The 117,152-nt window shown below is 39.5% G+C and overlaps 5 protein-coding genes across 6 annotated transcripts; 3 read left to right on the top strand and 2 right to left on the bottom strand.

The window, feature by feature from the left end:
* Positions 1 to 4,156: 4,156 nt before the first annotated feature.
* Positions 4,157 to 12,231, top strand: RDH12_4 (Retinol dehydrogenase 12). Its single transcript, XM_051211718.1, has 4 exons — positions 4,157 to 4,829; positions 7,547 to 7,899; positions 8,166 to 8,624; positions 10,193 to 12,231. Exons 2-3 carry the CDS (start codon positions 7,567 to 7,569, stop codon positions 8,505 to 8,507), a joined length of 675 nt encoding a protein of 224 aa, XP_051071810.1. The 5' UTR covers positions 4,157 to 4,829; positions 7,547 to 7,566; the 3' UTR covers positions 8,508 to 8,624; positions 10,193 to 12,231.
* Positions 12,232 to 25,087: 12,856 nt separating this feature from the next.
* Positions 25,088 to 60,556, bottom strand: MS3_00003853 (uncharacterized protein). Of its 2 annotated transcripts, none has more exons than XM_051211715.1 (5): positions 60,086 to 60,556; positions 59,880 to 60,046; positions 54,280 to 57,057; positions 47,763 to 48,201; positions 25,088 to 30,718 (listed from the first exon to the last, which is right to left on the bottom strand). In XM_051211715.1, the coding sequence occupies exon 5, from the start codon at positions 29,639 to 29,641 to the stop codon at positions 27,404 to 27,406; it is 2,238 nt and encodes a 745-aa protein (XP_051071808.1). In that variant the 5' UTR covers positions 29,642 to 30,718; positions 47,763 to 48,201; positions 54,280 to 57,057; positions 59,880 to 60,046; positions 60,086 to 60,556; the 3' UTR covers positions 25,088 to 27,403. The 2 variants fall into 2 exon arrangements, with proteins under 2 accessions (XP_051071808.1, XP_051071807.1); XM_051211716.1 differs by lacking the exon at positions 25,088 to 30,718 and adding an exon at positions 49,429 to 49,559 and having other exon boundaries at positions 41,441 to 48,201; positions 54,280 to 54,426.
* Positions 47,414 to 55,786, top strand: MS3_00003854 (uncharacterized protein). The gene is made up of 2 exons (XM_051211717.1): positions 47,414 to 48,300; positions 53,799 to 55,786. The coding sequence occupies exons 1-2, from the start codon at positions 47,587 to 47,589 to the stop codon at positions 55,476 to 55,478; spliced, it is 2,394 nt and encodes a 797-aa protein (XP_051071809.1). The 5' UTR covers positions 47,414 to 47,586; the 3' UTR covers positions 55,479 to 55,786.
* Positions 60,557 to 78,152: 17,596 nt separating the features above from the next.
* RDH12_3 (Retinol dehydrogenase 12) lies at positions 78,153 to 83,932 on the top strand. The gene is made up of 3 exons (XM_051211714.1): positions 78,153 to 79,303; positions 79,571 to 80,029; positions 81,894 to 83,932. The coding sequence occupies exons 1-3, from the start codon at positions 78,971 to 78,973 to the stop codon at positions 82,116 to 82,118; spliced, it is 1,017 nt and encodes a 338-aa protein (XP_051071806.1). The 5' UTR covers positions 78,153 to 78,970; the 3' UTR covers positions 82,119 to 83,932.
* A 2,483-nt stretch (positions 83,933 to 86,415) lies between these two features.
* On the bottom strand, positions 86,416 to 116,532 carry MS3_00003850 (uncharacterized protein). The gene is made up of 2 exons (XM_051211713.1): positions 115,830 to 116,532; positions 86,416 to 110,141 (listed from the first exon to the last, which is right to left on the bottom strand). The coding sequence occupies exon 2, from the start codon at positions 108,834 to 108,836 to the stop codon at positions 107,274 to 107,276; it is 1,563 nt and encodes a 520-aa protein (XP_051071805.1). The 5' UTR covers positions 108,837 to 110,141; positions 115,830 to 116,532; the 3' UTR covers positions 86,416 to 107,273.
* Between the last annotated feature and the right edge of the window lie 620 nt (positions 116,533 to 117,152).

The raw sequence follows: 117,152 nt of genomic DNA, 5'->3' as shown, positions 1-117,152 counted from the left end.
TGAGACAAAGAATGAAAGTTATTATATATCAGCTTTCGCATACTTTTGGGAACGAAAGGTCGCGGAATTGCCTTGGTCGTGTCACAGTAGATTAGAATACCATCGACAGGTGATGGGAACTGTTTTAAATTAAGACTTGAATTGTTTGTTTTAAGCAGGTTTTGTAATTCTAGATCCTGCTCTTGTTCGTTTCTCAACGTCTCGAAGTTTACTGTGGACTGCTGTAGCACGTTCATTTCTAGCCTAGACAAAGCATCTGCCGCCTGATTGTCCTGACCTTTGACATGTCGGATATCGCTTGTGAACTGTGATATATAGTCAAGGTGTCGGACTTCTCGAGGTGAGTATTTATCAGCTCTCGCTTTTAGTGCATTCGTTAGTGGTTTGTGATCCGTAAAGACTATAAATTCCCTGCCTTCTAACATGTGTCGGAAGTGTTTAATGGTTAGATAGATTGCAAGAAGTTCTCGTCCGAAGGTAGAATACCTTGTCTCTGCTGGAGTGAGTCTTTTTGAGAAGAAAGCAATTGGTTTCCAGGCGTTTTTAACCAGTTGGTTAAGGGTAGCACCTACTGCTTTATCTGAAGCATCCACCATCAAAGCAAGTGGGGAAAGAGAATTCGGATACATCAACGTAGTTGCTTGAGCTAATTTATCTTTAAGCTGTTTAATAGCTTCGACGGCGTTAGAAGACAGTTTGAATTCTTTTGGTTTTCCTTTGAGTGAATCTGTCAAAGGTTGCATTAATTATGCACAACCTGGTATGAATCTGCGATAAAAGTTAATTAGACCTAGAAAACTTCTCAGTTGTGTTAGATAACTAGGTATGGGGTATTGTTTGATGGTGTCTACTTCTTTTTTGATCAGTTTAATCCCTTCTGGGCTTATTGTGTGACCGAGAAATTCTAAAGTTTGAACACCGAAAACACACTTACTTTGATGTATGTTTATTCCATGTTCATCCAGTCTTTCAACACTGTTTGTACATGCTGTTCGTGTGATTGCAAATCGGGGCTGGCAATTAACAAGTTGTCTATATACCCCTGCGCAAATGGCATATCTCGAAGTAGGTTATCTATGAATCTTTGAAATGTCTGTGCCGCATTTCTCAGGCCGAATGGCATGCGTACAAACTCGAATAAGCCAAAGGGTGTTGTAATAGCTGTCTTGGGAATATCTTCATCAGCCACTGGGATATTGTGATATGCCCTGACTAAGTCAATTTTAGTGAATATGTTCATACCCTGTAAACCGTTTGTGAAATCTTGGATATGCGGTATTGGGTACCTATCTGGTACGGTTTGACGGTTGAGGGCCCTGTAATCCCCGCACGGTCGCCAGTCACCTTCATTCTTCTTTGGGACCACATGCAAAGGGGATGCCCATTGACTATCAGAGGGACGGATAATACCCAGTTGTAGCATATAATCAAACTCGGCCCTAGCGATTTTGAGCTTATCTGGTGCTAGTCTCCTGGGTTTTGCAAAAACCGGTGCACCTTCGGTTTTGATAGTGTGACTTACTTTTAGTTCGTCTTTGGAAGGCTGTGGGTTTGGTTTAGTTAAGTTTGGAAATTCCGCGAGTATATCTTGGAATTTCGCTGTTGTTACTGGGGGAGTTTGAATCAAGTTAAGAGATCTGATGTAACTTTCTTTGCCTTTTGTGTAATTTGAAGTCTCTTTTAGTGTTAATCGCCGTTTCTTGGTGTTAACTAGAAATTCGTATCTCTCTAGAAAGTCTATCCCCAGTATTGCCAGATCTAAGTCGGCTACCGTGAAAACCCAAGGGAATTGCCTCCTGAACCTCAAATCTAGGGTTAAAGTTTTCTGCTCAAATGTCGCGATTTTAGTTTTATTTGCAGCTTGAAGTGTAATTGATGATGTTTCTCGACTAATCTCAGTTTTATTTTGAGGGATGATGCTAAGAGCAGCGCCAGTATCCACCAAGAAATTCAAGCCGGAATTTCTGTCTCTAACATAAAACAAGCGACTGTTTAGACACCCCTCCTCAGTCGTCGCGACCTGGGGAGGGGTTACTCGTTTCCCGCTGTCTTAGAATTATGCTTAGGCCAGGCGCATGGTTGCATGCACTTGGTTGAGTTGACACCAAACTTCCAGTGGAACCAACAAAACTGCCCAGATTGTCTGGACATTTGTGACCTGTTTTGTGACTTGGATCGTGGTCGTTGTGGTGGCCTGCTCCTGTTTCTATGACCCATTTGCATTCTGGTGACAGCCTCAGTGAGACTCTTAACACTCGCAATGAGTCCTTCTATGGCGGGGTCTTTTGCTGATTCTACTTTTTGTGTGTGATTTATTGTTCCTGATCCAGTTGGAGGACCTCTTTCGATTATTCTGTCGGCTATACGCGCTAAATGAGATAATGAGGTTTCATGATCTTGTGCATCCAAACAGTGTTGGAAGTAGCATGGGAGAGCTTGTATCCATCCTTGTTTTAGGATGCTTCACCCACTGTGTTATCACCCACTAAGACTTGGAGGTGACGTAAAAGCTGTGACGGCGACCAATCACCTAGTATTTCACCTTGAAAAAGTCTTTGGATTCTTTGACTGTCTGATAATGATAAACGGTTCATTATCTCTCGTCTTAAGATGGTGTATGGTTGTGGTGATGATGGATCTAAAATCAAGTCACGGACTTCTTTGGCGACTGAAGGAGGAAGGATAGAACACAAGTCTCGATAGCGAATCCCTTCAGATTTGATATTGTGTCTCGTGAAATAATGCTCTAGTTGAGCAAACCACAACTCAGGATCACTACGATCAAATTCTGGAAGTCGGGATTTTGTAGTCATAACAGTGTCTATCTCCACTGGTGACAAATCCTCCAGATTATGGGTTTCTATTGAGTCTGACATGAGGTATGTGACAAATATAGCAATAAAGTTACCACGAAAAATAGTTACTATAACACGAATAACTTAAGATAATACGGAATAAACTAGTTATATACAAAATAAGGAAGTGAATGAATACTTGAACAATACTGTCGTGGCATATGCTTGGTTGTTTGGGGTCAACACTAAACCAACCAACCTAAGCTGTTACAATCTCCCTCATTCTGGTCCAGACAACCCTCCATATCCACACTCGATGACTTTTATTTATTAAACAAACTTAATATATGTAAGTTCATGGGACACGATGGCCCGCTAGCTTTATCGAAAATTCATCAGGTATATACTGTAATGTGTCAGTAATACAAAGTAGACTACCAAACAAATTGAAGAATGTCATATTGTGTCTCGTATTCAAAATACGTGCGAGACAAAATCATATGAACTATTGGCCCGCAAGTTCAACCAAAGTGATTGCTAAGGAGCGATAAGAAATGATTCACAAGTTGTCTGAGTACTTCGACGAAGACCTGGTTCTTTCCGAAAGTGTAGCATAGTTCTAAGACAGGTCATTCATGTCTCACTGCTTTATTGATAGCTCGTGAAAGTTGCTGTGCCGTTAAAAAACCAGAAGCTATCTCGGGATCTAGCCTTCATCGATTTCAGTTGGGCTATTGGTGAGGTTACGTGACACAGACATTGGGAGCCACCTACTTACGAGGTGAGGAATTTTTAGTTAGACATCAATAAAGAGTGCGGGTCAACTCCAAATGATTTGGCTGGGGGAACTGTGCTCATTGCAGTGTTGTGGGGTACAACCTTCGAACTAGTGCTTTTCTTCTGCACGCAAATGACTTTCCATGTGTCCTGAAATCATTAGTTTTGTTATCTGCATATGAGATCAAGATGTGGAGAGTGTCAAGAAATGATGAGCACAGTGTTGAGCTTCAAAATGACATGCGGCAATAATTTGAGTGGTCTATAATCTGGCAGCTTTCGACAAGTGATTCCAGGTGTATCATGTTGTATATTGGTCACAGAAGAACTGATACACACAGTGAGTGACGTCGAGCTACGTGCTGTCCAGACACAGGATGACCTGATAGTCATGTTTAGGCGAGACTTGAAGAGCGCTGAACAATGCTGTGAGATATCTGTCGAAGGTTTTCAAATCTCACGTCCAATATTCAAGCCCTTGGACACGTCGATGCTACAGAACGAATCATTTCTCAGTTGACTAACGACTTTTGCATCGAATCATCAACAAATGAAATTCGTTACCTAAACTAATCATTTCCTACTGACCATTAAAAGATGGTTAGTACTAAAACCCATAGATCACATTTCAAGTCCAATCGCTTGAACAGCCACAATGTCTCTTTGTATTGTACAAAACATTGAGTAAATTCTTTTAGGATCACTTATGATCGTGTGTGTGATTGTCCATGGACGTTTCGTGATCCATGAAGGAGAAGATTGTTAGCAGGAGGCAAGGAAACTTGATTTTTCGGCTATCCTTTCCGAATCAAGTGGTAGAACATGTGGGAGCATGTAGTGGAAACAAGGTCTTAACTTATGTAACATTCATGAAGACACGAGTAGTTGCTAGTACGCGTAAACTATGATATTTTGAAGTTTGGGTCGTGCGATATCTATAAACTGACGACCTTAAGAGATTTCCTGGACGACCTTGACGACTTGTTCAAAAGTAGCCAGTCAAAATGTAGCTTACGTATAAGAGCTCTTGATTCCCCAGAAATTGCTTCAATTCTCTCTTTATTTGTTTCAACCAATGCTAGCAAGGCGTGTGGCTTTACACTGTTTAAAACCTAATTTTCAACCCTCAATCTTTAAGACCTTACATTATTGTCCCAAAACTCCTACACCATAGATCCCAACTCTTAAACGCTTATACAATAGCACCTAGCCCTATAGGACTATAGAACGCCTTATGCCTAGATCCTAATTCTATCAGTAAGTTCACTACAATTACACCAAATTTTGCACTTCATTCCACAAACGTGCTACCATCCGATACTTTCGAAATACGAAATAAATTGAAAGTCATGGGTTACAATTACAAGGCTTAAGCTTTAATATACTTTCGTGCAGTTAATTAACGTACTAACAGGAATCATTTTAGCTGGTCTAGCTCTTAGTTAGGAATTTTAAGGGGCCAAACATAAAATGCGTACAAGAGGTATGTTGAGGCTGGAACGAATTTGATAGGAATCGTGAGCATTTTACATGTTTCGGTTTGAGTTCACCCCCGCATTTCGGTCCATGTTTTACTCGGAATTACTCCAGCGATGTATCCCACCGGTTTCCTATAATCGATATTGTTATTCAGTTCACAATGCCATATTCCAAATTAAGCCTTGTTTGAATGTTGAGTATCTTTATTTTCGACTCACTTTACTCTCGTTGTTGACATTAACTATGTTAGTGACGTTAGATAATCCGGAAACATAAAAAGGTGTTTTGGTTGGTTGACTAATATGAAGAGCCTTCTGATATTTTCTATTCTCTTGGATAAACTATGCGTATATACCACCTTGTTGTGCTATTTTGTTTCCTTTTAGACGGCCTCCCCGTAGGCCAAATTTCAGAAGGTAGTTGATTACTGTAGTCGAGATGTATTTGTTGGCGATCTCGTGGTATCGGAATAATACCGAGATCGTGCCAGGCTACAGGTGTGGCTACTGAGCGTAACCGAATTCGTGCAAGGTCACAATCAACGGAAGAATATGTGTGCAGTTTCTTATATTGTCTACAAAGAGTTGTTAAATACTTTTGCATTTGTCTGACTAGTGATTGTCGCTATGTATAAATATGGTCATAAGGTGAACGAGAATCATTTGTAGTGTATCATTTCATGTTAATAATTTTTTCAGTGTATATCACCAACTACTAAGAGAACTATGTGAAACCAACCGTTCGGGAATTCTTTAGAGTTGCATTGATTAGTAGGATTTAATATTTTCGATAACTATGTAGGTTACTGACAAGTTTGTGTAGTAGGCTTTGAGCTACGCTTCGTTTTATATGAACCAGTAATCCAACCTCGCTGCCCGACCGAATCAAGTAAAGTGCATTGTAGCAGTTTAAACTATCGGCTACTAGTTTCGACTCCCAGATTGTATTAATCTGAGGCTTGTGTTCTTACTGATTATTGTTCGTTAGAGTTCTTATTGAAAGCAAGTGCATTGTGTGTGCTTGCTGGGTCGTCAACTCACATTTCGTTCCTGTTTCTCTAATTTGCAGACGACTCCACTCACACTACTCTGCCTGCCCACCTAGTACACAACGCACACACAACACGGTCGCAGCCTTGCCTCAGATCTACATTATCTGTCGGAAAACATTGAAATAGTCTACAAACTCAGAAAATTCGATTTTATTTTTTCAAGTCTAGGAGCGTAGGTTGTCTGCTAGTCATTTGCAGATTGGTGAGACACACGAAACATTGCAACGCTAAAATCATATGGAGACTTTTGTATTTTGAGCATATACATGCATATTTGTACCGAGCTCTGTATTGATTGGCCTATCGAGGCTCATTTGTCTTTCAAAAGGCGATCGAGGCCTATCAGTAGGTTTCAATGGCAGTTTCTCGACACTCGACAACATGGATTCCTGTTGTCCATCAGGCCTAAATATCAGCTAAGAATTTTCAGAGGCTCCAACGTAATACACATAATATGAAGACTGTCAGAAACAGGCAGATATACAACTCAGTAATTTATGTTATTAGTTAGTCGAGTTGATTGATCTGATGTTTCAGATTATATATGTCCATTTAGTTATTTATTAACTTATATCAACTACTGCCTAGTTCAACATATTCGAACCAGCCCATCAATGCGATAAGAAAAACGCATGTTTTTGAGTATGATTTTGGATTACTTTTCGAATCATGTGTTTAAGGTCTAGTGGATCGATTGTCGGTGGATATATAAATGTTCATCTACAGTTTTGCCTCCTTTAAATAGGGCTGTCAGCTAGTCGGTATTGTGAGACGCAAAACCTGGTACGTCAGTGCATCGGTTCGAGTCGTCATACTGCATTAACATAGTGATCGCATAGATTCCAACCAAGTATCCTAAACCCTTCAACATAACTCAGTCCCAGTTGTCAATGACTTCATAGAAGTGTGCTACGTCTTGTGGTGGGCCTTAGCTTTCTCTCAGTCTACTCTTGCGTCAGATAAAATCACTCACCGAGGTAGGTGGTGGCTAGGTATACGTAAAGTGTGTTGCAATCACCTCAATCTGTGGAATTTCACTACCTCATCGATGGGTTTACCATCTTGCCTGGTAGCCTACACATAACCCCACGATTTCTCAGTCAGTTATCCCAAAATACATCATAGGTGCTTCGAAGACATCTGTGGTCAATTACTAGTAACCTAGAAATATCCTCTGTTCTTGGTGACCACGTCTCACACCAATTAAGCAGCACAAAGAAGTGCTATGGGTTAAGCTGGTTCTTTAGCTGGTAGATAAATATCTCGTCTAGGTGACACGGGGCTTGAATTGACGAGGACCAATCTAGGAGTTTGAATCATTTAACATAGACACGACAATCGAGCAATCAGTCCAAGTATTCTCGAAACCTGTCTGTTTGTTGTATAAACTATGTTTACGTTACATGTTTGAAAGTGAATATAGATAATTGAATTTCTGTTTCAGTTTTAAGAACAAATTTGAGGATGGATCAGTTGTTCTCCTATGTTTCTGTATGTTTCTTTTGTCCGTACATGTGGATTGTTGTTGCTGTTAGTACATTGTATATCATTAAGAGAAAATACTTCGGTCATTGTGAGTGTACTCTTGAAGATCGTTTGGATGGTAAAACAGTTATTGTTACGGGATGCAATACTGGTATTGGATTAGAAACGGTGGATGAGTTGGCTCGCCGTGGGGCCCGCGTTATAATGGCATGCAGAGATCTAAGGAAGTGCGAATTGGCTCGACAGGAGCTTCTGATTAGAACTTGTAATGAGAAGCCATCAGTATTGAGTGTTCATGTGGAACCAGATCAAGTATGTTAATTGTGATTGTTTTACTAACGTGATGTTTTTTACTCATGGTTATCATGCCCAGATGAAATTAGATGGAGCAGGATCCAAACCTGTTATGTATTGTCTGTAATTTGAGTGCTTAAACCACTATTTCACCGCTCCACTACCATCTTCAGTGACTCCCTAGGTTTTATTTAGTCGATGTTATTTGTTGTTTAAAGTTGTTTGTTGAAAGATTGTTATTGAGACATGAGTAAACCTTGTAATTATTATCTCGTTTTCAATAGCTTATTTGTGAAGAGTTGGATCTGGAGTCGCCAAAATCTATTCGAGAGTTTGCGAATCGTATCATTAGTAGAGAAAAATCAATTTCCATCTTAATCAATAATGCTGGAGCAGATTTTCCAGAGAAGATTTACGATGAGCTTGGAATTGAGAAACACTTGAAAGTGAATCATTTGGGTCATTTTCTGCTCACTAAATTATTAAAGCCGTGTTTGCATGCATCTGATGGGAAACCTTGTCGTGTAATCATTCTGTCATCTTTGTCACATTGGTTTGCTAAATTACACCCGAATAGCGGATTCTTGTCAGGTGTAGGCTCTGGTTATGCTATTAGTAAGCTGTAAAATGTGATTCATGCACGTGAGATTTGTAAACGTTGGTCTGGAGATGGAATTATTTCAGTCAGCGTTCATCCAGGCTTGGTGAGAACATCCATTTTTCGTTCATGCAAAGGGAAATATGTGAGTTGATGTTTGTATTATGTGTTATATCCAGTGTTTTTCCTTTGATTATGAAGCGAACTCCTTGTTTATGCATACCGTGTGTGTTTAAGTGGTGCCTGTTTATGTTGACCCGAATGTTTATTACATAAGTATTCCATATTTACGGCAACAATCTCAAACAAACTCTCTTTTGAGGTTTAGTTAACTGATCTCCACTGTGAACTAAACTGTGATGTTGCGAAATCTGACGAAGATTACTACCAAACAGCTGATGATGACGTTGGCATCAACTTTGTCTGTACAGTTAGCACAGCAATAGTAAATGAATGTGGTTACCCAAGAATGGAAAGATGACGAAGTGATCACCACTAGACAAGGATTAAGTAATGAGTTTGTTAATGAAATTTATACAAATTGAAGACTTGAATTGAAATTCGTTCGACGAATGTTTTACAAACAACGTTGAATAGAAAGGGAATTCCTAATTCCTCATAGTTTTGAGTGTTTTCAGGAATGCTCAAAATTTGTGGAATAGACACTTTGATTGAGTTCAAGCTACTGGTCTCTTTGTAAATCCAAAATGCTCGCGCAACTACAACCTAAGTAACCAGTTCCACCGAATTCCCCGGTCCTTTTATGTAATGCTAGACAACAGTAATATTCCTAAATGATACGGAAAACCGTATAATTTCATCTGAACACTGTTATTTCTTATGTTTGAGACAGAACCTTCCAGGTCTCATCAACATTATCGACTATCGTGCATCACAACTCCTAAAACAAATGTCCTGGTGGTACGGTGATACCCCAACTATTCGAATCGCACTTAATCAGTTGACGATCAATGTTCTTAGGTATGGAATGTGTGTGGGCCTTTAAGATACAAAGTGCTTTTGGAAGACTAGCAAAAACCTGTTCCCACACTCACTGTTTGTAGTGAACCTTTAGGTGTGTTTGGGCGTTGGTGGTAGTGTGGCTGATGAGATAAATCTACAAATATTAGAACTCAAAGTGGTTTATGTCAATCTGGGCCGTCTTTGTGTTAATACGTTATCATATATGAGCCATAACAGGAATCAGCGGTGATCTTGCTGTAATTTCCTTTTATACTTCAAAATGTGAGAGGAACTTCGTCACCTAAAAGAATTCGTTCTAATTGTGATCTGTTAAATTGATCCGTCTCTCCTATCATAATTTATTCTCCTCTACTGCCATTTACTTAATTGGTCATACTTCCTCTCCTTCTTTTACTTCACAATCTTATTGTCTTATCTGTGTAACGCACATCTACTTTGGTCGCCATTTGTAACAATATTTATGTGTTTGAATAAATAGTAATATAAATGGAGTTGTTGAAAGGTAAATAAGTGGTCAATTTGTTTCTGCGTAGTCGTGTGCATGCATCTACCTGTTTATCGTAGAATGTAAGACAGTATTTCGGAACTGTTACAGTGAAGCTGTTTACGTCGATTTTACTGATTAATATGTGATGAAATGCATGTGTTTGAGAGGATTTATAGTGTATTGATGCGCATTTGTAAACTAATTATCTTTTACTGTTCGACTAAGATTTGTTTTAATTTTAGTTTCTAGTCTACTATTTACTTCGATGGTTGACAAAAACATCCCGTGAAGGTGCTCAGACAACAGTATTTTGTGCTCTTGATAACAATCTCATTCCTGGTGCATTTTATTCTGAGTGTCGGCCACGCAGATGTAACTCCCAAGCATTAAATGATGAAATTTGCGATCATGTGTGGAAAACTTCGGAAGCACTTATCGACGAATGGGTATCGTTTATTCAGAAGTAGAATTTGAAAATATTCTTTATTACTAAATGCTGTGTTAAATTAATGACATGTAAATACCACTGAGCTCATAAACTGTCATAGTCTTACTTATGCGACACAGTAAAACATTTTCTGGAGTCCTTTTATTCATTTTGCTTAAATGACTAATATTTCACAGTAATTTATATAAGTCACTTTTTATTGTACACTGTTTTCTTCTCATAAGCTATGAACTACTGTCGATGAAGTCTCTTCCGTTGGGGTGGAAAGCTGTTTTGATAGATAGACCTAAACAACAGCAGGGAACGACTGTGAAAATAGTTCTTCTCCAGTTTTTTGCGAAGACATCTACTAGTGCACGGTTTACATTTGTAAATAAATGTGAGGATCTCTATCATTTAACGGCAAATGGTATTATTTATCAAAGATCGAGCAGGAATTATATATTAGATGTACATTTTAGATCATTCATAAATACTATGGTCGCACTCGACTTAATTGTTAGTCTTCTTCAAATGCTTAGACGATACTATTGAGGAAAGTGGTTTTCTCATTTTCCGCTCCTCACTACAACGTCAATGAAATATTTTGTTACAGGTTTTACGGAACGAAAGGAAGAAAGAATCGAAATATTCATCATGTTGAAGGTTGCATTTTCCAATCAGTGGATACGAAACAATTTTTGATATGAAATCGGTCTGTCACTCTTGAGATCAGTTTTACTTGAATGGGAAATGCTATTCGAAGGCTGTGGTAATGCTTGATCCGTCCCTAATCAATTCAGTGTAGCCCTTCTGAATCTTGTGTGAACCTTAGTGTAGATGTGAGATAGGAATTAACTTTTCATTTCGAATCCCACCTGCTTATCTGGACAATTTCAATCATAGGGCGCATTGAATTCTTGACTAACATCAGAATTTAAAGTGATGATAAGTGTAATGCAATGTGTTTTAACTTACACATTTGCTTTATACATGCAAGTGTTTGGGGGTAAACAGAACTCACATTTATTGCTATTTCCTACCTGCTTACAGTACTATGTTTCACTGATACGAGCCAAAATGCCGTCTAGTGATTGCAAATTTTGATGACCTAAATAAATTCGAATCTCCACAGAAGAATAAAACACACTGATTGTTCCTATGTTCAAGAGATGTTTAGTGATTGTGGTATGTAAAGTGGTTCTTTCTGTTGTTTGAAGGCTTTTCGTGACGTGTTCATAAAATCTAATGTATACCTTCTGCTTTCGCCCAATGTAGCTGCTTCGACAAGTTCTTTTAAATTTATAGACACAATTGATGGTATAGTGGAAGGGTTACTTGTCGACCTTAGATCGGGTTATTAAGCATGGTTTATACAGGATTACTGGTTTGGTTTCAGGGTAGGTGCTTGCTAACTCAGTGATAAGCTTCGTGTTGAATGTGCTTGCGACGTTTCATCTTTGAAGCTCGGATTCATAAATATTGGTTTTTTATTGACTGTGGTCACATCTGTCTTGTTGTTTTCGGGTTTTCTTTTATACTTTTTGATGAATTTCCGTGAGCAGCAGTTGTCTCACAGGTATTTCTCAACGTTCCTCAATTCTTCCTCCAGTTTCTTGGTGGTACGTATCTTTTCTACTCTACAAAATAGTGCTTTGACTAACGCTTTCTTACAACTGATTGGACAGAATCTATTGAAATTCAAGTAAAGACGATTGCAAGTGCTTTTTCGATAAACCGAACGTTGAACACTAATCCATATATTTATTTGTTGCTTGAGTTTGCTTCGAATTCTATATGTTCTTCAGTTGTAGGAATGTTGCCCTTGATTTACCAATCCTTTACATGTGGATCAGATCATCCTGATTTATCGACGTGGGAGTTGAGGTTTCCATACGTATAACACAATAAAAGCTCAAGAATAGTGGTGTGGTGTTTTGAACGATTGTCACTCTCAATCTCAACCACAGGTTATGTGACTCACAGCGTAGATTATGTCTAACGAGTTTGTACAATTTTACTGCTCTTCAGTAAGTGGTAATTGCTTGAAGAACATTACGGCACATTACCTCTACTTGCATTCACAGTGTCTTACATTTTCCTCCGTTGGTTCAGTTATGTCTACTAGAGTACGTTTTAAAAAGATTTGGTAATTTCTGTTGCATAGACGACACTCAATACTATTATTTTTATAGAAGTCTTTGTATTCATCCAGATTTTCGAAAGGTGTTAGTCTTTTCCTTTAGGAAGACTACGGAATTTCTGTGACTCCATATGAATAAATGAGAATTAAAATAACTTCATTTTCCATTATCCATTTGTTGCAATAATGTGGTGTATTTTTTTAACTGAATTGGATAAAGTACTTCGATCGACATGTTTGATCTAGTTAGTGAGAATACTTTTGTAGAGAACTTTGATGGTTTTAGTATTTGAATCTGTAAAGCTAATGGGATAAATAATTTGAACATGATGTTATCTACAGTGTAAGTAAAATGTTTTTATGCATAGGTTTGTGAGACTTAATGAAGATACGAAAACATATACTGTCATGGTGAGCCGAATGTGTTTACGATTCTCTGTAGTTATTCTCCACTAATCTGAATAGTATTGTTAGTTCAATTATAAGTTTTCTAATGCAAAACTGCGAATTGTGAAATCCTATCGGTTTATTTTTTTCCTGATCGATCCTATTGTCATTTAGGGTCAGATACACGTCATATTTGAGCAAATGTTTTCATCGTCAATTAATTGTGATAACGTGGTTTTGAGAGGCAATTTGTCAAGTAAATTTCTGGTGAATTTAACCCAGGAGGTTCAAATTTTGCTCTGTAAGTGAATTTATAATTCCGAGTAATCAAGCAAGACGATAAGTTTAGCAACCTGTGATAACTTACAATCGAGCTGTTCCGTGTACATGAAATTACTCTCTCTACGTAGAGCGAGTAACTAAACGTTCATGAAAAAATAATAAATATAGTCTTTAAATGGTTCGTGAATTCCTTTGCATCTGTATGCTGTATCCTGTTAATGTGGTTCAGTACGGGCCCACGATATTTAGGATCAAAACGATTGATCTACTGTTATGCCATCTGTTCTCTTTGAAACTGGCAACGGCCGTCTACACAAAACACTTCAACCCCCGGTGGCTAACACCTGAGGAAAACGGATCGCAGAGAACGTGATATTTGAGCTAAGGAAGCCGCCACACAATGAATTTGTGCAGATGTTGTTGCAGTAATGGAGAAATATGACCTTCAAGCATGCAAAACTTTAGCGAACTGAAAACAATGACAGCCAAACAGATGGCAAAGGTCATGAGGAAAATTGAGATAGATGTGGACGCGCGAGCAATTATTGTTACTGAATATATTTTAGCATTTGCAGTAAGGTTTGACTATTATTGTAGTCGACTCGGCACTTTCTCTTTTACGAAAATCTTTTACTGCTTCCGGATTCAGTGGTCTTTATTCACTGTCGTTCACTTCGTCATGGTTACCACTGTAGCGTTGCGTCGAGTTGAGACTAACTATGAACATCACTACCAAGAAACACGTGTCAAGTTAATCAGAAGGCGAGGGTTGAACGTAACCAAATAAATCCATAAAATCCCCGAGAAGCCAAATATCAGAAGGCAGTTAATGGACCAAGTCGAGATATATTTGCTGGCGATCTCGTGGTATCGAAAGGATACCGAGATCGTGCCAGGATACAAGCTTGGTTACAGAACGTAACCGAGTTCGCGCGAAGTCACAATCAAAGTGTAAGAATAAGAATGGAAGCACAATATAGCTGTCATTAGCAAAGTCAAACAAAAGCACATTAAAACAAACACTGGTACAATTGGTTATAATAATAATTGTTTCTACTAAACCAGTCATGTTCTCGTGATAAATGTGAGTCACTACACTACTTTCCCATTGGTTTTTGTGGTGCTGCTTCTGTTCTTTTGTCATTCTTGATATTTCTTTCGGAATCTCTAAAGCGTCGAGGAGGGTGTCCATTGCTGTTCTGGTTTTTCTACGTATCCAGTTCTTGTGGCCATTTCAAAAATGGCCGCTTCACGTTCGTATTGAGGGCCCTGTCTTTGATGTTGGCTGACAGATATCTTGAGTTTCATATCTATTTCCATTCGTGGGGATGCTGCCCCTGCTTTGCTTATACATTTGCATCGGATCTTCCTTGTAGACTAATGATGCTGCTACCCAGGTACTTGAACGTTTCCAGCTCTTTCAGAGTTTCTCCACTAAGTGTTATAAGGTTGGTATTCTCCGTGTATTAAAGGATCTTGGATTTTCCCTTGTGTACTTTGCAGCATAATGCTGTAGAGACTGCTTCTACACTAGTTGTCTTCATCTGCATTCGTTCGTGTGTGTGGGCAGAAGGGCCGAATTATCTGTAAAGTCAAAATGGTCTAGTTGCCTCCAACATATCCTTTGTATTTCGTGCTTTCCTCAGATGTCGAGGTCTTCATAATTCAGTCAATCACCTGAAGAACTAGGAAGGGAGAGAGTAGGTTGCTTCGTATGACTCCAGTCCTCATCTAGAATACTTCTGTCAGCTATGCACGACTTCGCATCGTAGTCCTTCGTATGAATTCTGGATGATATTGACGATTTTCCCAGGAACAACATAGTGTTGAAAAACGTCCCATAGTATTCTCCTATCCGTGCTGTTAAACACTTTCTCACAGTCAAGGAGGTCGATGTATAGTGACAAATTCAAAAGTAATCCTTAGTGTCGCGATTTGTCTGTCCACGACTGATCCTTACGGAATCCAGACTGCTGATCTCAAAGCTGGATGTCTACTGAATCTTTCATCAGGTTCAAAAACACTCTGTTGGAAACGTTTCCTAGCACTGACAGTCGTGTGATGCCTCTGTAGTTCTCACACTTCTTCAGACTTCTTTTCTTTGGTGTCTTGATGAGATGTCCTTCTTTCCAGTCCGTCAGCACTTGTTCTTCCTCGCAAATCTTCATGGGTAAAACGTGGAGCATACTTGCAATTACTTCTATGTCTGACTTCATTGCTTCATCTGGTATATCGTGAGGTCTTGGCCATCCTCATTCCTTCCGTCGTTGGTGGTGTGACATCCATAGGAAGGTCTGTTTGCGCTATTCGATGTCCAGTGGATTCAATGGAGCTGGGTTCAGTGGGGAATGTTTGTTTAAGAGTTCTTTAAAGTGTTCTGCTCACCTGTTTCGTTGTTCCTGAATCTAAGTAACTGACTTGCCTTCTTTATACTTGACCGCTTTGTCTGTCTTACTACTCTTCCCTGCCCGCTTCTTTGTTGTGTCATGTTATTGTTCCATATTTCCTTCTCTTGCAACTTTTCCCGATGTCGTTGTTAGCTCTTCCACGTATTTCTAATTGTCTTCTCTAATGCTTCTCTTCACTTGCTTGTTTGCTTCCGTGTATTCGGCCTGTGCCTTGACTTTCTCCACTCTTGTCCGACTGTTTCTAATCGATGTCTCCCTGTTCTTCCTTTATTGAATCTTGTCCAGGGTTTTCATAGAGATCCGTTACCAATAGTGATGCTTCTTGAGACCCAGAACCTCCTGACACGTTGGGGTTAACTCTCCTTTGATGCCTTTCCGGTTGTCCCCCATAGTAGTTTCTTCTTCTCTGAGTAGATCCTATAGGGCTTGGAAGCTGTCGTTGAGAGCTATCTTGAATACGTTGAGTTTGTTTGTATTTCATGGGAAGGATGTATTGAACCTACCTAATGCTGGGTCCACAAGATTCCCATCCTATAAGTACATTTCGTGCATCATTAGATAGCATCAGAGCAACTCCCTGAGTTTGTGGAGCATTTTCGTTCTTGGGACCAGAGTACAATAGCATCTCTTCCGAATCTGACTTCTTTTGTCCAACTTGGATCCAATGAATTTCATTGAATTCCGAGCATCGACAAGTTGTATATCTCCATTTCCAAAGCCGTGTAATTGGGAATCCCCATCTCTCACGTTGTCCGGACATTTGATGTACCTAATATTATTTGTTGCTCTGATTGTTAGGAGGAAGGTCATCGGCCTTCAACATTAGGCGTTATAATTCTTTTGAGTGAAAATCCTTCAACTCACAGGACAGGCTTAAAATGGTTCACATTGTTTAATGTGATTGGTGTTTTTTAGCAAAGTGTTGTTCCACTGGATGGGGATGCTAACCATATGCCAACCCTCCTCCTTTAATTGGGCTTGTAACCGGCAGTAGCCCCAGCAAGTCCACAAGCGGAGATAGAGAGAAGGATATAATGTGGTAAAAATGGAGTATGCTTACCTGCTACCGAGTGAATTTGCTGATTTCAGCTTCTACCTGTTCAAATAAGTTCAATTATTTACTTCCAATTTTTATTTAAAATTGTCATAGACATTCTTTTTGCGACAATTCACTCATTGTCCAACTTTTCAGAGGTCGAACTTGTAGGTTTTCCGCAGCTCCTCACATTCAGATAGATATTCCTTTCGCTTAACATTTGAGTACCATCTCACACGATGACCGGAATCAGTGCCTTTCAAGGGTATTATTGCTGGGAGAGTGGCCCGCCTCTCCATCAAATGATGGGTCTCAAACTTCGACTGCCCTTCAATTGCCATGACAGACCACGGGTACTAATTGGTTTCTGAAACCTTCTACGCTCTAACGTGTTCTTTGAGAAATATTATACTGATGAATGCATAAATTATGAAGAAACTAATCACAAGGACGAGTCTCGCAAGTACGGCAAACACGCAACACTTGAGAAAGTGGCGAAAAAGAAACAGTTGTACATGTTCTTTAAAGATCTAATACATGTTGCTGATAGATTGGTAGGCTTCGATCACCTTTTGAAATGGTTTAGGATAAAGAATTCCTGGTTCAACTAAACATCAGGAATCAAGCAAACAATAGAAATTTGACATGTGCTCCTAATAAAGTGTTGGAAGTGCATATTACAGACAAATGAGCCTCGATAGGCCAATCAATACAGAGCTCGGTACAAATATGCATGTATATGCTCAAAATACAAAAGTCTCCATATGATTTTAGCGTTGCAATGTTTCGTGTGTCTCACCAATCTGCAAATGACTAGCAGACAACCTACGCTCCTAGACTTGAAAAAATAAAATCGAATTTTCTGAGTTTGTAGACTATTTCAATGTTTTCCGACAGATAATGTAGATCTGAGGCAAGGCTGCGACCGTGTTGTGTGTGCGTTGTGTACTAGGTGGGCAGGCAGAGTAGTGTGAGTGGAGTCGTCTGCAAATTAGAGAAGCAGGAACGAAATGTGAGTTGACGACCCAGCAAGCACACACAATGCACTTGCTTTCAATAAGAACTCTAACGAACAATAATCAGTAAGAACACAAGCCTCAGATTAATACAATCTGGGAGTCGAAACTAGTAGCCGATAGTTTAAACTGCTACAATGCACTTTACTTGATTCGGTCGGGCAGCGAGGTTGGATTACTGGTTCATATAAAACGAAGCGTAGCTCAAAGCCTACTACACAAACTTGTCAGTAACCTACATAGTTATCGAAAATATTAAATCCTACTAATCAATGCAACTCTAAAGAATTCCCGAACGGTTGGTTTCACATAGTTCTCTTAGTAGTTGGTGATATACACTGAAAAAATTATTAACATGAAATGATACACTACAAATGATTCTCGTTCACCTTATGACCATATTTATACATAGCGACAATCACTAGTCAGACAAATGCAAAAGTATTTAACAACTCTTTGTAGACAATATAAGAAACTGCACACATATTCTTCCGTTGATTGTGACCTTGCACGAATTCGGTTACGCTCAGTAGCCACACCTGTAGCCTGGCACGATCTCGGTATTATTCCGATACCACGAGATCGCCAACAAATACATCTCGACTACAGTAATCAACTACCTTCTGAAATTTGGCCTACGGGGAGGCCGTCTAAAAGGAAACAAAATAGCACAACAAGGTGGTATATACGCATAGTTTATCCAAGAGAATAGAAAATATCAGAAGGCTCTTCATATTAGTCAACCAACCAAAACACCTTTTTATGTTTCCGGATTATCTAACGTCACTAACATAGTTAATGTCAACAACGAGAGTAAAGTGAGTCGAAAATAAAGATACTCAACATTCAAACAAGGCTTAATTTGGAATATGGCATTGTGAACTGAATAACAATATCGATTATAGGAAACCGGTGGGATACATCGCTGGAGTAATTCCGAGTAAAACATGGACCGAAATGCGGGGTGAACTCAAACCGAAACATGTAAAATGCTCACGATTCCTATCAAATTCGTTCCAGCCTCAACATACCTCTTGTACGCATTTTATGTTTGGCCCCTTAAAATTCCTAACTAAGAGCTAGACCAGCTAAAATGATTCCTGTTAGTACGTTAATTAACTGCACGAAAGTATATTAAAGCTTAAGCCTTGTAATTGTAACCCATGACTTTCAATTTATTTCGTATTTCGAAAGTATCGGATGGTAGCACGTTTGTGGAATGAAGTGCAAAATTTGGTGTAATTGTAGTGAACTTACTGATAGAATTAGGATCTAGGCATAAGGCGTTCTATAGTCCTATAGGGCTAGGTGCTATTGTATAAGCGTTTAAGAGTTGGGATCTATGGTGTAGGAGTTTTGGGACAATAATGTAAGGTCTTAAAGATTGAGGGTTGAAAATTAGGTTTTAAACAGTGTAAAGCCACACGCCTTGCTAGCATTGGTTGAAACAAATAAAGAGAGAATTGAAGCAATTTCTGGGGAATCAAGAGCTCTTATACGTAAGCTACATTTTGACTGGCTACTTTTGAACAAGTCGTCAAGGTCGTCCAGGAAATCTCTTAAGGTCGTCAGTTTATAGATATCGCACGACCCAAACTTCAAAATATCATAGTTTACGCGTACTAGCAACTACTCGTGTCTTCATGAATGTTACATAAGTTAAGACCTTGTTTCCACTACATGCTCCCACATGTTCTACCACTTGATTCGGAAAGGATAGCCGAAAAATCAAGTTTCCTTGCCTCCTGCTAACAATCTTCTCCTTCATGGATCACGAAACGTCCATGGACAATCACACACACGATCATAAGTGATCCTAAAAGAATTTACTCAATGTTTTGTACAATACAAAGAGACATTGTGGCTGTTCAAGCGATTGGACTTGAAATGTGATCTATGGGTTTTAGTACTAACCATCTTTTAATGGTCAGTAGGAAATGATTAGTTTAGGTAACGAATTTCATTTGTTGATGATTCGATGCAAAAGTCGTTAGTCAACTGAGAAATGATTCGTTCTGTAGCATCGACGTGTCCAAGGGCTTGAATATTGGACGTGAGATTTGAAAACCTTCGACAGATATCTCACAGCATTGTTCAGCGCTCTTCAAGTCTCGCCTAAACATGACTATCAGGTCATCCTGTGTCTGGACAGCACGTAGCTCGACGTCACTCACTGTGTGTATCAGTTCTTCTGTGACCAATATACAACATGATACACCTGGAATCACTTGTCGAAAGCTGCCAGATTATAGACCACTCAAATTATTGCCGCATGTCATTTTGAAGCTCAACACTGTGCTCATCATTTCTTGACACTCTCCACATCTTGATCTCATATGCAGATAACAAAACTAATGATTTCAGGACACATGGAAAGTCATTTGCGTGCAGAAGAAAAGCACTAGTTCGAAGGTTGTACCCCACAACACTGCAATGAGCACAGTTCCCCCAGCCAAATCATTTGGAGTTGACCCGCACTCTTTATTGATGTCTAACTAAAAAATTCCTCACCTCGTAAGTAGGTGGCTCCCAATGTCTGTGTCACGTAACCTCACCAATAGCCCAACTGAAATCGATGAAGGCTAGATCCCGAGATAGCTTCTGGTTTTTTAACGGCACAGCAACTTTCACGAGCTATCAATAAAGCAGTGAGACATGAATGACCTGTCTTAGAACTATGCTACACTTTCGGAAAGAACCAGGTCTTCGTCGAAGTACTCAGACAACTTGTGAATCATTTCTTATCGCTCCTTAGCAATCACTTTGGTTGAACTTGCGGGCCAATAGTTCATATGATTTTGTCTCGCACGTATTTTGAATACGAGACACAATATGACATTCTTCAATTTGTTTGGTAGTCTACTTTGTATTACTGACACATTACAGTATATACCTGATGAATTTTCGATAAAGCTAGCGGGCCATCGTGTCCCATGAACTTACATATATTAAGTTTGTTTAATAAATAAAAGTCATCGAGTGTGGATATGGAGGGTTGTCTGGACCAGAATGAGTGAGATCTTTGCTATACCCGTGTTTTGTAAAGACAGGATTGATACAGAAGGGTAAGAACATAACGCATCTGTTGCGAAATGGAAATTAGCATTTGGATTAATGTGCTAATTAGGAACTCCTGAAACAATGCATTTTTAGTCAGACGGTACTAGATGAGCACAAACGAACTCATTGTATTTGGAATCCGGCATCAGCAGGCATTCAAGTGCAAAATAATCATTACTTCGTTCAGATATCGCACGTGAGCTCTAATGTTACCAATATCGGCAGAGTCATGTGTAGTGCAAGGATAAAGAAAAATTATGATTATATATGTCAGTAATCTCACAAGCGACTTGGTGTTCTACATAAATCGTCGGTACCAACTCACTGCCGATGCAGTTCCCTGATTGTGGCCAGTTCTAGGCATCTGAGAATACCGTCCATGCAACGTTTCAAGGTGAGAATAATTCGATAGATAATAGTTTGCGTTACAGAAAGAACACTCGAAGTATCTCCTCAAAATACTTCATCGAACAGTATAGTCTTTCCTTTAATCTTTCTGATCTGTGCTTTTAGTTCAATCAACACTACCTCAACCATGGTTCTATGCTTATCAGTCTTCTTGGACCAAATCTTTATCGCTTGACTTTGGTTAGGATTAACCTCTATTACTTCAATTTGTTGTTGGGTGTCATACGGCTATCGACAATAAATCTTGTCTGACAGGAACGAAATTAATGAAGTAGGCAGTTGTTCATTAATGGACTTTGATGAGCCTGTCGGAACGGTTAACTGTAACTTTCCAGATGAATATTTGATTACACTTTTGGGAATTTTCCTTTTGATTCTCTGCTACTCGATCGTTAGTCCTCGACCTTTTTGGCTCGGTCGAAACTATTACGTCGACGTGTTGGTCTGATTTGCTTATCTTTAAGACTCAGGAGAGAAGTACTGGTTGCAACACATGTTTCTTTATGTCGTTTGTGGAACTTTGATACCAAAGACAGTAATTTAGGGTTAAAGAGCTAATTCGTACTCTTTACTGTAGACGGTTGTGATGGCGGCAAGGTGCTTAACTCAGACAACCAGCATCTGTAGGGATGCTGCCTCCTAATAACGAAAAGAGGAGGACAGAAAGGGTCGACTTTGAAAGTTTCATACCTCACGTTACCCCTAAGGATTTCCGTCTACAGTAGTAAGGTCGTTTAAAGTGCGGAGTTAATCCGTCAAAATCTTTCCATAAAGGACCATGAGCGACCAACCTCAAACAGTTGTTCCTTGGGCTCTGCAGTCACGCTCCCAGGTCGCTAGGACCACCTCTAACTCAGTCTCCTCTTCAGACCCCTCAGGAAAATATATCCTTCCACAATATGGGCAGCCGGGCAGTAGTGACCGTCTTCATACATCTGGGGACACCCAGGGTCGACTTGTTCGCGATCCTATCTCTCCCTCACCTTTTAGTAATTCTCCTATCCTCACAGCTAATCTCTCCTGTGTGCCCTAATAACACACTCTCTAGGCTAGTGATTTAAACCTACAGAATATTATTCCTGGACTATTGAGATCACGCTTCAAACTATGTGTTAAGGCTTTTGATGTTCGAAACTGGTGTCATGTGGAACAATAGGTTTTTAGCTGGGACTGTAGACTTCGTTTGTTAAATTTAGCCATAGACATGTCTTTATGGATGGCGCTTTCTTCATCTGACTTTTCTGGGGTTGGCCTCTGTCCAGTATATTCTTTTGTTGAAGGTTTTGTGAGAACTCTCACAAAATACAGTAGTTATTGGAGTCGTTCCCATGACCTAGTTTCAAAACTGATGAATTCTGTTGATGTGTCCACTACTTATAGCAAATTTTTCCATAAACGTATCGTGTAATGTTAATGATCATATTCTTAAATGGCAGTTGAATAATGTGTTTGAAGTCTCAGTGCTTTTTCCGAAAAATTGGTTTCTTTTTGACACTCCAGTTTCGAATTGAAGTATACTTTACCGAAAAGTCAATCGAATCTGGAATAGTGGCTGTTGACTTCCTGGTAGAAATATGTTTTGCAACACCGGATCATTTGCACCTGATTAAGAGTTATTTTAAAAGCGTACCAGTATTTAGTCGTTAAGATGCCTAAATTTGATAAACAATACCGGTTCAAAGATGACACAGTTACTCGGTTTTCGACAACGCCTTTACACGTAACAACTTTATAATCTAAATGTATCAACCTAGTCAAGTCATAAATCAAAAATGAATGGGTTCGAATACATATTTGGAAAGCTACGGATATGTCGGGAAGCGTTTGGTCTAATGTGGCTGGCAGTCGAACGGCATACCCACTTGTGATCTGGTGACGATGAGTGACCAAGCGATTTCATCTAGTCCTTGTACAGTAAAACCAATGAGGTCAGGATTAATAACGAAGACATACAGGACTATTTGTTTTGAGAATTTATTTACCGCCACAAGTTAAAGTGAAGTTGAAGAAATGAAGGGATTCTTCAAGTTACAGGAGAAAGTAATTGACTTTTAATGGGAGAAGTCATAAAGTACAGATAGAATTTAAATATGCGTAAATTTTAACGTGATTTATGAGTTTCTGAAGTTAAATGTGGTCCCAGTTTGCAATCCTAACTCTGAACTCCTAGGTAACGTCATTTTAAACACTTCTGAATATAGTACGCTTGTTTTGTTTACCGAGTAACAATCACTTAACTGACTTGGATTCAGCAAGTGTCCTATTAAAATTGATCATCGAATTACTGGGTTTAAATGTTATTTTATAGACCAGGGACATATGAAATCAGATAACATTCGCATCAATGGTCAATTCAAATTAGTTATCTGATAAAGATTATTTTGTAGCCCAAACACTCCTGGACGAACGCAGTAGCTATGTGCAGAGTGAAGTTCACATACGTCGCAGAGACATGGTTATAAGAGATTTAAACTCATGCATTCAGTCAGAATAAATTTGTTTTGGCCCTCCGACCTGACAGTCAACAGAGAACAATAGCTACTAGTAAATGTGATTTACCTGGATGAATGTGACTTAAGCGGAGTACATACTTTCTAAAGAAGGGCGTGATATGACCGGTAAGTTCAAGTGATTCAAATGCTATCGTACGTCTAGTAGGTTGAGGATACAAGTCTGAACAAGCTATTATAATGAAGTCAAAGTTACCACCCAAATGTCCATGTCATCCAATGACTTATGTAAACTCAAGTATTATTTAGATTCAACAGCACAGCATTCCATGAAGTATTTGCCTTCTCTATTAAGATAGCTGACTGGTCAAGCGTTTAAAAGTACGTAAGTGGTCGGATAACGAGGCAAAACAGAACATGACATCATGACTACTGTTAGAAGTAATGACGATTATTTTGTTGAATCGAATTCAAGACGATGGCCGTGCAACATCGTGGATCGGTGGAAGTTAGACATTAACGCCGATGGATGTTGGTTCAGTGGTCTAGAGGTTGAGTGGTTGCGCGCCAGACTGAAGGTCATGGGCTCGAGTCCCGTGTGGAGACCGTGGATGCACACTGCTGAGGGGTCACGTACTATGACGAAACGGCTGTCCAGTGCTTCCAGGTTTCCAGTGGTTGTCGAACACTGATCGGTTCATGATCTCAATTGAAACTCAGCGATCTCCACAACCCTATACTGATGAATTCAAGGCGAATGTTCCATCGAATTTTTATACTAATCAAATAACCCGTTTATCCGAGTTTATCCAAAATTTCAAACACTTTGAACTGTATAATAATGAATTCAATAAACATATTTTTCATCTGGAACAGGTTGCTATGGTTCCTCGATACTCGAATAGTCTAAGTTTAAAGTCATTTCGATATTAGACGTAACGCTTCGTCTGTTTTTCTCCTTATTAATTATAAACGGTCTAGAAATTCCTGAAGAGTTATACGAGAGTGTGTTGAGAATAAATCTTTGTCAACATGCATAGTTTTTACAAAACGCCAAACATTTTTTTAAATATATGAGCGACGAAAGAAGAAAAGTTTAACAGCTTACATAATAGTATCAAATAATGGAGAGTTCTGACCTGGATGACAAGTTGTGACAGATCACTACTTAATGAATTTATTTGTTTTCTAATGACAAAGATTCTTCAGTGCTTTATATTTAACATAAATGAAACTTATTTCTTGCTCTCGTCTTCGGTTGAAATCTGAATCAAATAAGCCTTCAATAAAATAAAAGTAGGGGAATCATTTATTTGGTATTTTGCTTTTTCCAAACCTCAGCACTCGTTCCTATAAATCGATCGTTACACCCAGGTAAACCTAACTTTGTATAATGGACGTACAATTTGACATCAAAACAGAAGTGAAGACTTATTTGTGGTTGTGTAACCTTCATTTGTTTTTAGTTAAATGATATGAAATCACAAAACTTTAATTCCCGGATAAGTTAAGTCAGCTGGCCACCTGTTCTACATCTCAAGTCTGTTCATGTAGAATTCTAAGATCGTTTCTGCTAGTAGAATATCAAACCAACCAATTTAGTCATTCCAAGATGTCATCGTATCTTTCAATTCATCGTAACAACAGTATCTCGAAGAAAATAATCGGTAATTTAAAGACTAGCCTGTAAACCTTTTTGTTACAACTCATATCATTATCATCAATATAGTTGCAAAAGTCAATTATAATTGTAAATCATCAAATTTCTGAATTTCATGGTGGACACCAGAATGCTGGATTTAACTGGAAACGTGGGAAATAAAACTGAGTGGAGATTTGTGTATGAAACTGTATACGTCACAATACATTGTAGCGCGGCGTCGAGTTGAGATTAACTGTGGACATCGCTACCCAGAAACACGTGCCAGATAAATCAGAAGGCGAGGATCGAGCGTAACCAGATTTATTTCGTTGGCGATCTCGTGGTATTGAACGAATACCGAGATCGTGCCAAGAAGTGGTACAAGTGGAAGCAAAAGACAGGAGTACGTGCGAACAGTACCAAAAACCGCGGAACAATGATGGAAGGTAATGGAAGCACAAAATGGCTATAATTAGCACAGTTAAACAAAAGCACATTAAAACAAACACTGGTACAGTTGGTTATAATAATAATTGTTTTTATTAAACCAGTCGTGTTCTCGTGATAAATGTGAGTCACTACAGGAGCCCCCCGCTAGAAAGGGTTTACACTTTCGATAAATAGCGGTTTGAAACGTGGGACGGATCGGCTGACGAGCGATTGTAGGACGGAAAGATTGGCGAACAGGAAAGCGATCGTTGGTCGTCAAGTTGCCAACGAAAGTCGTTTTTGGAGAACGGTATCAGGAGCGATGTGCTGTAGTTATTGCTTGAGTTGGCATGCTACACCAGAGTGGTTTGTATCCAGAATCTGAAGATTGCGTTCGTAGGGGTGCGCACCAGAAACGCTGCAGACGAAGGACGAAACCACGTTGATCCGATGAACCAGAAGCGACCATAACGACGAAGTTCGAGACCAAGCGTGTGTCAAACATTCGAAACGAGGATATCGATTGAGTACGTTGACAAGAGCGTGGGTGATCAGGCCAGCTTTCGCCAAATTTGACTGAAGTCGACGGAACCAAACGGAGATGGTCGAAGGCGTGGGCTCAGAAAACAAAAAGAAAATCAAAAAAAGAGAAGAGTGTAGCATGCAAGTAGCATAGGAATATTCCTACACCGTATCGGTTGTCGACTGTGCGACTAGTCGAGGAAGCGTACGGGTAACCGTACTCGGCGACCGGAACGTGAGACGGCAGTCTCGTTCGCGTCGCGTGAGCCTGCAATCTCATCCGAAGTCAAGGGCGGCGTGGTCTGCTGATCTGGACGTGAGACTGTCGTCTCGTCCGTAGACGGTGCAGATGATGCGTGCTGTTGACTGGGACGTGAGAGTGAGGTCTCAGGTGTATCTAGCGTGGGACCTGAAGATGGTTTGAGGATCCCGTTAGTAGGTTTGCTTGGTCTAGCGTTGAATCTCAGGTTATCAGATAGGGCACTGTCATCGACGTGTGCTGGTTTGAGACGATCAATGCTGACGATCTCGACGCGGCCGTGTCGATCAACCTCGAAGGTCTTTTCGTGACGAGCGATCACGCGAAAAGGGCCTTCGTAAGGTTGTTGCAAAGGTTTGCGTACCGAATCTACTCGTATGAAAACATGTGGACAAGTAGACAACTCTCGAGGGAGAGCGACCTGTCGATGTCGTATTCGAGTTGACACCGGAGGCAGCGTTCGCATAAATGCAGACAGTCGTTGGACGTAGTCTGATTTAGCGAAATTAGGTCTGCTCCGTGGTGTGAAGAATTCCCCGGGCAGACGCAATGTCGTGCCGTATACAAGTTCAGCGGCGGAACATTGGATATCTGCCTTCGAGCTCGTTCGAATACCTAGTAGAACGAGCGGTAAGGTTTCGTACCAGTCGTCGTTTTCGTGTGCCCGAAGAGCACTTTTAAGTTGACGGTGAAACCTTTCAACTAAACCGTTTGAAGCTGGATGGTAGGCGGTAGTGCGTATGCGTTCCGTACCAAGCAGCCGAGTAAGTGAGGAGAATAGTGCGGACTCGAATTGTTGTCCTCGGTCAGTCGTGACAGTCGAGGGACAACCGTATAAAGCTATCCATCGTTCTACGAAGCGGTGAGCAACTGTCTCCGCCGTGATAGACGTGATGGGTATAGCTTCGGGCCATCTGGTGAAGCGGTCGATGCACGTGAGTATGTGATCATACCCGTGCGATGGTGGCAGTGGTCCTACAATGTCTAAGTGAACGTGATCGAAGCGAGCATCAGGCGTAGCGAATGTACCGAGGGGGCGGCTACGTGCCTGTGCACTTTTGATCGTTGACATTGTAAGCATTGCTTCGCCCACATACGAACATCTTTATTCATGGACGGCCAGACGTATCGTGCAGCGATGAGGCGTAAAGTAGCTGCGATACCTGGGTGAGATAATCCATGCAGGGCATCGAATACGAGACGGCGATAAGCAGGGGGTACGATGGGTCGGGGAAGACTGGTAGAAGTATCACATAGAATGGTGCCAGAAGTCGTGGCTAGAGGTACTTCCTGATACTGAAGGGACGTAGAGTGTGGTGCTTTTGTACAACTGGGATCGTTTGCTTGGGCAGCGGCCATAGCGGGAAGATCGAGCACCGGCAGGGTAACTGCATTCATTTGGATTCGTGATAGAGCATCGGCAACACAGTTCGACTTGCCTTGGATGTGACGAAGGTCTGTCGTGAACTGGGAGATATAGTCCAAATGTCTGCACTCTCGTGGTGAGTAGCGGTCAGACTTGGTATGCAAAGCATACGTTAAGGGCTTATGGTCGGTAAATAAAATGAATTGACGTCCTTCTACTGCGTGCCGAAAATGTTTGATGGCGCAGTAGGCTGCTAGCAGCTCGCGACCAAAAGCGCTATATCTCGTCTCCGTGGTAGTAAGGCGTCGTGAGAAAAACTCGAGAGGTTGCCAACTACCGGAGATGTTTTGTTGCATAACTGCTCCTATAGCGACATCGGATGCATCAACCGCTATACTAAGCGTGACTGATGGATCGGGATGGGCGAGAAGAGTGGCTTGCGCAAGAGCCGTTTTGATTTCAGTGAATGCAGTACGTGCAGAATCGTTCATTTCCAATCTGCGTGGGTTGCCGCGTAATAAGTCGGTTAGTGGTCGTAACCGTTCTGCCGCGTGTGGGATGAAACGACGGTAGAAGTTAACCAAACCGAGAAAAGCTTTCAGTTCCTTGAGTGAGGACGGCTCGTTGTACTCCTTTATTGCTTGCACTTTGTCCTCACAAGGAAGAATACCCTCTTGCTTGATAACATGACCCAGAAATATTGTGTCTCGTTTACCTAACTCGCATTTGTCTGGGTTAACTACTATTCCATTATCCGAAAGGCGTTGGAATAATAGCGTAAGATGTTGATAATGTTCATCTACGTTTGATGATGCGATTAGCAGGTCATCAATATAGACGTGAACAAAATCGAGGTCTCGTACAATGCTATCGATAAACCTTTGAAAAGTTTGAGCAGCATTCCGTAATCCAAATGGCATTCGTAGGAACTCAAACAAACCGAAAGGAGTCGTGATAGCGGTCTTTTCGATATCTTCAAGAGCGACTGGGATCTGATGATATGCTCGTACCAGATCGATCTTAGAAAAGATAGTCGTGCCCTTGAGCGATGCCGTGATGTCGTGTATGTGGGGGATGGGGTAGCTATCAAAGCGCGTAACTACGTTTAGAGCTCGGTAGTCGCCGCATGGTCTCCAACTAACCCCATCTTTTTTGCGCACCATGTGTAGAGGAGAGGCCCATGGACTGTGAGAAGGACGAATAATACCAGTAGCTAGTAAATTGTCAAACTCACGCTTAGCAAAAGCTAATTTGTCCGGTGCCAGTCGGCGAGGTCGTGCCGTGACTGGCGGTCCGCGGGTGACTATGTGGTGTACCACACGATTGGTCACCGATGGAAGCTCCTCGAGTGGTTTAGTGAGTACGGGGAATTTCTCGAATAAAGCGTGGAGTTTATCGTCACGCGAATAAAAAGTGCCCAGGATTCGGTACGCGTTCATGTGGGCTTTACAGCCCATGAATTTGCTGTTCGACGAAGTATCGATTAGCTGCAGCCTACGTGAATCGACAAGCAATTCATAGTGCTGTAGAAAATCGATACCTAGTATGGCTGTGGGAACATCAACAATGATGAACGTCCACAGATACCGTCGTCGGTTGCCCAGGTTGACCGCGAGTTGTCGTGTACCGTAGGTAGGAATGACTGAGCCATTCGCAGCGCGTAGTCGAAGCACTGTGGCTTGTGACTTGCTGCTACCTCGTGGTACGACAGAAACTTGGGCCTCAGTGTCTACTAGGAACCTAGCGTTCGTGCGGTAATCGTGCACACAGAATAGGCGACCAACCTGGGGTGAAGGGCCGGCGAGTACGGCCGCTTTTACCCGCCGGCGCTGGCGTTTCCCGCCTTGTATGAGCATGGTGCTCGACAACGGCGGGCGCCGGACCCGAAGGACCTATGGAACCAGCACCAACTGTCACTCGCTTCCGTAGCCGCCTTTCGGCGTGGCCTGGAAGATGCCCTTTTTGGGCGAGTGGTGACGGGTTTGCGAGAACTTGAGCGAGCTCGGGGGACGTAGGGTTGGGGTACGTTACAACGGTCTCGAAAACTAAGACGTGTGTGAATACACCCGGCCCTGTCACCATGAGCTGAGGAATGACCGGCGTCCATGTCTACTTTAGGACGTGCCGTCGAAGCAACTACATAGGTGTCTCTATTACTAGTCCTCGCCAAAATTTTGTCTGCTATGAGGGCTACCTGGTTAAGCGGTGAGTCCTCGAGCAGTGCCGTCACAGTAGGTTGGATATGGGCTGGTAGTGACTCGAGCCATAATTCCTTAACTATCTCCGAGTCAGATGCTGTTGGTCCTGCAAGAGATTGCAGGCGCGTGAGGTGATGGCTTGGTTTAGCATCACCCAAGGGGTGACGTGCTAACAGGGTCCTCAATCGTTCCTCCCTCGATGGGAGGAAATGTCGGAGAATTGTCTCTTTGAGGCGGTCATAAACATTAGGCACGTTAGAATTGAGGACGACCTCACGAACAGCTACTAAATGGTCCCCGGGTAATGATTCGAGAGCGTAGGCGTATTTTTGCCTTTGGCTCGTGATGCGACGAGTCTCGAACTGAGACTCTAAAGCAGCAAACCAGACCTCAGGGTCGTGGGGGATAAATGATACAGGTCGAAAGTGAATGGCCTGTACGTCTGAGTCTATAACATTAATAGTATTCTTCTCGCTATCCGTCATGTCGTGTATATTATATATTAAAAATTAATATGAAAATATACGACAGACGTGGATAGATAAATAATAGACTCACCAAATTGGCTTCTTTGGAAGATTTGACCCGGGGTTGAGGCGTGTTCCAAACTTTGGGATCACCAATTGTAGCGTGGCGTCGAGTTGAGATTAACTGTGGACATCGCTACCCAGAAACACGTGCCAGATAAATCAGAAGGCGAGGATCGAGCGTAACCAGATTTATTTCGTTGGCGATCTCGTGGTATTGAACGAATACCGAGATCGTGCCAAGAAGTGGTACAAGTGGAAGCAAAAGACAGGAGTACGTGCGAACAGTACCAAAAACCGCGGAACAATGATGGAAGGTAATGGAAGCACAAAATGGCTATAATTAGCACAGTTAAACAAAAGCACATTAAAACAAACACTGGTACAGTTGGTTATAATAATAATTGTTTTTATTAAACCAGTCGTGTTCTCGTGATAAATGTGAGTCACTACAACATCATTCCATCTCACTGGGAAAATATATTAACTAGGGTGAAAAATTTCAGCCTCCGATCACTAATAATAAAGGAATTACGTCTGACGGAATAATTCTCTATTGCAAATTTCTTACTCAGTTTACATGAAAGTTGGCTTACTTTTCACTATGCACTATCAATAACTATTCAGATTATTTACTTATACGATATCGGATAGTTTTGTTTTATTAAACAAGTCTTTATAGTCATATTTTTCATCATATACATGTAATACAGATCAAAAGAATAGATATCTTAGTTTTGCTTGTAGAGAAAAACCTCTAGAGTAATGGGTGACTATTATAAAAGCTTCTTTGTTGTTTAAGTTTCTCCTATTCTCATGTTACCCATATTTAATGGATATTTTTGAGGTCTATTAGTATTGCCAGTCTGTTAAAAACCCACTAAATACTATAATGGAAAAATTGGTTTAATATAACATTCAAACGTTACTTTAACTCCATACACTATTTGGTTGTGTAATGAAGCTACTATCTAGTTTCCAGTAGTTAAAAATTTATAAGCTCATTATTTCTTTAGAGGAAACTATAATTTATGGGCGACCTTTGAGCGACGCTAGACTGACCTTGAGAGTGTCCCCTTAATAACTAGGACCAGATGTGGATTATAAACCTGTGTGAGGAATTATAATTATGATTTACAGTTGATTTACAGTTTTCATCACGAATTGACATCAGTTATAATGCCAGAACTCTATTTAGCCAAATGGATGAGTGAACTTTGCCCCAAAATCCAAGACCTTTTATCTAATATCTGATTGGTTCGTCCGTAAATTATAGTCTCGTCGAAAACTTTTATAAAATATTTTATATTTTTATAAACTTACAATACCTTACGTTAACTGAATTAAACATTATACTTTTGAACAATTTCAACTAGACACAAATCACTTCCAAAAATGATCGACTGATTTCGGTTTGTTTGTTTTTTATTATTGGAAATATACAGAAATAATATGAGTCAACAATACGTGATAAAAATAATATTTATGTCGAGAAAAATAGACTTCTACTTAAGTGAATATTATTAAACAAAGAGATTATCTACAACATGTTTCATTATAAATATTTTAATATTTAGCTTATTTTTATTCTTGATATTGTTAATTTTATGATTTATGTACTTTTCAATTAAGATAAAACAAAAGAAGGATGAAAGAAAATGTGCATCCTGTATTGGTAGTCAGCTAAAAGATGAATAAACAAAGAAGAGTTTGTGAATTTGAATAGGAAAATAGAAAAAAAAACGGTTAATCTAATTTGATCATTTGTATTCATTTAGTGGGAAGATTCACTTTCCTGGGGTGAACATCGGAAGGTAAAACCCGACTCACACGTCCCCGTCGTGTCTCTTGGATATTGGGACTTAGTCCTAAGAACTAACATAAACGGTAAACCGGCTGATAGAGATCGGACTGATCACCTAGTCGACCGATACCCATAAATAATTACGAATGCTACAAAGAAAAAAAATAGAGTGAATACCAACTTTGGGATGCAGGTACATCCAGCTGACGAGTCCCAAATAGAAAAAAACGCACGTCCTGGATTCCATTGTTAGCCACCACCCATTTTTGCTTATAAATCTTGTGACTTACGACAATATCGAGGCAATCCGCACAGGATGCACATATGCCAATATCAAGTGAATTTAAAATTAGATTGTTATGATTTCAGAAAGTGCACGATTATTGTGTACATAAATGTTATGTGTTGGTTGAATGTAAAAATGAAAAATCCAGATAATCTATCTAATAAGTAGAAATGAAGTAATTCATGAGGATTGTTCACAAGATTGGAGATTTATAGTTTAATTGAATGCTAAGTCATTGAGTCCATTGACAAGGTGATTTGTGTCTAAGATTCATGTTACTTGTAACTCATCAGTAAACCATATATAGCGTTGAGTGTAATAATGCTCTACCATTGACTTAACGTTAAATGAAAAGGGATCATGATGTAAAAATAAATTAAATAAGAGGATGTATTGCAATTCCATTCTCATTCGCTGAATATTGGTCGTTTGAAGGGTTAGTATTATTTAAATATTATTAATTAATTTTTATAGGGATCATATAAATCATGATAGTAATTTCCATTCCTACAGAAATCTTATATTCATCCGTTTTTCAAACCGCCAGTTTTATGCTGAAATATTCAGTTAGGCATTAAACCGTTTAAAATTTTAATACATATTCCACATCCGATACAATGACAGTCTATCTATCGAATCTATTACCTTTATTCTAAATATAGACTATTATTGGTTTGGTAGAAATAATATTAAGAATATATTTTTTCCCGACTATCGTTTTCTTAACAAAGTTCATTTTTATGGAATGAGATTGCTGACCCCCATATCTAACTCTTATCCCATATCCGGGCTTGGGACCGACAGTAAAGTTTGAACGGGTTTACGAAGAGTTACAAGTGATTTAGTGTAAGTAGGAAAACAGTGGATACCACATCTAATTCTATGTGGATTCATACAAAAACTTCGTAAAGACATCAAAATATACTCATTTTTGAATGTAATTTCACCCAAACAATTTAGCGGTCAAGGTTAGAAAAGTTATAATGATTCTTAATTTCTAATCTGTACACATTTTCTAACTTTGAGCAATTACTTGCTGATTGAATAAACATAACCCAGTCTGGTGGGCTCTTTTTTTACATATAAATAGTCTGCCTCTCATACCCTCAGGCTGAATCCAAACTTGTGATATTATCTTTATTTTCATTATCAGTAATCAAGGGGACTTGGTTCCTTCATACAGTCATTTTGTTCCCATACCAACAATGATAATCAAGCACTTTCTCAGCATGATGTCGGTAAATATTTAGTTAGTTTTTAAATTTTGGTTGATATTGCATAAATGAAATATTGTACTAGTGATCAGCTCGAATATTCAAAAATCACGTGACAAACCACAGAATTATAATGAGTTATTTCAGGCACTGAAATAGAAATAAGTTCAGAGGGACAAATAGATTATTTTAATAGGCCAAAGGTCAGAACCCGCTCTATTACTACTTCAGTTGATTTTATGTGTGTAAAGACACATATATCTGAGTAAACCAATATTCGACTAAACAGGTTGGCACATTATTTTTTCAACTGTTTGTACGCATTAATTTGAAAGATATTACTTATGTAATCTCTCTTAACATTAATAAGATTACAGTAGCATGTCCAAATACTTTTGTTTTTGCTGACAATCTGATCTTATTTCTTTCGCTACTTAAATGACTAAGAATAAGCGAAGAAATGAATATTTGAAACCTTGGAAGTGTTGTGTTCTATGCCCTGTTAATTGTATCACGTGAATAATTCTACCAATCAGAATACCGACTTACATAACCTTGATACTGCACCATACCAATGACGCGTTAACCAGTACGAGCACCCTAGAATCAACTCTAAGATTCTGATTAGTCCTCACGATAGTAGCTTCTAGCCTAACCCAACCGATTCAGTCCAGAACACCAATATCAACCTCCGTTATATGAATCATGTATTTCAGATATAAGTAGTTTATATACAGGTAAATCATATCATGAAATGGAAGATAACAATTATACAGGATCAAGCCAAAAGTGATTGTAAATGTGAGCGACTGTAACTAATATGTTGGAAATAACTTTAGAATAGTGAATAGTATAGTAGTAGCCGATAAGTCAAATGGAAGCTTGTAACAAAAAGGAATATGAATATACAAACAATATATTTACCAATAGTTATCCAATATGAATATACGTAATAATATTCTATAAATAATTCCTAGCGGTTACCATTTATTTATTCTACATCAGAATATAACAGGAAGCTGGTTTTTGGTAAACCAATTCGTACATTTTCTGTGTATACATCATACACTTGGTTCATGGCATTTTTATGTTTTCCTCATTGTAGGCTTTCATTTGACTTATGAAGGGTTGCTCTGTTTTGTATAAAAATAGGTCTCATTTGTAAATGTATTAATATTTATTATTTATAAGGTATTTTAGTCCTCCAATTAATATTTTCTAACACTTGAGTTTTAAGTATGAAGGATCTAAATAGTAAGCAAAAAGATAAGGTATTTGATTGACCTTCCTGGTGTTGTGACTGACAATGTAAGGATGAATTTCGAAAAGGTGATCGACTGTTTGGCCAAAATAATAACTGAGTTAGCTATTCAAAGTTATTTATGAAACCAAAATTCATATTAAATGTGTATAAACTCGTAAAGATTATTTTTTAAAGGAATGACTCGTATAGCGACAAACTGTTACAAATTCGTTTTTTTTAAAGTACTTAACAAATATATTACTCCTGACGATTTACTTATGTTCCAATGACGTCACCATTAGTAGGTATCAATGCCAAGGTTATACCTGATAGTTTCAAATAAACTGAGCATTGTGTAGAAAGTTAATAATAAATGTTTTTTTTGTTATATTCCAATGAGTAGAAAATTGTATTTTTCTTATGTTTCGTGACTTAATGTAGACCACTTCCTCAGAGTGCATAAATAGCCGGATTAAATTAACACAAGTTTAAATAGTACAAAGGAAACAATGCATTGTTAATTGTTGTCACCACTAGTGGTTTAATTTCTAACAAACAGTCGTAATTTTACTGATTCGGATAATTTCAAGACAGGGTTTATGTATAATATTCAATGAAGAGATTATCTTCAAGATAATGTAGTGAATGAGTTGTGATGAAGGTAAGATATTTATCAAATTATTCTGAATTAGAGAATAATTGAAATCTAGAATATAATGGATATTTATTTTATTCAGTAGGATTGAAGCTATGGTGAACTGTAAATTGTCGTTTAAGTCAAAAACAAGTATGAACTGAGAAACTCTTCTAGTATGAAGATGGAATCAAGACAGATTAGATAAAGTGTATAGCTTATAAGCAATAACGCTTCAATGAAGACAACCAGATACAAATAAGGAGATAGAGAAGACGGGATTTTCAAGTGAACACAGTAAAATATGTGTAAACCTTACCGTATGAATGGCATTACGCAAAACAAAACAAACAATGAAAATAAATGCTTATGACGTGATGTTGGTACATTACAATGATCATAATAAATCAAGATGTAAAAGGTCATAATTGACCATTGTTATTTTCACTACTATAATAATGATCAATTGTAATAAAAACTATGACAATCTAGTTTAGCAACGAGTATTATATCAATAACACTAATTACTATTGCTTTCTTCATGACTTAAAAGCACCTATTTACTCTCAATACTCAACATAAAGCTTTAGTCTAAACAGTGATTATAGATTCGTAAGAATTTGAAATAGTTTAATTGATTACTGCTAACCCTAATTAGTCTAGAACTGTGACAAGGTATAATTAATAAGTCCAGTTTGTAGTAGGTAGAATGAAATTGTTTTCTATTGTTGTAACAGATTAAAATACAACATAAAATATTTAACTGAACAGCAAATGTTTTATAGGTATCATTACCAAGGTCTGACTTGATAATTTTAAATAAATTGAGCATTGGATAGATTGTTATAAATAAGTAAATAATATATTTGTAATATCCTAATGAGTAGAAAAATTAGATATTCTGACCAGAATTTGATTTGGTTATTTATTCCCTGAAGAAGTGGCTTACATTAAGTTACGAAACGTCAGAAAATATAATTTTTCCATTCATTGGGATATTACAAATATATTATTTATTTAGTAAATATATTAGTTATTGACTGCAGCTCAGCTTATTCATTTGTTAAGAGGACATTGATAAAAGAGTCTGAAACTCAGGTAGTTATTCTCTAGTGAATTAATCTGCATGTTTTCAATGGGTATTTATTAAACTATCGTTTCGTTGTATTTTCATGTGGTCTAAAGTGTAGGCCATCCCTTGGTTCAGTATTTATCTTTGTAACAAGATTTTCCTGGTTATGTCCCCTTGGAAACTTCTACTTTGTGGTCCAGTATTGTACTTTTATAAGTTATAAATCAGAATAATGAACAGTAGTCATAATTATTCGTCAATCCTTATGTTTTTACTATTGTGACTTTTAGAAGGTGTGAATTTGAATTCCCTGTTTATCGTGTGAACAAATATGATAGCGAAGTTAATTTATTGCTCGTAGCGTAGACAATGTAATATAAATCATGTAGAATCTCATAGTAACATTTAGAAAAGTCATCATTTTCAGTGAAGAAATTTGACTGAGAAGACTAACCTAAATAAAATTACATTCTCTGAAGTAATAATTCAATAACTTGTGCTTTCCATGAGAAGTAGTTATGACAATTCAAATGGTAGGAAAACATATTGACAAACACTTAACCTTCAGTTACAATCAACATAAATTTTTACCACAAAGCATAAACTATGTTGTTTAAAATCATAAAAAGTAAAGATGCATCGACTAGACAATATTTCAATTAGATTAGTTTTCAATCTGTCCGTTACAAATGTCAATTACTAAAAGAAAATTACTATAGGACATGTCAGTCAGTCAATCAGTTACAAAGTAGGACCAGGCACATTTATGCATCGGTCCAAGTTGCCATACCTCACTAGCGCAGCAAGATGAACACCTGATTCATAAAAGTAGTTAATTCAGAGGTGCTAATATATAAAAGAAAGATTGCAATAAGGATATAGTACAGGAAGAAAGAATTAGTTCGTAGAAAGAAAGATATGAAGCAATTTTAATCTCTTAGTTTAAGGGAAGACAGAGAGTGTACACGCCGACGCCATGGTGATCGATTCTGAGCCATGTCACCAAGAGTCTCCAACCATTGGTTACGAAAGTCACGCGGACCCCAACCAAGTAGTCTACACCTCCCAACACGGCTCAGACTAGAAGTTAGTGATTTCAAGCACTGATGCCACGTTTTGGTTTGGCCGCCCCTAACTTTCTTCCAGCCAAGTATAGGACATGAAAAATAAGAGATGGAAAAATTTAAATATTTAACTACTGTAAAAGAACTATCATTAGTCTCCTAATCAAAGTTAATGAAATATTAATAAGAAAAGGCAGGAGGATCAGATGAACTATTGCAAGGAATTTTCAATGCATTCAGATTAATATTGGTTCTTGAGAATAAACAGTTTCAGATAAGAAGCATACACTTCGTATTCTTGATGTGTTCACAAAAATTGATCTAGATGGAGGTAAGGGCATCGTGTTACTATTCTTCAAGATTTTCAAATAATTAGGTTACAGAGAATCTCAAGATTTCTTTACGAATAGTGTCAGTCAGTCATAAGTAACTTAGAACCTGGCATATATATGAATCTGTCCAAGTGGCTACACCACATTAGCAAAGAGGGACGTAATTATCAAAGCAAATTGTAGAGTAGTACAAATATTACTAATACCAGCAGTGGTAAAAAAGATCAGGCTTAGATATTTTTATTTGAGAAAAAGGAACAAACTCTTGTGATAAGAAATAAGTATGAGATAATTTTGGAGCTCAAGATCCGAGGGAAGATGAAGATGAAATTTATCTACACCATTGCGACCGATTCTGAGCCATGTCACACAACACCTCTAACCATTGGTTGCGACAGTCTCGTGGACCTTAGTCAAATAGTATGAAACCACCACAAAAGGGCAGTCCATTTGCCGATGACTTTGCGAACCGATGCTAGCTTTTGATTTAGCGGCCCCCTTGATTTCTTCCGGTCCACTATTATAGACGGTGGTTACTTACTTACGCCTGTTACTCCTCGTGAAGGAGCATAGGCCGCTCACCAGCATTCTCCATCCAACCCTGTCCTGGGCAATCCTTTCTAGCTCAGTCCAGTTGTAATTCATCGTCTTCATATCTGCTTCTATTATCCGACGCAATGTGTTCTTTGGCCTTCCTCTTTTTCGCTTCCCTTCAGGATTCCAAGTTAGGGCTTGCCTCGTGATGTAGTTTGACGATTTGCGTAATGTATGTCCTATCCATTTCCATCGTCTTTTCCTAATTTCTTCTTCAGCTGGAAGTTGGTTTGTTCTCTCCCACAGAAGGCTATTGCTGATGGTATCCGGCCAATGGATGTTGAGTATCTTGCGTAGACAGTTATTTATAAATACTTGTACTTTCTTGATGATGGTTGTTGTAGTTCTCCAAGTTTCAGCTCCATACAGTAGAACTGCCTTGACGTTCGTATTGAAGATTTTTACTTTGATATTGGTTGAAAGTTGTTTTGAGTTCCATATGTTCTTCAATTGTAGGAATGCGACCCTTGCTTTGCCGATCCTCGCCTTTACGTCTGCATCGGATCCTCCTTGTTCATCGATGATGCTTCCCAGGTATGTGAAGGACTCTACATCTTCCAGAGTTTCGCCATCAAGTGTGATTGGATTGCTGTTCTCCGCTTTGAATTTGAGGACCTTGGTTTTCCCTTTGTGTATGCTGAGGCCTACTGATGCAGAGACTGCTGCTACACTGGCTGTCTTCATCTGCATCTGTTCGTGTGTACGTGATAGGAGGGCTAGGTCATCTGCGAAGTCCAAATCGTCTAATTGATTCTGAGCTGTCCATTGTATTCCGTGTTTTCCTTCAGATGTTGAGGTCTTCATAATCCAGTCGACCACCAGAAGAAAGAGGAAGGGAGAGAGTAAACAGCCTTGTCTGACTCCGGTCCTTACTTGGAATGCATCTGTCAGCTGTCCTCCATGCACTACTTTGCACTGTAGTCCGTCGTATGAGTTCCGGATAATATTGACAATCTTCTCAGGAACTCTGTAGTGTCGAAGAAGTTTCCATAATGTCTTCCTATCTACACTGTCAAATGCCTTTTCATAATCAATGAAGTTGATGTATAGTGATGAGTTCCACTCAACTGATTGTTCGACGATGATCCGTAGTGTTGCAATTTGGTCTGTGCACGACCGATCCTTACGGAATCCAGCTTGTTGATCTCGAAGTTGAGCGTCTACTGCATCCTTCATCCGGTTCAGCAACAATCTGTTGAAGACTTTCCCTGGTATTGACAGTAGTGTTATGCCTCTGTAGTTTTCACATTTGCTCAGATCTCTTTTCTTTGGAATCTTGACGAGGTGTCCTTCTTTCCAGTCCATCGGCACTTGTTCCTCCTCCCAAATCTTTTTGAATAGAAGATAAAGCATGCTTGTGGTTGCTTCGATGTCTGATTTCAGTGCTTCAGCTAGTATGTTGTCGGGTCCCGCTGCTTTCCCGTTCTTGATTTGTCTGACGGCCATTCTAATTTCTTCCGTAGTTGGTGGATTGACATCTATAGGAAGATCTATGTGTGCTGCTTCGATGTTCGGTGGATTCATTGGAGCCGGCCTATTCAGGAGTTCCTCGAAGTATTCTATCCATCTGTTACGCTGTTGTTGAATTTCGGTGATTGGCTTGCCTTCTATGTCATTGACCGGCCTCTCTGGTTTACTGTATTTCCCTGCTAGTTTCTTCGTTGTATCGTGAAGCTGTTTCATATTTCCTTCTCTAGCAGCTTTTTCTGCTGTCGTTGCTAGTTCTTCCACGTATTTCTTCTTGTCGGCTCTAATGCTCCTCTTCACTTGTTTGTTTGCTTCTATGTATTCAGCTTGTGCTTGGACTTTCTCTGCTCGTGTTCGGCTGTTGTTTATTGCTTCCTTCTTGTTCTTCCTTTCTTTGATCTTGTCCAGTGTTTCTGTAGAGATCCATTCCTTATGATGGTATTTCTTTAGACCGAGAACCTCTTGACACGTTGAAGTTAATGCTTCCTTGATGCCTTTCCAGTTTTCCTCCATACTAGTTTCTTCTTCTTTCAGTAGGTCTTGTAAGGCTTGGAACCTGTTGTTGAGAGCTATCTTGAATTCATTGAGTTTGTCAGTATCTCGAAGGAAGGCTGTATTGAACCTTTGTATTGCTGTTTGTCCACTTGTCCAGTTCTTTTTTAGCTTCAGTTTCAAATTGGCTACAACTAGGTGGTGATCTGAAGCTACGTCAGCACCTCTCCTGGTTCTCACATCTTCCATTGTCCTTCGGAATTTTTTGTTGATGCAAATATGATCTATTTGGTTCTCTGTAGTGTGGTCCGGTGAGATCCATGTAGCCTTGTGTATACGCTTGTGTGGAAATATTGTGCCTCCTATGACCAATTTGTGGAATGCACATACATTTGCAAATCTTTCTCCATTTTCGTTTCTTTCTCCCAGTCCATGTCGTCCCATAATATCTTCATATCCAGTGTTGTCTATTCTGACTTTGGCATTTAGATCTCCCATCAGAATAGTTAGGTCCTTTCTTAGGCATTTCTCAATGATTGACTGCAGCCGCTCGTAGAACTGATCTTTAATTTCGTCGTTGCTATCATTGGTGGGTGCATAACATTGGATAATATTCATTAAGATCCCCTCCTTCTTTGTTTTGAATGATGCTTTGATGATTCTGGATCCGTGAGATTCCCATCCTACAAGTGCATTTCGTGCTACTTTGGACAGCATAAGAGCGACTCCCTGAGTGTGTGGAGCATTGTCCTCTTCGTGACCGGAGTATAGCAGCATCTCTCCCGTAGCTAGCCTTTTCTGTCCAGCTTGGGTCCAGTGGGTTTCGCTGATTCCCAGTACTGCTAAGTTGTATCTCCTCATTTCCATTGATATTTGACTGGTCTTCCCGGTTTCCCACATTGTTCGAACGTTCCATGTACCTATAAAATTTTTTGCCCTGGTTGTTAGAAGGGGCATCGGCCCCGTGGCTTCCGAAGGAACTCGGCTTTCACCATGAAGCGTCATAATTCTTCTAAATGAAGACCTTCTAACTCCCAGGGCAGAGTTAAAATGGTTTGGATTATTTTTTCTGGTAAGCGTTTTTTTAGCGAGTTAGTTTTCTACGGGATGGGGACGCTAACCCCATGCCCAACCCTCCTCCTTTACCCGGGCTTGGGACCTGCAGCAACCCTATAAGAGCTACAGGCGGAGTTACAGACGGTGGTTGGACGTACATAATACAAGTCCCGTCCTTGTCAGTCGGTGAGGACTTACCACATAATTATCCGATTTATTGTCTTCACCTAGTACGTAGCCTCAGTGTTTCTCACTCATTTTAGTGTTAAAACATACAAGAGCAATTCTGCAAGTAGGTCTATGATAAAACATTAGTAATCTAGAAATATTCTCCATTCTTGATAGCTATATTTCACACCCATAAAGTAAAACAGGACTAACTATTGCTCAGCAAATTCTTCCTATATTTGGGAGACGAACAGTCACCAAAGACCAACCGAGCTTTCTGAAACTGTGCTGAGTATTCGACGAACATCAACCCATTAAGACTGATGAAACTTAGAAGATAAGTAAAGTAGTCGATACAGTCAGTTACTTCAATCCTTATTATTAGTTTAGGTGTTGACTCAGACCGATTCTGAAGCAACATTATGCATTTAGAAAGAGAGAAAAGTATCTAAAACATGCTTGCACTACTGCCCGATGCGACTAAAAGACTGATTTGTCAGCGTCTTCATCAGGCAGAACCATGCAGACTATATATTGGAAGTTAACAAGTGATTGTTGTTTTAGGGGTTTGGATGGGACTCGAACAAAGCAGAATTTGACATCACTTTTATCCGAGCCTGGACAATGCAATGAAATGTCAAGAATGAATGAGTAAGATCAATCTGTATTACAGAGTTATCCTAGCACATACCTTTATAAGTTGGCTAATTATCGGAGAACGTTTTAAACGACGAGTTAAAACACTGTCTGATGTAGATGTCTGACAGAACACACTCAATTAGTGGTATATCCAATAAAACTAAAATGATGAGCATCAATACCGAATCCTTACAAGCTATTTATTTTGAAGAATTATTTACCGCTTCACTCCACCACTCCCGTAGTAAGGTTTTGAGGATCCTTAGACATAAACCAGCACGCTTGCTATTGGCAAACAGTTTCCTGATTGCTTGCCACGTTTGACAGCAACTAGTCGTTTTCCGTTACATTAAGAAATCATATAAGAAGTAAAAAAGATGTAAGTTTACAACAAACTCCCCTTAATTTCTAAAATACGTAAGATATATATATTGAAAATGAATAGTATTCTAAACATGAGGAAGCTTTGCGAAATGGGAGTAAAAGAAATGGATATCAACACGCATATATAGGTGCAAAAAAGTAATAAATTCAATACTCAAATAGTTCGTTGCTTTAGTTTTTTGCAGCAAAAAAACAGTATTTGACCAAAAATTGTACTCCAGAGGAAAAATGCATAAACATATTAGAAATTATATTTTTTTGTCTTCTAGGGGATATTACTAAAATTAAAGTGTAACAAAGGTAGTGTAGCCTATGAAAAACGAAATCAAAAAGAAGGCGAACATAAGTGCTTTACACGTTGTAGTCTTTCATGTGATCTGGGAAGCTCACAAATCTTTCACACGCCGATTATTTTTTTATTGCTAGTAGCCGGTGGTTTTTACTGATGCTAGTTTTTTGGTGAAATTCGTAATATAATATCCATATTGGCATCTGATTGTGTTATTCGAACTCTGATAGAGAAGTGTTTGCCCTTTAAGTATGTAGTTTTCAGTTGACCAACGCTTACGTCATCGTCAGTCCCGTTCTTATTGATGACATATCACTTATGTTCACAATTCAGAACCTTTTGCAGTCCTTCACAGGCCACATTAAGGCATCAGTAGAATATATTGCAAAGTACAGAGACGTTTGTACTATGCCGCAAGGCACGTTGGATGAAGATATCGGTTGATTGTGGCTTAACTGAACATACGGTGTTTGCAAACTGGCCTATGTAGAGATTGTAATTCACATTCACTGAAGGAGATGCAGTACCAATGAACTCTCCAGAAAGGCGAAGGTTTGTGTTGTGAACAAGTTAGAATGTAGAAGAGTCCAAAATCGAACCAGTACCCACGATCTTTCGTGATAACTGAAAGACAGTTTAAGCTTGAGACCCATCGTTTGATGAAGGGGTGGGTCACTTTTCACCAGTAATATCCCTGGAAGGCACTGATTCCGGTCATCGTGTGAGATGGTATGCAAATGTTAAGCGACAGGAATATCTATCTGAATGTGAGGAGCTGAGAAGAAACCTACAAGTTCGAACCCTGAAATGTCGGACGATGAATGAGTTGTCGCTAAACGCACGTCTACGATACTGTTAAATGAAAATGAGAAGTTAATAATCAGAACTATTTACACACAAAGAAGCTGAAATCAGCAACTTACATCGGTAAGAGTTAGTCAAATTTCATTTCCGTCACATTATGTATTACTTTAGACTACTCCTGGAGTCTTTCCACGTTTATTGCCAATCCCTAACACGAATGGAGGAGGGTTGGGCCTGTGATTAGTAACCTTAAACCTTGCTCAAATCAAAAGCTAACCATGAAAAATCATTCTAGCCATTTAAACCATCATTTTTATTAACTTCCATTTTAAGTCAATCAGTTTATCACAGTTCACACAATGGAAGATGGTCGCGTAATGTTGTGGATTCTGTTATTTATTTTATTTCATTTGAACACAAATATTGATACAAGAAGGCACTAAGTACATATGCGCCACACAAAACAATAAGAATTTGAAGAGAAAAAAAAGGTAAGGAGCGCAAAAAAACAATAACGTGCAGATTAGTGTAATAATAATAATGGGGGAAACGGAAATGTACAATCAGAAGAAATCTTTCAGTTAAGGAAGAAGCAACCACATTTTATGAAGAAAGTAAAAGAAGGTTACAGCAGGAACGCCACTGGCTTCTATTCTGAGCTATATCTGATAACGTCTCTAGCCACTGTGTAGCACCATCTCTCGGATCCCAGCCAGGGAGTCGTGAAGGACCAACAGAAGCCAGTCCTTTACAGCTTTCCTTCATACCACGACACCATGTCATGCATTGACCACCTCTCCGCTTCTTCCAACCAGTCCCAGCGTCGGCAAATAATGCACGACGTGGAATTCTCTGGGACGACATTCGTAGAACATGTCCAAGCCACCGAAGTCGGTGTTTCAAGATGGTGACATCGATTGCATTATCATCTCTGTGTCCGAACACACGATGCCGAACCTCTGCATTACTAACATGGTGGTGCCACTGGATGTCAGCAATCCTTCGGAGACAGCGATGATCGAACACAGAGAGTCGTCTAACATCCTCAACTCGGAGAGGTCAGGCTTCACAAGCATAGAGCAAAACTGCCCTCACCGACGCGTTGTAGATCCGACCTTTTACAGGCAGACTAACATCACGAAGGCGCCAAAGGTGGCCCAGATTGGCATAAGCCGCTCTGGCTTTCACTATACGTGCATTGATCTCATCACTCACGCCACCACCAGCACTTATGCAGCTACCTAGGTACACGAACTTCTCGACTACTTCTATCTGCTCACCATCCAGGATGAGTACAGGATTAGAATCCTGCCAGTCTTGTAGAAGTGCTTTGCACCTTCGAAGTGCAAAGCACATACCATACCTACGGACACTGATTGCCAACTGATTAAGTGTGGATTGCATGCCTTGGGCATTATCGCACAGTAAGACAATATCATCAGCATACTCAAGGTCGAGAAGTTTTTCTCCAGGCAACAGTTCCACACCACCATTACTTACATCCATCACAGCTGTTTCCAGAATGTCATCGATGGCAAAGTTGAAGAGGAATGGTGAGATTGGGCAACCCTGCCTAACCCCACTGCTCGGATGGAACAATGGAGAGAGGTGGTTGTATGCCCTCACTCTGCCTGAGGTGTTTGTATATAGAGCTTCTAGGATGTTAATAAACTTCTCAGGCACATCCTTCTTCAATAGACAATCCCAGAGAACAGTCCTATCCAACGAATCGAAGGCAGCCCTGATGTCCAGAAACACTACGATTGTTGACCTTTGATAAGTATGACGGTGTTCTAACATTTGGCGGAGGGTGAAGACATGATCAATACATCCTCGACCAGAACGAAAACCAGCCTGCTCCTCGCGAGTCAATCTTTCTCGGGTTTTGAACAACCTACGAAGTATGACGGAAGCCAATGGCTTGGACGCAATCGGAAGCAGACAAATGCTCTGGTATGGCCGAGAGTGGGGTGGGCCCGTCCTCCCTCTCGAAATGCTCTCACACGGTCACGCGTATATAGCCTGTGCCAGGGAAGTCCTACGCACTGCCTTCTCGTCCCGGGAGTGTTGTTTACGAAAATGAGAAGACGAAAAGCGAATGTCCGGAACTTTAACCGGATCTCAAACCAATGGTGCACATGGGCTCCAGTATCCTGAAGGGACAAATGGCGTACGAACCAATTATTGGTCACTGGCTACCATGGGACTGCATCTCCTCACGATGCTCTATTGCCTTGTGGGTCAGACTTTTAGGTCAAAGGCTCGGGGTGTGACCCCCTAAGAAAACCACCTGCTTCGGTTTGGGCACCCGGGCAGTATCACAGCCCACACGCAATCACAATTATGATGAAGTGTCTAGATTTATGGAATGTTGTGGATTGACCGAGGTTAAATATTGACATCGTTGGGCCCCAGTTCAGTGGTGTAGTGATTAATTGTTTGCGCACAAGATCGTGGATATGCACTCCAGAGTAGTATTTACCAGAACACAAAGGCTGTCCAGTGCTTTCGGCTTTTCACTGGTTTGTTCAGGATTTCAATGAGGTTATCACAGTTTGTTGTACGAAGTCCATTCTCTAGTTAGGATATTTGTATACAGATCGTGATTTATCAAATCCCAGCCTCCAGATATACTAGACCAGCGTTCAACACTAATTTAGACCTACATAAGCTTGAGAAAACGTCATAGAAATTCCCGTATTCTAGCAATGATATACAAATTAGATTCTTCCTGGCAAAAATTTATTTTTGGTAAAACCTTTAAAAAAATGTTATTCTCTAAGTATTATTTATGACCAATGAAATGCAGGTGGGATTAGGTCATGAGATTTGTTTACGATTAGTATCACCAAGGTCCTGTATGAAAAAATCACGTCGAGTGTTTCTAATGTGTCTCATGGGATGACTAATATTCTATTCTGAATTTATTGTCTGCTGAAATGAATATTCGAGTCATCTGAAATGACATGATTCAGTTGTTCATGTCTGATGTGAAAATGGCCTAACCTTTGAAAAAAGTAACTGAATTCACTAATTCTAAATGATGAATTATTCATTATTGGATAGGAGGAAAATAAACACGAAGGTTATTCCACTCACCTCTGTGAGTGGTTGAAATCCAGGTGGCTAGATTGGGAGGGGAGGAGGATGATGCGTCTCATAACATGTAAACTTAAAATCGATTTTCGCATGTCAGGTGATGAGGTGGGTGGGGAGCGAAGAGTGGGGTTTACTCTCATCTCTCTCACCCAAACACGTTTTAACATGGTTCTAGACCCAATGGGCTGAATAAATGAATTGACCCTGAAAAGGACTGCTATAAATTTTCTCACCCCCAGTCCATTTATATGCCGTTCACATTTGAATAAAAGCTTATGGCTTAGACCTAATAGAGCATAGGGTGAACATGATGGGACCGATAAACCTTATTTGCGCATAGTCACGTTCTTCGTTTTCCATCTTGGAATCATATTAATTTAGTACTGTGCAAGATATTATTCGATCAACTGAATCACCTATTATTTGAATTATGTCATGGCTTTACTGAAGTTTGGAAGAACGCAAGACATCTCTTTGACAGTAGAAAAATCTGAAAAGTTGGATTTTAATGTTTCACCAAGTGTTCATAACTTCCTCTCTCTATCACCAACTACATCAACTAGAGGTAAATATAAACGAACAAAAAAATTGAAGAACCAGTCTTCATTTACCACTGATCCACACCCAACTTCTATGATGGCAAAAGAAAATAAATATTCAAGTCGTACAAGTGGACTAACTCCAAGTGCCAAACGTTTGCACATGAGCTGTTCTGCGTCAGCTTCACCCATAAAGTCAGTAATAATCCATAAACGTCCAACACGATCCCAGTCAAGTAGCCCTTGCGGAAAACTTGGAACTCATTCCTTGGGTAGTAACTCATATGATGTTTGTTCTGTTCGTCGACACAAATCGACTGATAATGAATGCATTTTATCGGACTCATCATCCATTGTACCCAGTCCAAACATATTTTCGAATGGGATTTTTGACTTCACAATGTGTGATCAATGTTCTGATTTACGATCTCAATCATTAGATTCTTGGATGGATCATTTAGGTGAATTACATCCTATACCAGTTCATTGGCCAAGTTCACGTGCTGATCGTCTTAGTGAAAAAGAAAAAAAATATCCTTATACCGCAGTTGTTGGCTCTAACAAAAAACGTAAAGCATCTGCAATTCCTCGACCGCTAAATAGTTTTATGGTAGGCCTTTGTTGTCAAACAGTTTTCCTGGTGATTTTTATATTTCAACCATATTTATTTACTTTATTCCTTTATTGATTCTTAAGCAAATACGATTTATATAACATTGCAATCAAGTAGTTTCATGTACTCAGCTTTTAGTCATATAGTATTTCAAGGGCTAGTCATACTTATTGACTGCCTATATTAAATGATATGGAGCAAAATTCCAGCTTGACGGGTAATGGCTAGAAAGTCGTGCTATTATTCTATAGCAGGATTATTTATCTCAGCTTCTATTCCCCTAACTCCCAATTGAAAAATTTATTTTCAGGATTTCACGTATTTAAAGGTAGCATAAATAATGATGAAAGGGAATATTTAGTACATTCATTCATCTTTGGTGATCCATTGAACCACTTCTGTATATCAATTACTCGTATCTCACTCCAGTCAATTATATACGGTATTTAACATAGGAGTCAGGCTAAAAGATTATTTCATTGTTGATAACGTTTATGTTAATTGAGACTTGTTTGCCCGAACCGGTTACTGTGATACATGTGCTAATTAAGTTTTTTTTTTCACTCCTGTAATAGTACATTTGTTTTGTAATTGTCATTTGTAAAAACTGCGTTATTTTTTTTCACACTATAGTTGGCTGATATAAGTTGTTACAATCGCTGTTATTTGTTTTCTCGTGTCGATTCTTTATTATTGCCTGTAGTGTTATAGCATAGAATTTATAGGTTTATAATAGGCCTTTCATTTGTTATTTCATTTAAATAAATTTGATGGCAACATTTCTCTGAAGTTATACTTCGCATCATATTCCTGTTATGTTTGGCTTTTTAGCTAATGTTATTTACTTTGAAATGTTCATTAATTAATACACCGTTTTATACTTATTAAATTTCTCACTTGTAAGTTTTATTTACAGGGTAATAATTAACATATGAACGTTTTATCATAATTAATAGGATTGTAGATTTTTTGATTATTTTTCTACTATATGAATCATAATCTTTCAGTGGGTTTTATAAGATGTCTTGCGTTTATCTCTCTACGTCCACTTTTATTAATGAAGTCTATATTTTAATCATCATTATTTTGCCATCTATTGAGCTAAAAGGTATATATCAACCTTACCTTTGTATATTGATAGGTCTACAGTACATAATATTGGTATCATAAGATGATAAAAGTTATTTTAAGTTCGATATTTGTTGACACATTTTCAAGCGTTCAGGTAGAGATCGATCCAAAAGAAAGATTGTTATCTGTACGAAGGTATATAAATCATTTGAAAATTATGTTTATGATTTTATCCTAAATTATAAGCAGAGATGGATGGTGATTAGCACTGGAATGCAGGATGCGCGTTTCGTTCCATTTTGGACTCATCAGTTGGACGTACTTGCATCCCAGAGTTGAGCTCAATACCACTGGCTTGAAACGCCACCGCGTTACCACCTTGGAAACTGAGCCCAGGTCGCCACCAGCTTGTGCTAAGGAATGAAGTTTAATTCTTTTTCGTATTGGTTATTTAAATCTTCCCACCGACGAAACCCGCATCATGGATTTCACTATAAACCACCATTATCACTGCTTATAATGCTTGCGACTTAAGGCAATATCAGGCAATCCAGAGAGAATGCACATGTTCCAATAAGAGACCGGTCAATTACAGTCCTGAATGTCGATGTGAAGATTCTATAGCGATAAATAAATCCCCAAAATAAATAGCTCTGTAAGTCTTCGACATTGGATGCTGACCATATTAGTTTCAATTGACTCACCTAGCTGAAGGCGCTCGGTCATGCATCCGCACCAGATCACGAGTGGGAACGCCGTGTTCAACAACCCCTGTGATCGCTAGCCAGATTAGATCAGGCCATCCTCGATATATTGATAGCTCATCAAATATATCTTCGAATCTTCTCGCTTCTGTCTTTTGATTTCACTTGGTGGGTACGATTCATATTAGGTGTTACTGGTTAAAGCGTTGTCAAACTCCGAATACCTGTGGCATCTTCATTGGTGAGCCCGATGGGATCTGGTACACCAAATTGCAAATTGTGAGTCTGTTCCTTTTTGGGATTACAGGGTTTGTTGAACACGGCGTTCCCACTCGTGATCTGGTGCAGATGCATGACCGAGCGCCTTCAGCTAGGTGACTCCATTGAAATTAATATGCTCAGCAGCTATTTATTTTTGGGATTTATATACCGCTACAATTCAAACAACAAATAGAAAAACGAATTCCTCCTAAACCCATTCATTGCTCGGTGAACATGGATAAACTCCATTGTGAACTATCTTAGATAGTTAAACTTATCTTCCTGCTTAGTTATTCGAAATTTTTAGTTCATTTATAGAAAAAAGTTTGAATTTCGTAGTGTGTATTAACAAAAAAATTAACTCATCGACTATCTTGCGAGTCCTTTTTTATTCGTTAAACAGGAAGGTGTAGTTATTATTCAGAAGACACTGGGTAACTTTGGCAGTAAGCATCATTTCTAGATGCGCTTTTCAGACGAATAATCATTTATCGAATAAATCACTTAAACTTTACATGGATGTTTTGACTTCACTCTTCTTTCATGATGTGACTGTTAGTCATGATTATTTTATTGAAATTTTTATTTTATTTTAAGACATATATATATTGGTACAAGGAGGTAACAAATACATATGCGCCACACAGATCTCATTTGATATGTGTGAGGGCTGTAATACTGCCCGGGTGCCCAAACCGAAGCAGGTGGTTTTCTTAGGGGGTCACGTCGGAGCCTTCGACCTGAAGGTCTGATCCACAAGGCAGTGGAGCAACGTAAGGAGATGCAGTCCAACGGTGGCCGGTGACCAATAATTGGTTCATATGCCATTTGTTCCCTCAGGATACTGGAGCCCATGTACACTAGGGTTTTCCAACTCCCCCAGGTGGACTCTCCATGTCCACCAACTCGGTTAAAGCTCCGGACTTTCGCTTTTCGTCTTCTCAATTTCGTAAAAAACACTCGCGCCACGAGAAGGCAGTGCGTAGGACTTCCCTAACAGAGGCTATATACGCGTGGCCATGTGAGAGCATTTCGAGAGGGAGAGTGGACTCTCCCTACTTTCGGCCGTACCAGGACATTTGAGGGCAAGTAATTTTAGGCTGACGCATTGTCATGGTTACCGTAGACAGACTTTCTGTTTTAGTGTTTCATGACAGCATTCAGGTGTAAGTCATCCAATCACAAATCGTCACATTCCACAGCAGCACGATAACAAAACTAACAGCATGTAAGGCAGTGAGTACATGCACATGTGCATCCTATTCTGATTACTTCCAGTCACAAGCGTTATAAGCAGAGATAAACAGTTGCTAGTAGTGGAATCCAGGATACGCATTTCGTCCTAGCTTGTGCAGTGGTATGAAGTTTAATTCATTTTTGTATTGATTGTTTGAATCTTCCCATTGGTGTTTAGGACTGCAATGATATAAGTAGCCATGTTTTTCTGAATTAAAATATTTGGTTCTTTGATCAGCTTTCGGAAACAACGACTAGCTATCATTCTGAACCTCTTTGGAACTTGGATGGACCACTTTTGTTCCTTATTTGATCAGATAAATATTGCTAATTGTCATTATTGTTAACCGGCCACAGGTAATTTACGGATAGATGAACAAGCCAACATGGAAAAGCACTGTCTCACAGTACTTCATTGTTTAATGTCACTAAACCCTATTTCATGTAAATGAAAATCAAAGAGCTAAGCAATATTAAATTTACATCCTTACATATCGTTTCAGATCCCTAAATGTTTAAGAAATACACCACAACAAGCTCACTAATGAAGTGAAAATTAGACTAGGTTTAGAACATTTAGTGTTGAGAAGAAATGATGGATACGAGTTGATCCAAGTTGTATGAAAATGTAAAAGGGCAAATCTACTAACTTGTGGTCTTTTATTAGGATTGATATTTCAATTCTTCAATAACTGATATATATCATATGGAGTTCAACCAGAAGTGTGTTTTATCGACCATTCAAATTCTAGCTACTGGTTTTTTCATCCTGACTCGATGTTGCATATCAAGTTGTAAGTGGATAGAGTTAGATGAATCTGCACAACTAAGATTATAAGCTTGTTTAGGTTGAGAGAACTACGTTCAGCCATTTTCTTATTAGTGTCAGTTTCAAATTATTAGTTGAATAAACGATGTGAAAGTGAACTTATTGTAGATCGTTTAAACATCAGTAACAGTTACTTTGTGGTCGACGTACTTTTAGAGATAACACTCTCCTCATCTAAATTTCCAGGGGTTGAACTTCTACCGGGAGGTTCACTTGTTGACTTAGAATATGCAGATGACATAGTTTTATTTGGTGAAGACGCTGACAAAATGCAGAGTCTTCTGACCACTCTAAGCAACAATGCAAACATGTTCGGGATGCGATTCTCTCCCTCGAAATGCAAAATGTTGCTTCAGGATTGGGTTACATCGACACCCGAACTAGTGATAGGGAGTGAAGTAGTTGAGTGTGTCGACCGCTTCACTTATCTTGGAAGTCTCATCAGCCCTTGTGGTTTGGTGTGTGACGAAATCTCAGCACGGATACAGAAGGCTCGACTAGCTTTTGCCAACTTGCGTCATTTATGGCGTAGGCGAGATATCCGTCTATCAACCAAAGGACGTGTTTACTGCGCAGCAGTTCGTCCCGTCCTTCTTTATGGCAGTGAAACATGGCCGGTAAGAGTAGAGGATATTCGTAGGTTACTAGTATTCGATCATAGGTGTCTTCGAAACATTGCTCGTATATCATGGGACCATCGAGTAAGTAACACAGTTGTTAGGAAACGGGTACTAGGTAAGGATGGCAAATCAATTGATGAAGTAGTGAAACTTCATCAGTTGAGATGGCTGGGATACACGTTACGTATACCCAACGACCGACTACCTCGACGTGCTATGTTCAGTGGTATAGGAGTAGGTTGGAAGAAAGCTAGGGGCGGCCAAACCAAAACATGGCACAAGTCCGTGAAGTCACTGACAAGTGAACTGAGTCATGTTGGTAGGTGTAGACTACCTGGTTGGGGACCGCGAGACGATAGCAACCGATGGTTAGAGACCCTGAATGACATGACTCAAAATCGTTTGCAATGGCGCAGGTGCATCCACTCTCTGTGTTCTCCCAAATTCTAATCTTCTGAATTCTTCATGTCCCTTTTTTCCTCTTTCCAAATTTGTTTCACTGGATTATACTCTTTAAATAACATCTCCAAACCCTAATCTTCCCGATTACTGCTTATACTCTTGCTACCTCTACCACTACGGGATTTGAATCGACAACTGCATCTCTGTGCTAATGTGGTGTGGCAACTCGAACTGATGTACGTACGTACGAAGTTCTACGTTGTTACTGACTGACTGACTGAACAGTTACTGGTGTATCTCATTATGTATATCTTTTCGAAATTTCACTCGCGAATTTTTACGAATATTTTCCTTTTTCATGAATCACTACAGATTTTCGCCCAATACCTTCGAAGAATCATACTGCACTGGTTCCCCGATGCACCTAATGTACACATAAGTCAACGAGTGGGACAACTATGGAGAAAACTAGATTTGAAAATGCGTGGTAAATACATAGATGAAGCTTTTCGCTTGCAACAGTTACATGCCATAGAATTTCCTGACTATAAGTATAAACCTAGAAAACGTGCACGTAATGTAAATAGCGATGACAACAAAATTGAAGCTGATGAATGTATTCCCAAGTCAGAAATCGTCGTACAAATTACATCGAAATCGATTACGCCTAATAACAACAATAATTGTAAAATGAACCATGAGAATAATGCATTTCCCATTGATCAAAATATTTCTACTCGCTTGAACAATCAAAATTCTGATGAAAATCATGCTCAAAACCAAACGCCAATGATAATTGAACAAAACCGAACATCTGTTGTTAACTCTATCAATTGCTGCAGAAATTACTTACCACCAAATCCACAGGTAAATAATAAATTGAACATGGAATTATACCAACCAGTAAAAGTAGATTATAATTATTCCCATGCAACACGTGTTAACAATCCATATGACAAAAGAGTGTTCATATCACCTGCCATAAATGACAACTATATTTCTAAGGAAAATAAAGAAGTCGACGAAACAATGACATTATTAGTTACTGATAGTGGGGACATCGAACATGTAACTTATCAATTACATAAAATTATACCATGTCAAATTACTGACGGAATAACTGAATCCCTGATATCACCATCGTCACTAAACCAGGGAAATCAAATCAAGGAAATTCGAATTTTGAATATACAGTCACCAACTGTTCAACAACTTGTAGATGAACAACCAATGATATATCGTACTTTCCTGTGTGAACCTCCCAAAGCGACTTTTATTAGGCAGTCTACAGTAATCCCAATTAAAACAAATTCCTCAATGTTAAATGGCATGCTGCTGGATACTAATATAAATAATTTAAGTTTTCAGCCATTCATTACACAAACAACTGACAGCACTACATCATACTTACCTCCGACTTCCTCTAAAATTGGATTTAATCATGATAAAGTAAATTCTAATCCTTTGTCGGAAATCAAACTAGGAAATATTGAATCTCAATATAACAACTTGCCGAGCACCTGTAACCATAATATAAGTTATCCAAGAGAAAGACTAAGTACAAAATATGTTAGAAAGGACAGTCAGGTGTTAAATTCTAAACAAGATATTAGTGATGAAAAGAAGTCTGCTACTACTGATTTATATGGTATTGATGAGAAATTTCTCGGTGTGTTATCCAGTCGTCATATAAATACGTCCCTATTCGTGGAGAACCTCAAGTCAAAGTATGAGGACGAAAATGTCGATACAGCACTCAGTTTTAATGATATTGAAACATGCAAGTCAGGAACTTCACTTGACGAACTTGAACAGATCACTTTATTTTCTTGTGATACTAATAACGACTTCTTACAGACTATACCCTCTTCGAATCTACCGACTGAAAACTCCCCATTAATTTTACAGTCTGCAAGTATTAACAACTGCCCACAAACAAAACTATCGCCTAAAGACTCAGTCTTACGTACAGATAACTTCACGCACCCTAACGGCTTGCCGAGTATTGAATCATGGACATTTGGAACATCAAAGTCTTTCCAACGAAGTTGAAATATTTCTTTTGACTTTTCTTATAGAAATCGTATTCTTTTTGATAAGATGCATCTCTCTTGTAAAAATTGATTTTTGGAAACAATTTCCCTTTTAGTACAAATGGAAGTGAAGGCGAATATGAAAATATTTTCTCAATTATTTTCCACTTTACAGTTATTTTTGAATGGGACCCACTTTGCTTTATTTTCCTTTTATGATCAACTTTTGGTAAATGCTTGACAGATAATTTTGAATATTTATTGCTATCTGCCAATTGGTGAACAGATCGAACATAATATGCCATTTATAATATAAATTCTTATTTTATGAGTATGGCTGTTGATTTACTTCAGCTCAGATGATCATAATCTTGCTTAGAACATCAAGGTATGGAAGTGGATTATTGTTAAATTATGAGAAGTAGTTTCACGAGAGTACTTAGTATAAGTCAACTTGGTACTATGGAAATACAATTTTCAAGCCACAACTCTGATAATATATTCAATCAAGTTCATTTGCGGAAATCTGCCGCTGGGTGGTTTAAGGACTACAAAATTGATGGAATGGTCTTTGTGGTGAGCAAGATGGTTTTTTGAACTATATTATAGTTCAGATGAGGTCAAAATTGAGTTTCTTAGATTAAGAAACGATGTACACCAATTAGTAGTAAAGTAATTGCTTTATAAGAATAAGAAGAGCTCCCATGCTGGTTGGCCATATCTAAAACTAATGTCACATTGGACGTGAATTGTTCGTTTGGTGCTTATATTTTGTCAAATGAATCATATACCTTTCGGTGAAACTAATTTGCATGCTTGTAGTATATAACAAAAGATTTGTGGACTCCGAAATATACATACTTCATGCTTCTAATGGTAGGCTATGTGGGCCTGTTGACCCTATCAATCTTTGGTGTTTGAAGTGCAGTATACCCTAAACATTCATAACCAATTCCTGATTTTACACAGCCTGACTCGAAAGTGTCTGAAATACGAAGGATTGGAAAGTAATTGTATTGAAGGGTGAATCGTATTCATATCAATTATCCGGGACAAATTCATAATCGTGATACCGGATTATGAACATTAGGGGTATAATTATACTCACATTAACGGCCCGAAAAGTGGCACAGACTGAGATGATACAGGCCTTAGTATACGGAGAAAGGTGAGAACTATCATCCTTATTACCACAGTTAAAGTCATTTAGATCTACGAACTGTTCAACTATCGACACTAATAAATTATGCAGTACTAGATTGTCAAAATAGTTATGTAACATACACTTCACTAAAGAAGGTAAAATATTTAGGACTTTTCCATAGCTAAATAACAAATAGTAAAAACATTCTCCTACCACAAACTAGTTAATTATTGGAAAAGATATTTATTACGGAAATAAATGAACAGAGGTTGAGCAGAAAATCTAATATCTATTTATGTGTAGAAATGCTATTTTCAATTTTATTACAGCAAACAGCTGCTACAGTCCCAATCATCATTCCTATTATTGCTGTTTGTATTGGTCCAGCTGCGTTGGCGAAACCTGCTATCCCGCCGCATCCCAAACCGATATAACTGAAACGATCTACACGAAGCTTCATTGAAAAAAATAATAAAACCAAAGAAATTACACGCACCGCTAATTAATTATATGGATTTGTAATTATCAGTGTCAAGATTGGACTTGATAGTTTCAAATAAATTGAGCACTGGGTTTAAAGTTAGAAATAAGTATATTTTTGTGATATCCCAGTTAGTAGGAAATTGTGTTAATGACATTTCGCATATTATTTGTCCTGAAGAAGTGACTTACATAAGGTCACGGAACGTCATTAATGCAATTTTCTACGAATTGGGACATCACAAAACTATATATATTATTATTCATATGGATGCCCAGAAAATATGTTATAAGACAACCCCTGTTCTTGAAGTGAGGGATACAAGAAACACAGTCAGTTCTTTCCTGGTAAAACCAAAAATTCAATTTCGAATGTTATTTAAGTCCTACTCACTGATACTCCAACAAAAAACATTCACTCGAAGTGTTAATTACAATGGCATTTTACCTATAAACAATTTGCTGTGCAATTAACGAGTTAGGAATCATATCTCTAAACTGTAGAGACTTTTTCCTATTTTAGCAAGTATTTTCCTTAAAAAGTTTGTCCACTCTGTAAATCTGAACAAATAAAGAACGAGATTTGTAGAATGGAACTAATCCATCCTATGTTGAGGCTACTCATGAACTCCAAACAGCCTAAGGAAACACTGAGTCATGTGATAAAAAAAATTCTGATATACTTTGATAGGCGAAGTTGAGATGGGTGTTCGGAATGGGACTGAATTAGGATCAGAGAAAAAGGACAAATATGGCGTTTACTTACGCCTGTTACCCCGCATTCTCCACCCAACTGTGTCCTGGACAATCTTTTCCAGTTGCTATTCATCCTATTCATGTCTCGGCGCAGTATGTTCTTTGGCCTCCCTCTTTCCCGTTTCCCTTCAGGAGTTCAAGTTAGTGCTTGCTTCATGATGCAGTTTGATGACTTCCTTAATGTGTGTCCTATCCACTTCCAGCGTCTTTTCCTAAATTCTCCCTCAACTGGAAGCTGGTTTGTTCTCTCTCATAGTAGGCTGTTACTGATGGTATCCGGTCAACACATATTGAGTAACTTGCGTAGATAACTGTTTATAAATACTTGTACCTTTTTGATGATGGTTGTGCTAGTTCTTCAGGTTTCAGCTCTGTACAGTAGAACTGTCGACGTTCGTATTGAAGATTCTGACTTTGATATTGGTTGACAGTTGTTTCGAGTCCCATATGTTCTTCAACTGTAGGAATGCTGTCCTTGATTTACCGAATCTCGCCTTTACGTCGGTACCAGATCCTCCAACTTCATCTATGATGCTGCTCAGATACGTGAATGTTTCCACCTCTTCCAGAGTTTCCCCAAAATATAGCACTAGTTGTTTGAAAATGATATGCTTCTTTTATATTTTGAAATGAAACAAAAACACTAGTCTTGAAAAGTAGGGGATGGTTACTAGTCATTATTAGAGTACGCGACCACATTATGATAATGACCACCGCAAGTGATTACATCGCGAGACGCAAAGTCGAATCAGTGTGTGAACATAAGTAGGCCTACAAATGAGATAAAAGTATTAAGCTACAACTATATCTCTTATAACATAGATTTGTCACCCTTTTTTTCTGTACAAATAGGTCAGGTTGGAAGCATTCGACCAGTCTCAGCGAAATGGGATAAAGTCGACGTCCGATATTCGTCAGTTATTCTGAATGCTTTAAAGGTATTCACTGATTGGCATTGTATCTGCTATCCATTAGATGTCTGACAACTGCATTTACGAAAAAATCTAACTCCCAAATATGGTTTTCTAGTGTTGACTGTGTTAGCATGCTTTGATTCTGGAAACCTGGGAGGGAAGTATTAAGATTCCAGCTTTATTGGTCCGGGAGCGCGACTGGAAAGCTAGAGGTTTAAAATAACCACTATGTGCTTGCTGGCGTAATAATAAGTCTTGTTCTCCGAATCTCACAACCAGTGTTGGAATTCCGAAGGGGTGGAGTATGTCATCAATTGAACCCTTACATTTGTTGTAATGAGACACTAGTTATTCGTGAGAAACACCTTACAGCCACCACTACAGTTGTAAGTACGACTTTAGATATCGAATTTCTTTCGTTTGGATCGATCATCTTATTGAGAAGTCGTGTATAAACTTCGGGACAAAATATGTTAGTGATCTTTATTTAACTTTCATTGTTATAAAAAAACTCATATGGATTTATTTCCTATAAATACTAGTGGAAAATACTCAGCTGGTAAACGCTTCATTTACATACTTGTTTGTACATCCTATATTTTCACAACTTCACGAGCGGTTTTCAAAAATTTTGTAAATTGCTAACGGAACAGACTAGTTGTTTACCGTATTTGCGGAAATCCCTAATTCAATCTTGAAGTAGGCAAGTTTCTTAACTGGTAGCATGTTTAAGCTGAGTCTTAAGTAAGTAAGGGCTTTATGACCCGAAATATGTATCCTTATAGTCATTCTAATATGTAATGCACTGCTTGAAACGAATTTGGTATACTAATTTAAGTATGTTGGGATACCCAATTTCCCTATTTTGGGGAACTTTGGGTAAATTTGAGGGTTTTCCCAAGACTTTGGGAAAATTTGAAGTTTTTGTGTTATTTCCCCAGTTTTCTATTGCGACTTCCCCAAAATAGGGATATTGGGTATGTTTGGCTGGATTGACCGACCAAAAGTTACTGAATTGGCATGATCATGAACCCTTATAGAAATGAATGACTACTCGATAGTAGAATTTAGACGAATAAAGTTAGCTATTCGAAGGACACGATCTACACTAGCATACTAGCTGTACCTGGCTTTTGTTGCTCCGTAGCCGATAGCACCTGTCGTAAAATGCTTCGTCCGGTTGATCTTTCATTCGAGCATACATCAGTATTGGGGCTATGGTGATTCCGGGTAAGAATCCATAAGTAGCGAATTTGAATGATCTTCTGGTTAAACACCTTAAAGTTTTGGGTTCTAAAACTGAAAATGAATTCTAAACTAGCAGAAACAAACCTGAAAGCAAGGTAATTACCGGGGCACATACGATAGCTCCGAAAAGACATGAAGTTTGAACTGTTCTGAGAGCGATATGCGTTAGCAGTTCAATCCTTAAATGCGGAATGTTTCGGAGCTCTTCCTCGCTTAAATGCACACCAAAAACATTTTTTATCCATAATGATCCCATCTACATGTGTATAGTTACGGAGTTAATAGGTTTATTTAGACGGCAGGACGTTGGACGCTTAGGAAGTGCCGATTTAGACGTAAGATTAGGGCAACAATCTAATAGTACCGCCCATTGATGGAGGGTAGTGAGTACTTGAAGGTCAAACCGTCATGAAACGATTGGTGCATCACCTCGATAATTCGTAGATTTTTTCAGTAGCGGCAAAATCAAGATGGTTTTACGTTTGATTTGAGTCCCACCACACTATGTCTGATAACGTCCATCCCTCTAGTAGCAAAAGTGATGCCATCGTAATGATATATATATTGCGCGCTAATTTCAAAAAGGGCAGTGAATTTTGTACTTGCGGTGATTATACTTGCTTTTGGTACTTATTGCACTAAAAAGCATTCTTGGTCGACTTTAACTAAGAGTTCTTTGGTTAAAGTTTGAAATTTTTTGCTACATTTTGTCCTGAGTACCTGTTTTTAGTCCTTGACTAACACTTGTGTTCACATTGTTATCATTTTTTGTTTTTAAACCTTTTAAATCGAATTACAATGGTTGGTAAGACTCACAAATGTGGGCAACCAAACTGTTTGTTCCCTGTGGAAGAGGGGATGCAGTGTGACGAATGCCATAAGTGGTTCCACAAAATGTGCACCCGCTTAAGTCCCACCGCATACAAAAGATGCTCGAAGCCTAACTCACATTGGCTTTGCATGTTTTGCTGTGCCAACAAGGCATTACTAATACAGGAGGCTATGAGCCTGTTGGCTTTGGCCTGTAAAAAGAAGGATGGCATATACGCCGACAACACGGGCACTGACAGCGACGAATGTGTCAGTGTAGTACCTGCTGTTACGCGACGCCTCAAACAACCGACTCTGACTGACGTAAAAGTGGGGGAGTAGTACCACCTGGTACTGACATTGTTAATAATGCACCTTTAATGGGAATCGAAGATCTGGATAAAACAGTCACCGTTCCAAATAGTCCCAGTGTTATGAGGGATGAAAAATGGACTACGGTACGTAGGAAACGAAACGAAAAGAAAAAAGCTGTAAGCAGTACACAGGTAGTTAGTAACTCACTGGTGGACCCAAATTGTGAGCCACAAATTGCACTACCAAAATCTGAAGGTAAGAGTGAAACCCATCCTGGCGTGACTGAGAAGAAAAATCTAATAACATCGAATATTATTGTGAGCAAATTGCGGGAGTCAAACGACCCTGATCCGAAAATTAGACACGCGCATGACTTAGAAAAGCTAGGAGAATACATTCGTAGTATTTTACCAGATAACTCCAAAGGAGTTCAGGTCAAAAAATTGGTAAGAATAGGCAAGAGGACCGAGGACAATGTTGAACCCCATCCATGCAGACTCCTTAAGGTAATCCTAGGATCGGAGAAGCAACGGGATTTCTTGTTAAGTAGCGCTCGTTGTCACGACAATTCTGACATCCGAGTTAGACCTGACATGTCTCTCGAAGATAGAATAAAAAGGAAGAAAGCACTAGCTGAACTTGAAACCCGTCGGCAAAACGGCGAGGAAAATCTCCGACTAGTGGGTTTTCGGATAGTCAGGTCTTGGAAGCGAATGCTACCAAGGCCTGTGTGGATAGGCTGTTCTACTTAGGAGTTTTATATGCCAACGCTCGTAGTTTACGAAATAAGTTCTATGAACTAGAAGCACTAGTAGACAGGTTAAAGCCACTCATAGTAGCAGTGACAGAAACTTGGTTAGTCCATGACTTAGACATTACTCCAGAATTATCCGGATACCATTGCATCAGGAGTGATAGACATAGATGTAGAAAAGGAGGCGGCGTCCTGTTATATATAGCCAATGGCATAAATATCCGCTCCTCTACTAGCGAATCCCATGATAGCGGCACTTGTGAAGTCATTAGCTGTAAGTTAGCAATAGGATGTAGTACATTTATGCTAGGTGTCATCTATCGGAGCCCAATCTGCTTAGCTGATGACTTTGTTTCAGAGCACATTCATCTTTGGAGTGATAATACCAGGTGCTTGATAATAGGAGACTTTAACGCACCTGATATTAGTTGGACTGATATGACCACAGAAACTCCTTTGATAGTAGGTTACTGATAACAATAATGGAGCATGCACTAGTGCAGCATGTATCCCAACCCACACGTTTTGGTGTTAACCAGGGTTCTTCTCTGCTGGATTTGGTAATCACTCATGAGACTGGGGATATTGTCGACTTAAATATTCTTCCACCGTTAGCAAACAGCGATCACGCTGTTTTGTCATTCGCGTTTAGAACTAGGGACATGTTATATGATCAGGTTACACCGCGCCCAAATGTATGGAAAGCTAACATATCAGCCATTCAGGAATGCGCTGCTAAGACAGATTGGTTAGTAGATACTAGCATATCAGTTGAAGAAGCATGGTCTGTATTTAAAGGTAAATTTATACTAGTTACGTCCCCGTTCATACCATACCTGGTACCGCGAAGACCGAATAATAGTCCACCATGGATAACTAAAACGGTCAGGAAACTCCTTAGAAAAAGGAAGAATCACTGGAATATGTTCATCTCTACTGGCTTAGAACAATACAGATCCAGTTATTGTAAGATTAGGAATGCCTGTAAAGCGTTAATAAGCAAGACTAGACATTCATACGAAAAACAATCGGTTAGGGATTCTAGATATAGTCCGAAACGGTTATTCTCGTATATAAAAAGGCGAACTAAGAGAAGCGATGGAATTCCATCACTTTTGATACGAGACAATCCGTTAATCTTAGCAGAGAATGATGCCGAAAAAGCTGAAGCTTTATCGGAATATTTTAGTAAAGCGTTTTCTATCGGTAATGAGGAACGACCAATGATTCATCGTGACCGTGACGGCTCGCTGATGGATCCTGTAGTCATTGAGAAAGATACCGTTTTAAGGCTACTTCAGCATCTCAAACCTGATAAGTCCAGTGGTCCCGATGATATTCATCCTAGGATTATGAAAGCCATATCAGATGAAATTGCTGAACCATTAGCGATACTATTCGACATGTCTCTGAGACAGTCCAGACTTCCTAGAGACTGGAAAGACGCCATAATAAGTCCGGTGTGTAAGGCTGGGAGTAGGGATTTAGTTAGTAACTATAGACCCGTTAGCTTAACTAGTGCAGTTGTGAAACTGATGGAGAAAATCATTCGGATAGCTGTTATAAACTATGTTGAAGGGCAAAATCTTTTCTCCAGGGCACAACATGGTTTTCGGAAAGGCCTATCTTGCTTGACAAATCTTCTCATTGCACGAGAAGAGTGGGCTGCGGCAAAGGATCGGAATGCTCCTGTGGATGTAATTTTCATAGATCTAAGTAAAGCCTTTGATAAGGTTTCACACTCTGGTCTTAAATTCAAACTGAAACGTTTTGGAATCCATAACACAGTCGTCGATTGGATAAGTAACTTTCTCCATGACAGGAGACAAAGGGTAAGGGTTAATGGGGCTCTCTCCTCATGGGTACCTGTAAAAAGTGGGGTTCCCCAAGGCACAATCCTAGGTCCTCTTCTCTTTTTACTTTATGTAAATGAATTGCCAACTGTAGCAAAATCATCCGTTCTACTCTTCGCTGATGACATAAAGATTTGGAGACCCATACATAGTATGTCGGATAGAATAGTATTACAGGACGATCTTAGCTCATTGGTGGCATGGTTAGACAGGTGGTCACTAGAAGTAAATCCTAATAAGAGTGTAGTGATGCAGTTAAATAACTCTGATGAATCGTATGACTATACACTACGTGGATTCGTGCTACCCAAAGCAAGAAACTATAAGGACTTAGGAGTTATATTAAGCAATGATCTCAAAACGACTAGTCACTGTAAGGCTGCTGCTGCAAAAGGCTATAGGGTATTATGGTCAATTCGTAGGTCTTTTCAGTATTTAGATGATGAAATGTTTGGATTACTATACCCGATTTATGTGCGACCACATTCAGAATACGGGATTCAAGCAGCGAGTCCTTGTTTCAAATATGAAGCAGATATGCTAGAAAGAGTCCAACGACGAGCTACTAAGATGGTACAAGGTCTAGCTGGCCTATCTTATGAAGACAGACTGAGACACCTTAACTTATTTCCGTTATCTTACCGTAGAGTGCGGGGTGATCTAATATTGGCTTATCGTATACTGAACGATGACCTTGGTATTACCATGTCTTATCTTTTGCTTCCGTCTAGAACCGATCATTTGAGAGGACATTCGAAGAAAGTTCAAAAACCGAGATCAAACCGTTTACGTCTGGAGTTCCGTTTCTCGCACCGAGTAGTGAATTACTGGAATTCCCTACCGGAACACGTAATATCAGCACCGTCTGTTAATATATTCAAAACGAGATTGGACCTCCACAGTATTACAAACTGCAAGGATTAATATCGGTCGACAGACCTCCTATCCTTATTACTGAAGACTGAAGACTGAATCACCAATAATATGGTGTTATCGCGACGGTTTACCGGTTGCGATAATTTTGAGACCTGCCCGAAAATGTATAAACTTGGTCTGATTTGACCTCTTGATGGCCCATCGTACTTACAATTGCATGAAGCCAAGACATACATTCACGTGGTATATACATGCATCTGTACATGTGGACAGTTGAATACCAATTAAAGTGGGTGTAGGGCCAACCAAATGTCACTAAGCCCTAGCCAAATCATCCGGCAGTTGTGTCATTGGATATCGAGCAAATCATCGATCCTCGTCAAGGTCAGGGACAACCAACGCGCATCAGTTAATCGTATGCCATGAACTGGCCCATGCGGCAGTGGTCTCACTTTCGCTTGTATCTACTTTAACTAATATATTTCTGTAACAACGTCCTCTGTGTTGTACAGTCTTCAAAGCATCTATGGCACCTTGATATGTCAATGGGTTAGTCCACGTAAGGTGCTGACCACGAGGTGTGACTTCGATGTTAGCTAGTTTGTCACACCATTCACGTCTAACTCGAGTAGGCCTCCGATCATTTTCGACACAGATCATCTACGTTGGTAATCTACGTGGGGATGGCTTGAAGACTACATAATGAGGTTCGAAATCTGGTATATGACAAGAAAAAATATTGGAGATGGTGAATTTGCAGCCTACTTTCTGACATAAATTGTCAAAGAAGCTTATAACTTGCTGATGGTTCAGGATATTCCAGAAAAACCATATGAATCTGTCTAGGAGATACTACTTAGTCACAGACAATTTGTAGAGGTAAAGAAATACTCAAAATTAGTAGTTTTGTTAGTATTCGACTGTAGTGGTAAACAAATCCCCAAAATAAATAGCTCTGTAAGTCTTCGACATTGGATGCTGACCATATTAGTTTCAATTGACTCACCTAGCTGAAGGCGCTCGGTCATGCATCCGCACCAGATCACGAGTGGGAACGCCGTGTTCAACAACCCCTGTGATCGCTAGCCAGATTAGATCAGGCCATCCTCGATATATTGATAGCTCATCAAATATATCTTCGAATCTTCTCGCTTCTGTCTTTTGATTTCACTTGGTGGGTACGATTCATATTAGGTGTTACTGGTTAAAGCGTTGTCAAACTCCGAACACCTGTGGCATCTTTAACAGGTGCCTGAATTCCCAACACTGCCATTATGATCTAGGATCTCAGTGTGTAACGTGACTGTGTTTGCTACTCCAGTGAGTGTTGAATAATGTTTATAGATCAAGAACAAAGAACGACTTATTGTTTCCAAAGTAACGGCAGTATGCCAAACAGTGGCTGAGAAATCGAAGACGGGCCATCGTGGCAGGCCAATGTTTTTATGAGATCAAGGAGATTGAAAGGTCAGAACCCAGAACTCGTTTTGATCGTAAAAATGAGTTGAAAAAATGATGACTAATTCAACTAATACGTCAGAATATTTCTGGAGACGCTTCATCTAGGGCTTATAGACTAGGACTTAATATCACAGAATGAACATAAACTCAAAGTTAAGACATTTTTGTCCTTAAATACGTACCTCTTGCCGAACATATAAAAAGGCGAGAAGCTGAAAAAGAACAAAAACCAGGGTTAGTTGTTGAAGAGTAGCACCTCAGATTTGTAAATTTTCTGACTGGTCCTCTGATCTGTAACAGGAATTTTCCCAGCTTGCTCTACAAGCGATCAGAGCTATTTGTACAGGTAAACTTGTAGTACCGATGGAATGCCACTGGACGCTAACTGAACCATCCGAGAACCTGATCACTGAAAGTCGAACAGTTCACCAATCCTCGTCGAGGTCAAGGACAACAACCGAGTATAAATTGATCGCACGCAACCTACTGGCATTTGTGTTGCTAGTGTTGGTAGTGATCTTACTCTGTTTCTTGTACTTATTCCTACTTATATATTTCTGTAGTAACTTCGTTTGTTTTGCTCAGTCATCGAAACAGTCACAGTATCTGTATACGACGAAAGGGTAATTCACTTTAGGCATTACCGTGAGTTGTGACTTCGACGTCGGTTAGATGTTCACACCGTTCTCGCCTAACTTGAGTAGGCCCCCAACCATTCGACACAGATCATTTACCTTAGTTATCTACAGACTCTACCAAGCAGCATGTAATTGCAGACACGGAAACTTGACTGACGTAGTCTGTAGACGTCAGAGAACTTGATTTTGAGAGTTTACATTCATAAGAGCTGACGGAATTCAGAAGCGCAAGGTAGGAGTAGTAGCTCTATTCATTGGGAATGCAGTGTCATTTTCTGTTACCGATAACCTATCCCATGAAAGTAGGACTTTGAATCAGTTAGTTGCCAGTTGACCTGCAAGGAACAAGAGCCCCTGATTGGTTCTGCCTGCCGCAGTCCAAACGGTGAGGTGAGCGAGGTCATGCTGGAGAGTTTCGTTACTTAATCTCCAAGTAATCGATGTTTAATCTTAAGAGATTTGAACGCACCTACGGTCGACTGAAGAACTTCGAGGACTGAAACATCAGATAATTCTTTCTAACACTAGGTAGTTGATGCGGTTATGACATGTACCATAATGCAGGCTACGTACAACCCGAACTCTGAATCATCCCTACTAGGTCTAAAAATGACCCATTATAATGACAACGTCACAATTCTGCGTTATATTGCCACCCCTTAGTAAAAGTGACCATACAGTTCCTCGGTTGAAACGATTTGTGATATATTCAGAAATTTGTGCATAAATGTCACTGCACCACACATCCCTTGGACTGCACCAAGGGATCCAACAAACTCTACACTGTGTCTTAGCATCGAGTTTCTCACTCCTCTCCGCAAGAAAAGAAGGATATGAGAGAGATTTAGGTCACTAGGTACTGATGAGAAGCATGAAATATTTTTGCCTCTACCCTTGGCGAGTCTAAAAGTTTATACGAAGAAAAACTTGTTAATGAATCTGTAGAATACTCTAAACGCTTATACTCGCACATAAACAAAAGGACTAAGAGAAGAGGGAATACTCCAGTATCATGGAGAGGCGGCAGTACTACATAGTTGGTGAAGGATGACTATGGTAAAGCTTAGGTATTTTCAAATTACTTTGGCAATGTATATACCGTAGAGATGCTCTCCCCTTTAGTTCGTACACTGGACACCATGAACATTAAGGAAATTGACGTCTCTGGTCTGTAAAATTAGCTTGATATGATGTGGTTTTTGAACGAACTAATGATTCTTTTGTACTTGTTGAATGCTCGATTTCGAATTCTAAATAAAATACATTCGTTCGTGCATATTCTAGTACTTCTTGATTCAATTGCGTTATTTCTGGGATTCTTAGTTCATACTACAATTCAAATAATTCGAAATAACAAATATGAGTAAATTTACGACACCCGATGAAATGCATCCAAGATTATTAAAGGAATCTGCAAATCTTATTGTGAACCCCATAGGCATATGTTGTAATCTATCTGTAATCCAGAGTCCATTACCAAAAGACTGAAAGAATTCCTTAGTAACTCCGATCATTAAAAAAGGCACGAGACATAAACCTGAGAATTAACGACCAGTTAGCTTAACTAAGAAAATTATTCGGAAGGAGTTGTTTAAGTATCTCGATGCAAACTGGATAATTTCGGAAAAGCAGCATGGTTTTAGAGTAGGTTATTCCTGTCTCAATAACTTATTGGTGTCTCGTGAAAGCTGGTGCCCTCTTGAAGTCCAAAACGTACCAATAGACGTAGCATACATTGACATCAGTAAAGCTTTTGACAAAGTTTCCCACAACCGGCTGTTATATAAGTTAAGAAATGTCGGGGTTGAAAGTAATCTACTGGTGTGGACAAAAGTTTTTCTGTTGAGAGACAACAAAGAATACGGGCGAACTTCAAGTTGCCTAGCTGGGAAACTGTGTTTAGTGGAGTGCCTCAGGGTACAGTTTTGTGGTAAGTGTTATTCCTCTTATATGCAAATGACATTCCTAGTCTTCTACATCATCGGTTTTGTTATAAGCTGACGATGTCAATATATGAAGAGCGACAAAAACAAAAGGTGATGGTTTAGAGCCTCAAAGTGACCTGAAAAAGGTACACGAATGGACTAAAATTTGGCACTTGCCGATAAATGCTCTCAAGAGCATTGTGATGCATATTGGTCATCAAGGTACAAATACAAACACACAGTAAATGACGTTGAACTACTTGTTATCCAGATACATAGTTACCTAGGAGTAAGCAATAATGAAGACTTAAAAACTACTGAACACTGCTATGCGATATCCGCCAAAATTTTTATCACCTTATGGTGGTAAGCTGTTAGAATGAGCTCAAAGAACTAAAAGCATGGTGTTTCCCGGAATAGAAAAGCTCTCATATGTCCCTCGACTGGCTAAACATAACCTGTTGTTGTATATTCCATTGTTGTTAAGAAACATTAGAGTCGGATTGATTACAGTTTTTAAATTACTTGGTGATAAATTTGTACCTGAAATATCCTCACTTTTCCTGTCTTCCAAAACTGCGAAATTACAAGGACGCCCCGGAAACGTTCACAGGCACAGAACAAATTACTCGTCAGCTGACTATCGACATTCCTATCGAATAACTAACGAATGGGGTTCATGAAATCAAAACGAAATGGAAGCTCCATCATAAGACACTTTCAAAAGAAAGCTGGATCTTTCGGCTGACCACCACTGCCAGGACTAATACAGGCGACCCAGCCTATTGTCCTTTCCAAAGTTAAGCTGAAAAAGAAGAGGAAATATCAGTGAAAAACTCAGAAAGCACACAGAGTGCACTAACGTTTGATAGCAAGAGCAATTGGCAGGAGTTAGCAATATCACAAGCACAAGATAAAGACAACGTGAGTGGGGAAATTCTGGTAACGTAAGCTATCGAATATGTTGTAAGGATTTGACCCGAGTCCTTAACTCATTCGCTTCGGCGATCTTGAATGGCGGAGTTTGTGGTGGACATTCTGAATCCTTCATATACAAGACTGGTTGTTTGTGCACAAGCTGGTTTGGTTTCTTCGTTTTTAGTTTGTTGGCGTCTGAAAATCTTAGACAAAAATTCAAGTTACATGATTAATCGTATTTCTATGATTCTTTCTGCTACAAGTATTTAGCCACTCACAGCTTTATAACTGTCCTCTGGAAAGCTATGGCCCCACTGGTTCCGTTAAAGATCATATCAAGCCCTGGGAGCGAATGTATTAATGCTCAAAACAATCGTAAACAATCCACATAAATGATGTCTGGAGACGTTGGTGTTCAGAATGTGTAGGTGAACCGTTAAATCAAAGAGCACTAAACGGGCATTCTTACATTTGGGATCCAAAATTGTAGTGAATTAGTCTTTAAGTGCATGAGAAGCACTATTCCAAAAAACCAGTACTGTTTTGAATTGGTGAGTTAAATTTGTAGATTCGAATGTTTATCGAACATCGAAATAACCGTCTTCGCTTTCAGCAAAATAGTTTCCGTTAAAGCCTTACCAGGAGTATCGCTTGTACGAAATTGTCTTCTTGTATCTTCAATCCTAATGAACACGACGCATTTTCCCTTTGTTGCACCCCATGAAACTAACATTTCACAGTTATTCGTCTACTCCGAGCAGCAGCTTTCATCTCTACATGTTCTTCCTGAAGTTGTCTGAAAATCTCTGAGCAGTGGCCACACAGTTTCAGAGAAGCGGTTGTCAACTGACAGGTTGTTTGTGCACAGTGGGTAGTGGTTTGTGGTGTGATGAGTGCGAAGAGTGATACTATGACGTCCGCACCAACACAACAGCTGGAAATTCCCAGAGGTGTAGAAGACTGGGACGCATGTGATTGTGTCAACAGTGCTGCTCAGATGGGACGAGCTTGTTATCAGAGGCTAATGAGATGGTGAACAAAACGTCTAGCGAACCCGCTTATTGATGTACATCTGTTTTTAGTAGGAAAAATAAGAGACAACATGACATGACCAACCAAACAGTTGAGTATTCATTAGTGTCTTAAGCTGGATGAACAGAACTGTGTTTGAGATTTCAGTGAAAATGCTGAATGGGCACAGGAAGGAGTAAGAAACTACCTAATGTCAAAAAAGTGAGGCCGGGTTGCTCAACTGTAGTTGAGGAACTGAAGACTGATTATGATGACAGACCGTAGAGTCATTCGTGGAGCCAGAGAGAGAGGGAGCTGTGGGCTCAAAACTGGTTTTTGGGACGACATTAGTTAATAGATATAATATATTTCTGCAAGGGCACGTACATGCCATGTTTACACGCATGATCTACAAATTACCACATTTATTGGTTCACAGTATGCATGTTAAATATATGTAATCTATAAAAGTGAATATCAGTTCATTCCTTCAGGTACACTGAGTAGTCATTAGAATATTTTTCAAAGTGTCATCGTGTTCACGTTACACACCAGATCCAATCTCGGCATATATATCAGGTAGGCGTAGGTTGGAAAATATGAACGAACAGTATTCAACGATAGGTCTTACACAAACTTTATAAGGAATGATTTTAGATTCATTTTGAACGAAATTACGAAGAGTGATGCCAAGCAATTTCCGCATTTTAGATGCTTTAATTGAGACATGTTCAGAGAAGTTAAGACTGTGTGAGTAATATACCCCTAGGCCAGTTACTGATGCCGGTCTGGGCAGTGTGTCGTTTTTAAATGTTTGTTTTATTTTAAGAGATGTGTCTCCCATGCATAACCAGCCGCATTTCTCTGTGTTGAGCTCTAACCTCCAGCGTTTGCAACAGTCATTTACCATGATGAGTTGGTGTTGGATTGTTTGCTTAGTACTGCGTACATCGCAAATGTCAGTTTTATAGATGACTTTTAAGTCATCAGCGTAGAGGTAGGTACTACCTGTGCTAAAGTACTTGCATATATTGTTGATGTAGATTGTAAAGAGCAATGGACCCAAGACACTACCCTGCACAACATAACTGGTTATTGGTCGAGGTGTAGATGTTGTAGAGTTAATCTTATTTATTGGGTAACTGTTTGTGAGAAAAGACTTGATCTATTGCAATAGGGTGTTTGTAATTCCAGTTGACTGAAGTCTGGTTGTTAGGAGGTTATGAAGTACTTTATCACAGGCTTTCTTAATATCGAAATATAACATAACCACTAGTTTCTTTTGGACACGTATGCGAGTAACCTCGTTAGAGAAATCTATTAGACATAAAAGGTCTACTTAATCAACTAAGGCCGCAATATGTTTCTGAGGTCGCCCTGTGAGAAGTGCATATACAAACATCGCCAGACTCGCCTGATGGATATCAGATTCGGATGCTGAATCTGATATCCAACTGTCCGAATGTTGAGTACTATAAAACGGGAATAAATTGAGACCAGCTGGGCGTACAGACAAACTCTACTAGATAGGGTGCACTTACCGTCAGAGATACATGTCAAACCCAATTTCTTGACCATGGGAAACTCGATTTCGAAAACTCCAGACTGATAGCAGGTACAGAGGCCAAAAACATAGAGGAGGATTAGAAGCTTCATATTTTGAAAGTGATATCACCTTTACCAATATCGATAACATATTTCATGAAAGCAAGGCGCTTCGTTCCTCATTCGTGAAAGGAAAATTGATATATGAGTGACTGAGGTTACTGGGCACTGACGAAACAAAAATTCGGCATCTGGATGCCCGAAACATTTGTGCCTTAATCACAAGCAAGTCCAGAAGATTGTGTGAAGAAGAGCTAGTTAATGAATTTGAAGAATACCATAGGTCCTAATATTCGTGAACAAACGAAAGAATTAAGAGTGGATATAGTATCCCAGAATTATGTGAAGGTTGTAGTACTCCATTACCAGTGAAACACGACTACGATTTGGTTCAAGTACTCGCTGAATTGTTAAGCAATATATCTATTATACAGAAGCTCTTCCTCCGGAGCTAGACAACTCTCCCCATCCAAATTCGATTTCTTTGCTTCTTTAAAAAAATTTATTATATATGTGATACGATGACTTTCATCCTAGATCACAACATGACCCCGTTAGATTTATCGAAAGTTCATCAGGTATATACTGTAATGTGTCAGTAATACAAAGTAGACTACCAAACAAATTGAAGAATGTCATATTGTGTCTCGTATTCAAAATACGTGCGAGACAAAATCATATGAACTATTGGCCCGCAAGTTCAACCAAAGTGATTGCTAAGGAGCGATAAGAAATGATTCACAAGTTGTCTGAGTACTTCGACGAAGACCTGGTTCTTTCCGAAAGTGTAGCATAGTTCTAAGACAGGTCATTCATGTCTCACTGCTTTATTGATAGCTCGTGAAAGTTGCTGTGCCGTTAAAAAACCAGAAGCTATCTCGGGATCTAGCCTTCATCGATTTCAGTTGGGCTATTGGTGAGGTTACGTGACACAGACATTGGGAGCCACCTACTTACGAGGTGAGGAATTTTTAGTTAGACATCAATAAAGAGTGCGGGTCAACTCCAAATGATTTGGCTGGGGGAACTGTGCTCATTGCAGTGTTGTGGGGTACAACCTTCGAACTAGTGCTTTTCTTCTGCACGCAAATGACTTTCCATGTGTCCTGAAATCATTAGTTTTGTTATCTGCATATGAGATCAAGATGTGGAGAGTGTCAAGAAATGATGAGCACAGTGTTGAGCTTCAAAATGACATGCGGCAATAATTTGAGTGGTCTATAATCTGGCAGCTTTCGACAAGTGATTCCAGGTGTATCATGTTGTATATTGGTCACAGAAGAACTGATACACACAGTGAGTGACGTCGAGCTACGTGCTGTCCAGACACAGGATGACCTGATAGTCATGTTTAGGCGAGACTTGAAGAGCGCTGAACAATGCTGTGAGATATCTGTCGAAGGTTTTCAAATCTCACGTCCAATATTCAAGCCCTTGGACACGTCGATGCTACAGAACGAATCATTTCTCAGTTGACTAACGACTTTTGCATCGAATCATCAACAAATGAAATTCGTTACCTAAACTAATCATTTCCTACTGACCATTAAAAGATGGTTAGTACTAAAACCCATAGATCACATTTCAAGTCCAATCGCTTGAACAGCCACAATGTCTCTTTGTATTGTACAAAACATTGAGTAAATTCTTTTAGGATCACTTATGATCGTGTGTGTGATTGTCCATGGACGTTTCGTGATCCATGAAGGAGAAGATTGTTAGCAGGAGGCAAGGAAACTTGATTTTTCGGCTATCCTTTCCGAATCAAGTGGTAGAACATGTGGGAGCATGTAGTGGAAACAAGGTCTTAACTTATGTAACATTCATGAAGACACGAGTAGTTGCTAGTACGCGTAAACTATGATATTTTGAAGTTTGGGTCGTGCGATATCTATAAACTGACGACCTTAAGAGATTTCCTGGACGACCTGCTAAGCCGCAAAAGGCACTGCTGGGCGGAATACAAACGAACTAATAACGATGGAGCGTATAGGCAATACAAACATATCAGGAACACATGCACGAAGGCTATAAGAGAAGACAGGCTTCAGTACCAAACAAAGCTTATGGATAAATTCGCCTCTAACCCTAGAAGCTTATTCCGTTATGCAGCCTCTCTTCGTCAAGCCAAAACAGGAGTTTCTCAACTGCTAGGTCTCAACGGCCCGACCAACAACGATGGCGACGCCGCTAACCTTCTGGCGGCACACTACTCTCAAACATTTCAACCGGCTGACATCAACTTTACTGACGACAGTTTCATCTGCAATTCCACAGGACTTTCCGAAGTAGACCTAAGCGCTGACTTGGTGTTCCGGAAATTGCAGCACTTAAGACTTGACACTTCTCCTGGCCCGGATACGGTTCATCCTGCCATACTGAGAGAGGCAGCCTCAATCTTGTCAACGCCGCTTAGCGTGATGTTTTCACACTCGCTTAGCCGAGGCAAATTACCGGAAAATTGGAAGTTGGCTCACATCACACCAATTTTCAAAGGTGGTCGACGCAATGAACCTTCAAGTTATCGGCCGGTGGCTCTTCTGTCATTACCTTCAAAACTCATGGAGTCCCTGATATGCGACGGTTTAAATGACTATCTACTGTCCTTAAATTTCTTCTCACCCCAACAGCATGGTTTCAGGAAGGGTTACTCTTGTATAACCAACCTGCTGACTGCGGTGGACAGATGGACAAGCATCCTCGATTGCAAGGGAAAGGTTGATGTCATTTACCTTGATTTCTCAAAAGCTTTTGATAAGGTTAACCACTTGTGTCTTATCAACAAGCTCAAACGACTAGGTATCAAACCACCTCTAATCGATTGGCTTACTTCATACCTAAAAATCGACACTTTAAGGTTAGGGTTAATTTCACTTTATCTCAGGCTATGGAATGTCCTAGTGGGGTCCCCCAGGGCTCAGTACTAGGGCCTCTTCTCTTCTTGATCTACATAAATGATCTTCCTCAACAGGTAACGCCAGATTTATTACTTTTTGCCGACGACGTGAAACTTTGGAGAGAGATACGCAACCAAGACGATACACAGGCACTTCAGGAGGATCTGACGCGACTTCAAAGTTGGGCAGATGATAACGGACTTACCTTTAACACTTCAAAGTGTAAAGTAGTCCATCTGCGACATGTCGCAAACTACAGTTACAACTTAGGAAACTCCTCTCTAGTAGTATCCCAAGTCGAAAAAGATTTAGGAGTCCTGGTGCCCCATGACTTAAAGTCTTACGCTAACTGTGACAAAAATGCCTTCCGAGCAAACCTTGCACTGGTAACGTTGAGGCGCATTTTTGGCCAGTTTGACCGAAGAACTATCCACACAATCTTCAATAGTTTCATCCGTCCCCATTTAGAGTACGGAAACATAGTACTCCCCCCCCTCACTCCATAAGGACAAGGTCATTTTGGAGCGTATCCAGCGGCGAGCCACGAAATCAGTTCGAGGACTCAAATCTAAACCTTACGAAGAACGCCTCCGTTCACTAGACCTTTACCCATTAGAATATAGGCGTCTTAGAGGTGATTTATTAATGGCTTATAGCATTCTTAACACTTCTGGACATCCTCTTAAACACCTACTTAAGCTTAGTTCGAATAACAACCTAAGGGGTAACACCCAGAAACTGGAAACACAACATAGCAAGACGGAATGTAGACACAATTTCTACTCCTTAAGAGTTGTCAAAATCTGGAATTCGCTGCCAGCCGAGCTAGTCCAAGCGACTTCTCAGGAGTCCTTCAAGAGGCAACTTGACCTATTCTTAAGGACCAAGGACAGCATCGCACTATGATTTACCAATTTCTTTTCCTCTTTTATTGTTAACATACCTAGGTTCCTGCCTGGAGGATTTGGTGATCCCCTGCTACTAGACACGGAAGCCTGTTAAGCGAAAGCTTCTTCTATTCCGTCCACAACCATTTGAACCATTTGAAGACCTTACATTATTGTCCCAAAACTCCTACACCATAGATCCCAACTCTTAAACGCTTATACAATAGCACCTAGCCCTATAGGACTATAGAACGCCTTATGCCTAGATCCTAATTCTATCAGTAAGTTCACTACAATTACACCAAATTTTGCACTTCATTCCACAAACGTGCTACCATCCGATACTTTCGAAATACGAAATAAATTGAAAGTCATGGGTTACAATTACAAGGCTTAAGCTTTAATATACTTTCGTGCAGTTAATTAACGTACTAACAAGAATCATTTTAGCTGGTCTAGCTCTTAGTTAGGAATTTTAAGGGGCCAAACATAAAATGCGTACAAGAGGTATGTTGAGGCTGGAACGAATTTGATAGGAATCGTGAGCATTTTACATGTTTCGGTTTGAGTTCACCCCCGCATTTCGGTCCATGTTTTACTCGGAATTACTCCAGCGATGTATCCCACCGGTTTCCTATAATCGATATTGTTATTCAGTTCACAATGCCATATTCCAAATTAAGCCTTGTTTGAATGTTGAGTATCTTTATTTTCGACTCACTTTACGCTCGTTGTTGACATTAACTATGTTAGTGACGTTAGATAATCCGGAAACATAAAAAGGTGTTTTGGTTGGTTGACTAATATGAAGAGCCTTCTGATATTTTCTATTCTCTTGGATAAACTATGCGTATATACCACCTTGTTGTGCTATTTTGTTTCCTTTTAAACGGCCTCCCCCGTAGGCCAAATATCAGAAGGTAGTTGATTACTGTAGTCGAGATGTATTTGTTGGCGATCTCGTGGTATCGGAATAATACCGAGATCGTGCCAGGCTACAGGTGTGGCTACTGAGCGTAACCGAATTCGTGCAAGGTCACAATCAACGGAAGAATGTGTGTGCAGTTTCTTATATTGTCTACAAAGAGTTGTTAAATACTTTTGCATTTGTCTGACTAGTGATTGTCGCTATGTATAAATATGGTCATAAGGTGAACGAGAATCATTTGTAGTGTATCATTTCATGTTAATAATTTTTTCAGTGTATATCACCAACTACTAAGAGAACTATGTGAAACCAACCGTTCGGGAATTCTTTAGAGTTGCATTGATTAGTAGGATTTAATATTTTCGATAACTATGTAGGTTACTGACAAGTTTGTGTAGTAGGCTTTGAGCTACGCTTCGTTTTATATGAACCAGTAATCCAACCTCGCTGCCCGACCGAATCAAGTAAAGTGCATTGTAGCAGTTTAAACTATCGGCTACTAGTTTCGACTCCCAGATTGTATTAATCTGAGGCTTGTGTTCTTACTGATTATTGTTCGTTAGAGTTCTTATTGAAAGCAAGTGCATTGTGTGTGCTTGCTGGGTCGTCAACTCACATTTCGTTCCTGTTTCTCTAATTTGCAGACGACTCCACTCACACTACTCTGCCTGCCCACCTAGTACACAACGCACACACAACACGGTCGCAGCCTTGCCTCAGATCTACATTATCTGTCGGAAAACATTGAAATAGTCTACAAACTCAGAAAATTCGATTTTATTTTTTCAAGTCTAGGAGCGTAGGTTGTCTGCTAGTCATTTGCAGATTGGTGAAACACACGAAACATTGCAACGCTAAAATCATATGGAGACTTTTGTATTTTGAGCATATACATGCATATTTGTACCGAGCTCTGTATTGATTGGCCTATCGAGGCTCATTTGTCTTTCAAAAGGCGATCGAGGCCTATCAGTAGGTTTCAATGGCAGTTTCTCGACACTCGACAACATGGATTCCTGTTGTCCATCAGGCCTAAATATCAGCTAAGAATTTTCAGAGGCTCCAACGTAATACACATAATATGAAGACTGTCAGAAACAGGCAGATATACAACTCAGTAATTTATGTTATTAGTTAGTCGAGTTGATTGATCTGATGTTTCAGATTATATATGTCCATTTAGTTATTTATTAACTTATATCAACTACTGCCTAGTTCAACATATTCGAACCAGCCCATCAATGCGATAAGAAAAACGCATGTTTTTGAGTATGATTTTGGATTACTTTTCGAATCATGTGTTTAAGGTCTAGTGGATCGATTGTCGGTGGATATATAAATGTTCATCTACAGTTTTGCCTCCTTTAAATAGGGCTGTCAGCTAGTCGGTATTGTGAGACGCAAAACCTGGTACGTCAGTGCATCGGTTCGAGTCGTCATACTGCATTAACATAGTGATCGCATAGATTCCAACCAAGTATCCTAAACCCTTCAACATAACTCAGTCCCAGTTGTCAATGACTTCATAGAAGTGTGCTACGTCTTGTGGTGGGCCTTAGCTTTCTCTCAGTCTACTCTTGCGTCAGATAAAATCACTCACCGAGGTAGGTGGTGGCTAGGTATACGTAAAGTGTGTTGCAATCACCTCAATCTGTGGAATTTCACTACCTCATCGATGGGTTTACCATCTTGCCTGGTAGCCTACACATAACCCCACGATTTCTCAGTCAGTTATCCCAAAATACATCATAGGTGCTTCGAAGACATCTGTGGTCAATTACTAGTAACCTAGAAATATCCTCTGTTCTTGGTGACCACGTCTCACACCAATTAAGCAGCACAAAGAAGTGCTATGGGTTAAGCTGGTTCTTTAGCTGGTAGATAAATATCTCGTCTAGGTGACACGGGGCTTGAATTGACGAGGACCAATCTAGGAGTTTGAATCATTTAACATAGACACGACAATCGAGCAATCAGTCCAAGTATTCTCGAAACCTGTCTGTTTGTTGTATAAACTATGTTTACGTTACATGTTTGAAAGTGAATATAGATAATTGAATTTCTGTTTCAGTTTTAAGAACAAATTTGAGGATGGATCAGTTGTTCTCCTATGTTTCTGTATGTTTCTTTTGTCCGTACATGTGGATTGTTGTTGCTGTTAGTACATTGTATATCATTAAGAGAAAATACTTCGGTCATTGTGAGTGTACTCTTGAAGATCGTTTGGATGGTAAAACAGTTATTGTTACGGGATGCAATACTGGTATTGGATTAGAAACGGTGGATGAGTTGGCTCGCCGTGGGGCCCGCGTTATAATGGCATGCAGAGATCTAAGGAAGTGCGAATTGGCTCGACAGGAGCTTCTGATTAGAACTTGTAATGAGAAGCCATCAGTATTGAGTGTTCATGTGGAACCAGATCAAGTATGTTAATTGTGATTGTTTTACTAACGTGATGTTTTTTTACTCATGGTTATCATGCCCAGATGAAATTAGATGGAGCAGGATCCAAACCTGTTATGTATTGTCTGTAATTTGAGTGCTTAAACCACTATTTCACCGCTCCACTACCATCTTCAGTGACTCCCTAGGTTCTATTTAGTCGATGTTATTTGTTGTTTAAAGTTGTTTGTTGAAAGATTGTTATTGAGCCATGAGTAAACCTTGTAATTATTATCTCGTTTTCAATAGCTTATTTGTGAAGAGTTGGATCTGGAGTCGCCAAAATCTATTCGAGAGTTTGCGAATCGTATCATTAGTAGAGAAAAATCAATTTCCATCTTAATCAATAATGCTGGAGCAGATTTTCCAGAGAAGATTTACGATGAACTTGGAATTGAGAAACACTTGAAAGTGAATCATTTGGGTCATTTTCTGCTTACTAAATTATTAAAGCCGTGTTTGCATGCATCTGATGGGAAACCTTGTCGTGTAATCATTCTGTCATCTCTGTCACATTGGTTTGCTAAATTACACCCGAATAGCGGATTCTTGTCAGGTGTAGGCTCTGGTTATGCTATTAGTAAGCTGTTAAATGTGATTCATGCACGTGAGATTTGTAAACGTTGGTCTGGAGATGGAATTATTTCAGTCAGCGTTCATCCAGGCTTGGTGAGAACATCCATTTTTCGTTCATGCAAAGGGAAATATGTGAGTTGATGTTTGTATTATGTGTTATATCCAGTGTTTTTCCTTTGATTATGAAGCGAACTCCTTGTTTATGCATACCGTGTGTGTTTAAGTGGTGCCTGTTTATGTTGACCCGAATGTTTATTACATAAGTATTCCATATTTACGGCAAAAATCTCAAACAAACTCTCTTTTGACGTTTAGTTAACTGATCTCCACTGTGAACTAAACTGTGATGTTGCGAAATCTGACGAAGATTACTACCAAACAGCTGATGATGACGTTGGCTTCAACTCTGTCTGTACAGTTAGCAAGTGGAGTGTGCTACTTATATTGATATAAGTAGTGTATGTCGCGAGTTAAAACGTAATATCTGGCAGTAGAAGATGAGGTGGAGATCAAGAAAGGAAGAGCGAGAGCACAATGGAATTTGTAAGAAAACGCATGTACAATGGAATGGGAGACAATGGACTAGTGTTTTCAACGGAAACAGTCCAGTTTGATATGATGCATTGATATTTTGCAAATTGACGATTGACTTTATGGTATTCAGATTTTATGCTAAATACATTCGATTGTCCCCACCCGTGTTGTTGTTCACTACAAGCACAGCAATAGTAAATAAATGTGGTTACACAAGAATGGAAAGATGACGAAGTGATCACCCCTAGACAAGGATTAAGTAATGAGTTTGTTAATGAAATTTATACAAATTGAAGACTTGAATTGAAATTCGTTCGACGAATGTTTTACAAACAACGTTGAATAGAAAGAGAATTCCTAATTCCTCATAGTTTTGAGTGTTTTCAGGAATGCTCAAAATTTGTGGAATAGACACCTTGATTGAGTTCAACCTACTGGTCTCTTTGTAAATCCAAAATGCTCGCGCAATTACAACCTAAGTAACCAGTTCCACCGAATTCCCCGTTTCTTTTATGTAATGCTAGACAACAGTAATATTCCTAAATGATACGGAAAACCGTATAATTTCATCTGAACACTGTTATTTCTTATGTTTGAGACAGAACCTTCCAGGTCTCATCAACATTATCGACTATCGTGCATCACAACTCCTAAAACAAATGTCCTGGTGGTACGGTGATACCCCAACTATTCGAATCGCACTTAATCAGTTGACGATCAATGTTCTTAGGTATGGAATGTGTGTGGGCCTTTAAGATACAAAGTGCTTTTGGAAGACTAGCAAAAACCTGTTCCCACACTCACTGTTTGTAGTGAACCTTTAGGTGTGTTTGGGCGTTGGTGGTAGTGTGGCTGATGAGATAAATCTACAAATATTAGAACTCAAAGTGGTTTATGTCAATCTGGGCCGTCTTTGTGTTAATACGTTATCATATATGAGCCATAACAGGAATCAGCGGTGATCTTGTTGTGATTTCCTTTTATACTTCAAAATGTGAGAGGAACTTCGTCACCTAAAAGAATTCGTTGTAATTGTGATCTGTTAAATTGATCCGTCTCTCCTATCATAATTTATTCTCCTCTACTGCCATTTACTTAATTGGTCATACTTCCTCTCCTTCTTTTACTTCACAATCTTATTGTCCTATCTGTGTAACGCACATCTACTTTGGTGTCCATTTGTAACAATATTTATGTGTTTGAATAAATAGTAATATAAATGGAGTTGTTGAAAGGTAAATAAGTGGTCAATTTGTTTCTGCGTACTCGTGTGCATGCATCTACCTGTTTATCGTAGAATATAAGACAGTATTTCGGAACTGTTACAGTGAAGCTGTTTACGTCGATTTTACTGATTAATATGTGATGAAATGCATGTGTTTGAGAGGATTTATAGTGTATTGATGCGCATTTGTAAACTAATTATCTTTTACTGTTCGACTAAGATTTGTTTTAATTTTAGTTTCTAGTCTACTATTTACTTCGATGGTTGACAAAAACATCCCGTGAAGGTGCTCAGACAACAGTATTTTGTGCTCTTGATAACAATCTCATTCCTGGTGCATTTTATTCTGAGTGTCGGCCACGCAGATGTAACTCCCAAGCATTAAATGATGAAATTTGCGATCATGTGTGGAAAACTTCGGAAGCACTTATCGACGAATGGGTATCGTTTAGTCAGAAGTAGAATTTGAAAATATTCTTTATTACTAAATGCTGTGTTAAATTAATGACATGTAAATACCACTGAGCTCATAAACTGTCATAGTCTTACTTATGCGACACAGTAAAACATTTTCTGGAGTCCTTTTATTCATTTTGCTTAAATGACTAATATTTCACAGTAATTTATATAAGTCACTTTTTATTGTACACTGTTTTCTTCTCATAAGCTATGAACTACTGTCGATGAAGTCTCTTCCGTTGGGGTGGAAAGCTGTTTTGATAGATAGACCTAAACAACAGCAGGGAACGACTGTGAAAATAGTTCTTCTCCAGTTTTTTGCGAAGACATCTACTAGTGCACGGTTTACATTTGTAAATAAATGTGAGGATCTCTATCATTTAACGGCAAATGGTATTATTTATCAAAGATCGAGCAGGAATTATATATTAGATGTACATTTTAGATCATTCATAAATACTATGGTCGCACTCGACTTAATTGTTAGTCTTCTTCAAATGCTTAGACGATACTATTGAGGAAAGTGGTTTTCTCATTTTCCGCTCCTCACTACAACGTCAATGAAATATTTTGTTACAGGTTTTACGGAACGAAAGGAAGAAAGAATCGAAATATTCATCATGTTGAAGGTTGCATTTTCCAATCAGTGGATACGAAACAATTTTTGATATGAAATCGGTCTGTCACTCTTGAGATCAGTTTTACTTGAATGGGAAATGCTATTCGAAGGCTGTGGTAATGCTTGATCCGTCCCTAATCAGTTCAGTGTAGCCCTTCTGAATCTTGTGTGAACCTTAGTGTAGATGTGAGATAGGAATTAACTTTTCATTTCGAATCCCACCTGCTTATCTGGACAATTTCAATCATAGGGCGCATTGAATTCTTGACTAACATCAGAATTTAAAGTGATGATAAGTGTAATGCAATGTGTTTTAACTTACACATTTGCTTTATACATGCAAGTGTTTGGGGGTAAACAGAACTCACATTTATTGCTATTTCCTACCTGCTTACAGTACTATGTTTCACTGATACGAGCCAAAATGCCGTCTAGTGATTGCAAATTTTGATGACCTAAATAAATTCGAATCTCCACAGAAGAATAAAACACACTGATTGTTCCTATGTTCAAGAGATGTTTAGTGATTGTGGTATGTAAAGTGGTTCTTTCTGTTGTTTGAAGGCTTTTCGTGACGTGTTCATAAAATCTAATGTATACCTTCTGCTTTCGCCCAATGTAGCTGCTTCGACAAGTTCTTTTAAATTTATAGACACAATTGATGGTATAGTGGAAGGGTTACTTGTCGACCTTAGATCGGGTTATTAAGCATGGTTTATACAGGATTACTGGTTTGGTTTCAGGGTAGGTGCTTGCTAACTCAGTGATAAGCTTCGTGTTGAATGTGCTTGCGACGTTTCATCTTTGAAGCTCGGATTCATAAATATTGGTTTTTTATTGACTGTGGTCACATCTGTCTTGTTGTTTTCGGGTTTTCTTTTATACTTTTTGATGAATTTCCGTGAGCAGCAGTTGTCTCACAGGTATTTCTCAACGTTCCTCAATTCTTCCTCCAGTTTCTTGGTGGTACGTATCTTTTCTACTCTACAAAATAGTGCTTTGACTAACGCTTTCTTACAACTGATTGGACAGAATCTATTGAAATTCAAGTAAAGACGATTGCAAGTGCTTTTTCGATAAACCGAACGTTGAACACTAATCCATATATTTATTTGTTGCTTGAGTTTGCTTCGAATTCTATATGTTCTTCAGTTGTAGGAATGTTGCCCTTGATTTACCAATCCTTTACATGTGGATCAGATCATCCTGATTTATCGACGTGGGAGTTGAGGTTTCCATACGTATAACACAATAAAAGCTCAAGAATAGTGGTGTGGTGTTTTGAACGATTGTCACTCTCAATCTCAACCACAGGTTATGTGACTCACAGCGTAGATTATGTCTAACGAGTTTGTACAATTTTACTGCTCTTCAGTAAGTGGTAATTGCTTGAAGAACATTACGGCACATTACCTCTACTTGCATTCACAGTGTCTTACATTTTCCTCCGTTGGTTCAGTTATGTCTACTAGAGTACGTTTTAAAAAGATTTGGTAATTTCTGTTGCATAGACGACACTCAATACTATTATTTTTATAGAAGTCTTTGTATTCATCCAGATTTTCGAAAGGTGTTAGTCTTTTCCTTTAGGAAGATTACGGAATTTCTGTGATTCCATATGAATAAATGAGAATTAAAATAACTTCATTTTCCATAATCCATTTGTTGCAATAATGTGGTGTATTTTTTTAACTGAATTGGATAAAGTACTTCGATCGACATGTTTGATCTAGTTAGTGAGAATACTTTTGTAGAGAACTTTGATGGTTTTAGTATTTGAATCTGTGAAGCTAATAGGGTAGAAAAGTTATTGTTTGTAAGAAACAGGCATTTATCTGAGCATAGCTGTTACAGACGGTCGCCATTATCTGTTCTTTGAGCCACAACACCATAAGATCCACCCAGGTGTCTTTACCTTCGGCTTAGTTTACTTACTTGAACATTGAAGTCACCAGCCACTATTACTACATCAGAGCGCTTAGCTTTTCGGAGGTCGGAAAGCTTTCTGTAAAACTCATCTTTTACATCATCTGAGCTGCAGTCAGTTGGAGTAGGCAGAGACGACGAGTGTCCCTATCTTTCCGAGCCTTTAGTGTTCCGTTTAGTCGGACAGCGCACAAACGACTATCTACTGGGGTCCAGTCTAAGAGAGCTAATTCTGCTCTAGGACTCGATGCCATACCTACGCCAACAAGGCTGCGGGAAGCAGCATCAGGGCTTCCAAATACACGCAGTGTAAGTTGAGGTTGTTCGTTACTTTGACATGGTGAGATGAAATGAATGACGCTACTCGGATCCTGTATGCGCGTTTCGGAGACGCAGCACACATCGATGACTCGAGATTCTAAAGCCCCAGCCAAAGAAGCCTGTTGTCCTATTTGGCACAGTGTTCGGACGTTGAAAGCTCCTAAGTGTAGTTTAGAGCGTGGTTTCAGGAGACCAGGAATAGCGTTCCGCGTACTCGAATAGTTTGCCCTAGCGGTGCGCCGTGACAAAGAGATGTGAGAAGGGTTAGTCGTGGAGATAAGAGATTTATTTGGAGGTGTAGGAGGGATTTGAATGTGACCAACTTGGCCTCGTGTGCTGTTACGACTATGAGGGCTGATATCACTTCCCGGCTGCCCACACTTTGGAAGGGTATTTATTGAGGAACCTGAAAAGGAAATCGGTTTAGTGTTGGTCTTAACGACCTGGGAGCGTGACCACAGAGCCCAAGTGACAACTGCTTGAGGCTGGTCGCACACGGCCTTTTAGTATGAGACTTAATGAAGATATGAAGACATATACTGTCATTGTGAGCGTAATGTGTTCGCCATTCTCTGTAGCTACGTTCTCCCAAACTGAATAGTCTTGTTAGTTCAATTTTAAGTTTTCTAATGCAAAACTGCGTGTTGTGGGATTCTGTCGGTTTATTTTTTCCTGGTCGATCTTGTCATATAGAGTCGTATTTGCATCGTACTTAGGTACATGTTCTTGATATCTTTCTACACATAGAAGGTCGTTTGCATGTCTGTTGTCGTCGTCTCAATCTAGAAAAAAAAATGTATGGCTGATCGAAATGAGATCTATAATTTTTTCTTAAATAAATATTACAGGACTCATGACTTCATAGAATTTACTAACTTCTGATGAGTTTAATTTAAGAGAATATGATATGTAATTGTATTTAATTATGAAGGTTCACTTTAAAAAACTAATTATGTAATGGCTGCTGCGAGTCCAATACTATTTTAGATAAAATAAACTATGCATACGATACTATTCAATGCCTTTCATGAGCATCAAAATTGTCATTCATTATAAACAATAAATAAATTGAATAACATACGTTAAACAACATTGCTCATTAGAAAGACGAAAGTATTTTGTAACAGAACATATTATAAACATTCCTTTTCTATACAAATTTGAATACTTAGATACCATATTTCCAGTAAAAATTTTCAAGCAATAGAATGCTATATGAATGAGTTAAATAGTGTGTTTAGAGTTATAATTACGAAGACTAGGGTAAGAGTAAATTAAATAAAATTGAGTTGTAAAAATTCATAAATATATGGTCATTAGTAAAATCCATACCAGGTTAACCGTGGATTATAATTTTAATACCTGGATGAATATATTTAGCATGGAAAGTCAAATGTAAAAGTTACCGTGACAGGTATTTTCAAATGATATTGTGGAGATAGACCTGACAACCTTATTTTGTAAATAGTTTTCAATGTTATTTCTATTTGTTTTGTCAATTTTTCACTGTATGTACATTTATCATTAAATGACTGTACGTGTTGTTTCAGTCAACGACCTTGAACGCTTTTTCCGTTGTAATTCTAACATAGCGTGACACACATTTTCGATTGTTCACAAATACACTATTACGCACATACCCATTGTTCTATTCTCGCTCGTTACCAAGTCAATTGCGTTCTAAACTGGATATTATCCTCATTTCAGACTGCAGTGTCATTCCCATTATATCCTACATCAAAGAAACTTATTGGCGTCATATTTACCTCTGTGGAATTATTATGCATTTATAATTGTGGATTTTTGAGACCAAAACTCAACAGAACACGCAACGACTAGCCGATTTAAGTAACGTCCCTAATTTGTTATTGCATTTGTAACATTTAACTTGTAAATATTAATATTACTATTGATTGCTATTAACTTTGTTGATACTTTTGCGTTTATATATTGTTTGGTCCACCACAATTATTTGGTGAGCCTCGATTATTTTTTTATAGACATTTACTATATATATCTACATAATTTTTTTATTATTATTAATCGGCACGACACCATATTTTTGTTTTTGTCATTATGAACTCTCCGGGTAAACTTATTGATATTGATAGTTCACCGACCAACCTTCTAAACTCTCCACAACCAGAGGATAATGTTTTAAACTCAATCAACGCTATCTCGGAACTAAGATTACCAACGTACGGTGTTAATAATCCCAGGATCTGGTTTGCACAGGTTGAGGCATTATTTTTGTCGAGAGGTATACGCTCGCAAGCGACAAAATATGCATACATCGTTGGAGCATTACCCATAGAAGTGGCAGCAGAAGTCGGAGACCTGATAGATAACGTACCAGAAGCGGACCCATATGACAAAATAAAAGCCGCAGTAATCCACCGTACTTCGCAGTCTGATGAAAAACGCTTACAGCAACTACTCACCGCATGCGAGTTAGGGGACAAAAGACCTTCACAGTTGCTTAGACACATGAGACAACTAGCAGGCTCATACAAGTTAGATGAAGCATTACTTAAGCAGATGTGGTCACAAAGGTTACCTTATAGCGTCAGACAAATTCTCAGCGTATCAGGAGCCTCTGTCAGTCTTGATGATTTAGCAGACATGGCCGATAAGATAATAGAAATATATCCCGATAGTCGGGGAATTAACGCTGTACAACCCGCTAGTAGAGATGCTATGAACCCTACTCTTGACATGCAGCAACAAATGGCACACTTAACACGGCAGCTAACATCACTGCAGGCGACTATCTCCACCATCCATTCTCGACGCCCCAGATCTAGGTCCAGAAGGAGATCAGTATCCAGACATCGTCTTAGGTCACCTAAGCGGGCAGCCGGAATTTGTTGGTATCATTCGAATTATGGTGAGAAAGCACGTCGTTGCACAAAACCGTGCAACTTCACGGCAAGCAAGCCAGACCATCAGGGAAACGAAGTGGCCAGACAGTAATAGTGGCAGCTGTTACTGGCCAACATGTCAGCCGCCTCTTCCACATCAGGGATCGTATTTCTGGCTCAGACTTTTTAGTCGATACGGGAGCAGAAATCAGCATCATCCCACTCCATCTCTCACGCAGACAACATACGACAAGCACTAAATTGTCCTTGGTAGCGGCTAACGAATCAGTTATCAAAACTTATGGAGAACAATCTCTTATATTAGATCTCGGGCTCCGTAGAAGATTCACATGGGTATTCATAGTTGCTCAAGTCAAACGACCCATCCTCGGGGCCGATTTTCTTAGTGCGTACAACCTGTTAGTTGATATGACCAACAAGAGATTAATCGACGTAAACACACGTTTACAGGTAAATGGTACACTCTCCAACGACAACGAGATCCATGGTGTTCGAATAATGAAACCTGTGAACAACAACTTCAACGACATTCTAACAGAATACCAGTGCATTACGAAATCAGATTACCAAAAGGAAGGTAACCCACAGCTGGTACAACACCATATCACTACCACCGGACCACCTATTAGCGCTAGGGCGAGGAGATTACCACCAAGCAAGTTGCAAGTAGCTAAAAGAGAATTCGAACATATGATGCAACTTGGTATTATCAGACCATCCAACAGCCCCTGGGCCTCGCCGTTACACATGGTACCAAAGAAGGACCAAGATTGGCGTCCGTGTGGTGACTATCGACGATTAAACAATCAAACCATCCCGGATAGGTATCCTATTCCACATATACATGACTTCGCGTTAAATTTACATGGTAAATGCATCTTCTCAAAGCTCGACCTAGTGCGTGCATACCATCAAATTCCGATGGCACCAGAAGACATCGAGAAAACAGCCATCATCACACCCTTTGGCCTGTTTGAGTTTCTAAGGATGCCATTCGGATTAAAAAACGCTGCGCAGACATTCCAACGCTTCATGGATAACGTAACAAGAGGCCTTGATTTCGTGTTTGCATACATCGACGATGTTCTCATTGCAAGCTCATCTTTAGAAGAGCATATCCAACATGTCCAGACCCTTTTTGATCGTTTTAAAAAACATGGCGTCGTCATCAATCCTTCGAAATGCATATTCGCAGTCCCAGCCTTAGAGTTTTTAGGACATTACATTGACTCTCAAGGCATCAAACCACTCCCAGAAAAGGTTGAAGCTATTACCAATTATCCCGAACCAACCTCGGTGAAGTCATTACGACGCTTCCTCGGTATGTGTAATTTTTACCGCCGTTTCTTACGACATTGTGCTGAAGTATTACAGCCATTAACCGATCTGTTGAAAGCCGACAAAAAAGGTACGAAGAGAGAGAAGAATCAAACATTCAACCTATCTCTTGATGCCAAAACAGCGTTTGAAAAAGCAAAGTCGATGATAGCTAATGCCACCATGCTACAATATCTAAATACTGACCCCACAACCCACTTAATTCTGTGTACCGATGCATCTCAAAAAGCCATCGGGGCAGTATTACAACAACAGGTAAACAATATGACTACCCCCATAGCGTTTTTCTCCAAAAGATTGTCACCAGCCCAGGAACGCTATAGTACCTTTGGACGGGAGTTACTTGCTATCTACTTAGCCGTTAAACACTTTAACTTTTTACTACAAGGACGAACTTTTACCATCATGACCGATCACAAACCTTTATGTTACTCATTCCACACATCGTACGACCGACATTCACCTCGCGAAGCACGACAACTGGATTACATCTCCCAGTTTACGACAGATATCCAATTTGTCAAAGGACACACCAACGTCGTAGCTGACGCATTGTCACGTAAGGACGTAAATACCCTGTTACGTAAACAAGACATCGATCTAGAAACCATCGCAAAACTACAAGTAGACGATGCAGATTTGAAGGCCTGCCAGGAGAAGTCTAACTTGAACCTTAAACCAGTACCCATCCCTTTCTCAAATACATCTATCATTTGCGATGTTTCAACGGGTAACAATCGCCCTTTTGTACCTCTAGCATGTCGTCGACAGGTATTTCATCAACTGCATGACCTTTCTCACCCAGGAATCAGAGCCACAATCAAATTGGTTACTGAGCGTTTTGTGTGGCCAAAAATCAATTCAGATATAAAACGATGGACGCGAAGCTGCCTACAATGTCAACGCAGCAAGATTCAGAAGCACACGATCAGTCCAGTTGGCAAGTATCCCCTGCCGGACAAACGTTTTCAGCATATCCACTTAGACATAGTTGGTCCATTGCCACCATCTAATTCATTCACTCATATTCTCACTGCGGTGGACAGGTTCACAAGATGGGCCATAGCATGCCCTATTGCTGATACTTCTGCAGAAACAGTAGCCGGCGTATTCCTTGACCGTTGGATAGCAAATTACGGAGTACCTTCTATCGTCACTACCGACCGTGGTCCCCAGTTTCAGTCTATCTTATTTCAGGAATTCACAAGACTTCTGGGCGTGAACCACATCAAAACAACAGCCTACCACCCAGCAGCTAACGGCTTGGTCGAAAGATTTCACCGCCAACTGAAAAGCTCGCTGATGGCACAAGATGATACGACAAAATGGAGTGACGCATTACCATTTGTACTCCTGGGTATCCGTTCAACTATAAAGGAAGATATAGGTTGTACAGCCGCTGAGCTAGTTTACGGTACAACCCTTACATTACCAGGTCAACTAGTGGACCCAAACACTTTAACACCAACGGACCCAAGTCGTTTTGCTAGCCAACTGCTGCAAACCATGCAACGAATCAAAGCCATACCGCCTCGTGAACATAACAATCGAATACAACTCAACAGAAATCTAGAAACATGCAAGTTTGTCTTTGTTCGAGTTGATGCTGTTAAAAAGCCATTGAAACAACCTTATGAAGGACCATATCAAGTAATTAAAAGAACGACCAAACACTTCATAATCAACAAGTGTAGAAAGAAAGAGATTATCGCTATCGATAGAATGAAGCCTGCTTTCTACGAAGCACAACTTGACAAAGAACATACTATTTCACTGAACCAACCCCGTCCAGCAACCACCACTACAGCAGACAGGGAAGAAAAACTGAGTATCAAACCTACTTGTTTAACGCGCTCAGGCAGAGCCGTAAAAAACCCAAACGCTATGTACATTTCGCCGAATAAAAAAAATCTAAACAAACAATTACTGATGTACTATACGATTATACTCACCCGATTTTTCCCAACAAAATCCATGATTTTTTTTCCCTTTTTTTTTACAGTGTACATAATTAACCATATTTTTTTTCCCACAATTATTCGTTTTGTCACATTTTTTTTTCATAGAAAAAAATTTGTTACAATAATAAACGAGTAAACTCTATTTAATTATTCATTTGTTGTACACACACACAAAAAAAAATAAGCAGTTCATTTTTTTTGGGGGTCAGTAACAGTCTGCACATTATTACCATTGTTAGCAAACCAAGCTTTTAAATGACGGTATTCTCATTACTTTTGTTTGTCATGCTATGCCATATCACCACTATTTTCACTCAATAACACACTGTATATTGTTAACGTACATGTCATACGCATCTCCACATTGTTAATTGGTTATTATTGTAAATATTTTTTTTGGTATAAAATTTTTATTATTGTTATTGTAACCAGTGTTACCTCCGGACACTCTGGGGGGAGCTATGTGGAGATAGACCTGACAACCTTATTTTGTAAATAGTTTTCAATGTTATTTCTATTTGTTTTGTCAATTTTTCACTGTATGTACATTTATCATTAAATGACTGTACGTGTTGTTTCAGTCAACGACCTTGAACGCTTTTTCCGTTGTAATTCTAACATAGCGTGACACACATTTTCGATTGTTCACAAATACACTATTACGCACATACCCATTGTTCTATTCTCGCTCGTTACCAAGTCAATTGCGTTCTAAACTGGATATTATCCTCATTTCAGACTGCAGTGTCATTCCCATTATATCCTACATCAAAGAAACTTATTGGCGTCATATTTACCTCTGTGGAATTATTATGCATTTATAATTGTGGATTTTTGAGACCAAAACTCAACAGAACACGCAACGACTAGCCGATTTAAGTAACGTCCCTAATTTGTTATTGCATTTGTAACATTTAACTTGTAAATATTAATATTACTATTGATTGCTATTAACTTTGTTGATACTTTTGCGTTTATATATTGTTTGGTCCACCACAATTATTTGGTGAGCCTCGATTATTTTTTTATAGACATTTACTATATATATCTACATAATTTTTTTATTATTATTAATCGGCACGACACCATATTTTTGTTTTTGTCATTATGAACTCTCCGGGTAAACTTATTGATATTGATAGTTCACCGACCAACCTTCTAAACTCTCCACAACCAGAGGATAATGTTTTAAACTCAATCAACGCTATCTCGGAACTAAGATTACCAACGTACGGTGTTAATAATCCCAGGATCTGGTTTGCACAGGTTGAGGCATTATTTTTGTCGAGAGGTATACGCTCGCAAGCGACAAAATATGCATACATCGTTGGAGCATTACCCATAGAAGTGGCAGCAGAAGTCGGAGACCTGATAGATAACGTACCAGAAGCGGACCCATATGACAAAATAAAAGCCGCAGTAATCCACCGTACTTCGCAGTCTGATGAAAAACGCTTACAGCAACTACTCACCGCATGCGAGTTAGGGGACAAAAGACCTTCACAGTTGCTTAGACACATGAGACAACTAGCAGGCTCATACAAGTTAGATGAAGCATTACTTAAGCAGATGTGGTCACAAAGGTTACCTTATAGCGTCAGACAAATTCTCAGCGTATCAGGAGCCTCTGTCAGTCTTGATGATTTAGCAGACATGGCCGATAAGATAATAGAAATATATCCCGATAGTCGGGGAATTAACGCTGTACAACCCGCTAGTAGAGATGCTATGAACCCTACTCTTGACATGCAGCAACAAATGGCACACTTAACACGGCAGCTAGCATCACTGCAGGCGACTATCTCCACCATCCATTCTCGACGCCCCAGATCTAGGTCCAGAAGGAGATCAGTATCCAGACATCGTCTTAGGTCACCTAAGCGGGCAGCCGGAATTTGTTGGTATCATTCGAATTATGGTGAGAAAGCACGTCGTTGCACAAAACCGTGCAACTTCACGGCAAGCAAGCCAGACCATCAGGGAAACGAAGTGGCCAGACAGTAATAGTGGCAGCTGTTACTGGCCAACATGTCAGCCGCCTCTTCCACATCAGGGATCGTATTTCTGGCTCAGACTTTTTAGTCGATACGGGAGCAGAAATCAGCATCATCCCACTCCATCTCTCACGCAGACAACATACGACAAGCACTAAATTGTCCTTGGTAGCGGCTAACGAATCAGTTATCAAAACTTATGGAGAACAATCTCTTATATTAGATCTCGGGCTCCGTAGAAGATTCACATGGGTATTCATAGTTGCTCAAGTCAAACGACCCATCCTCGGGGCCGATTTTCTTAGTGCGTACAACCTGTTAGTTGATATGACCAACAAGAGATTAATCGACGTAAACACACGTTTACAGGTAAATGGTACACTCTCCAACGACAACGAGATCCATGGTGTTCGAATAATGAAACCTGTGAACAACAACTTCAACGACATTCTAACAGAATACCAGTGCATTACGAAATCAGATTACCAAAAGGAAGGTAACCCACAGCTGGTACAACACCATATCACTACCACCGGACCACCTATTAGCGCTAGGGCGAGGAGATTACCACCAAGCAAGTTGCAAGTAGCTAAAAGAGAATTCGAACATATGATGCAACTTGGTATTATCAGACCATCCAACAGCCCCTGGGCCTCGCCGTTACACATGGTACCAAAGAAGGACCAAGATTGGCGTCCGTGTGGTGACTATCGACGATTAAACAATCAAACCATCCCGGATAGGTATCCTATTCCACATATACATGACTTCGCGTTAAATTTACATGGTAAATGCATCTTCTCAAAGCTCGACCTAGTGCGTGCATACCATCAAATTCCGATGGCACCAGAAGACATCGAGAAAACAGCCATCATCACACCCTTTGGCCTGTTTGAGTTTCTAAGGATGCCATTCGGATTAAAAAACGCTGCGCAGACATTCCAACGCTTCATGGATAACGTAACAAGAGGCCTTGATTTCGTGTTTGCATACATCGACGATGTTCTCATTGCAAGCTCATCTTTAGAAGAGCATATCCAACATGTCCAGACCCTTTTTGATCGTTTTAAAAAACATGGCGTCGTCATCAATCCTTCGAAATGCATATTCGCAGTCCCAGCCTTAGAGTTTTTAGGACATTACATTGACTCTCAAGGCATCAAACCACTCCCAGAAAAGGTTGAAGCTATTACCAATTATCCCGAACCAACCTCGGTGAAGTCATTACGACGCTTCCTCGGTATGTGTAATTTTTACCGCCGTTTCTTACGACATTGTGCTGAAGTATTACAGCCATTAACCGATCTGTTGAAAGCCGACAAAAAAGGTACGAAGAGAGAGAAGAATCAAACATTCAACCTATCTCTTGATGCCAAAACAGCGTTTGAAAAAGCAAAGTCGATGATAGCTAATGCCACCATGCTACAATATCTAAATACTGACCCCACAACCCACTTAATTCTGTGTACCGATGCATCTCAAAAAGCCATCGGGGCAGTATTACAACAACAGGTAAACAATATGACTACCCCCATAGCGTTTTTCTCCAAAAGATTGTCACCAGCCCAGGAACGCTATAGTACCTTTGGACGGGAGTTACTTGCTATCTACTTAGCCGTTAAACACTTTAACTTTTTACTACAAGGACGAACTTTTACCATCATGACCGATCACAAACCTTTATGTTACTCATTCCACACATCGTACGACCGACATTCACCTCGCGAAGCACGACAACTGGATTACATCTCCCAGTTTACGACAGATATCCAATTTGTCAAAGGACACACCAACGTCGTAGCTGACGCATTGTCACGTAAGGACGTAAATACCCTGTTACGTAAACAAGACATCGATCTAGAAACCATCGCAAAACTACAAGTAGACGATGCAGATTTGAAGGCCTGCCAGGAGAAGTCTAACTTGAACCTTAAACCAGTACCCATCCCTTTCTCAAATACATCTATCATTTGCGATGTTTCAACGGGTAACAATCGCCCTTTTGTACCTCTAGCATGTCGTCGACAGGTATTTCATCAACTGCATGACCTTTCTCACCCAGGAATCAGAGCCACAATCAAATTGGTTACTGAGCGTTTTGTGTGGCCAAAAATCAATTCAGATATAAAACGATGGACGCGAAGCTGCCTACAATGTCAACGCAGCAAGATTCAGAAGCACACGATCAGTCCAGTTGGCAAGTATCCCCTGCCGGACAAACGTTTTCAGCATATCCACTTAGACATAGTTGGTCCATTGCCACCATCTAATTCATTCACTCATATTCTCACTGCGGTGGACAGGTTCACAAGATGGGCCATAGCATGCCCTATTGCTGATACTTCTGCAGAAACAGTAGCCGGCGTATTCCTTGACCGTTGGATAGCAAATTACGGAGTACCTTCTATCGTCACTACCGACCGTGGTCCCCAGTTTCAGTCTATCTTATTTCAGGAATTCACAAGACTTCTGGGCGTGAACCACATCAAAACAACAGCCTACCACCCAGCAGCTAACGGCTTGGTCGAAAGATTTCACCGCCAACTGAAAAGCTCGCTGATGGCACAAGATGATACGACAAAATGGAGTGACGCATTACCATTTGTACTCCTGGGTATCCGTTCAACTATAAAGGAAGATATAGGTTGTACAGCCGCTGAGCTAGTTTACGGTACAACCCTTACATTACCAGGTCAACTAGTGGACCCAAACACTTTAACACCAACGGACCCAAGTCGTTTTGCTAGCCAACTGCTGCAAACCATGCAACGAATCAAAGCCATACCGCCTCGTGAACATAACAATCGAATACAACTCAACAGAAATCTAGAAACATGCAAGTTTGTCTTTGTTCGAGTTGATGCTGTTAAAAAGCCATTGAAACAACCTTATGAAGGACCATATCAAGTAATTAAAAGAACGACCAAACACTTCATAATCAACAAGTGTAGAAAGAAAGAGATTATCGCTATCGATAGAATGAAGCCTGCTTTCTACGAAGCACAACTTGACAAAGAACATACTATTTCACTGAACCAACCCCGTCCAGCAACCACCACTACAGCAGACAGGGAAGAAAAACTGAGTATCAAACCTACTTGTTTAACGCGCTCAGGCAGAGCCGTAAAAAAACCCAAACGCTATGTACATTTCGCCGAATAAAAAAAATCTAAACAAACAATTACTGATGTACTATACGATTATACTCACCCGATTTTTCCCAACAAAATCCATGATTTTTTTTCCCTTTTTTTTTACAGTGTACATAATTAACCATATTTTTTTTCCCACAATTATTCGTTTTGTCACATTTTTTTTTCATAGAAAAAAATTTGTTACAATAATAAACGAGTAAACTCTATTTAATTATTCATTTGTTGTACACACACACAAAAAAAAAATAAGCAGTTCATTTTTTTTGGGGGTCAGTAACAGTCTGCACATTATTACCATTGTTAGCAAACCAAGCTTTTAAATGACGGTATTCTCATTACTTTTGTTTGTCATGCTATGCCATATCACCACTATTTTCACTCAATAACACACTGTATATTGTTAACGTACATGTCATACGCATCTCCACATTGTTAATTGGTTATTATTGTAAATATTTTTTTTGGTATAAAATTTTTATTATTGTTATTGTAACCAGTGTTACCTCCGGACACTCTGGGGGGAGCTATGTGGAGATAGACCTGACAACCTTATTTTGTAAATAGTTTTCAATGTTATTTCTATTTGTTTTGTCAATTTTTCACTGTATGTACATTTATCATTAAATGACTGTACGTGTTGTTTCAGTCAACGACCTTGAACGCTTTTTCCGTTGTAATTCTAACATAGCGTGACACACATTTTCGATTGTTCACAAATACACTATTACGCACATACCCATTGTTCTATTCTCGCTCGTTACCAAGTCAATTGCGTTCTAAACTGGATATTATCCTCATTTCAGACTGCAGTGTCATTCCCATTATATCCTACATCAAAGAAACTTATTGGCGTCATATTTACCTCTGTGGAATTATTATGCATTTATAATTGTGGATTTTTGAGACCAAAACTCAACAGAACACGCAACGACTAGCCGATTTAAGTAACGTCCCTAATTTGTTATTGCATTTGTAACATTTAACTTGTAAATATTAATATTACTATTGATTGCTATTAACTTTGTTGATACTTTTGCGTTTATATATTGTTTGGTCCACCACAATATCAATGGTAATTTGTTTATGAAATGACTGGTTTTGTATTTCCTGTTATTTATCTGAACGGATACACTCTAATTATATCATTATTCTTTAAGTAGTAATTATTGTCTAGTTCTTTCTAATACAAGAAAAGATGCATTTGTTAATTAGTTGTAAGGTCACCTTCAAGTTCCTGTATTGATACTAGATATATAATGAAGTTATGTATAAGTGCAGACGGTATCATCTTTATTTCATTTGGAAAACAAAGATTTTTGAAATACTAGTTTGCCTTTTGCTCATCACTCGTTTAGTGTACAACTGAACTCATTACTATTTATAGGTGAATTAAACAACATTTTTCATCTGTGTAGCAACTTAATATTCCACTATAAATGATGGAATTTCTTATCGCTTTCAGCTATAGTGATTAACACGGTAACAATCCATATTAGTCATTTTGGTAATTCATAGTTTCAATAGTTCTTAACAAAGGCAGGGCAGGTTTGCCTGCTTAATTTAAGAGTTATGTATATAATGCGGTTCTCGTTTACGTGCCAAAGCACATTGGGAGTACAGAGGAATGAGAACATGTTCGCGTTTCTGAGTACGTTCTAAAGGACTTGAGTCTGAGAGGCACAGTGGCTCTAGTGAGTGTAATCACTCGGCATTTACTTGACCCCAGGAATACCACCGACATTGCACAAGCCTTTAAAGTTATTAGCAAACAAAAAGACACAGTGTCTCTTCGGTTTGCCGAAGCAGTAGCAATAATAAAACTCAAACCTGATTTATTTATCCAGAAAGAGACAGTAATAAGTTTGTAACTACCTTGGTAAATCATTTTTTGTTATTATGGTCATTTCATTTTGTTTACATGGTCGTATTTTATGTACACTAAAACCATCTCTTCACTCAGAAGTTTTCGTTCACTTAATTCTTTTGTGTAAACTCTTAAATCCTATGCAATATTTACGTAACCCACATTATTGATTTTTAATTTCAATGATCTTTTGTAAACCTTTCGTAACCTCTAAATCTATCACACAATTTATATTATCTGTCTTTTGATCTCGTTTGATCGATGCGTCACCCACCCCTTATGTTATTTGAATCCCAACTCCAAAATGACCTCTAACCTGTTCTTGCATATATATAGTTATTAGTGATGGCCTTTGTCATTCTAATTCTTCTAGTTCATGAATGTCAATTGTTTCATATTCTATTCTAGCTTAGTGCTAAATCTCATTGCATATATGGTAGTTAACAGCTGATGAGAAACCACGAAATTAAATGCAATCATGTTATTCTGCAGCAATATTTGTTCTGGCTTTGTTCAAATTCATTGACGAAACCAATTGTATATAATTGATGATTTTCTATTCCGTGGCTGATTGGATGTCACATACAATTAATTCAGCTATGTCTACTGTGTTATCCCTTACTTAGGTATTGGTATATACGGGGCTACTGGAGTACGTTTAGACCTTTCAACAAGAGGCATTAGCTATGTTTTAGGTCGTTGAATGACTTCATAGGTACTTGGAAAAAATTCACTGTTGTTACAGAACATGAAACCTTAAAGTTGATTTATCATCCTGAAAAATTCTTTGCACCTTCCACAGTTGCTATGGTTCGGAAATGGAGTATTGCTCCAAGCGTCGACTCACTATCTTGGGGATAACCGTATAAATGCTATGAATTGATAGTAAGACATGTGTAAAATACTGAATCGTACATCATCCTATTACCAAAAGACTACTAGCATTTCCACCTACAAGACGCCTAGACTTGTAGGGTAAATAAAAAGTTACATAACCTCAAATCATTTATCAAGCTAAGTTTTTCCCAAGTGAGATAAATCATCCATGGCCGTATAACAATCTACCAAATTCTGTCCTGCGGTAGTAATTATTGAGTGCTGTGGCTTTGACGTATGTAAAGTAGTCAAACAAATCCCCTTCAGCTCAATTAGACAAAATACCTACAAGCTCAATTTAGCAAAGTAGGAATCCGATAAAGTTTGTATTATTTTTATTTTATTTGAACACATAAATATTGAAACAAGCGGGCACCAAATAAATATGCGCCACACAAAACAATGAGAATTTGAAGAGAAAAAAAAAGTAAGGAGCGCTGTTAATTCTATCGAAGCGTTCAAATAACCCCGAATAAGATACGCGCAAAATCGAAGTTCCAAAACAACGATTTGTCTACAAAGGCGGTTCTTTATTAAATAATACACAAAATTTAGTTACAAACCTCAACTTGTGAGGTGTCTAGGCGTTTAAACGCGTCGTTCAAGAATGAAAATAGCAAAGGCTTCCTGTAAGAGTAACATAAAGAACGATTACAACATACGATAGTCCAAAGACAGCCGATAGCTGTGTCTAAATTTGGTAACAGTTTATGAACAACCGAAACTCGAACCAAGAGTAAACAATATGGAAACTGTTACATTCAAACAAATGCACAAAACTGTGGATAATCGTTACAGTAATTAAATTACAGTGATTATAATGATAAATACAATTATAAGTAAAATAAACGTTAAAGATATAGGTGAACATTACAGAATGTTACAGTACAACTTGAGTTACAACATAAGTATGAAAATTGTTGGGCATACAGCTGCCTACTGAATGTAAATAAATAGTATAAAACAACATACAAAAGAGTAGAAAAGGAACATGTAGGGACAATGTAAGACAAACTTAACACCGCCCCCCAAAGACAGCATGTCTTTCCTTACTTTCGCAGATTTGATATAAACGCAAAACGTTCAGAGGTGACAATGGTACAATTTACTCTAGCCACAGTCACTCTGAAAGGTCTCCTATCCTCTACTGTTCAGTCGTCCACCCCTTCTAATAAACAAATTTTACGTGTCTCTAATAATTGTACCTTTCCACGTTCTGATCTTTGCTTGTTTCCATAGTCCATCTCCTCCTGGGTCAAAACTTACCACGAGGCCTTTAGGCCAGTTATTTCGTGCATAAGTGTCTCCAATAATCAAGACTGAATCGCGAACTTGTAAATCTCGTCTTCCCTGTGTCCATTTTGTTCGCGTCTGTAAGAGTGGTCTATCATTAGGTATTGTTCCTGCTTCAGTCAAACAGGTGGTGAGTATGCTTCCTATTAATCTTTCCCATACTCGATGATGATTTGCGTAGGGAGTGTTGTGGTGCCATTCTATGTTCCGATGAGTCATTTCTTTAGCTACTTTATTATCATTAAAGCCTGGTAATGGATGTTGTATCTGCTTGTCTAACCCAACTAATGGGGAGATGGATGTAGTTGTCTTAAACTTCTTATCACCATCAGCAGACTGAATAAAACAATCATCTTTCTGATTCTCTGTTTCACGCTTGATGTCAATAGAACTCTCAGCAGACGCTACTACAGGAGATACAAGTTTCGTATTTGCAGAGAACTGAGTTGTTGTTGCTTTGCAACTAATTGATGACTCGTGTAGTTGTATCACAGACTTAGCACTATTGTTTACGTCAGAAACACCAGGGAGATCTGTTTCGGCAGAGAACATAACAGATGTTTTCGATGACATTAACTCTCCACTATCTGTTGGAAGAATTTTGTCTGGAGGAGAAATACATCTAAGGTCATTATTCACTACTGTATCGACATGACGATCGTTGGCAGTTTTTAGAAGGTACTCATCGTCAACAGCTGGTAATGAAATAACTTGTTCTAAATCCATTAGATTCTCGTCTGTCGCTTTAGATACAGAGTCAAAGGTGTCTATAAGTCGGTTACTTCTTGAATCAGGTGGAGTGTCAAATCCAGAAGAACGAACTGACGGTAAACCTTGATGAACCCTGGAGTCTTCAGTCTTAACAGCGGTTGCTGCTACTATGAGTGAGCGTACATCATCATCATCGACTAAGAGTGCCACATCAGGAGAGTGTTTAAGGCATAAACCAGGATCATCTATGAACGGCAACGAACGATTTGAAGAATCTTCAGGCGCTACTGTGGTTAAAGAAAGGGGCGGCGTGGGTCCGTCCTCGATAGAACTCTTTGCTTCTAAACAGTTTATGAAGACTGAAGTTTTATTAAGTTGACCCGTTGTGTCGTCTTGATTCAATGGTGATCCACTTAACAGTTCTGTTGAGGAGGCTTCCACGATGTCATGTGGTCTGCCGAACTGTTCATGTAGAATTTTAATTGCCTCAGTATAACCTTCTTTTTCTGGTAATAAAACACAGTGTTCTATAGCATCCTTTGCTATACCTTCGCAATAGTGTATCAGGTACATTAATTTCTGAGTGTCATCATTTACTCTGTCAGCTATGTTAACCTTGAATCCCTTCATGAACGTCCAAAATTTCAGAGGACTCCCGTCAAATTTCATGATTTCTATCTTCGGTAAGCTTACTGACATAAATAGCGCCTTGACGCTATCTACCTGTGCTTTGAATTGCATTTCATCGCTCAAAGGTACATTGGTGTATCGGTGACTTGCTGTATCTACTGAAGTTTTATCCTCGGATCGAGACCCCGACAACTCGGTAGTCTCCCTAGGTCTTCTCACTTTGTTTGAAGAGTTCGGAGTTAGCTCTAACAATCGCTTGCGTAGTTGGAGTTCTCTAATCTCCAGCTCAATCTTTTATACTTCCCTTTCCCTAGAAACCACTTCGTCTTCTACGCTGTATCTAGTCTCTACATAGTTGTCTCCTACCGAGCAACTGTCTTTGGGGTTAGGTTTAACAATATCAAAGGCAAGATCTAAAGGAATAGGTGGATTCACCTTAGAAACTGAAGGAATAATATTTTCAGCACTGGAATTGTCTGTGTCTTGGGAACTGTCATCGTTGGGATGAATGAACCAAACAGGATTCCGGCCAAATTCGTTACAGCAAGTATTCCCTCCAATTAGGACCAAAGTTCAGAACTGTATCCACAGTTACTGACCGCGCTTTTCGAACGGGAAGTTTAGTCCTAACGTGATTTGCATTTATCAAACTTTTGCTGTGTTCTTACGCAACAAAAGTACCATTTCAGTTCTAAAGAATCTATCCTGAGCTATACGTTCGGTAGATTACTTTTTTTTGAGTTTCACTATATTTAATAGTTACCTGTGGTTTTGCCTCAGCTTACTATTCGGTTTTTTTTTTGTTTTTCACGTATAGACTAGTCTCAGTTTATATCACTCGTTTTGTCCATTTTTAGTGTGCTTTTTAGTTTTTTTTTTAAAAGGTCCTAGGCTCTTGCAAGCATCTATAACATAATTTGCTTCAACACCGTCATGAAAAACTCATGCAAACGTCCGGGATGCCGTTTTGCTGTCACAACTGGCATGCAGTGCGACAACTGCAAAGGTTGGTTCCACGAAGCATGCACAGATCTGACAGCAACTGCTTACAACAGACTCAGCAAGTCAGAGCAAAAGTGGGTGTGTGTCACGTGCAACACAGACTCCGTAGTCTTGCTGAGTAACATCATTGTCCTACTGACAAGTCTTCGGAACAAGTTGTCAGTTAACTTGGAATACGATAGTAAAAAAACTGATATACAAACAAGAGAGTGCAACGGACTCAAAAACAGGGATATCGATAGGTATTCCATCGATGGAGCATCCATCCACACTAACGACGACGTGTCGAGGCTCAGTACCATCATTACGTCGACGGTACTGAACTCCCTAGGCAAACTCGGGTCTCCCAGCTCAGGGTCCCCGAACACAACAGTGGTTGCCAAAAACCCTGCATGTGATTCGACCCACGTTAAGAGAGCCCAAAAGAACCAGGCATCACCGCCTAAGCCGAGCAACCCAAGAGTTGCTGCACGGAAAATAACTGGTAATTTAGTCGCACAGTCTACCCCCAAGACTGTTCGTCCGGTCAATAAAGAGCCCATGATTCATAAACGCACACTGACCTCCAAACAACAAGTTACTAAACCTGAACCCATCGTGAAACCTGGTAAATTAACAACAGTTCGTGACGATTCTCTCATTATCATGAACCTCGTTGACAATCCTGATCTTCCTCTCAGTCTGCAGGACAAAAACGACAGGATGCTCTGGGGTGAATTGAACAAGAAGCTCGAACTTCCTAGAATAGAGCCTTTGACGGTCACCCGGCTCACTCGAGGAAAGGATTCTAAGCATCTAAATCACCCGAGGCTTCTCCGAGTAACACTTAAGGCTGCTACCGACGTAGAGGACGTCTTGCTAGCAAGCCACTTGCTGAAATCAGATGGTAACGTAAGAATACTGCCCGACATACCGTACTCTGAGCGCAGTATCATACGAAACGTCCCTAAAGAATCTCGTGAGAAGTTTTTCCGCGGAAGAAACATAATTGTCCAAGGTATACCGGAAAATGCAGACCCTACTCAATCACATTCTGACATCAGGGAATGGAAATTCATCAAACAGTCCTTGAGGCTCAAACACATACTGACTCAGCATGTGACGAGACTAGCCAAGAAGGACGGTGATCTTAGACCCCGTCTAATGAAGATAACCTTCCCATCTTCCCACATGGCGGCTGCAGTTCTGGAAGCATTTCGTGCTAATAGACGTCGATTGCCACCTGGAATCCACATGCACCCGGATAGGCCATACGAAGTTAGGACCAAGAACAAAGACAAGTTGGAGCTGACCATTCCACTTGTGGACTGTCTAAACGATAAAAAAACGTGTAAAGGACAGGGCCTACCACCTCGGCAAACCTCACATAGGTGGGCTACCTGTCCATTCACATAAGGTTCATACAGAAAAACAGGACGAAGCTCACGCGTTCCAAATTGAAAGCATAAACTGCTTATATATGAACGCCGCGAGTCTACCAAACAAACTGGATGAACTACGTGAACTTAGCAACGCTAATAAGGCCCATCTGATAGGAATATCTGAAACATGGATATCTTCTCAGTTCTCGGACCAAGAGTTAGCATTGCCTGGGATGACTTTGTTCCGCAACGGCAGAAAAACAGGAATTGGGGGCGGAGTAGCCATATACATAAGCTCTTGCTTGGAGGTGAACCAGGTTCACAACCTCGAGTTTAACAATCTTGAGGAATCCATATGGTGCTCTGTAAGATTGTCTAGTACTTCCAGGTGTCTGGTCGGAGTCATTTACAGGAAGCCAACTGCCGACACCGAGTACGATAGTTGTATGCTGGAAGGACTATCCCGCTCTATCCGTCTCGGTTTCACACACATCCTGATTCTAGGGGACTTTAATCTCCCTAGAGTCAACTTCGCGGAACACACGTACACTGGAGGCGACAACTCAATTGAAGCTCGGTTCTTCAACCTCATCGATGACTTGGGCTTATATAAAAATGTGAGGTCGGCAACTCGTTGGAGAAACAGTCAGACACCATCGCGCTTAGACTGTGTATTCACTAACGAAGAATTCCTAGTCGACAACCTCTCAATCCTGGCTCCTCTGGGAAAAAGCGATCATGCCGTCATAGCCTTCAGTTTTGTCATCAAAACTAAGCTAAGGTATCCCAACAATAATTTGCGTTGGAATTTTAAACGGCTGAATGTGCCAGCCCTACATGACTATCTACAACAGGTGGTTTGGGATGTTCACCCTCAAATCGATGTGGATGGTCATTGGGACTTCTTACTGCACACGCTCTTATGTGCTACAGACCATTCAGTTCCTCAAACGGTTCCCAAAAGCTTCAAGCCACCTACAGTAATCAAGAACCGTACCCTTCGCCTCCTAAGCCGCAAACGGCACTGTTGGGCGGAATACAAACGAACTAATAACGATGGAGCGTATAGGCAATACAAACATATCAGGAACACATGCACGAAGGCTATAAGAGAAGACAGGCTTCAGTACCAAACAAAGCTTATGGACAAATTCGCCTCTAACCCTAGAAGCCTATTCCGTTATGCAGCCTCTCTTCGTCAAGCCAAAACAGGAGTTTCTCAACTGCTAGGTCTTAACGGCCCGACCAACAACGATGGCGACGCCGCTAACCTTCTGGCGGCACACTACTCTCAAACATTTCAACCGGCTGACATCAACTTTACTGACGACAGTTTCATCTGCAATTCCACAGGACTTTCCGAAGTAGACCTAAGCGCTGACTTGGTGTTCCGGAAATTGCAGCACTTAAGACTTGACACTTCTCCTGGCCCGGATACGGTTCATCCTGCCATACTGAGGGAGGCAGCCTCAATCCTGGCAACGCCGCTTAGCGTGATGTTTTCACACTCGCTTAGCCGAGGCAAATTACCGGAAAACTGGAAGTTGGCTCACATCACACCAATTTTCAAAGGTGGTCGACGCAATGAACCTTCAAGTTATCGGCCGGTGGCTCTTCTGTCATTACCTTCAAAACTCATGGAGTCCCTGATATGCGACGGTTTAAATGACTATCTACTGTCCTTAAATTTCTTCTCACCCCAACAGCATGGTTTCAGGAAGGGTTACTCTTGTATAACCAACCTGCTGACTGCGGTGGACAGATGGACAAGCATCCTCGATTGCAAGGGAAAGGTTGATGTCATTTACCTTGATTTCTCAAAAGCTTTTGATAAGGTTAACCACTTGTGTCTTATCAACAAGCTCAAACGACTAGGTATCAAACCACCTCTAATCGATTGGCTTACTTCATACCTAAAAAATCGACACTTTAAGGTTAGGGTTAATTTCACTTTATCTCAGGCTATGGAATGTCCTAGTGGGGTCCCCAGGGCTCAGTACTAGGGCCTCTTCTCTTCTTGATCTACATAAATGATCTTCCTCAACAGGTAACGCCAGATTTATTACTTTTTGCCGACGACGTGAAACTTTGGAGAGAGATACGCAACCAAGACGATACACAGGCACTTCAGGAGGATCTGACGCGACTTCAAAGTTGGGCAGATGATAACGGACTTACCTTTAACACTTCAAAGTGTAAAGTAGTCCATCTGCGACATGTCGCAAACTACAGTTACAACTTAGGAAACTCCTCTCTAGTAGTATCCCAAGTCGAAAAAGATTTAGGAGTCCTGGTGCCCCATGACTTAAAGTCTTACGCTAACTGTGACAAAAATGCCTTCCGAGCAAACCTTGCACTGGTAACGTTGAGGCGCATTTTTGGCCAGTTTGACCGAAGAACTATCCACACAATCTTCAATAGTTTCATCCGTCCCCATTTAGAGTACGGAAACATAGTACTCCCCCCCCTCACTCCATAAGGACAAGGTCATTTTGGAGCGTATCCAGCGGCGAGCCACGAAATCAGTTCGAGGACTCAAATCTAAACCTTACGAAGAACGCCTCCGTTCACTAGACCTTTACCCACTAGAATATAGGCGTCTTAGAGGTGATTTACTAATGCCTTATAGTATTCTTAACACTTCTGGACATCCTCTTAAACACCTACTTAAGCTTAGTTCGAATAACAACCTAAGGGGTAACACCCAGAAACTGGAAACACAACATAGCAAGACGGAATGTAGACACAACTTCTACTCCTTAAGAGTTGTCAAAAGCTGGAATTCGCTGCCGGCCGAGCTAGTCCAAGCGACTTCTCAGGAGTCCTTCAAGAGGCAACTTGACCTATTCTTAAGGACCAAGGACAACATCACATTAAGATTTACCAATTTCTTTTCCTTTTTATTATTAACATACCTAGGTTCCTGCCTGGAGGATTTGGTGATCCCCTGCTACTAGACACGGAAGCCTGTTAAGCGAAAGCTTCTTCTATTCCGTCCACAACCATTTGAACATACAAAAGAGTAGAAAAGGAACATGTAGGGACAATGTAAGACAAACTTAACACCGCCCCCAAAGACAGCATGTCTTTCCTTACTTTCGCAGATTTGATATAAACGCAAAACGTTCAGAGGTGACAATGGTACAATTTACTCTAGCCACAGTCACTCTGAAAGGTCTCCTATCCTCTACTGTTCAGTCGTCCACCCCTTCTAATAAACAAATTTTACGTGTCTCTAATAATTGTACCTTTCCACGTTCTGATCTTCGCTTGTTTCCATAGTCCATCTCCTCCTGGGTCAAAACTTACCACGAGGCCTTTAGGCCAGTTATTTCGTGCATAAGTGTCTCCAATAATCAAGACTGAATCGCGAACTTGTAAATCTCGTCTTCCCTGTGTCCATTTTGTTCGCGTCTGTAAGAGTGGTCTATCATTAGGTATTGTTCCTGCTTCAGTCAAACAGGTGGTGAGTATGCTTCCTATTAATCTTTCCCATACTCGATGATGATTTGCGTAGGGAGTGTTGTGGTGCCATTCTATGTTCCGATGAGTCATTTCTTTAGCTACTTTATTATCATTAAAGCCTGGTAATGGATGTTGTATCTGCTTGTCTAACCCAACTAATGGGGAGATGGATGTAGTTGTCTTAAACTTCTTATCACCATCAGCAGACTGAATAAAACAATCATCTTTCTGATTCTCTGTTTCACGCTTGATGTCAATAGAACTCTCAGCAGACGCTACTACAGGAGATACAAGTTTCGTATTTGCAGAGAACTGAGTTGTTGTTGCTTTGCAACTAATTGATGACTCGTGTAGTTGTATCACAGACTTAGCACTATTGTTTACGTCAGAAACACCAGGGAGATCTGTTTCGGCAGAGAACATAACAGATGTTTTCGATGACATTAACTCTCCACTATCTGTTGGAAGAATTTTGTCTGGAGGAGAAATACATCTAAGGTCATTATTCACTACTGTATCGACATGACGATCGTTGGCAGTTTTTAGAAGGTACTCATCGTCAACAGCTGGTAATGAAATAACTTGTTCTAAATCCATTAGATTCTCGTCTGTCGCTTTAGATACAGAGTCAAAGGTGTCTATAAGTCGGTTACTTCTTGAATCAGGTGGAGTGTCAAATCCAGAAGAACGAACTGACGGTAAACCTTGATGAACCCTGGAATCTTCAGTCTTAACAGCGGTTGCTGCTACTATGAGTGAGCGTACATCATCATCATCGACTAAGAGTGCCACATCAGGAGAGTGTTTAAGGCATAAACCAGGATCATCTATGAACGGCAACGAACGATTTGAAGAATCTTCAGGCGCTACTGTGGTTAAAGAAAGGGGCGGCGTGGGTCCGTCCTCGATAGAACTCTTTGCTTCTAAACAGTTTATGAAGACTGAAGTTTTATTAAGTTGACCCGTTGTGTCGTCTTGATTCAATGGTGATCCACTTAACAGTTCTGTTGAGGAGGCTTCCACGATGTCATGTGGTCTGCCGAACTGTTCATGTAGAATTTTAATTGCCTCAGTATAACCTTCTTTTTCTGGTAATAAAACACAGTGTTCTATAGCATCCTTTGCTATACCTTCGCAATAGTGTATCAGGTACATTAATTTCTGAGTGTCATCATTTACTCTGTCAGCTATGTTAACCTTGAATCCCTTCATGAACGTCCAAAATTTCAGAGGACTCCCGTCAAATTTCATGATTTCTATCTTCGGTAAGCTTACTGACATAAATAGCGCCTTGACGCTATCTACCTGTGCTTTGAATTGCATTTCATCGCTCAAAGGTACATTGGTGTATCGGTGACTTGCTGTATCTACTGAAGTTTTATCCTCGGATCGAGACCCCGACAACTCGGTAGTCTCCCTAGGTCTTCTCACTTTGTTTGAAGAGTTCGGAGTTAGCTCTAACAATCGCTTGCGTAGTTGGAGTTCTCTAATCTCCAGCTCAATCTTTTATACTTCCCTTTCCCTAGAAACCACTTCGTCTTCTACGCTGTATCTAGTCTCTACATAGTTGTCTCCTACCGAGCAACTGTCTTTGGGGTTAGGTTTAACAATATCAAAGGCAAGATCTAAAGGAATAGGTGGATTCACCTTAGAAACTGAAGGAATAATATTTTCAGCACTGGAATTGTCTGTGTCTTGGGAACTGTCATCGTTGGGATGAATGAACCAAACAGGATTCCGGCCAAATTCGTTACAGCAAGTATTCCCTCCAATTAGGACCAAAGTTCAGAACTGTATCCACATCAAATGAGACCAAAGTTGAGAACTGGTATCCACACCAAATGAGACCAAAGTTGAGAACTGTTAATTCTATCGAAGCGTTCAAATAACCCCGAATAAGATACGCGCAAAATCGAAGTTCCAAAACAACGATTTGTCTACAAAGGCGGTTCTTTATTAAATAATACACAAAATTTAGTTACAAACCTCAACTTGTGAGGTGTCTAGGCGTTTAAACGCGTCGTTCAAGAATGAAAATAGCAAAGGCTTCCTGTAAGAGTAACATAAAGAACGATTACAACATACGATAGTCCAAAGACAGCCGATAGCTGTGTCTAAATTTGGTAACAGTTTATGAACAACCGAAACTCGAACCAAGAGTAAACAATATGGAAACTGTTACATTCAAACAAATGCACAAAACTGTGGATAATCGTTACAGTAATTAAATTACAGTGATTATAATGATAAATACAATTATAAGTAAAATAAACGTTAAAGATATAGGTGAACATTACAGAATGTTACAGTACAACTTGAGTTACAACATAAGTATGAAAATTGTTGGGCATACAGCTGCCTACTGAATGTAAATAAATAGTATAAAACAACATACAAAAGAGTAGAAAAGGAACATGTAGGGACAATGTAAGACAAACTTAACACCGCCCCCAAAGACAGCATGTCTTTCCTTACTTTCGCAGATTTGATATAAACGCAAAACGTTCAGAGGTGACAATGGTACAATTTACTCTAGCCACAGTCACTCTGAAAGGTCTCCCTATCCTCTACTGTTCAGTCGTCCACCCCTTCTAATAAACAAATTTTACGTGTCTCTAATAATTGTACCTTTCCACGTTCTGATCTTCGCTTGTTTCCATAGTCCATCTCCTCCTGGGTCAAAACTTACCACGAGGCCTTTAGGCCAGTTATTTCGTGCATAAGTGTCTCCAATAATCAAGACTGAATCGCGAACTTGTAAATCTCGTCTTCCCTGTGTCCATTTTGTTCGCGTCTGTAAGAGTGGTCTATCATTAGGTATTGTTCCTGCTTCAGTCAAACAGGTGGTGAGTATGCTTCCTATTAATCTTTCCCATACTCGATGATGATTTGCGTAGGGAGTGTTGTGGTGCCATTCTATGTTCCGATGAGTCATTTCTTTAGCTACTCTATTATCATTAAAGCCTGGTAATGGATGTTGTATCTGCTTGTCTAACCCAACTAATGGGGAGATGGATGTAGTTGTCTTAAACTTCTTATCACCATCAGCAGACTGAATAAAACAATCATCTTTCTGATTCTCTGTTTCACGCTTGATGTCAATAGAACTCTCAGCAGACGCTACTACAGGAGATACAAGTTTCGTATTTGCAGAGAACTGAGTTGTTGTTGCTTTGCAACTAATTGATGACTCGTGTAGTTGTATCACAGACTTAGCACTATTGTTTACGTCAGAAACACCAGGGAGATCTGTTTCGGCAGAGAACATAACAGATGTTTTCGATGACATTAACTCTCCACTATCTGTTGGAAGAATTTTGTCTGGAGGAGAAATACATCTAAGGTCATTATTCACTACTGTATCGACATGACGATCGTTGGCAGTTTTTAGAAGGTACTCATCGTCAACAGCTGGTAATGAAATAACTTGTTCTAAATCCATTAGATTCTCGTCTGTCGCTTTAGATACAGAGTCAAAGGTGTCTATAAGTCGGTTACTTCTTGAATCAGGTGGAGTGTCAAATCCAGAAGAACGAACTGACGGTAAACCTTGATGAACCCTGGAATCTTCAGTCTTAACAGCGGTTGCTGCTACTATGAGTGAGCGTACATCATCATCATCGACTAAGAGTGCCACATCAGGAGAGTGTTTAAGGCATAAACCAGGATCATCTATGAACGGCAACGAACGATTTGAAGAATCTTCAGGCGCTACTGTGGTTAAAGAAAGGGGCGGCGTGGGTCCGTCCTCGATAGAACTCTTTGCTTCTAAACAGTTTATGAAGACTGAAGTTTTATTAAGTTGACCCGTTGTGTCGTCTTGATTCAATGGTGATCCACTTAACAGTTCTGTTGAGGAGGCTTCCACGATGTCATGTGGTCTGCCGAACTGTTCATGTAGAATTTTAATTGCCTCAGTATAACCTTCTTTTTCTGGTAATAAAACACAGTGTTCTATAGCATCCTTTGCTATACCTTCGCAATAGTGTATCAGGTACATTAATTTCTGAGTGTCATCATTTACTCTGTCAGCTATGTTAACCTTGAATCCCTTCATGAACGTCCAAAATTTCAGAGGACTCCCGTCAAATTTCATGATTTCTATCTTCGGTAAGCTTACTGACATAAATAGCGCCTTGACGCTATCTACCTGTGCTTTGAATTGCATTTCATCGCTCAAAGGTACATTGGTGTATCGGTGACTTGCTGTATCTACTGAAGTTTTATCCTCGGATCGAGACCCCGACAACTCGGTAGTCTCCCTAGGTCTTCTCACTTTGTTTGAAGAGTTCGGAGTTAGCTCTAACAATCGCTTGCGTAGTTGGAGTTCTCTAATCTCCAGCTCAATCTTTTATACTTCCCTTTCCCTAGAAACCACTTCGTCTTCTACGCTGTATCTAGTCTCTACATAGTTGTCTCCTACCGAGCAACTGTCTTTGGGGTTAGGTTTAACAATATCAAAGGCAAGATCTAAAGGAATAGGTGGATTCACCTTAGAAACTGAAGGAATAATATTTTCAGCACTGGAATTGTCTGTGTCTTGGGAACTGTCATCGTTGGGATGAATGAACCAAACAGGATTCCGGCCAAATTCGTTACAGCAAGTATTCCCTCCAATTAGGACCAAAGTTCAGAACTGTATCCACATCAAATGAGACCAAAGTTGAGAACTGGTATCCACACCAAATGAGACCAAAGTTGAGAACTGTTAATTCTATCGAAGCGTTCAAATAACCCCGAATAAGATACGCGCAAAATCGAAGTTCCAAAACAACGATTTGTCTACAAAGGCGGTTCTTTATTAAATAATACACAAAATTTAGTTACAAACCTCAACTTGTGAGGTGTCTAGGCGTTTAAACGCGTCGTTCAAGAATGAAAATAGCAAAGGCTTCCTGTAAGAGTAACATAAAGAACGATTACAACATACGATAGTCCAAAGACAGCCGATAGCTGTGTCTAAATTTGGTAACAGTTTATGAACAACCGAAACTCGAACCAAGAGTAAACAATATGGAAACTGTTACATTCAAACAAATGCACAAAACTGTGGATAATCGTTACAGTAATTAAATTACAGTGATTATAATGATAAATACAATTATAAGTAAAATAAACGTTAAAGATATAGGTGAACATTACAGAATGTTACAGTACAACTTGAGTTACAACATAAGTATGAAAATTGTTGGGCATACAGCTGCCTACTGAATGTAAATAAATAGTATAAAACAACATACAAAAGAGTAGAAAAGGAACATGTAGGGACAATGTAAGACAAACTTAACACCGCCCCCAAAGACAGCATGTCTTTCCTTACTTTCGCAGATTTGATATAAACGCAAAACGTTCAGAGGTGACAATGGTACAATTTACTCTAGCCACAGTCACTCTGAAAGGTCTCCTATCCTCTACTGTTCAGTCGTCCACCCCTTCTAATAAACAAATTTTACGTGTCTCTAATAATTGTACCTTTCCACGTTCTGATCTTCGCTTGTTTCCATAGTCCATCTCCTCCTGGGTCAAAACTTACCACGAGGCCTTTAGGCCAGTTATTTCGTGCATAAGTGTCTCCAATAATCAAGACTGAATCGCGAACTTGTAAATCTCGTCTTCCCTGTGTCCATTTTGTTCGCGTCTGTAAGAGTGGTCTATCATTAGGTATTGTTCCTGCTTCAGTCAAACAGGTGGTGAGTATGCTTCCTATTAATCTTTCCCATACTCGATGATGATTTGCGTAGGGAGTGTTGTGGTGCCATTCTATGTTCCGATGAGTCATTTCTTTAGCTACTCTATTATCATTAAAGCCTGGTAATGGATGTTGTATCTGCTTGTCTAACCCAACTAATGGGGAGATGGATGTAGTTGTCTTAAACTTCTTATCACCATCAGCAGACTGAATAAAACAATCATCTTTCTGATTCTCTGTTTCACGCTTGATGTCAATAGAACTCTCAGCAGACGCTACTACAGGAGATACAAGTTTCGTATTTGCAGAGAACTGAGTTGTTGTTGCTTTGCAACTAATTGATGACTCGTGTAGTTGTATCACAGACTTAGCACTATTGTTTACGTCAGAAACACCAGGGAGATCTGTTTCGGCAGAGAACATAACAGATGTTTTCGATGACATTAACTCTCCACTATCTGTTGGAAGAATTTTGTCTGGAGGAGAAATACATCTAAGGTCATTATTCACTACTGTATCGACATGACGATCGTTGGCAGTTTTTAGAAGGTACTCATCGTCAACAGCTGGTAATGAAATAACTTGTTCTAAATCCATTAGATTCTCGTCTGTCGCTTTAGATACAGAGTCAAAGGTGTCTATAAGTCGGTTACTTCTTGAATCAGGTGGAGTGTCAAATCCAGAAGAACGAACTGACGGTAAACCTTGATGAACCCTGGAATCTTCAGTCTTAACAGCGGTTGCTGCTACTATGAGTGAGCGTACATCATCATCATCGACTAAGAGTGCCACATCAGGAGAGTGTTTAAGGCATAAACCAGGATCATCTATGAACGGCAACGAACGATTTGAAGAATCTTCAGGCGCTACTGTGGTTAAAGAAAGGGGCGGCGTGGGTCCGTCCTCGATAGAACTCTTTGCTTCTAAACAGTTTATGAAGACTGAAGTTTTATTAAGTTGACCCGTTGTGTCGTCTTGATTCAATGGTGATCCACTTAACAGTTCTGTTGAGGAGGCTTCCACGATGTCATGTGGTCTGCCGAACTGTTCATGTAGAATTTTAATTGCCTCAGTATAACCTTCTTTTTCTGGTAATAAAACACAGTGTTCTATAGCATCCTTTGCTATACCTTCGCAATAGTGTATCAGGTACATTAATTTCTGAGTGTCATCATTTACTCTGTCAGCTATGTTAACCTTGAATCCCTTCATGAACGTCCAAAATTTCAGAGGACTCCCGTCAAATTTCATGATTTCTATCTTCGGTAAGCTTACTGACATAAATAGCGCCTTGACGCTATCTACCTGTGCTTTGAATTGCATTTCATCGCTCAAAGGTACATTGGTGTATCGGTGACTTGCTGTATCTACTGAAGTTTTATCCTCGGATCGAGACCCCGACAACTCGGTAGTCTCCCTAGGTCTTCTCACTTTGTTTGAAGAGTTCGGAGTTAGCTCTAACAATCGCTTGCGTAGTTGGAGTTCTCTAATCTCCAGCTCAATCTTTTATACTTCCCTTTCCCTAGAAACCACTTCGTCTTCTACGCTGTATCTAGTCTCTACATAGTTGTCTCCTACCGAGCAACTGTCTTTGGGGTTAGGTTTAACAATATCAAAGGCAAGATCTAAAGGAATAGGTGGATTCACCTTAGAAACTGAAGGAATAATATTTTCAGCACTGGAATTGTCTGTGTCTTGGGAACTGTCATCGTTGGGATGAATGAACCAAACAGGATTCCGGCCAAATTCGTTACAGCAAGTATTCCCTCCAATTAGGACCAAAGTTCAGAACTGTATCCACATCAAATGAGACCAAAGTTGAGAACTGGTATCCACACCAAATGAGACCAAAGTTGAGAACTGTTAATTCTATCGAAGCGTTCAAATAACCCCGAATAAGATACGCGCAAAATCGAAGTTCCAAAACAACGATTTGTCTACAAAGGCGGTTCTTTATTAAATAATACACAAAATTTAGTTACAAACCTCAACTTGTGAGGTGTCTAGGCGTTTAAACGCGTCGTTCAAGAATGAAAATAGCAAAGGCTTCCTGTAAGAGTAACATAAAGAACGATTACAACATACGATAGTCCAAAGACAGCCGATAGCTGTGTCTAAATTTGGTAACAGTTTATGAACAACCGAAACTCGAACCAAGAGTAAACAATATGGAAACTGTTACATTCAAACAAATGCACAAAACTGTGGATAATCGTTACAGTAATTAAATTACAGTGATTATAATGATAAATACAATTATAAGTAAAATAAACGTTAAAGATATAGGTGAACATTACAGAATGTTACAGTACAACTTGAGTTACAACATAAGTATGAAAATTGTTGGGCATACAGCTGCCTACTGAATGTAAATAAATAGTATAAAACAACATACAAAAGAGTAGAAAAGGAACATGTAGGGACAATGTAAGACAAACTTAACACCGCCCCCAAAGACAGCATGTCTTTCCTTACTTTCGCAGATTTGATATAAACGCAAAACGTTCAGAGGTGACAATGGTACAATTTACTCTAGCCACAGTCACTCTGAAAGGTCTCCTATCCTCTACTGTTCAGTCGTCCACCCCTTCTAATAAACAAATCTTACGTGTCTCTAATAATTGTACCTTTCCACGTTCTGATCTTCGCTTGTTTCCATAGTCCATCTCCTCCTGGGTCAAAACTTACCACGAGGCCTTTAGGCCAGTTATTTCGTGCATAAGTGTCTCCAATAATCAAGACTGAATCGCGAACTTGTAAATCTCGTCTTCCCTGTGTCCATTTTGTTCGCGTCTGTAAGAGTGGTCTATCATTAGGTATTGTTCCTGCTTCAGTCAAACAGGTGGTGAGTATGCTTCCTATTAATCTTTCCCATACTCGATGATGATTTGCGTAGGGAGTGTTGTGGTGCCATTCTATGTTCCGATGAGTCATTTCTTTAGCTACTCTATTATCATTAAAGCCTGGTAATGGATGTTGTATCTGCTTGTCTAACCCAACTAATGGGGAGATGGATGTAGTTGTCTTAAACTTCTTATCACCATCAGCAGACTGAATAAAACAATCATCTTTCTGATTCTCTGTTTCACGCTTGATGTCAATAGAACTCTCAGCAGACGCTACTACAGGAGATACAAGTTTCGTATTTGCAGAGAACTGAGTTGTTGTTGCTTTGCAACTAATTGATGACTCGTGTAGTTGTATCACAGACTTAGCACTATTGTTTACGTCAGAAACACCAGGGAGATCTGTTTCGGCAGAGAACATAACAGATGTTTTCGATGACATTAACTCTCCACTATCTGTTGGAAGAATTTTGTCTGGAGGAGAAATACATCTAAGGTCATTATTCACTACTGTATCGACATGACGATCGTTGGCAGTTTTTAGAAGGTACTCATCGTCAACAGCTGGTAATGAAATAACTTGTTCTAAATCCATTAGATTCTCGTCTGTCGCTTTAGATACAGAGTCAAAGGTGTCTATAAGTCGGTTACTTCTTGAATCAGGTGGAGTGTCAAATCCAGAAGAACGAACTGACGGTAAACCTTGATGAACCCTGGAATCTTCAGTCTTAACAGCGGTTGCTGCTACTATGAGTGAGCGTACATCATCATCATCGACTAAGAGTGCCACATCAGGAGAGTGTTTAAGGCATAAACCAGGATCATCTATGAACGGCAACGAACGATTTGAAGAATCTTCAGGCGCTACTGTGGTTAAAGAAAGGGGCGGCGTGGGTCCGTCCTCGATAGAACTCTTTGCTTCTAAACAGTTTATGAAGACTGAAGTTTTATTAAGTTGACCCGTTGTGTCGTCTTGATTCAATGGTGATCCACTTAACAGTTCTGTTGAGGAGGCTTCCACGATGTCATGTGGTCTGCCGAACTGTTCATGTAGAATTTTAATTGCCTCAGTATAACCTTCTTTTTCTGGTAATAAAACACAGT

The sequence above is a fragment of the Schistosoma haematobium genome, chromosome ZW, assembly GCF_000699445.3.
Source record: "Schistosoma haematobium chromosome ZW, whole genome shotgun sequence".
Lineage (NCBI taxonomy): Eukaryota > Metazoa > Platyhelminthes > Trematoda > Strigeidida > Schistosomatidae > Schistosoma > Schistosoma haematobium.
The sequence above is the reverse complement of the archived record's forward strand: the minus strand, read 5'-3'. Positions and strand labels throughout refer to the sequence as shown.

What these genes read in the sequence shown, in the direction of transcription:
- RDH12_4 (XM_051211718.1), top strand. Translation starts at nt 7,567, where the DNA reads ATGGATCAGTTGTTCTCCTATGTTTCTGTATGTTTCTTTTGTCCGTAC. An exon ending in TTCATGTGGAACCAGATCAA is followed by an intron (nt 7,900 to 8,165) that starts GTATGTTAATTG and finishes CGTTTTCAATAG; the next exon opens with CTTATTTGTGAAGAGTTGGA.
- MS3_00003853 (XM_051211715.1), bottom strand. Translation starts at nt 29,641, where the DNA reads ATGCTCATACAAGGCGGGAAACGCCAGCGCCGGCGGGTAAAAGCGGCC.
- MS3_00003854 (XM_051211717.1), top strand. Translation starts at nt 47,587, where the DNA reads ATGGCTTTACTGAAGTTTGGAAGAACGCAAGACATCTCTTTGACAGTA. An exon ending in GACCGCTAAATAGTTTTATG is followed by an intron (nt 48,301 to 53,798) that starts GTAGGCCTTTGT and finishes GAATCACTACAG; the next exon opens with ATTTTCGCCCAATACCTTCG.
- RDH12_3 (XM_051211714.1), top strand. Translation starts at nt 78,971, where the DNA reads ATGGATCAGTTGTTCTCCTATGTTTCTGTATGTTTCTTTTGTCCGTAC. An exon ending in TTCATGTGGAACCAGATCAA is followed by an intron (nt 79,304 to 79,570) that starts GTATGTTAATTG and finishes CGTTTTCAATAG; the next exon opens with CTTATTTGTGAAGAGTTGGA. An exon ending in GTTCATGCAAAGGGAAATAT is followed by an intron (nt 80,030 to 81,893) that starts GTGAGTTGATGT and finishes TTTTAATTTTAG; the next exon opens with TTTCTAGTCTACTATTTACT.
- MS3_00003850 (XM_051211713.1), bottom strand. Translation starts at nt 108,836, where the DNA reads ATGCAATTCAAAGCACAGGTAGATAGCGTCAAGGCGCTATTTATGTCA.